The sequence below is a fragment of the Microcebus murinus genome, chromosome 15, assembly GCF_040939455.1.
Source record: "Microcebus murinus isolate Inina chromosome 15, M.murinus_Inina_mat1.0, whole genome shotgun sequence".
Taxonomy (NCBI): domain Eukaryota; kingdom Metazoa; phylum Chordata; class Mammalia; order Primates; family Cheirogaleidae; genus Microcebus; species Microcebus murinus.
This window is the reverse complement of record NC_134118.1, coordinates 35187285-35331463: the sequence shown is the minus strand read 5'-3', so window position 1 is coordinate 35331463 and position 144179 is coordinate 35187285. Positions and strand designations below refer to the sequence as shown.

The 144179-nt window shown below is 38.0% G+C and overlaps 1 protein-coding gene across 1 annotated transcript; it reads right to left on the bottom strand.

Annotated features, from left to right (window-relative positions):
- Positions 1 to 25976: 25976 nt before the first annotated feature.
- LOC105881783 (protocadherin-23) lies at positions 25977 to 134565 on the bottom strand. Its single transcript, XM_076010567.1, is given in 22 exon segments — positions 25977 to 32141; positions 34280 to 34412; positions 35330 to 35616; positions 37451 to 37581; positions 44399 to 44550; positions 46499 to 46710; positions 56238 to 56351; positions 65867 to 66724; positions 69293 to 69502; positions 70039 to 70173; positions 80045 to 80284; positions 84628 to 85474; positions 86506 to 86663; positions 91649 to 91748; positions 93036 to 93223; positions 95928 to 96944; positions 97955 to 98191; positions 116915 to 117146; positions 124213 to 124404; positions 128998 to 129121; positions 134283 to 134370; positions 134373 to 134565. Coding segments are annotated over 22 exon segments (8403 nt in total). The 5' UTR covers positions 134500 to 134565; the 3' UTR covers positions 25977 to 29520.
- Positions 134566 to 144179: the final 9614 nt, after the last annotated feature.

Sequence of the window (144179 nt, the reverse complement as noted above, 5' to 3'; positions counted from 1 at the left end):
GTATCATTATGGAAGCAGTTTTGACTTTTTGCATTGGTGTAAAGGGTCTGTGGATCCCCAGGTTCGGGAACACATCTGAAAATCAATAAATTGGAGTAACCCTTCTGAGATCTCTTTACTGCTTGAGGGTATTGGTGAGTTTATCAGACACACTAGCTTCTGCTTTCTTTGGGGGGAGTTGTCTGCTTGCCTTAAGTTTATGTATTGTGGTGGGTGTTTAATTTGGAAGAATGTTATCAAGCCCATTTTGGGCTATATCTAAACTATATTGAACTCATAGCTTTGTTACTACGAAATCAGACCTTTTGATTTCTATTCACTAGAGTCCTGCTCTATCTTTCGATTAGTTCAGAACTTGGCCTGGTATCAGGGTGTTATTTTCCTCCTACGTTCGTGATAGGACCTTGTGTAACTCACAGTGGAGGGACAAATGAGTCCGAAGTGGCAATAAATAGGGAGCGATGGAACAAAACAGTCCAAGGGGATTCAGGTTCGCCGGGGAGATCCTCACATCCTCTCTCTGAGCTCATTCCAGCCCGAAGAATGGCCTCTTCTTCGTGTGACATCTGTAATGCTAGATGTACTTAGGTTCAAAAACATTAATAATAAAGTAAATGGCTATCATATGTGTGCAGGTCTAAGTCTTTTCTTTCTCCCATGACAAAAGCTCAGCTACTCATTTTCACTCTGAAGTTCATTTTCATCTGCCTCTTGGACTACATTCTGGGGAAAGATTGCTGAGCCATTTCAACATGGTATCCTAGGAGAAATGAAGCCCTGGCAACTCGTAAGTTTAGCTCCTTCCAAACTCAGATGACAGCCGCTACCCACATAGTCACTCACTAATCACATGTTTCCAAATCTTGCTCTGTGGCTGAATTTTTGAAGTACCTTAGAGCTAAACTTGTTCAATCTGTTTCTACTTTAGTGTAATTCCTCTTTAATTTGTACTCCACTAATCCAGAACTTTACATAATTTAAACGCCACTAGTATGATTCTTACTTAATAGAAAATTGAAAATCATTTCTGTATTGAAAATGTTTGGGGCTATTCAGATTAAAGTATCTGATTCTCAGAGCAGTTTTTTTGTTTTTCAAGATGAGCTGAGACAGCAAAGATTCTTTCAGCTTGCCTTTCATTTTCAAGACTAGCAAGTCCCTGTAATACAAAGGTCTTTGGTGTTTTTAGTCTAAGCTTATTGAGAACTGTCATTTTTTCCCTTTACTTCACTTATAAATAATACTATTTTATATGTTCTTTGTAAAAAAATGGATTTCTTTAAGAAATATTCTGTAAATTAAATTCCTTATGATCTAGTCTTGTGGTTTGATGATGACCTTTTTCTACAAAAGAAAGACTTGTATAACTGCTGTTGAAAATTAATTATAAATAATCACAAATAAATAATGTTGGTGACATGTACAACTCAAGAGACACTTAGAAAATACACCCATACAACCCTGATTTTGGTGAAACAAAAAAATTTCTATATCCTCATTTTTGAGGGATGGGGTTTCTTATATAGTCACCTGTTTCAAGGTATTTAGAATAGTTTTTAATTTTGTGCTAGATGTAAAAGCTGAAATTTTAACTTTCAATTTCATTTGAAGAGTTTGATGTAAAAAGTATTATTAAGATTTTATCTGCAAAATTAAGATACTTCTAGATACCTTTCCATGCACTTCAAATTTGTGGGGTTTCAAAAGTATTTTAGAAATGATCAGTATCAGCTGATCAAATCACTTGGAAGGTGTGTTAATCCGTCATCTTCTTCCTCTAACTGTCAAGCTAATTCTGAAGATCATGGAACATACAGACACACCATACTTTAAGTAATTGCATAAGCTAGCTTCTAACTTTTTATAAGGATTCTTTCAATTTTAGTTTTTTCAGTGCTAGAAATAGTATTTTCCCATTATCAAATCCTCAAGCACAACATTGTTTCATTGTCAAAGAAAATAACATCTTTCGGAGCTCTAAATATTCTGTGAGGACAAATGACTTTTCTAAAGGAGACCCCTGACCACGTGTTAAATGACGGCATTTCAATGCACTTATTTAATTGTTGGTTTTAAAACAGACTCAAAAGTTAAACAACTTGAGCAAATAATAGGCAATTGAAGTTGACCATTTTAAAATAGGGACAATAAGCATGAAAAATGGAGATGAATGCATTACTGCAATTTTGTGGACAATGTGAATTAAAAGCAGGTCACTGCCATTCTGCTTCCATTTAAATGAATGAAATGTTTTCATTGTCTCAAAAAAAAAAGTTTTTTTCAATAGCATTCACGATATATTTTTCTTGGTTGGTGTGACTATTTGGGAAAGCTTCACCGAGAGGGTTGTTGGCTGTGGAAATGACAATTCACTTAGCCATTCACTGGCTACGTAGGGTGGTGGGGACATATTTCTCAAGATGAATTGTTATCAGCCATTAAAAATGTCTAGTGCTTCTCTTTAGACTAAATTTATCTGCATGTTTGTATTGCAAGATGAAATCTGGACAGTGACTGATGGCAGGGAAATGGAATAAGATCTATTTTCACACCGGATTTATTATTCCAGTTAGGTTTAGAACTAAATATTTCCAAGAGCAGTTTTCATCAACTTAGACTGGACCAAAAATTATGATCACAGACCACAGACCCTCTACCATCCAGATGGCCTCTCCTATCAACTAGCACAACGGGCTATCAAATTTTTTATCAGTATTAGGCAGCCAGAGAGGGTACCTGCTCCATTCCTACCCACTTCCCACACTCCCTTACCCTCACCCCGCCCCCCAAGGCATGATAAAGCAAGTGTCAATCCATAATGGCAGTCATTAACAGATCTAACAGAGGGAAGAAAACCTATACGAAGCTAAGCAAAGCCATGCACTGCAATAGGACAGTGCCTGCTTCAACTTGGGGCAACACCAGACGCTTCCTTACACCTCTTCAGTCCTGCTTCAGGCCTCACTGACACTAAACGTGAGCAGTGAAATGGGTGCTCTTGAGCACAAGCTTGTTAATGATAGGAAAAAAGAGATGGTAAATATTTTATGCAAACACAGATCTCAGTCCCTCGAGGCTTTGAGAAAGTAAACAAGGAAGCTGGCAAATGACAGAATATCTTGAGAGCATGTTGAAAGAATTTTTAGACTCTTGGGATTCGAGGCTTTTTGGGGAATGTTCAGCTGTTGTTCCCTTCACACAGAAGCAATGGGAGGCAGAGTCTGGACTCCTGAGTATTCCAGAACCCCAGGAGGGTCATATCTGCTGCTGATGCTACCAGAAGACTGCAGAGGTGAAGGCAGCGAAAGTAATACCCGAAATAAATATTTGGCCTTCTGTTCCTCAGCCGCCTCCCCATGTGGGACTCTGAGACTCCCCCAACTACTAACCGATGGGCCAAACCTGCCTTCACTATCATTTTCATCCTTCATTCAGCTGTCTTCGCTTTCTGCTGATTTTTTTTATGAACCCCTCAGGGATAGTAACTCATGTTGACCTGAATAATTATTAGATAAGGTTTAAATAGATGGAGTACGGTTGACTTCATTTGAACACATGCAAGTGGTGACTACTTTCTTCTCCCTCGGTTAGTTCACATCAGCTTAGCTCTTCTAGTGGTAAATGTGAAAGATTCCAAGAGCTATAAAAGAAGAGATAAAAGGAATACAGAATCAGGGGGTTCAGAGGTAGGGTGAGGGGAGCGGCAGGAAAATAAAACTCGAGAAAGCACAGGGCTCCACAGATGTAGATGGAGAGCCTGGTTTGATAACCAAACACATGCCAGGTGGCCTTGAAAAGTTGTGTCTGAAGGAAGGCAGGGAGACCCTAGAAAACATTTTTAAACTGTATTTCTCAAAATTACTTTTATTAATAATTTCAATGATTTACAACTTCAAGGAAGCAAAAGCAAGTTCAGCCCACCTGTCACTTGAGTAACTGTGAGGACCATTTCATGCCCCTCTGACCATGTAGCTGCCTCGCTTCCGCCAGTAAGTGCTCATGCGCGCCAAGCCCTACCTTCCCATGCACTTTTGTTCCAGGTGTCCTATCTGTGTGATTCATACAGGCAACTTCTGACTGCACCTGTCACATTTTTATCCAAGCTAAAGGGAGAATTATAGCCTAAACGCGGCATAGGTAATTTCATGAATTTGTTTCTTAAAAGCAGTGAATAACTGGGTAATGGAAAGATCTTGGAGTCCTTGTTTCAACTCGGCGCATAACCAAACTGAGTGCTGGAAGGGGAGTCTGGAGAGAGGAGAAAGGAGAAGGACCACGCCATGGGAGAAACCATAAATACCTGGGCAGGTAAATAAGCTGCCAGTTCATTGTAGAAGGAAAAACATAAGCTGTGAAAAGATAAAGGAAAATTACGAAGGGAAACAGAGAAAAAGTCCATGGGAGAAAGCTCGTAATTAAAACCAGAACAAATGAAAACAGGTCACAACTGGCTAAGCAGATGAAAAAAGAAGAATGGAAAAATAAAATAGTTTTTAAAAAAGACAATTACAGAGAAAAAGATTCTTCCAACCAACAGCAAAGTTAAGAGAAACAAAAACAATGAAAAAGTATCTTCAGAACAAAGAGGGGCCCCAAAGGCAATGGCAAACTGAATGACAGAAACAAGAAAAACTATAACCTGAAAGAGGAAAAGAAGGAGACAAAACATATGAGGCAAGTTCATGGACCCAGAAACATATGAGAAAATATCATAAAACAGGCATGTTTTATTCAAACATTAAAAAAAGAACAAGCCTGAGAGTAATAAAATATTAGGTATCATCCCATTACCTATTAGTCTGTCTCTGCTGGTGGCTTCAGCATTCCTACTTTTTGAACGATAACCTCCTGTCTTTGTCATTTCTCTCACTTTTTAAAGTCGTCCTCCCCAAGAGAGAACTTATTTTATTCTTATAGAACCAGCTTAAATAATGGGTCAAGGAATCTGTGTTTTGAAAGTTTACTGAGAAAGAAAATGTGCAGTTCTCAAGTGTCCTCCAAGTTGAAAAAACATTAGAAGCACTAGACCAAATGGTGGTCAACCACCCAGACCCAAACAGGTTTATATCTGTAATTGGGAATAAAGGCTATTTATAGGGTTATCAGAGGACAATATGAAATCATACACTTAGGACATTGTCTGGCATCTAACACCTGCATAATAACTATTAGCTGTTATTATTAGCAAAGTACATTTAGTTTAAATCACCCAAATCAGATGGCGCTCTTAAACAACTGAAGTATGAAACCAAGGATGCATGACGAGAACATAGAGTCTGACTTGCCATGACCCCCATGCCAGAAGACTGGAAGATTAAAAATGTAATCTCAGGAGAAAAAAAAAAATCCAAGAAGAATCCAAGGACTTATTTAAATCATGACACTGCATTTCTATTCCAGACAAATTGATGCTATGTTATTAGGAAAGGACTGGACTATCAGACTTTTAAAGTAACCCTTGAAGCAACATAAGCTTGCACAAAGGAACATATTTTCAAATACATTATTGATAAATCCCCGATGTCCGTAAAGAGTTAAGAAAGCATGAGGCTAAACAATTAGTTGATATAACCCACTGAGAATTTCGAAGGGCCTTTGAAAAATTTCCACACAATCTATTTTCAAAGTGTGGTTATGGTGTAGCAAAATATTTTATCTTGTACAGTGCATAGAGATAGGAAACAAAAATCAACTCTTCTCGGTGGTCCTCCAGCAGGGTGAAGGTAAACCGGATATGAGTGAGGGTTGTTTGGGTTGTCACAGCCATGGAAGTGCACAGACATCTAGGTGTGGGGACCATGAATGCTATGGTAATGTCCTGTAATATGTGGAACAGTCCAGTACGACAAAGGACTGTCGAGGTCCAAATGCTCAAAGTGGCCTGGTGCCATGCCCGCCACCCTTTGAACATCCCTGAGAAAGATAAGATGCGGTGGCTTCTTTTTCAAATAAACCACAAGAGGTTCTATCACTCAGATCGTGTCTTCCTGGGTGCGAGCTGGTCTGTGCGGTGTTGGCGGTGCTCTGGGCCTGTCTTGGACTTTGTGCCACTTCAAAGCTCATTCTCACCATAGCCTGGAGAGTGGAGTTCATGTGGCCTTCTCTACCGAGGTGCTTTTAAAATCTCCTTGGCTACGCTTGCTTGGAAAGGTTGGTGTGAGAGTGAGAGGGTGGTCATGGAAAACACACCTCAAAATCCCTTCCAGACACGGCGGGCTGTGTGCCCAGGCAGGGTCGCTGCTTGGAACGGAGAGAAGAAAACACAGATCCAGCCTCACACAAAGCCAGCCGGGTCCTGGACACTTGATCTGAGCAAAACTAGCAACTGGGGCTCCTCCCGAGATGTGCCAGTTTTGTTTCATGAAGTCCTTAGAAATGTTGAAAGTTGTGCTATTGAAACCAAAAGGGGGGTTCTGCCTAGGTCTATTTGCTTGTGGCACAGAATAACCAACTGCTGAGACAAGGAGGACTGCCACAGACGAAAGGGCATTTTAATACCAATAAGATATTGGGAGAATGAGAGAAGCAGCTTCAAATTTTCCCGGACTAGGAAAGTCCAGGCTTTTAATAAATAAATAAATAAAGGAAATTAACAAGGATCTAGTGCATGAGGCAGGTTATTGAGGGGCAGTGAGGGTTGGGGGCAGAAGTCTGCCCAGGGGCCTTTGGAATCTCACCTCCTTTGTCTTGCAGAAAATCTGCCATTTCTGGGAAACAACTCTGATAGTCAAGGAGTCAGTTAAGGGAGAGGATTATAAAAAAACAACAATAGGGGTCATTGAAATTTGTTCACAGAGCAGGTTACAGTGGCATTAGCATCCAGGGGTTACAAAGAAGCTATTAAGTCAGTGTCGATGTTGCCCTTGTTATATACTTTTTAAGGGGTTTACAGAATTTTTAAAAAGAGCCGTGGACATGTGGGTGGGTGGCTGATAAAGGAGCTCTGGCAAACCCCTCAGAATGTGCCGAATCATGTGTTTTCTGCTCCCCCTCCTCCAGGAATCAGCACAGATGAAATCATCTGGTTTTGACGCACTCAGCTCTACAGAGGGACTGGGAACTATTCTAAGAATCTCCTTCCTTGAATGCAAATCTCCTGCTGTTGATTTGTGGTTTATTTTCCTACCCAGGGTGGCAGGGATCCCCCAGCTGGTTTCCACATGGGATCTAGACCCACATGGGACTTGGGCCCACCATGGGGTTCTGGCCCTGTCCCGGTCCTGGGGAACAGGCAAAGCAGTGGGGCGACCTCAGTTAGCCATGGGCCTAGGGCTGAAGGACGCCGGCCTAGGCCTGCGATGGCTGCCCTGTCTTTCCGCCACCACTAATCGCCCTCGGTCCTGTGCCCTGCTTCTGCTTCCCACCCCCATGACAACGGAAGGCAAAGCAAGAAGAAAAAGAGGGTTTACGTTAACAGCCAAGTGTATTCATCTCCATTTTAAGCAGCACAAGCATTGTGAGCGAGGACCCTGTCAGACTGTGACATATCTGTCATTTATTCCTGGGTCTCTGAACCCACGTGAGCAATCAGCAAAAAAACCATTTGTAAGACCCTCTTGTTTTTTTTTTTTGAGACCATAATTTCAATTAATTCTTCCTTTGCTTCGTTATTTCCTACGAACAACCTAAGTTTATATTTTCTTCTGGAAGCTGTGTGCTGTGGTCAGGGACAGATTTGTTTCTTTTCCTTTTCTCTCCACTTGCCCCTACCCGGTGGCCTCCAGGGGCAGAGAGGTGCTGGGTGTGGGCCAAGGGCTCAGGAGGGCAGTGCCCAGGGAGGTCACACCGTCGGCGGCAGTAGCAGGCCAGCGGGAGGCATAGCCATGCCCTGCTAGGACTGACCCCACAGGGCCTTGTGAACTCTTCTCCCCGCAGGCGAGAGTTCTGTGCAGCCTTGATGGACATGTGTGTTGTTGAGTTTATTTGCACAGGAAGGTAGATGAGCTCCGAGTTCCTGGGATTCTCCTCCTTTCGGGTCCCTGGGAGTGATATTAGGAGCAGGGTTCTGAGCATCTCTTGGGGAAATGGCCCTGGGGGTCTAACAACCCTTCTCAGAAACAAGAGCAGGCCTACCTATCTAAGGGCCCTTGGGGCTGGGCTCAGAAGTGAGCAGAATGCGGAGAAAACATGAGCAAGAGCTTTGCCATCTGTAAATCTGGATCGTGGGCCCAAGCACCCCACAGACCACCCCGCCCACAGCTCAAACAGAGCAAAGCATGGGCAGGGTCTGGAAGCAGAACTGGAAAGACCCACGTGCGCACATGTTCCGCCCTGCCCACGCCAGGTTTCCATTCCCCAGGCTCAATGCTGCCGCAGACCAACCTGTTCTTCCTGGGAGACTCTCTGACCTTACCTCTCCTCAGTTCCTTCATGTGTAAAGTGGGAGTTTTATAACACATTTGCCAATCTCTTCCTGGGATAATAGAAAAATAAATGAGATACAGAAATGCTTTGCAAGCAGATGAACTAAATGCATCCAGAGTATTGGCAGACTCTATTGCTCCTTCCTACCCACTTGTTTGCTAAGTTTTGGAAGAAGGTTTGTGGGCAAACATCCTATTTTACATCTCCCATCTGGGGAAAATATATCAAATGACTTACAGCATTTTAATTGTGTAACACAAGTCTACTGTTATGAGTATTTTCTCTAAAGTGTGACAGATTAAAAAAGAAATGAAAATGGCAGTGCCCTCACTTAACAGTGGAACATTCTTCAAAGAAGTCAGTAAAAACTCCAGTCTCAATGATTATCACTGAATCCTTTTTAGTAAGCAGACAGTGTGTGCCATGTCTTCAAGAAAGAGGCTAAACAGACATACCGACAAACAAAAAAACAAACACAAAACCCCAAACCGCAAAATCAATTCTGTGGTTGAAAATGCCCAGAGTACACGTGGCTTTTCAGGGACCTCTGATGACCCTGAGGCCATAGACAAGGACTGCTGGCCCTAAGCCTAGATTGTTAGCAACTCCAGACAGGAACCATTGCTTGTTTGTTATCGTACTCTAACTTCCAGCACAGCGCCGGCGTCTGACAGATGCCGCTTAGAGTTTGCAGGCTGGACTCATTGATATCTGTGCTCTTGTAACAGAGGCACGGGTATCATAGAACAGGTAGCTTTGGACTTGGGACTCAGAGGGCAGATTGCAATAGCTGAAGGGTTTGAAATGCTAGGCAAGAGGACACTTTTCCAAACTGCTGGGAAGTGACCCCACTTGTCAGCCAGCTATAGAAGTGTGGTGCATAGGGACAGAACTAACAGCCAGCTGAGAATCCAGGACAGCACCTGAGCACAAGACCTTGATAAAATCATCGGAGCCAGGGTACAAGATGAGGTGTGACTAAGGACAAGCACAGCTGAATCACGTCACAGAGGATGGGTGCTCCCAGACTCCTAGGCTAGGGGGTGACAACAGGGGCTGGGAGATAGGGAAGTCATTGCAGGAGGCTCTCTTCTTGACTGTACCTGCAACTTGAGGGGACCACTCAACTTCTCTCAGGTTGTCCCATGGAGCTTGCAAGTTTCCAAAGCACCCTTAGGCCCACTTTTTTGTAGGTTAATGAATACAAGGCAGCTTTTTAGTTTCAATTGTTTCTACCTAATGCCAGGCATACTGCACTGAAAAAATTAAGCAGAGTAGACATTTTTTACAATAATCAATTGTAAAGATAATCAATTGTTGATATTAAAATGTACTTTACCCTTATTCATTCTTCCATGTAATCTAACCGAACAGAAGTCATTTAATATCAATACTTAATCACCTCCTCCTCAAACACTGCTGCTCTTGTGGGGTATGACACCCCATTATTCTCAGAGATGAGGGAGTACTTGGAAGAGAAGACCCAAAAGAGGGGCCTCATAACTGGGCAGGCTGAGCTGCATTTCATAAAGATTCAATGATAAGAACAAAAACCCTTTTCAAGGACAACACAAATTATTTGTATATTAGCTGATAAAGAGCAGGAAAATAAAAGATCTTCTAAAAAAAGTAAGTTTATAGAATTCTAGTATTGGACGGGATCTTGGAAGCGACCACATTGCCAATCCCTAATTTGAAATTGAGGAATGAAGTTTTGAGGTTGAGTGACTTGTCCAAGGCCATAAAGTCAGAGGGAGGAAATAAGACCCAAATTTCCTAACTCTCACCCTAATCAATGCTCCTTCCAGGCAACTCCCCGGCTGGATGGAGGGGGTGGGGCAAGGGCAGAGGAGAGAGGCATAGATTGCTCCTTTCTTCCTCAGGTCTGCCAAACCCAAGAAGTAATTTTGTCCGGTGGGGAAACTGTAGGAAAAAAATATGTCATATTAATAAAATTCTCTTAAAAGTGTAGCATCACAAATCTGGTTTCTTTTGTAGAATTTCTAGCTGAATCTAAAGACGACTTTATTTATTATTAACTCCCATAGCATTCTTTGCTTGTTTTCTATGAATTTTGGTAGTAAGATTTTGGAGAGAGAGAAAGCTGGATAATCGAAAACTGAATGTGAACAAAGTCATTTAAAAGATTGTTTTTAAAAATTTTTTTGTTACTTTTCTACAGGGTAAAGCCAATGGTGAATATTTGAAACCATTTAAAGCCATATTATAAAATGTTGATGAGGTTTAAATTGTGTCAAAATTAGCTTTTGATTATATTACAATGAATATTTCTGATAATATTTCTGGAGTGGTTGGTAACCCAGTAAAAACTTTCCTTACATCTCTACTAGAATGCCTGTAGCTTCTGGTTAAAACTGATTAAATCTAAGGAAGTGTCTTACCTAGATGAAGAAGGGGAAGTGCTTCCTCTGCAAATGTTTTTGTTAGCGGAGTGCTCGTATTTAACCAGATGTGGGGAAATTCTGTTGACAGGCCCTTGAATAACTAATTGACAATTACCAAGGCAAGTCTTTTGATAGGAGGCCACTTGACATTTATCAAATGGCAAACTTTCTTAGACCCTTTAAAACTCAAGTGATTCTAAAGTGACTTGAATCCTTTCAGAGAAAGAAATCAGCCATATGTAGGGTGCCAGTGTTAACATTTTGAGCTGTCTTTACTCTTTTTTTTTTTTTTTTTTTTGAGACAGAGTCTCGCTTTTGTTGTCCAGGCTAGAGTGAGTGCCGTGGTGTCAGCCTAGCTCACAGCAACCTCAAACTCCTGGGCTCCAGCGATCCTTCTGCCTCAGCCTCCCGAGTAGCTGGGACTACAGGCATGTGCCACCATGCCCGGCTAATTTTTTTTTTTATATATATATATCAGTTGGCCAATTAATTTCTTTCTATTTATAGTAGAGACGGGGTCTCGCTCTTGCTCAGGCTGGTTTTGAACTCCTGACCTTGAGCAATCCGCCCGCCTCAGCCTCCCAAGAGCTAGGATTACAGGCGTGAGCCACCGCGCCCGGCCTGTCTTTACTCTTTAACAAAGGTAAGAGCTAACATGTATGGAGCATTCATTTTGTGCAAGGCACCGTTCTAAGTATTTTATATGGATTAACAACAGAAGAGTCATTATTATTGTCCCAAACTCTCTGTTGAGGGAATTAAGTCACAACATATTGCGAACTTGGCTAAGGTTACACAGCTCATAAGCAGGGCTGGGTCCTGAGTCTGTGCTCTCTGAGGTTCTGGTGCCTTTTATCAGTAAAAGTCTCCATACATTGTTGTTATCATCCCTAATAATTTGGGATTATTAACTAGTGAAGAAAATGTGAATCCTTAAATTAACTGAAATTAACTCATTGCTTCCTCCACATGAATGGTGATAGCCATGACAGCTAATATTATTATTTTGGATTTTTAAAATAAACTTTTATCTCCACTGAAAATAAAGCATTGTCAACATTGTTGATCTAGAGTTGTTGCATTCTCCAGTGCAGTAGCCACTAGTCACCTGTGGCTATTTAATATGAAATGTATTATAATGAAGTACTGCCTTAGTCTGTTTCCTGTACCTTGTAACAGAGTATCTGAAAGAGGGTAATTTATTTCTTATAGTTAAGAAGGCCAATAAACCCAAAGTTAAGTTCCCAGACAGTGCAGGACATTGCACAGCCTAGAACTGGCTTCTCCTTTCCTGTCTCAGAAAAGATGATTCGAGCAAGTTTGGGGCTTTATTGCCTTTCATACCTTATGAAGACTTCATTAGCATGAGGAATTATGAAAAATAGAAAGACTGACCCAAACAAAATTTAAAAAATAAACAAAAACCATTATGAGTGTTTGCTATAGCTGAACAATGGGGCACACTGTCGCCTCTGCAGGCCCCAGGATGAGGGCACAGGGCTTACAACAGTCCACAGACCGCAGGTGGCAGTCTGATAGAACTCCCATAATGGACAGTCCTTTCCCATTGATCAATTCAATATTCTCAAGCAGCCCCCAAAGCTTTGGGTCCATGAGGCTGGCGGGAGTCAGGAGAAAGACTGCCAGCTTTGGAGGCAGACATGATTGGAGTCCAGCCCTACTTCTGCCACTTAGCTGCCTGGGGCATCTGTATGCACTTCGTGAGCACCTGTGTCTGTCAGTCAACAATGTAGTCCATGCTAGACCAGAGAAACAGAAGGGGAAACACATTGCTTAAATACAAAAGGAGGCGATAGAGTGTATTTCACAGTGCTGATAGTAGGATTGACAATTTATGTGGAATCTTTGGCAGAGTGCCCAGCCCAGGACAGGGGGGATTATTGGGAAGCGTGTCCCCTCCCCATTTTGGTGGTCTCCCCTACTTTCTCTGCTGGGGTCCTGCCACTGCCCTGCTGCCAGTACTGCAGGAGGCTCTGGTGCTGCCCAAGCTTGTCCAAGCCCATAGGCAATGGGAGTGTCTTCCTTGCCCCCTCACAGTGGCTCACGAGGGACAGTGCTGCTGCCTACAGAGTTCTTGTGTGTACTGCCAGCATCACAGGCAAAGTGTGTGGCCATCTTTCATCTTCCAGGACAGAGACAAGTTGGAGGGAGGGAGAGGTGAGAAAAAGAAGCCTCATTTCTGTTAACCCTTTGCACTCGGATATTGAGTGTGGATAATGTCGAGAGGATGATGAGAAAAAAGCAAGCGAGTGCAAAGGGTTAAAGCTATATCAGAGGAGATGTTTCCCTGAGTTTTGTGGTATAGCTAATATTACTAAATAATAAAGCTTTTACACTTTCAGCTATATTATAGGAATAAATACGTTGCAGTGTGATAGCCTGGTTACCAATCCAACAGAAAACAGTATTTCTGATTTAGAAAATACTTTTGTAATTGAAGATACTATACATTGGGGTCAGCCTGTACTGGGGTGATTTAAGTGTTACTGATTATGCTACAGCCATGGTTAAGGTTGGTTCTAGGAATAGATAGTGTGATTTAAAGAGTCATTTTCTATGGCCTGATGTTGACTTCAAGGTTAAGTTCTGTTAGATCCTAGCACCCTGGAAGGGCCAACTTTCTCTGAATCTACATCCTTCATGCCTCCAGAGAGGAAACATGACATCATTTTAGAGAACTGGTAGCTTCAAGGAGTTAAGTAACAGAACTTAAAACTGGCTTGTCCGATGGCAAGGGACACACTTCACAAGGCACAGGAATGAGCCATCTTTTCCTCTTAGACTCCTCTTCCTTCCCCCACCACTGGTAACTTAATCCTCTAACCAGCATTATCCAATTTTCCTCTAGACACTCTCTCTGTTTTCCTGAGAATGCAGAAGGTTCTGCTGTTTATCATTTGTTTTCCTTTCTTTCATCTCAAAACAGTCTGTTAAGTCCTCAGAAAAGAGCCTCTCACCAGGCAGGGAGTCGGGGCTGATGCAGACGGGACAAAGAGGAGAGGCGGGGAGGGAAATGAATCAACAGAGCTTCTCGTGAAAGTTTACACGAAGTGTGTGTTCAGATCTTTGGATGAAGTTTTCCTATATCTTTTGGTACATTCTACGTTTACAGAAATAATTTTGAAAAGCCAAAAAAAAAATGGAATGTTAAGACATATTTCATCTATAAGGAACTACTTCAACCTTCAACCCACCATGAGGCTGACATCATTAGGGCCTGCAGAGAGAAAAGTCTACATAAAATGAATTTTTCTAGTCCTGTTTAATATGTGAGGTCATAAAAATGAATATCACCACCTCTAATTGAAGCAGAAATGCCAAGAGTCAGCTTCTCTCTGCCTTCCCCCAAAGCCACACCTGTACTATGAGTCACTAGCAGCCTGTGGGTCCCCCAACAACCCCGGTACTGTGAATAGCTTCAGGCTAATATGTGCAGAGAGACATTTTAGCGACAGAAATGGCAATCATTGAATCCACAAGCCCAGTGGTGCTGTGAGGCCTATGTTTGTAGGTGGAACCAGCTGTCTCTGCACACGGACTGGCACGATGGTGAGGATGGGCTCTTCCTCCACCCATCCCAACATACAGTCATCAGGGCGTGATTATTATGCCTTTGGAATCACCACGAGTACACTGGAAACCCACTGCTCGCCAGACGCTGATTGTGGGCTTGCCATGGTTTCATCCCCCTGAGAAAACTGGGGCTTGTTTGGCCATAGTAAGTACCATACCCTTTCCTTCCTCTCCCTCTCCTTGAAGGAAGCTTCATGCTCACAACGGACAGTGGCTACTAAACGTGCCTTTTCCTTTAAAGGAAAGGGACACAGAGTTACACAAATATGACTCTAAATCTGGTTTGCCTTTTCCCTACCTCCAGGATTTATATATTGCACTTGTAAAACAGTTTTCAGCATACAAAGCAGTGTCACATGGGTTTTCATATTTTTCAACTTCCTCATTATTATTCTAGAGGGAAGACGCCAGTCATAATTGTGCTAGGATGTAACATCTGGATATGTAAAGATATGTCAAGGACCTAGACACTTAAATTGGCTCATTTAGAGGCAAGGAAATTTAGGGAGAAGTATCAAATTAGCAGCATTTAGCTGGAGAGACAAATTCTCAGTCCTGGTTAAATGCCTATATGATACAAAGGTTTAGCTTTTTCCTGGGAGAACTATGGCAGCTAAACAGTGGGATAAACACCCTGTTTATTCATACCAAGCACATCTCCCCAATTCATATTTCTTTGCAGGCGTACCTCCTCTTATTCATTTTTACATAGGCAAGTAAAAATGTAGACATGATTGGGAAATCAAGGACTCAGCTTCCAACAAATGCAATTAAGGCTACAAACAAAACTACACTTAATTATGAAGTTGGACGGTGACATGATCATTCCCTGTGTGCTTTCTATGGGTCACTTGCCAATCAGAAAATGCCACATCTCATTCGTCAAAGAAACAAGGGGCTTTTTTGCTCAAAATTAAAACATGTATTTAAAAAAACCCGACAGTTCTCAGGTTCTGTGGTTCACCCCTGGTAATGTTGTAGAGTTACATGATTGCATTCACTCTGCTGACATTCTTTGTGAAGTGAAATAAAAGAAAAAGCATCGGCAGGAGATGATGATTAAAGCATACTGCCTAAAAAATTTTCCATAGCACTTGAATGCTTAAAGAGTCATTGCCACAGTTTTGATAGAAAAATCACTCTCTTTTAGAAGACAAATCTGTGTTCCTAAGAAATTAGTATGATTGTGAAAGTAAAAGCAGCCAAGTTTTTAAAGTAAAATCCTTTTATGTGATATTGACATTTGTAATCATTATTACATATTTTTAATTTAAAAATATTACCAATTCAGCTCTATGAAAGCTTAATACTTTGCCAGATTTGCTTCAGATTTTTAAAAGTAATCAAATATTACAACCACATTTGAAAATCCCATGTCACTGCCTTCCCAATGGTAAACACCATTGTGAATTTGTTTATTGTTCCAAGACATATATTTATACTAATGCTATACATGTAAACTACACATCTATTGATAAAGAATTTATATAGCATTGTTTTGCATGTTTTAAACTTTATACAAATGGTATAGTGTGGTATATATACTCTGTAATATATTTTAAAGACTTATGTTTCCAATGTGTATCTTCATTTAATTAGGTCTTTTATGTTTACTAAAATAATATTTTAAAAATTCTTCCAAAAGGTCTTCAAGATGGTGTTATTCTAGGTACCTTATAGTCCTCATTGTCACTGTGAATGAAATTATAAGCTTTTCTTCTATTCCATTTTCCAAGTGATTGCATATAAGTATGTTAATGATATTTGATATTAGTCTTTTGTTCAAAAACTTTATAAATTCTCTGTTAGCTCCAATAATTTACATCTAGAATCCCTGTGTAGACAGTGATATAGTCTGCAAATAAAGACTTTTATTTTTTCCATATTTTGTACCTCACTTATTTTTATTCTTTCTGACTTTAATGAGAGTGTTGAATCCAGAACCAGGTCTTATAATGACTTGCAAAGCCTCATGCCTCTCAGTAATATTGGGATATTGTAGAATAATCACTTAGTTGTGGGCAGACTGACTTAGTTATTATTCATGATATCGAATGTTTGTCCTTCATGTTCTCAAGTTCCCAGCAATTTGTCCTTTTCCATTCTTTTGGGGGAGATGGAGCTCAGCAGCCCTACCTAGCTCCTGTTTTTAAGCATTTAGCCCAGTTATGGTCCTCATCTTACATAGATCTTACCTTTTTAGCACTTTCCTCCATAAATGCAGAATGTCCATGCCTAGCAATGCCTGCCTCCTAGAGTAGACTAGGTGCAAACTTCAGCCATGCACACTACATAGAGCTTCTATTCATTTCTTGTTCAATGTCTTTGGAAGCTGTATGTTTAAAACAAAATGGCAGCAGTTGCATGCAATTGCAACAAAATTAGTCGCAGGGTGTCTAGAGAAATGGATGCAGGCAGCCTTGCCTGGAGTCCGGCCAGCCAACCCAGGCCTGTTCAGGCAGGGCCTGCGCCTGCTGCCCAGTCAGCTATGGATGGTCACACGGCCAGGACGGGTCAGTGCCGTGGCAGGCCAGCACGCAGTGGAAGGCTCAGGTGCTGCCGAGGAGCTGACCCTCCAAGAGCACAGAGACACGCCGCCCTCTGCCCCACCGCAGACTCTCAGCAGCACACGTGTCTACAAGCTGCTGGGACATTTTGCCTCTAGAAACTGGCAAAAACAGAGCTAGGTTCTTGACTTTTTCTTTCCCCCAGAAAAGAGTCTACAAGTTGATTATCCCTTATCCAAAATGCTTGGGACCAGAAATGTTTCAGATTTCAGGTTTTCAGATTAGGGATACTAATCCTGTACCAAGTTCCAGTGAATGGAGAGGGCAATGCTTTTGCTGTGCTTCAGCAGAGAGAGTTCCCTGTTGGAGGCTCACCTAAGAGAAAGGGGTGGGCACCTATATGCCATTAGATGCCCACCCTCAGAGGTGGGAGCATCAGGCTGGGAAGTTAGAGAACAAGGCGAGGCCTGTCCCAGCAATCCCCAGAACAACCAATACACTTCATGCAGCGAAGCAAACCCATCTGCTTCTAAGCCAGAGTTTTGAGGGCGAAGCAATCTACTTGCTGTTGCCTCCTGTCCGGATCCAGCCCACGCCCTTGGAGAGCAGCTGGTCCAGGTCCTACTCCTGCCCTCTAGCCTGCTCCTTGGTAATGGGGGACCAGAGGGGAGACTCGGCCCTTACAGATCTTCCAGTGATTTTTAAAGGGAGGAAGGGTCCCTGAGTGGTAGGGTCTTGGAGCTAGAAAGAAGCTTATACATTTCTGGAAACCACCCTTAAGGTTTTTAAAAGAGCAAGACAATTTGACTTTCTCAAGGTCAGAACTGGAGCTAGAATCCAGCTCTGCTAGTGGAAAAAATGGTTGTATTCCAGGAATTCCAGCCTGAGACCATTCTGAGAATGGAACAGGTCTGGCTTGTTGCCGCCTTCTAAGTTCCTAAAAGAGGGAACCGGTTTTCTTGGCTCCCAGCCCAGTGGCACCTATCCTGGCTTTTGGTCCCTGCTTACGGCCAAGCGCTGTCCCCAGCCTGGGGCTTGAGGTGGGTGGACTAGCTCCTTACCAACACCGTCCAGTCTCATCCTGAGGGGAAGGTCCAGGGCGCACGGGCTGCCTCTTCCCTTCGTTATCTTGCCCCTCTCGCCACCCACTGTGTTGGAGATGAATGTGGCCAAACGCCCGATCTTGCAGTGTTGCCCTGTAGCCTGGAAATGGATGTGACAGAATGGGGTGTCGCTCCTGCCACTTTGGGGATAAGGTGATTGCTTTCCTGATTCTGTATGTAAAGTAAAAGAGAAATATTTTAAAATAAAACCAAACGGCCTGGCGCGGTGGCTCACGCCTGAAATCCTAGCACTCTGGGAGGCTGAGGCGGGTGGATTGCTCGAGGTCAGGAGTTCAAAACCAGCCTGAACAAGAGCAAGACCCCGTCTCTACTATAAATAGAAAGAAATTAACTGGCCAACTAAAAATATATAGAAAAAATTAGCCGGGCATGGTGGCGCATGCCTGTAGTCCCAGCTACTCGGGAGGCTGAGGCAGGAGGATCACTTGAGCCCAGGAGATTGAGGTTGCTGTGAGCTAGACTGATGCCACGGCACTCACTCTAGCCTGGGCAACAGAGTGAGACTCTGTCTCAAAAATAAAATAAAATAAAACTAAACACACACACACACACACACACACACACACAGGGGTGGGGGAAACATTTTTCTCTGTCATATATACCGAGAAATTACCCATCTTTGTAGGATAAAGGCTGTACTAGACATTGCAGCTTTACTAGGTATTGCCATGGCGATGATCACCTTGTGTTTTAACTTGCCTATGCCATTTTTATTTTATGTTTGCTTTAAGTATTTTATCTCTTGTTGCTATTTGTCAACAGTGGAAACTGGAGCAGTGTATGAACTTTCAAAGCCATTTGGCAGTTGTGTCATCAGTTCTATTTTAAACATGACTTTCTTTGTATACAAGAAAAGGTGACAATTAGAAAAAATTATTAAGTGTCTGTAGAATAATCTCTCAATTATGAATTGGCTGTGACTATAGATTCCAACAAAGAAAAAATATCTGCTCAGTTGCCAGATGGCTTGTCACTTGTTGAATTTTATCTGTGCATATTAAAGAATTTTTGAAATGGGGCCAATATAAGTTTATCATTTTAAAAAATTCGACATTTTTAAGGAGCTTTGAAGTTTCAGGCAATGTCCTGAAAGGGTTAAGAGAAGAGCTTCTAGTCACACCACTGAGTAGGATTCCAGGTTCCACCAGTTACTAGTTCTTTAAGCCATGGTTTCCTTATTGATTATATGGGACCATATTAGTATTTACCCTGTAGGGTTATTTTGAAGATTAAACAAAATATACCACACATAAAACATTTAGCATGATACCTGGTGCAAAATAAACACTCAACAAATTTTAGCTATTATTTATTTACTTTCCCAAAGGTTAATATATTTCCCTTTTCTGTGGCATATAATCTAACAATAATCTGAGGCCTTTTATTTTCATTACTTTTAAATTTGTCCATTTCATAAAATTAACCAGATATGCTTTCTGTAATTAACATACAGTTTAGGGATTTTCCAGAAATTTTAGATAGAAATAAAAACTATATTTCTAAGTAAATTAAATCTGAAAAAGTAAAACTTTACAAAGTAATCAAAGTCCATTTGGTTTTGTCTCATTGTTGAGAACTACTTTAATATTCCATATTCTAACAACAGGCAAATTATTATAATATTTCTATTATATCAGCTGAAGAGAAAAATGAATGGCATTAGAAATGATAGAAAAGGAAATGATAAAATTAAAAATTAAAAGCCAAGTTTAAAGACCACATGAAATGATACGTTGGACCTTTTTACCTCATTCCATTCATCTGTTATTCTCTTTTCAGTATTTTCCAAACTTCTCTCCATGTTTCAGTCTGTATTTTTTTATTATCTTCTAATTTACTAATCCTCTCTTCCTCTGTGTCTAATCTTATGTAAACACATTGAGTTCTTAATTTCAGTTATCTTTTTACAGTTTTATTGAAATATAATTCATGTATCATACAATTCATCTATTTAAAGTGTACAATTCAATAGTTTTTATTATATTCACACAGTGGTACAACCATCATCACAATCAATTTTAGAACATTTTCATCACCAAAAAGAAACTCCATACCCATTATCAGTCTTTCCCCGTCTTTCCCGAGCCTGAGGCCTCACTAATCTATTTTCCTTCCATATATTTTTGCCTATTCTGGACATTTCATATCAATAGAATCATATAATATGTGACCTTTTGTGACTGTATTCTTTCACTTAGCATAGTGGTTTTTTCAAGTTCTGTGTTTGTAGCATGTGCCAGTACTATTTTTTTTTTCTGAATAATATTCCATTTTATGGGTATACCACATTTGGTTTATATATTTATCAGTTAACTGACATTTGAGTTGTTTCCACTTTTTGGCTATCATGAATAATGTTACTATGAATATTCACAGACAAGGTTTGTGTGGACATAACTTTTATTTCCCTTGGGTATAAACCTAGGTGTGGAATTGCTGGGTAATACAGCTATGTTGGACTTTTTTTTAAGAGATGGGGTCTTGCTATGTTGCCCAAGCTAGACATAAACATCTGGGCTCAAGCAGTCCTCCTGCCTCAGCCTCCCCAGTAGCTGGGACTACAGGCATGAACCACTGCCCCCAGCTTACCATTTTTAGGAACTTCTGGACAGTTTCCATACAGACTGCACTGTTTTACATTCCCATATTAGCAACTTATGAGAGTTATGGTTTCTCCACATCACAACCAACACTTGTTATTCTTTTTTATTATAGTTATCTTAGTAGGTATGAAGCAGGAGTTGTATTTTATAGTTTAGAATTTGATTTTCATTTTTTAAAAAAAGTGCCAGTGGCTCTGTTTAGCTCCTCAACTTTGCAGCTGGCATTTCTGCTCAGTCTCAAAGAGCTCAGAGGCACAGTATATCAGGGTTACCTCTCTGTGTTTCTCTTCTTTCCAGGAGCATAGCATGGTTTTCCTAGTCTTCACTGCCTTGGTAGTTCTCTGATGCCACGCGCACACACACGCACACACACACACATGCACACACACCTGTCATTTTTCTTCTTCTCCTTCTCCTCTTTCCCCCTCTTCCTTCTTCTCCTTCTCTTCCTCTTCCCCATTATTATTATTATTGTTCAGCTTTTGTGCTTACTCTTAGCAGGGGAGTTGGTAAACAGCAAGTTGATACCTCATTACAGGAAGACTTAGATGTACTTGGATCCTTTCTGGATTTTCTATTCTGTTCCATTCGTCTATCTAGTCATGCACCACTGCCACCCTATTTTAATTAGAGGCTTTATGATACATTTGTTATCTAATAGGGTTAGTGCATGTGTGCACACTTGCATGCATACACACACACACACACACACACACACACACACACACACACACACACAGAGCTCATATTTTTTTCAGTGTTTCCTAGCTGTTCTGCTTGTTTATTTTTCCAAATACATGGTATAATCAAGTTCTTTAATGCCAGAAAAAAAGTATGACATGTGTATTTGGATAAGGTTAAATTTGGAAATTCTTAGGAGCAACTCACACTTTTGTAGCATTGAGTCTTTCTATTCAAGAGCATCTATTCGAGTTTCTTCTGTGCACTTCAGGAGACATTATAAGTTTCCTCACATTGAGGTTAGGCTTTTTTTTTTGTTAAGTTTTTGCTTAGATTTTTTTTCCTGCTCTAAGTAGTCTTCTCTTTTATTCATCCTCTGATTATTGTTCATATATCTGAAGGGTACTGATATTATTTTTTTGCATATTAATTTTACATCTTTCAACTTTACTAAATTATTTTATTGTTTATAATAGTTTTTTATCAGTGATGTTCAGTTTTCCAGAAATATAAAATAGTCTACAAATACAGATAGTTTCACCTTATTCTTTCAAAATTGGATGTTTCTAATTGCTGTCTTGTCTAATTGTATGAACTAATTTCTACAATACAATATTAAATTTTGGTGGCGATACTAGGCATATTGCCTTCTTGTTTCGCCAGAAAGGATCTAGAGTATCTCCATTGGAGAAGATCTGGCTTTTGGGTTAAATATAATTTTAAGGAGGTATCCACTAATGACTACTGAGTGCTTTTTACATAAATGGATGTTGGATTTTAAGTGCCTTAAGAAAATGTTCATATTGTTTTTTCTCCATAGCTCTATTAATATGAATTACATTGATTGATTTCTTACTATTGAATCATTTTGTTTTTTTGAAATAAAGTCCATGTTATGATGTATTATTTTTAGTGTACTATTAGTTCTTTTTGCTAATTTAAGAATTTTGCTTACATATTTATAAGTGGTAATAGGCTGTAGTTTTCTATTTTGTGCAATATTTTTAAAGTTTTGATATGAATTCTATGTTTAAATTATTGAAAGACTTTGAACATTTTCCTTATTTTTCGATGCTTTGGAGTAGCATTCGGATGATCTGGTCTTTAAAGGTTTGATAAAATTTCACTATAGAACTATTTGGGGGAGGGTGCTTCCTTACATCTTGATTCTTTTAAATTTGGTTTGCATAGACTCTATGTTTGCTGGGATCAATTGTGGTAAATTACATTTTCCTACAAAATAATCTATGTCTTCTAGGATTTCAAATGAATTTGTATGTAGTTGTGCAGAAAAGTCTCGTTTGATGTAAATTCTTTTCTTTTGAGAGTTCTTGTTATTCTCCCTTTGCTCTTTTTTTGTTTATTATTTTTTATTTTATTTATTTTCTTATTTTGCATTATCTCACATTTAATTGATTTAATTTAATTAATTTTTAAAGAACCAGATTTACTTATTTATAATTTCATGGAGTTTTTTTGGTTCTTGAATTCATTAATTTGTTTTGATCTTGAATGTTTTCTTCTAATTTCTTCCTTTTTTCTAATTTAAAATAACAGCTTTTACTCCAAGTTAATACCTATAAGGCAATTAGTAAGAATTCTACTTCCATATACTCTTCTCCTATTTTTGTAGTTGTAATTTATCTACATTATCAGGGAATGTATCGAGTATTTACTATTCTATCACCTTTATATCCACCATCAGCTCTAGGGTTAAATATCTTTAACATGCTTACAGTGAACCTTTCCCAGTATTTCTCAGTTGTCTAAAACTCATTTCCTATTTAATTCTTGAGAAATTTTCCTTGAGGTCTTACACAGTCATAGCCTCATCTATGATATATGTACTTAACAGTAAGTTTAGCTGGATATAATATTTTAGCTTATGTTACAAGTACTTTAAATATATTACATAACAGTCTTTTGGCCTAAAATACTACTGTTGAAAAGTAAGTCAATCTGATGTTCTTTACCGTGTAAGGAAGTTGGCACTTTTATCTGAAAGCCCAAAGGACTTTTTTTTCTTTACAGTTCAGTAGATTTTTAGAATATATATTGCTGTTAACTGCTCTAGGTTTATTTTTTACATGGAATACCCTTTCAATACGTAGACTAAAATTTTATGTCTACCAAGTTTTCTTGAATTATGATTTGTATATTTTTTTCTGCTCCATTTTGGGGGATATTTTCTTCTTTAGGAATTTTATTCATATATGTGCTGAATCATTTTTCCCAGTGTGCTAAGTCTTTGATGTCTTAAATCTTTTTATCATTTTTCAATTCCATGTGATTTTTTTTCACTTTTGCTTTTCCATTTTCTATCTCTCTTTCTGTACTCTCATTGGTGTCTATCAACTTTTTGTTCATACTAGTTTAGTATTCTGATTTTTGTCTTTTCTTTTCTACCATTTCTTGAGCTCTGATTTCTATTTATGAATATTTACCTCTTGGCTAGTCTTTTCATTTCCAACTTTTCCGATTGATTACGCAACCTTTGTAGTTGTTACCGTTTTCTTATTTTCTTTTAGTTAGTTTTGAAACATTAAGTCAAAACTTTCTTGGCCTTTTTGCTGCATTTTTCTAGTGTGTTTTCACTGTCCATTGGTACGTCATTCAGAGCGCTAGTCTTTCTGCTTACAATGTATTTTATATTGTAATTATTTTGTGTAGCTCATGTTTTATTGAGATGGGTTTTCCTATATTTTAGAAGGTTACAATACAGGGGTAGTGGCAAACCAGGATAGCTTTTCTAGATCCACGGTTCTAGATTCATGGCCCTTCTCTGGTTTCTGTGAAGTATTTACAAATAGGACCTCTTTGTACCTTCTGCTTTCTCTGATTCCTTCCCTTTGTATCTAAGACTTCCCTCTGATTTTGCTTGCTGGCCAATATTCTAGAGTTTGTAAGAATGACTTCTGTTTCTGTTAAAGATGCTGTTTGTGAGTTTTTGCTTTCCCTATTTTAGTTGCTCTGACCATTTTGCAAAGGAATTTGAGAAGATTTAAAAATCTGCATGGATGCTGCTATTTTCCCCTGAGCAGAACCTAAATCACTTTCTTCACTTGGGTTCTGGGATATCATACTACCCTGTTTTTCCATCCTATCTCACTAGCTGTTTTTTTCTGGGAATTATTTGTTTATGGTATGAGAAGAAATAACTTCATATTTATCTCCTTCCCCAATTCCTCAGCATGCACTTATGAAATAATCTGTACTTGTTTAAAATGTTACTTTAGCACACATTAAGTATATATGCACACACAAAATATCTCTCATAAGTTCCTCATATTGTTTTTACTTTAAATATTAATAAATTTTGATGCAAACATTCTATGTATATCTACTGAACTGTATTCTATTCTCATACTGACAGAACTTCATTCTGCCATTCTGCCAAGGGGCAGTCATGGTTTATCACAGGATTTGAAATTAAATTAAACCAATATGCTTGGCCATGTCATGTTGCTGTCTCTCCAACAATATGCTTTTGAATGTCAGACATAGCTTGTTTCTATTACATCTAAAATTTGTAAGATATACGTATATTCGTACATATATTCATATATATGTACATTGTGAGGAAGGGAGAAAGAGAAAACAAACCAGATTACAGAAGAAATTTCTGGTCTTTTGGCTTTTTCTAAGATATTCTATAATATTTTGATAGATCATTTGCACTTACTTTCTCTTTGTGCTGTGATTGGCTAAAATCACAGAACTATTTGGGAATTCTCATTTCATGGGTTCAAGGTCAATGTACTAGGCTCCCACACTATAGCACCCTCCACGCCCATTCACACATGTACTCATTCATTCCAAAAACCATCTGTATTTCATAATACAAGTGGAGACCAGGCTTTTGCCCTGAGGGTTTACTATCTAACAAGGAAATCCATTTATTTAGTTTTCTAACCAAAATAATGCTTTCTCATTCAAGAGATGTACTTGTGCATCTGCTATTTATTTGGCATGCCTTCCCCCTCTCTATTACTCACTTCACAGTTTTGGTTTAGCAAATGCATTGGATGAAGTGAGTAAAGTTATGTAGACCAAAACAGTAGGAAGTGCTAATTGTCATCAAATAGCCAAGTGCTGAGTTTATAAGCGAAAGGTATAGTTTGATACCCTAGCCATTTGGGGCTGGATCTCTCTAAGATTGCCATAATTCTGTTTCTAATAGACAGTTCTTTTGAATCAAAGTAATTTGTCACCAGAATTAAAATAAATTGGCAATGTTTGAGAAAGAACTATTGACCATGCCCTACATGTTATACTGTGGTTATAAAGTGTAGTATTTTAATACAAAACCATGACCACTGAACAAGCACCCATTTTAAAAAAGGACTAGCCACCAGGAAAAAAGACTAGTCACTAAAATTCCATATTCTGTCCAATTGCCTTCCAAACTTCCATTTGCTTGGTTAAAGGTGTAAAGTCAACTACTTAAAATTGTGGCCCCCTCACTGCCAAAGTTACGTAGAGTGGGAAATAAAATAAGGTAATCATTCCTACTTTTCCTTTCTGAAATACACCACCAACAAAAATCTCAAAATGCAAACATACAAGTTTTCATGGTCAAATGTATTCTAGTTCATTGTCACCTAGCTTTAGGTTCACGACTTGATACATCTGTCAGACGAAGGAGGGAGAGACTTGAGAGGAACAGAAAGAAAGGAAGAGAAAAGAGATTCCTCAAAAGGATGAACCTGTGAGGGGCAAATGACTCAGCAAAATCTTCACACAGTAAAAATTACTTTTTATAAGTCCTTACCTTCTATGTTCTTGTACTTTTCTGTGTCCTAAACTATTTCTTTTAAGATTTAATCCTATTTTTTCTTCTCTCCCTCAAATTTTTCTTCCCTCCTTCCAGCTCTATAATGGGCAAAAAACTCATCCTTAAGTGCCTGGTATTGGGCCTAAGCAAAGCTTCCCACAACTCTATCAATCCTGGCATCCCTCCTGCCCAGAATGTTCTCCCACTCTAACTCACCTCAGCTATGACCAAACACATGGCTCTATTCTTTTGAGCTCAAGTAAAACAGTGGTCCCCAACCTTTCAGGCACCAAGGACTAGTTTCATGGAAGATGATTTTTCCACAGACCAGGATGGAGGTGGGAGGGATGGCAAGCAATAGGGAGCGGCTATAAATCCAGATGAAGCTTCGCTCGCCTCCTGCTGTGTGGCCCCATTCCTAACAGGCCATGGTACCGGTCCACGGCCCAGGGGATGGAGACCACAGAAATAAAACATAAACCCAGTGACTGTATCTATAATATCATGTGGGAATACCCCGTCTATATTAAACTCCATGTATTTCATTGCTTTGAAGTGGATCATCATCTTAGATCCTCAGTTATATCTGGCTTTTTTAAATTTAAGGCATGTGTAAAATGGCAATACAAAACAAAAGTAACAAGGCATATGTTTGGATGTACAATTAATAATTAATGGTCATCATTATAACTTCTAGAAAGCACAGCAAGGAGGGCTCTCAGGAAAAACGTCCTGAGAAACACAAATCCTGTCTCAATTGGACATCTATTAGAGACTAAATATATGTGTATACATGTGGGCAGCCAGTAGTGCTTAGTGCATTTTCATATTTTTAAAAACAGTCAAATGATCCAATCCCTAAAGATACAGCATTTTTCTTTTTCTTTGCCCAGGAATCTGTTTTGGAAGCCAATTCAATGATTACTACTAGGACATGGAATTTTGATATCCATTTGGTACTGATTTACACCAGTATTTTCAAGGCTGCCAACAAGAAAGTCCAGAATTTCAGGCAGCCAAAATTTCACAAGAGACAACTGTCTTTTATTTTATAGCTTATGAATTTGGGGCTTAATATGATTTTCCACTAACAAGTTCTGTACCCCCTCCAGAGTGCTAAAGCTAGTGCGCAGATCAGCAAAGTAACGCAGAACACATGAGGCAAGTTAATATTAAACTTGAAGGAAAACTGTACAAATTATATTGTTTACTTAGGAAAAAAGCAGTCTGGTTGAAAGGGCTGACATATGATTTATTACAAACACTTCACCAGCATGTTCACATTTGTACCCTCAATCCCATTTGCAGCAGTTGGTGGTGGTGTCGTGGTGCTGATACAATATTAATGAAGCCATCAATTAAAAATCCACTAAATATTGGTAAGGAACGTTAAATACTTCATGACTTCTGTTTTTATCAAGTGGCTAGAAAAAAAATGCAGAATCGTGTCTGGAATGAGTCATAAACACAGGCAAGTAACGCAGGGATCAGTTAGATGGGTAACTTTTTTAAAGCATAAGTAAACGGAGAAACTGGTTAAACAAAAACAACAAAATGTTCTTGGTTTCCAGAAATAATCCTGTTGCAAAACAAAACTTCCATACATAATTAGACAAAAAAATATAGAATTTCTTCCTATGCTCAAAGCAATCTTTGGAAAAGAGTCAAAGAGATAATAAATATTGGAACACTTATATGATTAAATGCACTTTTTATGAAGGTCATGAAATCTTCCCCAGAGGCAATGAAGAAAAGGGGAAACATGTATCAGTCCCATAATATTTAAATGTTCCAACCTAAATGACTTTCCCTAGGATTCCAGGCTTATCCCAAAGCCTTCGTGTTTCATACAATTTGTAATGTGGTTTTATACATTTGTTCTCAATCTGAGTCAGCAAAGATGTATAACAGATAACACCAGCATAGGAAGCCGTAGAATTATTTATCTGCAAAATGATATTAGATATCAAACACTAAGCCCTGTAATGTTTTTCAGTAAAGAGAAATTAATTATCTCACATAATTTCACAGGTGAGGCCTATGAGAAAAAAAACATAAAGGAAATATTTCTGAAGCAGAAGTCTGCCATAACTACTATCCTATCAGAGGCCCTTCCTACTTCACATTAGTATTCCTAAACTGTCATCCTAAAACCTGGCCATGGTGCCTACCATGGGAAGACAACTTCTGGACACTCATCTTCAGGATGCACTCTGCCTTCCTGAAAGGGATAAGAATATGTGACGGATTCTCAGGCTCCCCAGAGAGAAGGATATAGCATTATATATGAGCACCATACGATACTATTGTATTTCTAACACAGGAATTGTACAAAACAGAATTATTTCAACCATGTTGCCACTCCATCTAACAACTGTGGAAGCTAAACATGAATATGAGCCAATGGCAGAAAGACTTCTGAAACTCATTCTTAACTTTATAGTAGAAACATTTATATTAAAAAAAAATCTCCATTTAAAAATATATTGCTAAGTTAGACTCTATGAAATTTATAATTAGCTAATAACATAATTTATCTACACAAATGTTAAAAACTGACAGTCAGTGGATACATTATTTCATACCAAAAGTTACTCTATCTAGAAGAAAATAAAATAATTTCTATAAATTAATCTTCGAATCTTTAAAGTACCAATTTACAAGACAGGACATTGAAAAAAGTCATCATTCTATTTGTAAAGAAGGCCAAGACAACGCATCTCAGGTGGGAGCCAACCACGTACGTGTTGCTACTATCAATCGTGGCCCTCAGTCAAGAACATGCATTTCTGGTTCATTTCATCAAGAATAATTGTCTTATTTGTTTCTCCCTCTTGGCACAGAGTTATGACAAAATTTATTCTTAATCTCATTAGATTTTCAAAAGACATCACACCGAAATTCAAATCATGGCTAAACTCTCCAAGTGTGGTACGTGGGGGAAATGGAGAAATACATGTCTATATCAGAGCCACAGATTGTCAATTCCTCTTAAAACTGAAATTTATCCTCCAGATTTCCCTTGTGTGTTACTTTCTGTCCTGAATTCATTCCTTATTTAGCCTTTACTAATTTGTTTCAGATATAGTAGTGTAAGCAGCAGCAATGTGACCAGAGTGAGCACTATACTTTATTTCCATTTATTTTCATATAAACATTTTGGCAGCCACGTAAGTTCATTGAGTCCTTTGGAAATCTAATCATAACAGAAAACAGGTATAACAGAATATACACTACTCAATATATACATGTGTGAGTCCTGAGAGCAGCACATAAGGGTTAAAAGAGGGAATAATTCTCATTAAGGCTGGGAGAAATTTGAGAAACATTAATGGGCAGGTTTTAAAATCACTGACTAAGTCACTTGCTTTTAGATAAGAATGAACCCAATCTCGAGGAGCTTGCTTGAGAATGTTTTGTTCAGTCATTCATGACCAATGGTGAACACTGGTTGGCATCTCAATGGTTTTATATTTGAACTTCTTCTTCTGCTTTAAGTTCATGGCACGTACCATTTATGTGTATTCCTACTAATTCTCCATCTGATGCCAGGGGAGACATGGCCGGAGTCTGCATGGTCAGCAGGGAAAGAGAGGGAGAAAAACTTGGAGTCATAGCTTCTGGGAGAGAGCCAAGATGGTAGGGGATGGGGGAGCGTGGGTGTTTTTGAAAGACCTGCCCTGGCAGTATGGCTGGCTTTCTCGGTGGAACTGCTTTAATCCCAGGCTGGGCTACTGCTGTTATCAAAGGGGGTGGAAAAACAAAAGATTTCTTCTCTTTTGGAATGCCAGGCATATGTAAATATTCATCCTTTAGTTTTGCAATATCATTAAATACTGAGGCAAGAGGCTGGAACTTGGGTTCCCAACTGAGGAGATAATCCCAGTGATTGTTGCCTCTTCCATCACGGTCAGAGGTTATCTGAGTTGAAAGAGCTGCACACCTTGCTTCCCGATCACCTGAAGTAAAGATAAATTCTTTTCTGACTTCAGCCAGGATGTCCTCTTTTGCCTCTCTCTTCTGAACTGTCCGGGGTAACACATTACTTTGAACATAGGTGGTGCTGCAGCCTTCCCCTCGATCTCCTTCCTCAAATGCTTGGTTGGCTTCTGCTGTCTCGGCCGTGACCATCACATCAGTTTCCCCAGACAGGCAGGAGAGCTGGTCCGAGTCCCTGGGGATTCCCGAGTCTGGAACCCTGGACTCCCGGTCGCTCAGCGCTGAGTCCGAGCCCTTCCTGTAAGGATGCTCATTTATCCTCTGGATTTCCTGATCTTCTGCAGTTTCTCCTTCGACAGAACAGTGGCCGCTGGAGTTGGAGTGCCTGTACAGATTGGCAATGTCCTTCTCCATGATGCTTATTAAACTCAACCATTCAGGTGTGGGGGCCACAAACACTGTCTCCTTATTGCAGTCATTAGTTTTCTGGAAGGCCTTGAGCACGTTGGCATCGCTGGTCACTCTCAAGTTGCTATCTAAAGATGATGAGGTTTCCTTCTCATAATTGTTCATTGTGTCTTTTTGTTTATGTCTTAAAATCAGCACAATGAGAATGCAGACAAGTAAGAGAAACACTAAAAAGGAGACGGTGAGGCTGAACGAAAAGCTGGTGGACACTGCCGCGTGCATTCCTTCTGAGGAGAAAGACACATTCAGAAAAACCATGCAAGATGCAAACTTGGAGTCCGGTTTAGGGCTATGAGCAAGTATTTTCATTTCCATGGTGTCTTCTTTGCTGACTTGATTTTTTATTAGGGGAAGGGCTCTAATCAAATAAATATATCCATTAGTTTTATTTACTGAAAAGAAAGGAGATGAAGATCCAAGGGAGTAAAGAATGATTCCATCGAGACCAGCATCTGCATCTGAGGCTTCTACTCTGCCAATCAACTGTCCTGCTTTATTCTTTTCGGGGAGGGTGAAAAAATACTGTTCTTGAGTGAAAATGGGTTCAAATTCATCTATCCCTTCAATATCCACCCAAACCATTAAGGAGGCTGTTGAGTCACCTTTGTCTTTGGCCTGAACTGTGAGGCAATATTTATTACCATTTTCATAGTCAAGGATTTGCTTGGCACGAATATCCCCTGTCAAAGGGTCAATGAGGAAGAGATCATGATCGTAAGACATTCCATGAGGGATAAAGCAGGGCGACAGAATCGAATAGGTCAATTCTCCGTAAGGCCCTGCATCAAAATCCAAAGCATTTACAGAACATACGGTGGAGAGCACAGGCAGATTTTCTGGAATGACACAGCTGAAGCTTGAGAACATAAACTGAGGCGCATGGTCGTTATCATCTAGGACATTGACAAACACAACTGCAAAAGAAAAGTGTTTCTTTTCTTCATCGGAAGCTTGGACAGTTAAAGTGAATTTTATCATTTCTTCATAATCCAGAGGTTTACTCAGATAAAGGACTCCAGTGTTTTCTTCTAAGTAAAAATGTCCCTTCTCGTCCCCTGAGATTATGTGGTAGATGATTTCCGCATGTGAGCCCACATCACGGTCATCTGCGGAGACCACGGTGATGTGACTCCCGAGAGGGGTGCTTTCCTTGACGTGCACGTGATAGTCCGGACTGCTGAAGTGAGGTGGGTTATCGTTGACATCAAGCACCTCTATGGATATGACCGCTGTGGCACTCAAGGGAGGGCAGCCGCGGTCAGATGCCAGAATGACAAGTTTATGGCTGGACGTTGCTTCTCTGTCCAGACCGCGAAGCAGGACGAGATGACCAACTTGCTCATAAGGATGTGCTGAATAAATGGAGCTAGTTTCTACATGGAAATTGTTCTGGGAATCACCATTGACGATGGAATAGTCAACATAGGTGTTTTCACGGGTCCAGTCATGGTCAGTGGTTGAAAAGGTGAGAAGTGTGCTTCCAATCGGGGTATCTTCACTCAAGCTGAGATTGTAGTATTCTACTGTGAACTCAGGGGCGTGGTTGTTCATGTCTTGTATTTCTATCTCCACTAAGGTAAGGGCCTTCAGGTCAGGAAGTCCGCCGTCGCTGGCTTCCACAAGAAATTGAACTGTTGATATTTTATCCAGAAGTAATATGGGATTGATAGTAAATATTGTACCTGAGGAACAAGACATAGCACTTTAATATGAAATTAAATTTTCATGATCCATTTAGTCAGCAAATGCTTATGGACTATCTACTAATGTGTTTAGCTCTTTGTTAGACTTCAGTCACAATTAACAATGACTCCAGCTAGAAAGGCAAAATTATTATAATATATTTTTATAACACTATCCAGAAACGATAGTCATGGCATTCATTCTATGAAATATGTGTGCTGCTTGAGGTTACTTGTGTCACAAATTTCTCCGAATTTTATTTTATGTAGTAAGAGTCAGGGGGACTCTTTTAGGGGCACTTGGGAAGGATCATTTTAGGTTTCCATCCTGTGCCTCTAACATATGTGCACTAAAGCTGCTACAAATTACTCACCATTCACAGGATCAATGAAGAACGCCTCAGAAGAGGACAGGATTCTGTAAGAAATGTTCTCAGTGCTTTCTAGGTCTGTGGCTGACACAGTCAGCACCGAATACCTCCATAGGTGCCGATTTTTAAATTACCATTTAAAAAATATATTCTTGTTTGCAAAATTTATATCCCATCCCACTACCCATAAGCACATGTATAGAGATAGATATTTTGGCATAAAGGTATTTATTTTGGAAATACTTGCTGACATTCACTCTAGCCAAATGAAAGCAGTATATATGGCCGCTCAGAGTTACAACTACTGCTCAATTACAGAGATGTCTTTCCCAAAGCTCATGGTTAATTCAGCAAGTGAATTTCCCCTTTACAATGAAATATATTTAATAAAGTTTATTGTATTAAATCTAGAAAAAAATAAATACATAATTTTTATAAAATGTATGTTACAATGTTTTTCTAAGACAAATGTCTTAAGTATGGTCATCCAAAAAGAATACAGAATGCTGACATTTAAATGCCACATTTCAATTAGAGTCCCACAATGAACTAAACTGACCTGATAACATTTAATGTTTTAAAAATACTCTTAATCAATATCTCAGTGCAAAGTTTGTTGATAACACATATCAAGCGAAAGTGTTGCTAAGGACTGAGTGTTCAAAGGGACCACCTTGCACACTGTGCTTTGCTGTGGCCAGGGCAGCAGCCGCTATCATCTGAGACAAGAGAGAAAGAGAGAGACAGAGACAGAGACAGAGACAGAGACAGAGACAGAAAGAGAGACACAGAGAAGAATAGGAAAGCCTAATTCCTTACATGTTTATGTTCACGCAGTAGCCATTCATCCACAAGCTAAGTGGCAACTTCCCTCCTTTTCCCTTTACAACACTCAGTGGGCCTCATACTGGTATTTTGGAACTAAGTTACCCTTTCATGTAATCCTGAGATTAATTTTTAAATCAGGGCAGTTGTGAAATGATGCAATGGTGGGTAGAGAAGGGGAACAACAGTGCAGGGCATCCCAGGCCTGGTTCTTTTTTAGTATGCTCTGCTTAGAGACATTGTTTTGCTAATTATTCATCTTTATTAAATTTAACTTGTAATGTCCACTCATTGTTAAACTTTCTGTATACGCTGTATAACTGTTCTAATCTGGAATCACTTGCCTGAATGCATTTGACAACCACAAATGTCTTGCTCTCTGATAAAAAGACAAAAGCCTTGGAAGGCATGAAATACACCAGAACACCATAATGGTTTTTTGCTTAGTAGACATGCTTGAATAATTTTCCTTTTTTGATTATTCTTGTTTTTATTGAATAGATGATGCTATTACTGAATGTTTTTGTACTTGGCTTGGGAAGAAAGCCTTCAAACTTGAGTAACGTGAAGTTATTGGACTAAATTAATCCCTTTGACTCATTTTGATTCCGGTTGAGTCGTGGAATAATTGCCTGAACTGCGCTTGGTTGGGCAGATGAATGGGGCATTTATTATACTGTGATTTCTGAATTTGTGAGCATTTACCAGAAATCGAACCAATTTCTTTTGCTTTCCAGCCACTGAGATGTTAGAGAAGAAAAAAAAAAAAAACACTGGTATTTGCTACTGCGATACTTGATGTAAAAAGAAGTATGAAAGTGGTGCTTCTAGTGCCAGGGGTCAGAGTGGGGGACGCTTTTAGGGGCACTTGGGAAGGATCATTTTAGGTTTCCATCCTGTGCCTCTAACATATGTGCACTAATGCCGCTACAAATTACTCACCATTCACAGGATCAATGAAGAACGCCTCAGAAGAGGACAGGATTCTGTAAGAAATGTTCTCAGTGCTTTCTAGGTCTGTGGCTGACACAGTCAGCACCGAATACCCCACAGGTGCCGATTCAGGAACTGTGACCTGAGGGAAAAAGAGAAAAAAAGGACACTGTGCTGAAAGGCCGAAGACATTTCCCTGAATTGGGCCACAACACAAAGTCATCTTATTCATTTTGATTATGAAAACCGTACAATACAACCTGACTTTCTCAGCTATATCAATTTATAGGGTTAACATATATTTTAAAATTATGTTAATAGTCCCCATATTCAGAAAAAAACAAAATAAGTTTCATACAGTTTTGATTTTTATTATGAAAATTTTTCCTTCTAAGCTATTTGTATATGGCAGAAGGCCGTTAATACAGTCGCTAATATACATTATTACGTTATATACCTTTCACAATCCAAGCAAGCCTTCACAGACAATCATTACTTAGGTTTAGGTTAGTTTCCCCTTGTGCTTACACTCCAATCTTTCATTTGCTGCGATCAACAGTCCTGGAGTCCATTTCCAGCCACTTGGTTGAATGCTATCATTGTCCTTACTTCTATAAATATACACTAAGCTCTAAAAACTGAAATTCTCCTTTAGAGTCTGGTTCATGATTTTTTTCCCCTGTAAAATGCTAATCAATACATTCTAAAAATATGCCTAGGAAAGAAAGAATTTGCCCAAATTGTCTTCAGATAATACAAACTATCTTATCTGTGGCTTAGCAAATATTAGGCAAGTTCCAACTATTATGAACAACTGGACTCCAACCCCTAAAGACTAAAAAGAATAAAAAAGGTATATATTTAATAAAACTGTATTGAATGAGACATTCATTTCCACATGTGCTAATAGCCTCCATGATATTAAATACAAAACCTGCAGCATTATTTTAGGCACTAAGAACAGTGAATGCTGTCTGCCTAAATTAGTCTGTCAACAATGGAAGGCTGACATATTCCCTGTTCTTTCGAGGTTTGGCTGCGGTTTCAGCCTCTCTTTACCTGGTAGAAATCTCGAGCAAACACTGGCGGGTTATCATTGACATCCAGCACACGCACTAGGAGTGCTCCCTCTGCGTGGTGCACAGAATCAGAAATTTGGATGAGCAGCTCATATTCCGTGACTTTTTCAAAATCCAGTGTTTCCACCAACACCACCACTCCAGTGCTCCGATCAATAGCGAACTTGGCTCCGGGATTACCCTCTTTGGCGAAACTGAAGATGAAAGCTGGATTCAAATCTGCATCCTGAACTGACACGCGAGTCACAGGGACACCAGGCAAAAAATCTGAAATAGTCATGAGCAATGTCAGTCTCCATTAAAATTCATCCTTGGAGATATATTTCTTTAATAATTCGATCCAAGCATTTTTATTCTAAGTCCAACATGATTTGCTTTTTCTTGGCTCGATTTCTCATACAAAGCTCATTATGAACTGAACAAAAACTCTGGAGAATTTATGAGCCCAATAAATGTGAAAATTTACTACTGAGTAGGGAATTGAGATGTAGAGTATGTTTGATTTTAATGTTACATTTTTTTTCATCATATGCTTGCAACACAATTCCAGGACCAAGAAACATTCTGAGCCACTTATTTGTACTAACCAGTTTCTGTATCAAAATCACACATCCAGGGGGGCGTGGATGGGAGGAAGGGTATTACTCAGAATCATAATACAAAACATGAAATTTTGACAAGTATGACAGATTTAAATGGACATATTTGGGTATTAAAGTTAGAGTTAGATGTTTATTTCCTTGTATTTATTTTTGCAATATTATTTCTTTTGGAGAGGCACATACGCTGCTTCCTTTTCTTAAATCTGACTCTCAAAATTATCAAGACTATAGAGAAACAAACTGCACACAGTACTAGCCATGAAAGCAAATCTCTAATATTTTTCACCAAAAAAAAAAAAATCACAAAACAGATGACATACTCAGAGTCTCGTGCACCCCATGTGTTCTCCAGCCTAAACTTCCCATGAAAGGGACTTTGTTTTTAAGCCTACAGGTATGGTACAGGTGGAAAGAATATTCCAAAATACTCAGAATAGCCCCACTGTATACAAGAGTCATAATTTTCAGTTTTCCAGCTTGAACATTCTTGATGTTCACCAACCACACCTTACCCCATTCAGTACAATTTGATTTATGCAGTTTGTTCTTGTGACATGTTTATACTGAGCACATTGCTGTATTTTCACACTAACGCATGTACTTTAAAATAGTACTTAAAAACAGTAAATATGTTAGAAGCAAAGCTGGAGAATTTTTTTATTTGTAGACTGTAATATTAGTAGATATCCTATGCATAGAGTTTTCTGGTATGAATCCCTCTGTGAAAGGTAGTGATGATTTGTTTGGCAAGTGACTCTAATGAAACGGTGGAAACATGTTAAGAAAGAGTTTGGTATTTAGAGGGAAAGGAGAGAGGCAAGTGAGGGGCCACCATTATTTTCACTTCAACTATAACGAGTTGGGTTGAGTTTTACCAGGGCAGCCACTGACCATGAACAACTTTGGGTTCACAGACTTACAAAGTCATTGAATAATCCAAAGACCCAAACAATGAAGATTAATTAGTATATCACTTAAAATTTTATATTTCAACCACTACCACTTGTATGGTACAAATATTGAAGGTTAGGTTACTCTAGGGGAAAATGATGGCTTTGTGCAGCCAATATGCAATTAATTCACTTCACTTATTATTTGTCATTAGTATCCTGCAAAGATCGACATAGGTATGAACATTGCTTCTTCTCAGAGGAGGTTCACAATGGTTATCATGGTCCACAAAATATGCTTCTTCATCAAGTAGATTTAATTTTCAAGAAATGTCTGTACATAAACAGATGCTGGAAGGAATGGCAGTTGGAGCATGGGTACTTGGCCTCCCCCTGATGTGAATGCACATCCCAGCTTTAACATTTAACTCCTTTGCCATTTGATATTTAACTTATGACCATCCATTTTCTATTCTGTAAAATGAAGATAAAAATGATCTAGCTTGCATGGCTGTTGTACTCATATTTAACACAGTATCTGGCTGAAAAAAATGGTAAATCATATTACACAAGTTAATCAAAACCACTATTCCAAATTGTCACACTTACTTTCTGCAATTTCCACTGCTTCAGAGGGGAGAAAAGCTGGGGCATTGTCATTTATATCAGTCACCTGTATCTCAATCATGGCTGTATCCGAAAGCCTGGGCATCCCTTTATCTGTAGCTTGCACAATCAAGCTGGTTTGGAAAAGAATTAAAGAATGTTACCCACAATCCAGGAATTGGAAAAACAACATAAATTCAAATATCTAGTTGAAAATGTTAAAATGATCTGATGAGCTGCTCTTATTTCTCTTCTGGCTTTTTCTAAATGGCATCATTTAAAATTTATTTCATAAGAACGGTAGCCTGAAATTTATTTATTTTTGACATGTTTAGAGAACCAAATCCAGCAAGCAACCAGAGATCATGAGGCATTAATGTCAAAATAAATGGGCTGCTTCCGGGAGCCAGATTGTAAAATTCAATCCTGTCCTACTAAGAACAATCTAAAAAATACAAACACCAATACCTCTATGTTAGATAAGTAGATTGTCTCAACCTTGCTACATATTTCCATCTTCCAACATCCCACTAATTATGCATCTTATTAATTTTATCTTCTGAATGTCACTTGGATTAGTGTTCCTATCCATTTCAGCCCTACCTCCAGAGACCCAGATGGGGTGATCAAATATTCTGCTTTTCTTGGGACTTGAAGGGTTTCCTGGGACGTGGGACTTGTAGTGTTCTCAAAACCAGGATAGTCTAGGCAAACTTGGAAATGGGATTTTCACTGCTACATCCAAGAAAGTCCTGGGAAAACCTGGACAAGTCAGTCTCTGTAGCCTCTGCCCCTCATCGTTTTCACCTGGAATGCTCTATGCACACCGTGTCCTTTCTCACCAGGAGTGCTTGGTAACTTACCAACCTCCCTGTGCAAGTCTCAGCTGCTCCATTCATCCCCCACACTGCAGCCCAATTGCTTCATGTAAAATCTTAATTTGGAAACTTGGCCTTCCTATTTAAAACATCTCCTTCACTCTCCATGTCTACAAGAGGTTTGTCCAAGCCCAGAACTTGTACACATGAACTTCTAGGTCCTGGCTTCTGGCTGCAATCCCTGTCCCTACATGCTCTTGGTTTTTCAAAGCTCACATCTCTGCCAAGTGATCAAATGACCTCCCATTTGGTCTGAATGCCCCTGTATCTATTCCCATAACACCCTGTACATTCTTCTGCCATGGAAATCATCATTCTTTGTTCTTAATAACTTGCCTGCCTCTCCCATAAGTTCCTTTGGGTAGAGAGCTGCCTTACTTGATTTTCTTTAATAAGTGTTGAGTGCTGGTTTCGCAGGGCTTGCCCAAGGTCACACATGTTACATGACAGAGCCAGGATTCAAGCCCAGGTCTTCGTCACCTGGAAAGCTGGGCTTCATTGAATGATACCCCTTGAATTTTCCTATCTTACTGAGTATATATATATCACCCTGATGTAGGATCATCAGCTTATTTTTCACTCCCCTCTAAATGCTATGAAGGCCAATAGGGCAGCTGACTAATAAAATGAGTTGTCAGTAAAAAGATGCCCTTTAATTCAGAAGTGGTTTAGTCTTAGCCAGTTGTGGAGGCTACCTTTTACGGGATGGAGTCTTGCAAGTTGACACATTTCTACTTTCTTTTCCATTGTTAGCTCACCTGATAAATGGTTTTTCTCTTTCCAATTCAAAATTTTTAAATGATGTAAAATAAGCATCAATTCTTTCTTGGTGTGAATGCCACTTAATAGCAAATGATCACTGTTTATCAACCATTCATGAAGCACACAAGACTGCCTTCTGCACTCTTAGTTGGGATATCTGCAGCACAACCACCTGAATCTCACACTTCTGGAGCCTAACTTCTGGAATAATTCCATGGAAAGTTTATTTTGTTAGTATGACTATCAGTCAGGTACATATGGAAATGGTTTAGTACAAATAATCAACTCATAATGCTTTCTTCTCCTGCTGCCTGCCCCTCCCTATGTCATGTAAAGTCTCAGCCAAGACATCAAAGTTAAGTTGCTGTCCACTCTTCTGTACATGCAATCACCTTTATTTTCACAATGTTACAACTTCAGAAGCTCTACAGAATGCCTGTCAGGTTCACAAAAATGAGACTCTTTGATATGGAGGGAAATATTAAGTTGCAAAATAAAGGTACAAATAAAAGGTTTCTTAATGGCTTGAAGAACAAATAAAAAACGAGGAAGGTAGATTCTCAAGCCATCTGTGATGGCTCTCTCTTTGGCAGTCTTCATGAAACTGTTGGTTGTAGCCTGTCCAACTGGCTGCGTGTTCCAGAACTGTTGAGCTGATTAGTATTATCAGCAGAGACTATAAATGAAACTGACCAGACTTAGAACAGGCCCATACTAAGCATTCTAAGGTCAGAGCATATTTTTCCTATTCTACCAAGCATGGGACGCTTCTTTTACCATGTTAAACTTTAAATGAGGCCTTTGACCAGATAGGAATTTTTTTTTTAATTTCAATAGATTTAGAGATACAAGTGGTTATTGGTTAAATGGATGAATTGCATAGTGGTGAAGTCTAAGCTTTTAGTGTACCCATCACCGACAGCATATATTGTACCCAATAGGTAATTTTTTCATCCGTCATCCCCCTCCCCTTCTGAGTTTCCAATGTCCATTCTGTCACTCTGTGTGATCATGTATACCCATTGCTTAGCTACCACTTAGAAGTGAGAATTAGTTTTTCTGTTCCTGAGATACTTCACTTAGCATAATGGCCTCCAGTTCCATCTGAGTTGCTGAAAAAGACAATATTTCATTCTTTTTTAAATGAGTGATTAGTAATCCACATTATCTTTATCTACTTATCAGTTGATGGGCACTTAGGTTGATTCCATGTCTTTGCAATTGTGAATTGTGCTGCGATAAACATACGAGTCCTTCAAAACTTGCCTGCCAACCTCTTTTATTCCCCACACTTAGCTGCTTCTCAGGTGCACTGTAACACCTGTTACTTCCAAACATACCAAGCACTTTCACATACCCATGCCTTTCCTCATGCCTTTTGCCTGCAATGTGTTTTATTCCCTTTTCCTTAAGTAGCCAACAGACTGAGGTTCTAATCCCAGCTCTGCTTCTGATGTGCCGTGTATTTTGGAAATGACAATTAACATCTCAGCCCATTTCCTACTTTTCCTATATAATTGCTTTTTCTTATTTTTCTCAAAATCATAATAAGTATTCAATGGAGAATACACTGCGTGTTTCACATTGTTCCTGGTGATAAAGTGTCCTTTCACGTTGAATATTTACGCTACAGAAATGGAATTTTTAAACACTTAAATGATCTCCTAGTTGTCTAGGACTTTTGCTCATTTTTATTTAATGTCCTCCAAAAGATTAGAAATCTTAGCCCAAGATTATTACAATTATATGAATATCAATTACCAATTTAAACAGCGGTAAGTAGCTCTACATGAGTTATAAGTCAAGTAGTGGAAAGCAGGGATTCAAATTCCATTTTTGGATGTTCACGCTTAAATATGTGTTATTTCACAATTGCAAGCTGGGGCTTATTTGTCAATATTATTTTAATTTTTAAAGTTTTTTCCCTATCTTGTATTTTGTAAATGTATGTACATGTAGTTTTAAGATTCATTCACATCATACAATAGGAAGTCCTACTGAAATCATTCCCATGGGCTAGAATCATACTCCACCATTTAGTAGCCTCATATTCTTGGCCAAACAACTCTAGCTCTCTAATTTCAATTTCTTCATTCTGTAAATCATGTCTATTAAAGGAATTCAATTAAATAAATAAATGTAAATCTGGAGCTCCATAAATGGTAACTATTGTGATTATTAATATGCTTCCTGCTATCGATTTTACTGGGGCTCAATTTATAAGCTTCCTGAGAACAGGATTATTTCATTTGTCTTTGTATGCCCAGCCTCATGCTTGGTAAATAGTATTTATGAATTCAGAAATATCAGTCAGACAGAAACTAACACCTATTTTATAATTTGTAATCGTGTTTCTACTGAGTTTTCTCATATGTGGCTTAATATGAAAACTAAATATTATTTAATACACTTAACATTTAGTACAATCATACTGACATTCCCATTTTTCTCAGTTTATAGTTTAAAAGAAAGGGCTGGAATTGGAAATATTTTCCTCAATTAGATAAGACAGCAATACTTCAAAAGTAAAAAAAAATTGAAAGCGAAATGGAATTGTTTCTAAAGCATTCACTAAAGGTATAGCAGACTAGGGAAAAATCATCCTCTATTTCTCAGTGTCTTAAATATCAAGGAAAGCACTAAAGAGAGACACAAGCCACGCCGCGGGCGAGGTTGTGAGTGGGTGAGAGAAGAGCCCAGAGAGGCAAAAGGTTTAAAATATTTTTTGCTTTGTTGATGCTGAAGACTGTGTGTGTGTGTCTGGGTGTGTGAGGTTATCTGTGTGTATCTCTGTGGCAGTGGGTGAGGGGTTCAACTTCTCCCACTTCTTGCTTATCCCAGCCTTGAATTACATTTTTCATGGGAAATGAGAGAGATGCACTTTTAAATATTGGGACCAATTTGAGCGTTGCAAACATAGAAACTATGATGCAAGTAGGAAAATTTGAAAGAAATTAAATTTAATTGTTAATTGGGTTCCATTGAGTAAGAAGAATGCTGTAATAGAAAGTCATCCCAATCAGAAAATGCTTAGTTCCTAGAATATAGCAGATGATCAATAATCTCTGAATTTGTAATCATTCAAACAACAACTAGACAGATTTACCTGCAGTCACCCATGGAGTGATAGTGTAGGGGAAGGCTGAGCTTGATGCTTACAATTTTTATAGAAATAATGTAGCAAGAATAGGTTTCAACATATTCATACAATAAGTATCATAAACATTAATTATGCTAAAATATTACTGAAAAATTCCTAATAGTTAACACAGGGGAAGGTGTTAAAATTTTAAAAATACTTTTGAACGTGTATTTCAAAATATATTAAACCAAAAAATTAAACACTTAATCAAGTGTTGGGACCCTTTAGGGTTGGGAGGTTTTTCAGAAGTTAATTAATCCAATCAGTAAGAGATTCCATTTTAATGAGCTCTCATTGCTTCACCACAGGAATATATATATATATAAAATATATATATTTTATAATATATTATATATTTATAATATTATATTATATATTTATAATATATTATAATATATAGATATATATTATAATATATAATATAAATATTTATAATATATTATAACATATAATATATAATATAAATATATTTATATATATAAATATATATATATATTTTTTTTTTGAGACAGAGTTTCACTCTGTTGTCTGGGCTAGAGTGAGTGCCGTGGCATCAGCCTAGCTCACAGCAACCTAATCTCCTGGGCTCAAGCAATCTTCCTGCCTCAGCCTCCAAGTAGCTGGGACTACAGTCTTGCCCCACCGTGCCCGGCTAATTTTTTTTTATATGTATTAGTTGGCCAATTAATTTCTTTCTACTTATAGTAGAGACGGGGTCTCGCTCTTGCTCAGGCTGGTTTCGAACTCCTGACCTTGAGCAATCCGCCCGCCTCGGCCTCCCAGAGTGCTAGGATTACAGGCGTGAGCTACCGCGCCCGGCCCACAGGAATACATTGTACTTTCTTCATAAAACATGAAAGTAGTCTGTCATGCGAGACCCTTGACACTCGCGGTCTTTGGTGCACTGTGCCTGTGTGTTCCTCAGTGGGAGACCTGCTCTGTAGCTGTACCACGGAGATAGTGGGGCTTGGAAGCCGAACACCTGGGTGCAAGTCCACCTTGACCCTCAAGTTGTTCTGTCACCCTGAACAAGTCACTGTATGTCTGTTGCCTTATCAGTAAATAAGAAAATGCCCACCTTGATGTCCTCATGTGGTGGTTGTGAGGGTTAAATAAAATACTGTAAGGGCCAGGCCTTTTGGAAAAACATACAAATATATGACACGCATATATAGCAAGCGTAGTAAAATGGACAATAAGAAAGCCAAGCCTCTCTTCGACTACAGGCTGCCTGACCGCTTTTCCGAAGACAAATAACATTAACAGTTTTTTGTGTGTTTTCTTCCAAAAGTATTGTAAGTGTCTGGGGGTGCTTTTGCTCAAATAGGCTTGCTGTGTAAGCACTGTACTGCATTTCCTTACTGCCTTCACTCAGTCACATATCCTAGAGATCTGACCCCACCAGCGCATACAGATGGGTACCTCTTTCTTTTGTAAAATCAGTTTCATGGTATTCCATGGAAGGGCTGTGCCAAAATTCCTTAAGGAGTCTCCAGTCGTGGACGTTTTTGGTTTCTTAAGAGTCTTTTGTTTCTACAGATTGTGATGCCATAAACATCTCTGTATGTGAATCTAGACTTTTGTAGCACTGATTTTTAAAAATGCCAAGAAGACTTGTCACATTATTACTCTCTCTTTTATTGAATTCTGTCTAAGGCTGGCATAACTTAGACTCCAGACACAAAGTTTTAATGTTGACCATGTGCTTTTGATGAAATCATCTCTAGTAGAACACAGTGCTGCAGCAGGACCCTGATAACAGAGTTGAATTTTCATATACAAAGCAAGAACATAGAATTAAGGAGCAAAATGTCAGTGTTCACCGTTTTTAAAAAACAATAACAACAAACATTTGCAGAGGGCTCTCTAGTTCAGTGGGCATCTCATAAACATTATCTTTTTAATGTCCCTCATTTAGTGGCTAATAGCATCACAAATTCATAAAATCTTAGAACTATTAACAGCAGCGATGTTAAAGTTCTTCTGTTCTAATCACTTTTTCCAAAGATAAATAATTCCTGAGACTATTCTAATATGTCACAAATGGTGATCATAAATTGCATCAAAGGGAAAACTAAGCTTATATCACAGGAAGTCATGCCCTAAGTGATGGTGTTGTCAGAAAGCAGGCAGAGTAGCTGATTAAATGGATCGGAATCCTGGACAAACCTGTAGGAGCTGGTGAACTCATAGTCTAGAATCGCATTTGTTGTTATCACACCGCTGAGCGCGTCAATCTGGAATGCCTCATCTTGATTGCCAGAAAGAATGGAATACTCAATTAGGCCGTTCACACCACTGTCCAGGTCAGTAGCAAACACCTGTGAGGAATCGACTCTTCTGTTAGACAGGATTTATTCTGTTAGATGGGTTAAGCCTGTTTTGCAGAGAAATGAAGCTTGCAGGGCTGTAACCAAAAGGAGGCGTATGGGCAGGGTGGTGGCAAAAGCCAGGAAGTAATCCCTCTAGGAGGTATGAGCTCCAGAGCCTTCTCCATTTCTAATTTTCTGAACAGCACAAAGGTGAATGGCAGTGCTAGCTTCTTGAGAACCAAATGATAGAAAAATGGGAAGAAAAAGCTCATTGTATCTGGCCCTGACTCAGCCTTCTGGAAGTCAGTCTTCTGTATGTAACTGGAAGCACTGGTGAGCCAGGCTCTTCCCTGCTGGTTTACCTGGGCTTCAGAGGTGGCCTCACCTGCACTTACGCCACACTGAGCACTCTAGCTCCATCCGGGTTAGCATGCAGGGCCCCAGTGTGGGGACCCTCTAGTGACAAAGTGGCACTGGAGACTCTACCATTCCTACCCCACCATCCCTGGGCACGGATAATGAAGCCTGGAAAAGTGAATGCCTTCACTCTCTTCTTAAATAGCCCAGTCATGGCTGAAACCAGGGTAAAGACACGACACTTCTGGAACAAGCTGGCAACTGGAGAAGTATGGCTACTGTCATACAAAATAAATCTGCAATAATAGCCTACGGGGTCCCGGATCTGCAGGACCACCAGCGTATGGGGGCACAGAGCTAAAATTCCAGGGCAGTTAAGACTCTGCTGGTCTTGTCTGCACCAACAGAGGGGATCACAGGCATCAGGAACTGGACTTGAAGTCAAAGGAAAGTGTCTTTCTATCGAGTCGGGAAGATAGAGGCTGCTCAGTAAGAACTGCTGGAGGTCTTGTCCAGAGGGCGTGCTAGCATGCCATGCCAATGCCTGACCCCACCTGGCCCAGAGAGAAAGGGGTGTGTGTGGTGAGCATGAGGCACTCATCGCAGCAGTGGCATTCTAGAAGCCAAAGAAAATGTCCTGCTCTGTGGCTAACTTTGCCCAGAAGCGGTTTTATAATGATTTTCTTTGCAGCATCACAGGAGGTTAAGGATCTCCTAATGCCCAGCTTCATGACTACGAAGAATCAATCCTATGGGGAAGGGAAAGTCATAAATGCAAGTATCATTCTCCTGTGAAGCCTCATACATGTCCTCAAGAGATAGTTTGCATCTCGCTCCCCTATTCTCTTGTGACTCTAAATGCATGCTTCTATTATGATATTAATTATAAGACATTTAAGTTATACACTTAGATTTCTTCCTTCCCCATCAAATTGTATGCATGTCTGAGATTAGTAGTTTTTTGTGCCCCTACAGAGTTCCTGTTAGTGCTCAACAGAGTCCCTAGAGAAAGCAGGGAGGCGACAACTGAGTACTTAATGAACAGAGAAAAAAAAAAGTGCATGCAGAAACTCAAATTTATTTCGATGCAAGATTTCATCTAACCCATCAACATGGTAAATATCTTGGAAACATTTAAATTTTTTTTTTTTGAGACAGAGTCTCACTTTGTTGCCCAAACTAGAGTGCCATGGGATCAGCCTAGCTCACAGCAACTTCAATCTCCTGGGCTCAAGTGATCCTTCTGCCTCAGCCTCCCAAGTAGCTGGGACTACAGGCATGCGCCACCATGCCCGGCTAATTTTTTTTTTTGCATATATGTTTTTAGTTGGTCAATTAATTTCTTTCTATTTTTAGTAGAGAGAGGGTCTCGCTCAGGCTGGTGTCGAACTCCTGACCTCGAGCAATCCACCAGCCTCGGCCTCCCAGAGTGCTAGGATTACAAGCGTGAGCCACCACACCCGGCCCTGGAAACATTTAAATTTTAATTGATGTGTTGGACATAGGCCTTAGATATTTTTATATACACTGATCGAGAACGATTCTCTCATGAGAGAGAGAGAGAGAGATTGAGAGAGAGAGAGACACGTATTTCTGTTACCTGCACGACGTGAGCATTGTAGAGCTGGCCCTCAGACACGCGTGCTTGGTAAACACGTCGCTCAAAGCGCGGTAGATTATCATTCACATCCTGGATCAAGACAGCCACTTTGCTGTAGGCTCTATGCCTGCCACTTTCAGCTAAAACGATGAGTTGCACCTCATTTCTGACTTCAAAATCAAGAAACTTGGGTTCTTTCACAGTGAGCTGTCCTATTTTTGTTTTCAAGGAGAAAAACAAAGAAAATAATGCTGTAGTCATTTTTTAAAAGTCCCAAATCACCTTTGACTCATATGCTCACATGCTCACCTAGCTTCCCATGCGCTGGCCTCCCTTCCCTACCGACTGGAGTCATTGTGAAAAAAGTTGAGATCTCACAGATATTTGCAGGATTCAACCATGTAGAGGGAAAGAAACTGTGAAATATCTGGAATCCAGGAGCTGTCTCTTAAGCCATCCTTCTCTCTCCATATCTAGCCCAACCCCAGGCCTGGAAAGTCTGCCTTTCAAACATCTCTTGAATCCACCTCTTGCAGCCCCACTGCTGCCACCCTCCTCCAAGCCACCAGCATTTCCCACTTTGGAACTGGTTTCCCCCAATCCAGTCTCCACTCTGAATTAAATAAAAGACAACGCTGTCCATTGCCTCACATAAAACCCTTCAATGGCCATAACATGCATCTGTTCCTTGAAAGCTCATTTCGGAGTCATCGTGCATGTTTCCATCTGTCTGGAAAAGGCCCCCACATCTATCCTTCCTCAGGGATCTTTCTGGACCGCCCACACTTATGCCATCACTATGTCAGCCCCAAACAGACTCTCACAAAGCACCTGCATTTCTGGGTAGCTGCATCGTCACTTTGTTCACCTGTATTGGTCCTTTTATTCCTCTTGGTTTATAAGTGTCACAAGGTGACGACTCTTGCCTGTCTGGGACACACAGTCATATCCCCTGTGTCTAGCCCAGGGTCTGGCCTGCAGAAGGCACTCAGTAATACTTTTACACCCCATATAAAAAGCAGAAGCAGGTTAGGGAAGCGCAAATTTGGGGGTGATGTCATGCTCTAGTTTCCCTCCCAAATTAAGAAATTTACTCTCTTAATATAATTTCCTTTTCTAGATTTACTTCATTTTTTTCCTCCCCTTTACAACAAAATTTATAACTCAATTTATGATTATTATTTACTGGGCTTTAACTGTTGGAAATTCCATAGAATAGAGATTTGCTGAATGAGCGCTGACCTGGAGTTAAAGAAACTTGAAACCGAACATAAATCCCAGATCCAGCTAGTTAATTTAGGTCAATTACCCAGCTCCATCAGCTATTAATTTTGTGACCTGGAATAAGTTATTCAGGTTATATAAAGCTGAGGCCCCCTTTTCTGTAAAATGGGGATATTAACAATGACCTCACAGGGTGCATCTTGGAGCAAGTGACATAATGCATGTTTGGAGAGTCTTTGCAGTGACGCATAGATTCCATGATGTTCCACCCATGTTTGGCTGCCCCTGCATCATCACATATAGATTTAATATCTTTGTGAACTCTGAATTTAGAAAGAGAAAATTTAATAGCCATGGACTATTAGAAGTTTGATCTTCTGGTAGAAGAATCTGAACTTTTTCTCGAAATCTGGTCTGGAAGCTATAATTCTTACTGCTCTGTGTGAACTGGCTTTCCCAAATAACCAACCTAGTCCAAAAAACTTTAGGCCATCTGGTGCCTACCTGAATTCTAGTGGAGATCATACCCAGTTCTAATACTTCACCTTTGGTCTTGAGAGTTTCGGGGGAGATTTTATAACTTATATTCCATTAAGAAAAAATAAATATCTATATTCTATATCAAGAACTAGTATACTGCCAAACTTAAAGCTTCATAAGCTCATTATCATTTTTTGACATCAGATTTAGTTATTGATTTAGTACTGGAAGCAAATTACTTTTACAAACCACAGGCTGTTGTGAACAACAACCCTGCTGGAAATTTAGAGTGCCTCTAACTTTTGGCAGCTAGAGAATCATTAAGAAGCCTTCTGATAGTCTGGTGATGAAAGAAGAGGGTCTCCAGAAACCTCTGTGAAACAAGGTTTGATTCCTGCACCCCCAGATGGCACAGGGGCCCGAGTCTGAGGTGGGTCCAAAGCTTCCACACGGATCTCTCTGTCTACCAAATAGAGCACTGGGCTGGCTATCATGTTCTGTTACTGTTTGTAAAAGGAAAATACAATAGAAATGTAGCACTACATTGCCAATGTCACTTAGTAGAAAGTGTGCCAATTATAGTGCAGATCAAAGTGGATTTTTTTAATAAAAGGCTTGTGTTTGGGCTTTGATAATTGGAATTTTGCACTTGGAATGGATCTACAGTTCTAATGCTTTCCTTGCTTCGTTTTTATTTTTGGCCTAATAACTGGCATATGCTGTGAAAGTTGTGCAAGTAGAAAAAAGACAATAACCAGTCTGTAGGATGATTCCAGTCTGGCACACCTACGAGATGCACATTTTGCCTTAGATGCTACATGTGTATTTTTCTCAAAGACATCAAGGATATCCTGTCATTAGAGAGATGAAAGCACTATTGGGCTCTAATAGTGTGGGCAGAAAATCACATTTTCCTTAGAGTAAGAAGCCTTACAAATACCAACTTCATGTTCATGCTTATGTTATGTTATTATGTTATATAACATATGTTAGTGTGCCAGTTATGTAATAACTTGAGAACAAAATAGCAGTAATATTTTCCTTCTAAAATATGTGTAGATATATATATATATATATAACTTTTGATTAAGTTATAAAATAAAATTCAAAATGAGATTAAGATTTTTCAAATACTACATGCTTGATAACATAATGAAGTTACTTTAGTCAATTATATACTGTGTACATGTATGTGTCTGTACAAACCCCAAGGAGAATGAGATAAATATTTATGTTATCCAGCAGCTTTTAAACTCTTTCCTATGAAAACTGTCTTTGAAACAATGAAAAGTTTAATCATTTTTCTTTCGTGTCACTCTAACAAATACTAGAACGAATACTGGCATCTATTATTTACATACACAACCTTAGGCAAGCTCTAAAATCTTCCTATTTAGACAGTGAATAATATACATTTTTAATATAAAGTGGCATGAAATTTAGATATAAAAGTCAATCTTTGGTTTGTGACTATGGAACAGAGGACAAACTTTGGCAAAAATGGGCAGAAAACACAGTTCTCATCAAAGATCTATCTAATCATAATTTAACATAACTAATAAAGTGGCTTCTTCCCAGTTTTATTCTTAAGGAAAGTGACTACAATCTTAGAGATCAATATTATTGATTTATCGTAATACCAGTTTCTATTTTAACTGGTCTATGGTTTAAAATACACACATTCAGAAAACTTATGGTAGGTACCTTTAGACAGAAGTTTAATGAAAATGTGTCCAAGTAGCATGAAAGATGCATTTAACATCATAATTAAAGTTTTTTAAAAAAGCTCTCTTGACAGTAGAATGATAAACTATATACTTGAACAATCCTCATAATAAAAACAATTAAAATGCTTGATTAGTTATATATACATATACATGTGTGTATTAAAATGCATTATTAAATTGATACAGTTGTAAGGATTCCTCAGAAGACAAAAAAGAAATAAAAACAGAAATTGTAGGAGGTCAGCAAGCATTAAAAGACCATTTTTTTTTTTTTATTTTTTACATAACCTTAACGTTTGTAAAAAGCCCATTTTTATTCCAAAGATTTCTACAGAAAACTTCTACCTTGATATCCATGCCTGATAGTTGCACAGAGTGTGGAAAATAAGTCAAGAAGAACCCACAATAGGTGAAGAAACCAGTAGGAAAAATCAGCATAAAGCTGGAAGTCCAAATGCTATGTACATTCCAAATGAGTGATCAATATTGAAAGAAAAAAGAAACAAAACTGAAACTGAAGCAGAACCAGCAGTGTGGATATTACTGAAATTTGCTGAAGTCTTTAGAATTACACAGATATTAAAGGACAAAATTATGGAATAGTCCTCAGATGGAACGTTCTTATGATCACAGAAGGACTACAACCTCTGCAGCAGCACTCCAATGAGTTAAAGAGTTAGCAACTTCCGATTATGATGTTCTTCAAAAGGTTTCAGCCAAAAAACTGTCAACTATCAAAGATCCCGACCATTGAGGCTGGCTGCTCCTGACATCCAACCATCGACATCATCCAGAATGATCCAGAATCACTCAAAGCAGATAATCTACCTTCATCTGCGACACAGAAACTTGACCTTTTTTTTGATGTCCGTGTTGGTTGGAAAAAAGAAAAAAAATCTCTTCTGAGAATTTATTAGTTTAACCCTGGATTTGTGGTAGCCATAATATATATATATATATATATATATATATATATATATATATATATATATATATATTGCAGAAAAGAAAGCAAATACTCTCTAAAAGGCACAAATTCAACTCAGGCTTCAAAAAAATCCTCAATGAAAACATTTCAAGGGTAATGGGCAGCTCATAGTCTACAAACACAAAAATCACGGAGAAACAAGTCACCATAAATGGCAGCAAGCAAATCCACAGACTGCAGACATAAGGTGCTGTAATTATTGGACACAGAATTATTATTAATATCTATGCTTAAATATATAAAAAATAACATGGAAATATGAGCAAGAAACAGGACATTATTTAGTTAAAAAAATACAATGAAGAGTTGAAAATGAACCCAAGAGAACTTCTGGAAATGAAAAATATTGTTCCCTAAACTGAAGAGAAAGACAAAAAGATGAAAAATAAGAAATAGAGATATAGGAGAGAGTCCTATTGCCCAATATTTGTCTAATTGGAGTTCAAGAAAAAGATACAAATAAATGGCATTTAGAGCAACAGCTGACTTCTTAATACAAAAATGAGAAGCCAGAAGACAGTAGAATAATATCTTAATATGATGAGAGAAAATAACTGTGAGTCTAGACTTGCAAGACTAGCAAAAATATATTTTAAAAACAAGGATTAAATAAACACACTTTTTAGATAACCAAAACCTGAGAGAGTTTGCTACACAGACCCTCGCTAAAGGAGATACTTAAGGCAGAAAGAAAATGATACTGAGGAAAGTCTGAGATGTAAGGAAGAACAGTTAGCAAAGACATTAGCAAAGATGCAGCTAGATCAATTTAAAAACACTAATAATGCCTAATTTGAAAGAACTATAATTGTGGTCAGCAAAAGCATGTACCTTGAAAAACGAGTATTTGGAGATAAAGAATTGCATTTCTGTTGTATTATTCAAGAAGAGGATATTGATTAATGTTGGACTTTAGTTATATGTATTTAAAAAATAACTAGGCTAACCACTAAAAGAAGAGAAATAGCTATATAACTTCCAACAAACACAGAAGAAAATGGTCATTTTCAGATAATGATGATATATGTCAAATGTAAAGAAAAATGTTGGAATGACTAAGAGTTTACAAGTTTACTAGATACAAAATCAAAAGACAAAAGTCAATTTCAAGGATATGAACCAGTACTGTCAGAAAAAGTATAAAGAACTTAGGCCAATCTAACAAGAGATATGCAAGAAAATATGTATCACTCTTTGCTATTCCTCTTTAACATGGAATGGTTTGTGCGCTATAAGTCACAATAAAAACATTGAACAAAAGAATAAAATATTATTAATAATAATAGAAGAGCACACGGTATGATTCTATTATCAGGTTTAAATCAAGGCAAAAGTAAATAACATATTATTTGGAAATGAAAATACAGTGGGAAAATTATAGCCCCCAAAAAGTGATCAATACTAAATTGAAGTTACTGATTACCTCTGGGGTGAAAGAAGACAGACATGAGGTAATGCATATGCTAATTAGCTCAATTTAGCCATTCCACAATGTATCCATAGTTCTAAACAATAGCAACAACAACAAAATAAAAGAAAGAAAAAGGAAACAGATAAAAGGGAAGGGGCACACAGAGACATCCTGAAGTTCTGGTATGGTAGTCCCTCCTTATCTGCAGGGGATACAAGGCACCCAGAGGATCGCTGAAACCATGGATAGTACCAAATCCTATGGATAATAGTTTTTTTTCCTACACATACATACCTATCATAAAGTTTGATTTATAAATTAGGCACCACAGGAGATTAACAAGAATAATAATAACATAAAATAATTATAATAATATACTGTAATAAAAGTTATGTGAATGTGATCCCTCTCTCTCTCCAGCTACCTCTCTTTCAAAATATCTTACTGTGCTGTCCTCACCCTTCTTGTGATGGTGCGAGATGATAAAATCCCCACATAATAAGACAAAGTGTGGTGAGTGATGTAAGCTTTGTGACATAGCGTGAAGCTACCATTGACATGTCATCAAATGGAAGATCATCTGCTTCGGGTGACCCTGGATCATTGAACCATGCTGTTGATGGCTGGGTATCAGGGGCAGACAGTGTTGATGGTTGGAGACCCTCAATAGTTGAAGGTCTTTTTCCAAAACCTTCTGGAGTAACGTTGTAATCAGAAGTTGCTGTCTCTTTCCTTTTAACTCATCAAAGTGTTGCTGCAGAGGTTGTAATCCTTCTGTGATCACATGGTTGACTTTAATGTGACAATCCAAGGATTACATTCCATAATTCTGTCCTTTAATATCTGTGCAATTCTAAACACTTCAGCAAATTTTAGTAATGTCCATGCTGCCGATTCTGCTTCAGTTTCTTCCTCCTCCTCTGTAGGTGACTCAATACGTTTTTCCAATTCCTCATTTGTTAGCACTTTCGGACACCCTTCAATATGTTCTTCCACTTCTTCATCAAGCATGTCAGCAAGTCTTTCTCCACCAACTTGTCTTGCCGTGTGAATGATTTTCCTAATTTCTCCATCAATCCCTGGAAAGCCTTTAAAATCATTCATGACTTCACTCCAGAAGTTCTTCCAGCAGGCATTTTCAGTTTCTGGTTTTAATTCATCCATTGCAGCTTTAATGAATGTTATTGCGTCAGCAATAGTGAATGATTTCCAGCATTGCATTATGTCCAGATTATGGTCTGTAGCAATTGTTGATCGAAGACATCAAATACACTAGGTGGGTGTATGTGGCTTCGACAAACTTAATGATGTCCTGGCCAAGGGACTGACGCAATGAGGTTGTATTTGTAGGTCAAAATACATCCTGGACATCTCCATTTGCATAGTAAACAGATTCAGGATGGCCAGGTGCATTGTCTATTATTAACAGGACTTTAAATTCCAACCCTTCCTCTTCCAAGTAATTTTTTTTATTTTGGGGCTAAAGCATTGGTGGAACCAATAACCAAGATGAGTGTCATCCACATAATATGATTATACTGCCGGAACATGGGCAGATAATTCTTGTTTTGTTTCTGAGAGCACGTGGGGTCTTTGCTCTGCACACTCCACCTGATTCTATCACACGCCCTGCCGCACTGCCCCACAGCACCAGAGGTAATCTGTCCTCCCATGTTTTATGCTCTGGTGCTTCCTTTAGGCTTTTTAAAAATGTTGGTTCTATTGGGCATCTTCTTCCAGAACAGCCTGATTTCATTTCAGTTGAAGACTTGCTTTGGATGCTATCCTTTCTCCTTAACCAACTTCTTTAACTCCGCTGGAAATTTGGCAGTAGCTTCTGTGTCTGCAGATGTAGCCTCTCCAGCAATTTTTATATTTTTCCATCTGAACCCATTTCTGAATCTGTGAAACCTTTCCTACTTGAAGAAGATGACTTGGTGTCACTGTTTTCAGGGAACCCCTGGCTGACATCTTCATATAAGCTCAGTGCTTTCTGGTGTAACACATTACCCTCAGTTGGAACACATTTTCTGTTCACATCTTTCACCCACAAATTTAATCCCTTTTCCATCTTAACTAAGTCCTTATCCCTTATGGTGGCTGTAATTTTTTATTTTGAGATGCAACAGCAAAACCAGCACAAATTTCTTTTTCCTTCTTCACAGACAGAAGATTTGTTCTTACTGTAGATCTTAGCAACCTCAACATATGATTTTTTCTATTTCCTTAAGCCAAAAAATTTCAACTTCCCACTTAAATGAAGCATCTTACGGCATCTCTTTGGCATGTCTGAATTGCCAGTATCACTAGTCTTGCACTTTGGGGCCATGATGAAGCCAAATAAGGAGTACTTGAACACAAGCATTGTGAAGACCGTAACAATTAATTTGATAACTGAGATAGCTAGTAAGCAACTTACAGACTGGTAGTATATACAGAGTGAATACACGGGACAGAGGGATGATTCATGTCCCAGGCAGAATGGTGTGAGTTTCCATCACAATATTCAGCATAGCAAGCTATTTAAAACTTATGAATTGTTAATTTCTGGAACTTTCCCATTTAATATTTTCAGACCACTGCTGACCATGGGTAACTAAACCCTCAGAGAGTGAAACTGTGGATAAAAGGAGACTACTGTAATGTGATATTTCTGAACATGGGCGGCTAGTGTATGGGTTTTTATTTTACTATTGTTTATTAAACAATTTTATGCATTTTCATCTACCATCTTATAGATGTTTCATAATAAAATTTTAAATGAATTCAACATAAGCACTTATTCAATAAATAAAGAGTTTCTGTGGTTGATCTCTTTGGACTGACCTTAGGCAGATTTTATCTGTATTCTAATGAGAGACTCTAAAAAAAATAAGGTCAGGCCTGGGCCATGTTAGGAGTGTAGTGGCAGAAAGAAGGATTTGGATAGCCTGGGAAAATATGCAAACTCTGCTACTTTCCTTTCTTCCTAAACAAATTCCCAGAATCCTCAGAATACCTGGACTGCAAGAAAGTTAAGATGTGGTGATGTTCACAAATGACCCTGTTAACAACAGGATTCTTGCCTATCCTTTAACCCAATGATAGGGTGAGGAGGTGAAGGCTTCTAGCAGGCTATCAGGAAGGTTGCTGACCGAAGGCTATGTGGACCCAGAAGTTGTAACACCACACAGCATGAGACGGCATTTACCTCTGAAATTGCTCCTTCTCAATTCTTCCCATGTGCATGTAGTATGGATTAAACAAGGCAGTTGTATGGTAATATAGAAGTTATTAAAAACATGCTCCTTGGGGTTTGACAATGAAGCAGTAGATATATATCTACTACATAGTTGTTAGTCAAAAAAGTATGTTTCAAATAATCAATTGGTATTCATTTAAAACACAATAATGGTCTTATTAAAGCTAAATTTAATACATGCTGTATTTGGAAGTAATTTCTTTACCACCACATAGAAACCTTTCCAGCTGTCCTTTCTTGTTGCATTGTTGACATTCAGTGGCGAATTACAAGAATCTCTGATGAAAATTCCCTGAGGCCAAGCGTGTGTGCTTACTTTTCAATTCAAACTCAACATCGATGATCTCCCCACTATATCTCCAATTTTCCCAAATAGATGGATAACTTATAAATAGAAACTAATTTATTTTTTAAAATTTGAAGAGCAGGATAGGCATCATCTAATTTGGAAGTGTTAAGATAGACATCTTAGTGAATATACATTAACAAATAAATAGTTCTTGATTTCCCACAATTCTCATAGGCTGCCATAGAAAACTCTTTCTTGTTTAACTTTTAAATTATCTACTCCTAATTCTTTCTAATTCTTAAATTTTGCAGGAGTATTTATTACTAGTAACATTAAATGGAGGAGGACATAAAGCTATTAGAGGACAGAGGAGGAATACCTGAGTTGGAGCACAGGGAAAAAGCACCATCTTCATTTCCACTAAATATTGAATATTGAATGCTGTCCTGAATTGAGTCAGGAGCAAGAGCTTTTATGGTCGCAATAGATGTACCTGTAAAAAATTAGGTAAATAAAAACTTCTTTAGGATAAGAAAATTTCATGGAAAAACAAGAGCAAATACTGAATATTAATATTTATTATTTGCCTACTATATTTTCACTTGTTAATTCATTCAAGGATTACTTGTTAAGCGTCTTCAATAAGGCAGACCCCATGGTAGATGCTGGGGATATAGTGGCAAACAAAATAATAAAGATGTCTATCCTCGTGGTGTTTATTAAACTGGTGGGAGGAGACAATCGAAAAGCCATTCAACAAATATATAATCAAGGAAATTTTCTGATTGTGCCACGTTCCCTAGAAAGAGAAATAAGCCTATGTGATAGAAGGGACTTCTTCTGCAGGGAGGCAGACACTGCTTTTGAGAAATGCGGGCGCAGTGAAGGACGAGAAGCCATAGCAAGAGCAGGAAGAGGAGGATTCCGGCAGATGGAACAACCACCCACAGGCTGTGGGCTGGGAAAGGGCCTGGTTGAGTGAAGCACGTGACTGAGGGAAGACACAAGGTGGAGACGGCAGGTAAGCAAGGATTAGATTTTATTCTAAGTGCAAAGGGAAATTATGGAGACATTTTAAGAAATATTGTAAAATAATATTATTTACTTTTAAGAGCTATCATTCCAATGGTTGTGTGGAGAATAGAGAAAAGAAGGGTAAGAATGGAACAGAGAGACCAATTAAGATAATACTGCCACAATCCACACAGGAGACAATGACTCAGGACTGTAGGAGGGACGATGGAAAGAAGTGGAGAGATTAAGACACACAGCCCTGAACACTGGGTGGGAGTGGGAAAGGGGGTTATAGGAGTATATATAAAAGCAATGTTCCCTCAACCAGCTTCCCAGTTGGAGGTAAAAGCAACCCAACTGGACAGTAACTGAGGATATAATTGCGTGACATGAATTCATTCAAGAATTGTTAAGATAGGGCAGGAGCAAGTCAAGAGATAACTTTAAGGAAGAAACAGAAATTGAGTTAGCTGTAGGAATTAGAAAAACAAAAAGGAAGTCATTTTAAGTTATGGGGAACAGAGTGATTACCAGCATGAGAGAATTAGCAAGGACCAATAGGGGCACTAAGTATGCATAATTAGAACTGTCTGTATGGACAGCTCTGGGGGAAAAAGTAATCTACAGTGGCTGGAAGGATCTGAAGAATCCATTTGGGTCCCAACTTAGGACTTTGGTGTCTTTTTATTATCTTATGCCCTGTGCTGCTCATCTCTGCTCTGATTCCTATCCTGGCTGTCCATTTGTCTTCCTCTTAGGACTGCCCACCTTGTTCTTTCAATAATATTTTTATTCAATCAACTTCATTCATGTAAAATTTACATATGACAATCTACACATATTTTAAATCTACAGTTCTATGAGTTCTGATGACTGTACACCTGTGACACCAATATCATGATCAAGACATAGAATATTTCTGACACCTCAGAAAGTTCCCTTATGTCCTTTACAGCCATTTCTCTCACTTTTAGCCCCAATCAATCACTGATCTGCCTTCTATAACTCTAGATTAGCTTTGCCTCTAAAATTTCATACACCTGTGAATCACACAATAACTGGCTTCTGTTGCTCAGCATAATTTTTGAGAATCAAGCATGTTACTTTATGTATCAAAACTCATTTCATTTTTATTGCAGAGTAATATTCTACTGAATGGCCATACCACTATTTGTTTTTCATTTAGCTATAGATGGAAATTTGGATCATTTCCAGCTTGGGGCTGTTATGAATCAAGCTGCTCTGAACATTCATGCACAGGTGTTTGTGTGGACCCATGTTTTCATTCCTCAGGAATAAACACCAAGGCTAAGTGTGTGTTTAACTCTATAAGAAAGTGCCAAACTCTTTTCCAAAGTGGTTGTACCATTTTACATTCCTGCTAGCAACTTATGAGAATTCTCCTTGCTCTACATCAACTGGTATTGTCAATCTTTTTAATTTTACCCAAGCTTAGTGGACACACAGTAGTGTCTTATCGTGGTTTTAATTTTAATTTCTCTGATGTCTGATGATGTTGAGTATCTTTTCCTGTGCTTACTGGCCACTTCCACCCCTCTTTTTATTTCATCTTTGTTCCTTGGCTTTCTGTTTTCTGCTCATCCACCACTTCTGAGAAACTTCTTCATAGTTCTTCATGGCCCTCAACCCTCTGGTCTTAGGCCTGTAACTTACAGCATCTATGTTAGATGCCATTATCTTGCAATGACCCTGCCTCTTCTCTTACTGCCATCCTGCTCCATACAATGACACCCACTGGCAAAGGTGTGCATGTCGTCCTGCCTGGGGAGAGACAGACGGGAGGTAATGCTAGAGGACTTTCCCTTGTTGCTGGGTGTACAGCAACAGGGGCTGTGTATAAGGTAGTGGCAACAGGCACAACAGGAAAGTAAAAGAAAACATTTTAAAAAGAAATGGAGTTGACATGGTGTCAGGAGTACAGAACAGGGCTCATTACCAGATGTCTTTGGGTAAAAGCAAAAAGCATGGACAAATGAAGGGGTCACATGGGTGGAGGAGGCAGAGCATGCCTGAGGTGCTTGAGACACTCAGTGTCAGCCATTGCTGCCAGGAGGGAAGGGAGGCCTCAGCATGCTGAAGATCCTGGTCTTTTCAAGAGAAGACAAAAAATGTATATTTATTTTCATGTGAAATCTCTCAATTCCAAAATGGTGGAAAATAATTTAATTTATGAAAAAAAAATTTAATTTATGAAAAAAAATAATTTATGACAAAAAAACACAAAAAACACCATGTGAATTGAACAAAACACAGCTGTGGCCTCACTCCAGTTCTGAGCCTGCCTATTTATCATCTCGGATAGAGAAAAGTGAACCTCTCCTTTTTTTGTTTCCAGCCCTTTTGGCACTTATAATTGTGTTACTTATTTGTCACCCGTGGACTTGTACTGAACACTTGTGAAGACTGATCTCATCTCCCTGCTTAAATTGGACTAAATTCCCATGACAGTAGAGGAGGTTTTCTACATATTCGTGTTCTATATATTTCAATAACTTTAGTTTTACCTTTAAAATTTCATGTACTTGTAAATCATACAGTATCTGGCATCTTTTTCTCAGTATAACTTTTGAGAATAAAGCATGCTGTTCTGTGAATCAAAAGTATATGCCTTTGTACACAGTAGGTGCTTAATAAGTATGGGAAGAAGGGAGGTTAAAAAGGGAGACAGAGAGAGGGAGAAAGGACACTGACATTTTATAGCCTGCGAGGTTATAAAAATACTGGTCCCTGCCTGTAGGGCCACCTAAGCCAACAGCAAATTATTTTTTAAAAAACTAACTCGATGCTATAATATCCTATCTGATAGATTTGCAGTAGTAAAAAATAGCATCTATTCAAGATATCTGTTGAACCTCCTTGTTAAACCCTAGTACATGGCCCTGAAAACATAGCTTGAAAGCCATTCTGCTTGAGGTTATAGTGGAAATGATCCCTAACCCAAGGAAAATTGTTATATATTTTTTTCTGGATATTTCAAAGAATTTCACTGAAAAGAATAGAAAAAAAAAAGAAAGAAAAGGCCTACCGTGGTTCCCCCAAAATAAGACGTACCCATAAAATAATCCCTAGCAGGATTTCAAAGCATTTGTGCAATATAAGCCCTACCCCGAAAATAAGAACTAGTGATGGGCGCGGCTATGCAGCGTATCTGCACAGCTCATGCATTTCTTCGGGGATGGGTAAAGAAGAGGAGCAGCCCTTCTCATCTGCCCGATTGTGACAGCTACTATCCCAGAGGTGACTGGAAAGGTGCGGGCAGCCCCACCAACAAGGTCAGCTCCCTCTGTCAGGTCCTGGCCATCCTGTGTGTGCTGCAAGCTGAGACTTTGAGGGGAAAATAACACATCCCCTGAAAATAAGCCCTAGGGTGTCTTCTTGAGGAAAAATAAATATAAGACCCTGTCTTATTTTCGGGGAAATGCAGTAGAACAAACAGTGTTTTTCCCTTTCAAAGCTTAACATTCAAAAATGCAACAATCATTATAAATATTGAAGGAAACGAGTATATGATATTGCCTGTAAAATTGAAACTTCAGTGAAAACTCAGTGAAAAAAAGGCATAAAACAGAATTTGTTATGGAAAAAGAACAAGAAAATCCAAACTGAATATACTACTCTCTTAAGAAACAATATGTTTAACATAAACTGTGACAAAGTTTGAAAGTCATTTATCAGGATTTCAAAATGGTGGTTCTTCTCAAGCCAGTTATGAAGTCATTTCGTGACAAAGTAATGGATTTTAATCAATCATGGTGGAATCGAGTTATTACACATGTTGAAAACTCTTTCAAATTACATTACAATCTGATGCTTACTTTATTGCATTTCAGGAGACATGTTGTTAATATAAAAATGTCTTACATTTTTGGTAGGACTAAGCCTTTACAGTAGTGCAATGTGTTTTATCCTCAGTGCTCCATAACAGTTCTGTGCTTCCTGATATAATTTATTTTTTTTAAACACAGGAAATTTTATTTCAACTGGCTTGTCATATATTCTTAAGAATAGCAGTAAGAAAAGAAACAGCTATGCCAACAAGATGTACGATCTTGCTGACGGCCTTTTTTCATGGGTTAATATGCTTATTATATGTCCAATTACAAAAGAAAACATGGAGATTGCTTGCATGTAAAAGAATAAAGATGAGCACAGAACTGCAAAGAAGAATTACATATGACTTCTCTTATAAAGGGTACAACCCTATTTTTATTGCAATAAAATTTTCATAATGTCAAATGGAATTGTAGCACAAAAGATTTTCATACAATGAAAATATTTCAAAGTAGATGCTAAAGTTAGCAAGGAGCTGCAAATGTTTATACATGTTTTTCCTCTGACAAAGTCTAACTTTGAGACTGTCTCCAAAAAAGAGGAAATAACTAAAAGGCCCTTGAATCCTTCTAGGTCTCTGCTTACCGTGCACATTTTTAACGAAAGTCTGTCTCTGGGCATGTAGATAAAATTTATAATTACTGTTCATTTCACATAAAGGATAAATAGCAAACTATGAGACCCAACATTGTATCGTTAATTCACATGAGGTAAGTGAAACATACAAAATAATTTACCTTTTACCTTTTCAGTTTTTTAAAATTTCGCATTAAGTTTAACATTGTATTAAAAAGTGTAACACACTTAATGTTCTTGTTTCTTTCCTCTTTACAAAAATACAATTAAAAAAACTAACACAACCACAACAGCAGTTTAAAAGCACAATTTTATACTTTTTATGTTACATGATGATAAAAACCAATAATTATGTAAATATTTAGGTAAAGTAATTTTGAAACATGGCCCGATCAAAGGAATAAAATAAATCTCTAGGAATCAACCTTAAAGAAACAGAGATCTATGAATTATCTGACAAAGAATTCAAAATAATCATTGTAAAGAAGCTCAATGCACTACAAGAGAACAAAGATAGGCAACCAAATGAAATCAGAAGAACTATGCATGAATGAAATAAGAATATTAACAAAGAGATAGAAACTAACAAAAGCATCAAACAGAAATTCTACAACTAAAAATATATAATAACTGAATTGAAAAATTCACTTAAAGGGGTTTAGCAACAGACTTGATCAACCAGAAGTATCAGTAAACTTGAAGACAGATCCTTTGAAATTACCAAGTTAAAGCAGCTTAAAGAAAAAAGAATGAAAAAGTGAAGAAACCCTAAGAGCTTATGGGACACCATAAAGTGGACCAATATATACATTATGAAAACCTCAGAAGGAGAAGAGAGAGAGAGGGAGAGTGACAAAGAACAAAGGGCAGAGAGCTTATCAAAGAAAAATGGCCAACTCTCCCAAATCTGAGGAAGAAAATAGACATACATTTTCAAGAAGCTCAAAGGACTACAACTAGGACATATCCAAAGAAGTTTACATGGAAACACATTAAAATCAAACTATAAATGATGAAAATAAAGAGAAAATCTTAAAAGCAACAAAGGAAAAGTGACATTCTGTATGGAAGCTTTCATAAGTCTAAGTGGATTTCTCAGCAAAGACAATACAAGTTAGAAGGCAGTAGGATGATTATATTCAAAGTGCTAAAAGAAAAAAACTGCCAACCAAGAATACTATATCTTGCAAAATCATCCTTCAGAAATGAAGGAGAAATAGACCTTCTCAGATAAGCAAAAGCTGAGGGATTATATCTCCACTAAACTTGCCATACAAGATATGAGAAAGTGAGTTCTTCAAGTTGAAACAAAAGGATACTAGACAGCAAATGAAAGTAAACAAAAATATAAAGCTCTCTCTGGGAAAGGTAAATATAGAGATAAATATAGAATCCCGTAATATGGTGGCACATAAATTACTTTTAATTCTAGTATAGAATTTAAAAGATAAAAGCATTAAAAAAACTATAACAAAAATATGTTAACAGATACAAAATATAAAAGATGTAATTTGTGACATGGATAACATAAAGTGTGTGGGAGGAAGATGTAAAGGAATAGAGTTTTTGTATATAATTGACATTGAGCTCTTGTAAGTTTGAAGTAGATTGTTATAACTATAATATGTTGTATGTAATCCCCCACAGTAACCACAAAGAAAATACCTATAGAAGAAACACAAAAGGAAATAAGAAGGGAATCAAGCGTGTCACTACAAAAAAAAAAAAAAAAATCAATGAAACAGAAAATGAGGCAGTAAGAGAAGAAAATAAGAACAAATTAACTATAAGATATGCAAAAATAATTTTTAAAATGGCAATAGTAAGTCATTCCCTATCAGTAATTACTTTAAATATAAATGGATTAAACTCCCCCAGAAGACATAAAGTAGCTAAATAGATAAATAAACAGACAAAAACCAAGGCTATATGCTGTCTATCAGAGGTGCACATTAGATAGAAGGATACACACATAAGCTGAAAGGGAAAGGGTGGAATAGAAATTCCATACAAATGCTATCCAAAAGAGGAAATGCATACTTATATCAGGCAAAATATACTTTAAGTCAAAAACTATCATAACAGACAAATAAGGACATTATATAATAATTAAAAAGTCAATTCACCAAGAAGATATAGCAATTACAAATACGCATGCACCTAACAGCAGAGCTCCCAAATACACGAAGCAAATATTGACAGAACTGAAAGGATAAATAGACAGTAACATAATAATAGTGACTTTTTTTTTACCCCACCTTCAATAATGGATAGATCAACCAGATAGATCAATCAGGAAGCATATAGATCAATTGAACCTAAAAGACATATAGAGCAGTTCACTCAACAACAGCAGAATAAACATTCTCCTCATGTGCAGACAGAATATGCTCCAGAATGGATCACGTGTCAGGCCACAAAATAAGTCTTAAATTTAGTAAGATTTAAATCATGCCAAATATTTTTCTAACCACAACAATATGAAATTAGAAATCATTACCAAAAGTAAAACTAGAAAATCCCCACATAATGCGGAAATTAAACAACACACTCTTGAACAACCACTGTATCAAAGAAGAAATCAAAAGAAAAATTAGAAAATATCTTGAGATAAAAACAAAAACACAACATACCCAAAATTATGGGATCCAGCCAAAACAGTAGTAAGAGGGAAGTTAATAGTGGCAAACGCTCGTGTTATAAAAGAACGATCTCAAATTAACAACCTAGCATTACACCACAAGGAACAAGAAAAAGAAGAACAAACTTAACCCAAAGTTAATAGAAGGGAGGAAACAATAAAGATTACAACAGAAATAAATGACATAGAGAATAAAAAAACAATAGAAAAAAGAAATGCATGAAGTTGTGAATAGGCAACACGAGGAAGTAAGGTTACTGATTTGTCCTCATCATGATAACCAACGCACTGGAAATGAAACAGAGCAATAAAATCTGATTTCTAGAAAATCTGTTTAAATTGTTTAGTGGACTGAAACACCATGGGCAACTAGTGGTTTATGCCTAACTTTTAAAAAGGTTCAGAAAGGTTAAATTCCCTCTAATTTGGCTGAAAATGCAGGGAGAGGCGGTGGCATTAAGAATCAAGAGAGAGGAGTCACTTGAACTTCAACTTTTCTTGTCACGCTGCTGTAGGGACAGCCTGTGTCTTACTGGCAAGTGGCACCCTCTGAGAGTGACCCTCTCTATAAGTGAGATTTTAACCCACCAAGGGTTGCTTTTAAAATGGAAACCACATATTGTTTTAAACAATCGAGGTGTTAAGGTTAATGTTGTTAATATAGATGAATGCAATGTTAATCAAAAACTGAACCTGTGGGCTTTCCAACAAAGAAATGTTAAACAAATATAAATACACTGGAGTTATTTTTTTTAATTTTAACTTTTTATTTTCTTAAAAGAACATGTAACTGTTAAAAGCGGTTTCGAATTATGAGAATTTATGATAATACCAAAAATAATTCATTTGGGATGCCAAGTGGCACCTACTGATAAATCAGATTTTTTTGAGCCACCTACAGAAAATTTAAGCTTCCAATAGGCTTATATCTTTCATTCGAAAATAAAGCTTCAAATTGCAGGTATGTGGGGGGTGGATAGAAATCATGCTGGCAGCTATAAAATGCTGTTAAATAATTTATATCAAGGCCATTCTCACACTGACCAGTGGATTTACAATCTTTTGAAAACACTGGAATTCTGGAATTCAAAAAGAAAAATCACCTTTGGTGTCTATGATATGATCTGGGAGTCTGAAATGAATTCATGTTCCAGGCAAAGCTTTGGCCAGCTTGAAATCTCCATCAATATTTTATGCACATTGTCATTGTTTTTTACAGGGGTCCAGGAAATCCTGCTGACCCAGACACAGGTCAGTGGCACCTCGTCAGCTTCAACAGCCTCCTTAACTATCATTTCTTCCTTCTGCCTTTCTCTTTCCTGTTATATCTGCAGCTTTTAGTTTATCTCCCACTGTAGACTTATGCCCTTCACACAAGTCACGTTTGCTCTTCAAACAGAGGTCCCAATTCATTGCTTCAGATATCCTGAAATGTATACCTACCTGGATATTTACAGATACCATATGTTTATATTACTTCTAGAATGATCTCTAGCCTCCCTCATGTGTAAGATCTAATAAATGATCTTCTATTGAAAAGACAAAAGTCAAATTTAATTAAGTATTTCCGAATATAAAGGAACTAAGAAGAACAACTCCGATCAGGGGTCAAGAAAACACAATGTAAACAGCAGGATGAAGGCCCTTCCCCATCCATTTATTCAGGAGCTTTTCTGACGGACTCTTTAATGGGAGGGTCCCCCTTAGAGGTAAGAAGTAATTTGGTCCTCACTGTTTTCTGCTCTAACATTTCATCTCAGACCAGGCTACTCTTAACCATGTTGACTACAACTCTTCAATGCCAAGAATTTGTTGGATTCAAAAGTTTATAACTGAATCTGCAGTAGCACTTGCTGTATAATCGACAGTTTTAAGCATTTTGCCCAAACACGTGCAATATCCAACAAACTTAAAGGGACACTGACCTGCCTCGCAATTTTCGGCCACAAGCCCTTTATAGAGACGGTGGCTGAAGGAAATCTTTACATCTTCTACTTGCATGTGAATGACCAAGAGACCGGCGGTTGTTCTGGCTGGGACCCCTTGGTCTGTAACTTTTAACTGTACCCACATAGGAAAATGTTCTGAAGGTGGATTTTGCTGAAGTTGAATTTCTCCTGTACATTTGTCAATAGAAAACAGCGACTGGGGCTCTGCAAAACTGAAAACGACAGTTCCGTTGGGTCCCAAGTCTGGGTCATCTGCTCTCAGAATGGCAGCCGTCTGGTTTATAGGAGACTGGGGGGAAAGAAAGACATCAAAGGGGCTCTGTTCCCAAACTGGATTATTGTCGTTAACATCAGTGACATGTACTTTTATAATTACTGTGGTGCTTCTTGACCCCTGGACGCTACAGTCTCTGGCCACAGCCCTGAACGTGTGCTGCGATCTGGCTTCTCGGTCCAGGGTGCGGCCGGTTCTCACCGTGCCTGCCACAGGGTCAATGGAGAATGCACCGGATTCCTCGCCCGTCAGAAAATACTCGATTTGCCCATTCGGGCCCTCATCCTGGTCCACGGCCGAGAGCGTAAGAACCACTGTTCCCACTTCAGCATCTTCTCGCACAGAGGACTGGTAGTAAAGTGTAGGGAAGGAGGGGCTGTGGTCATTGTCATCCAAAACCCTAACTTGCAGATGGATCACAGAGCTCCTCGGTGGGTCCCCAAGATCAGAGCACAGGATGACAAGGGTAAAGTTGTTGGCTTGCTCCCGGTCCAAAGCACGAGTGGTTGACAGTTCTCCTGATGTTTCATTTATAGCAAAGTACTCATCAGTATTTCCATCTATTAAAGAAAACAGTTGAAAATTCATTTGAATCGAAGAAACAGTACCCCTTGGCCAGCACTATATGTATCCATATATTCATCTGTTCAAAAAATATGTATTTCCTAAGTATTACATGCTAGCACTTTTATAAGGACTGGGGATATGACAATGAACACGATAAAGGTTCTGCCCTCATGAAAGTTCTATTTTATGGAGGGGATAAACAGAATAATATAATTCAATATATGTCTTCAACCAATCAATGGTTAGTACTCTTGCTTTCACTGATTTGCAGCTATATGGTGTTTTTTTGTGTGTGCATCTACAACTTTTCATATTTATATATTTTTCCTCTGGAGAGAATTAAAATGTATCTTTTATGTGAAATAAAATAATAGGAGTCTGGGATAAGAAACGAGATATAGTGTCCATTTTTAGATATCAATCAGAAATGAACAGACTGGTTGTAATAATTTCCCAACTGTTACTCACTGTAGATTTTATGCCAATTACACTACTGCAGGAAGCTTCCTCTTCTACATTCCCATAGCACTTTGTGCATGAGTCATAACACTTTTGAGATCTAGTTACTTCTGCCATAACGTAAGCAAGGACAATGTTTATGTATCTTTGTATCCTTCGAAATAATATGCCCTTTGCTATCTCCCATGGTACCAAGTGGAACAAAAATTAAAATTGAACAGAGAAACAATAAGTTTTCAAAGGCATTTTAAAGTAACTCTGAAAATTAGTGAGGAAAAATGTGGTTCGAAGACTGGCCAACTGTATTCTTGGATGAGGGGCAGGATGAAAGTACCAGGCCCAATAGTGTGAGAACTTACTAGAGTCCAAGGACCAGAGGCATATGGGGATGGAGTGGAATGGCATTCAGACAAAACAGCAGCAATAGGTAGTGTTGGGGCCGAGGAAAGAGGTCCTGCATTTGTATTTATAAGAGATATTCACAGTTAATCTGTGCCCAAAGTAGGGATGGTCAGACACACCCACATTTCTGTGGTATTTGTGGTTGATAAAGCAATTCAATCACTCAGCAAACATTTGATGAGCACCTACTATGTGCCAAAGTGCACGCTCAATGTTGAGAATATGAGGAGAGTAGGATGTGATCTGGCTCCCAAGTGTTTTCAACCTAGGAGGAAAGGCTGGTGGGCACTCAACACATTAAAGTACGGTGTGAAAATCTCTCGTGCAGAGTGATGGGAAGCACAGAGGAAAGAAGCCCACCCTGTGCTAGAATGGCCAGGAAATGCTTATTAGAAAAAGTGACAGCAAAACTCACTCTTAAAGGGAAGAAAACCAGAATCCAAGTTTTGGAGAGAGTGTTCTATGCAGAGGAAAGAGCCTGTGTGAAGTCTCAGGAATGTAAGAAATTAATAGGCTGCAAATGTTCTGATGTGACTCGTGTACAGGGTTAGGGTTCCCTGCAGATCCCCTAACCCTAACAGGGTAGGGACAGGATTTGCAGTGGTGGCAGAGGGAAGACATGCATTTGAGAGGCAAGCAAAGGTCAAATCAGGAAGGGGTTTGTGTGTACTGCTGAAGATTCTCTACTTTCTCCTGCAATCTATAGAGGAACCCCCAAAGCATTTTTGACAGGAAAGTGCCATGAATCGAATTTCTGTTATAGGAACAGGACTGAAGCAGCAATGTCAAAGCTGGATTAGAAAATGGGAAGGTTAGGAAGCTGTTATAGTAATCTACTTGAGCAACAAAGAGATTATGAAATCATATGTGTATACAGGAAGTGGACATGTTCCAAAAATATGAAGGGAGAAAAATAAGGAATTAGGGATAAAAGATTCATGCTCTGGCTTAGGAGAATGAGCGAAGGGTGTTTAGACCAGTCATCTTTAAAATGAGGTCTGAGTACAGCTGGGGTTACACGAAGCTTTTCAAGGAGTTCATCTGGGAACAGGTAGTTTAATGGTAATTTTCAGAAGTTCAGTTTAAATAACCTTATTCCTAAAATTATTCTGCCTAAGAACTCTCCTTGGATCATGGGATTTACCTTTCTCATATCCACCTTTATAATCATCCTTGCAAATTAGAAAAGAAATGCCAACCTCTCACCCACATAAATGGCTGCCAAATACAGGGGTCATTCCCAGTATTGGTGTTCAATGTTGAAACAGTGACTGGCTTTAATGCCAGTGGAAAACTGGCATTTTTAAAACATTTTAGAACAAGCTGCAGCAGGGACTGGGTGAAATGACCCAGTAAGAGCATATGTGTATACAGAAAGAAAAATTAAAAAAAACATAAAGTCTGCTCATATGACAGAAACAAAAATAGAAAGAAAAAAGCTATCTTTTCTTTCTGTACATCCATTAAGGTCAGTATGGGGGGAAATCCACAGGAGTTAGCAATAGCAGATTTCTTTTAAATTTAGAGGGCAGTGGTTCAGGAGGGCTTTGGGAAGGAGGTAGGCAGGAAGCACACGGTACCTGTCAGCTCTTACTGGGTCCGTATTTTGTAGGAAAAGGCAACAGTTATCAAATGCATAATAATCGGCAGATAGTATATGTGGGAATCCTGGGGAAAATTTTAATTAAAAAAATACTTACCGATGATATAATATTTAACGGCTTTGTTATTGCCAGCATCCATATCTGAGGCCAAAACAGTATAGACAACCTGTGGCTCTTGGTTTTCCAGAATCTCAAGGTCATGACTGGGGACAATAAACTCTGGTGCATGATCATTTTCATCTTCGACAGTGCAGAGAACTGTCGCGGTGCTGGAGAGCGAAGGAGCGCCCCCATCTCGAACAAGTACTGACGTGGAACACAAAGACGGTGTGAATTGTGCCCTGGAATTCATACCTAAAATACATTGTTCTAACCAGACAGAATCAGACTATACTAATCATGTAGCACTGGGTCAATAATATTCTATTTAAAGACACCTTACTGAAATGTAAAATTTCACCACTTTTTTTAAGCGTAAAGGATCCCTTACCATCCTAGCACTCTGGGAGGCCGAGGCGGGCGGATTGCTCAAGGTCAGGAGTTCAAAACCAGCCTGAGCAAGAGCGAGACCCCGTCTCTACTATAAATAGAAAGAAATTAATTGGCCAACTAATATATATAGAAAAAATAAGCCGGGCATGGTGGCGCATGCCTGTAGTCCCAGCCATTCGGGAGGCTGAGGCAGAAGGATCGCTTGAGCCCAGGAGTTTGAGGTTGCTGTGAGCGAGGCTGACGCCACGGCACTCACTCTAGCCTGGACAACAAAGTGAGACTCTGTCTCAAAATAAATAAATAAATAAATAAATAAATAAATAAATAAATAAATAAAAAGGATCCCTTACCTCTAAGGGTGAAGATTTCTTGAACTTCTCTATCAAGCATGGTGGCCGTCACTACCTCTCCAGTGTCGGAATTTATCTTGAATAACTCAAATGAAGCACCTGGCATGATTTCAAACTGAAGCTTGGAATTGATTCCTTAAGGAAAATATAAAGAAAAACTTATCAGTTACCCCTTTGGAATCTATTCATCCATTTTCCTATTCTTTTGCCTTTGAACATGTTTCGCCATGGATGAAACAGGCAAAACTCTTAAACAGCCTTCAAATTAAGGTAAAAGAAAAACACTCTGGGCTGTTCTTGCTAAATAAAAGCCTCATGGGCCAAAATGTTTGATTTTCAAAAGTCTTATGAGACTTCCCCACAGTGAATGCTTAGGATTTTTTCCTTCCCATAAAAAATTTCTTATGAGTGTGCAACTCTACAACATATTCCTAATTACTCCTTCTAACACCCCTGATTGTGATTTAATGACATAATTGTAAGCTTGCAGGACAAATGACAATTTCTGTAGATTGACCCTCTCTTTAAAAGCTTGGGCTCCATTATATAGAGGCAAGCACATAGAGTTGCTTATGTGTGTGTTTTGTTTTGTTTTGCTTTTCACTTTGTATTCATTCTCCTATCTGAAGTGAGAAATGTGGTACCACATTATTACGCATTTTGAAAATAATTCTTCCCATATTTTTTGGGTTTCATTTCTCCCCTGAGAAAAGTATCACCTCATTTCCATCATTGGTTATGAAGATCATTCATACCATTAACTTTAATGAGTTTATTCCACACCATTGTAGTTTATTTGCATTTTACACAAGTTCCTTTCAATCATTTCCCTATGTTCTTTTCTTAACTGACAAGAATCTAGGTATAGATAGAGTACTCCAATTATATGGTGTTATGCTTTAATAAAAGATAAAATACCATTCTTTTGGCCCTAAAAAAATTTCAATTACAAATGTCCATCTCCCCAGTCTTAAAAAGTAAATTTTAATTCCATTGTATTCTAGTGCCTATGATATAGGACTGAGTGCTGGAAAGAGTAGAATATAATTCTAGTTTTATATAAGAATGAATGAACGTGTCCTCTTACTATATCTCTTGGAGGAGAAATATATTTGAGATGTAATAGATATAATCTGCAGGCATTTTAATGACCTTGAGAAAAAAGTCTAATAACATAGAATCAATATATTTGATATGAGATATCAGAGGTCACAAAAATGTTTAATTTTATCATTAGGCAACTAGGCATATTATTAAGTTACTGATCATTATTAAAGAACTATTTTTTTTTTTCTTATGCTGAAGTCCTTCAGTGAATATTAAAGAACTATTGTGGTCACATAATGATCACATAGTCTATTCTATAGCAAAGACAGAATTTCTAAAAATTTTAGGTTGTTAAAAGTTATTTTTCCTGTCTATCTCTGCCTACGTCATAAAAACACAAACAATACCCTCTTACATTAATTTTCCTTTACCTCCGGGGAAGTGAGCAATGTCAGGTGTCAGGCACAATGCCATATGTCAAAGACAGAGAGGTGACCCAGACATGGCTGTGCCTTCACAGAGCTTACATGATGTGGTCCTTTCAACCTTTAATAAACTCACTCATTTGCTGTGTGATTTTATTATACATTGTACATATTATTGCATATTACATATTGCATTATATATTACATAATAGTACATATTATACCTTTTTAATTCTCAACATTTGTCAAGCCTAGAAAATGTCTTCCAATGTTTAAACATAAGCTCAAATCTTTGTACTTTCTCTTTCTCCCACTGTTCCCATTATCCTCTAATGTGCTTTACCACTGTCCTCAGTATTCCTCTGACTTTGTAGAAACTTATAGATCTTATCATTCTATTATTCTCTATAGCTTTTATCACTAAAATAACAATCCACTCACCTTAAATCCTCCTAGTATATTATTAAAGATAAATGAGATCTTTACTTATCATTGTAGTTTGTACACATGCATTTTTCAAACTTCCTACCCTGTACATCTTAGATAATAGAAACTAAATTTAAATTATTTGACTATGACTCGTTTAGAATTTAGTTAGCACCTTGCTTCCCCCTCCTCACACTCTTATAATCCTCCAGAACAAACACAGCACCATCAAACTGGAGAACTAAGAAAACAAAAATTAAAAAGGATGGCTTAGTCTCATTCCATGTCTTCACTACACAAACTGGAAATCTGGATGTGAAGTTAGTGATACCCTCATGAGGACATCCTCCTGAAGGTGTGTGTGTCCCTATGTACGTGCACATCTGTGTGAATGCACACCTACACATATCTGCTCTTAGACCTCGAAGCCTGCAGTCCCCTCTCCTACTCTAGGATTCCCCTCCTCAGTTCATTTCTTTCCCTCTCCAGTCCAGTCCAGTCCGTGAGCTCCCACTGCAGCAACTCTGCACATTTTCCAGGTTCTGTGGCTTTCTACCAAAGACACCCAGCAGAGCCTCAGCCCAGGATCATGCCAACCATCTCTCTGCTCCCCTTGAATACCTAACAGATGACGGGGCCTGGAGAAAATTTCATAGCAGCATGGATTGAGGCCACAGAAATGCCACTGTCATCTGGCCATCTTTCCACATCTCATTGGTCACCCTTCTCCCATTCAGGTCACCTACCTGACCACCTCCCAGCTTGCTCTCACACATTACTTCCCTTTCTCTTTCCCAAAGAGGAAGGAGACATCAGGGAAGAACTCCCTTGCCCTCTGCGTCTGTATTCAACTCTACTCTCTGGGTATTATTTTGCATCAAAAAAAAAAAAAAAAAAAAAAAAAAAAGAAAGAAAGAAAGAAAGAAAGAAAGAAAGAAAGAAAAAGAAAAAGAAAAAGAAAAGAAAAGTAAAAAATAAATTAAAAAACTCTACCGCCTGCTTTCTGTCTGAATGGCCAAGGTAACTTTTCAAATACACTCTCTTGGAATTTTCCTGTCTGTTCTAGTCTTTCTCCTAAATTTTTTTCCTTAAATTATATTCTTTTCTAGCTATAAGAATTAAGCTTTTTATCCCTCTCTTTATAGCCAAATTTCTATAAAAAGTGCTATCCAATTTCTGCAGCTAGCTTCAAACCACTGCCACTCCCAGATAACTCTTCCTACAGTGACCTTCTGGTTATAAAATCTACTGGCCATTTCTAATTCTTACCAATTCTTTTCTGTTAAATAAAGACAGAAAGTAAGAAAGAAAGGAACAAATGAAAAGAGGGAGGGAGTAAAGAGGAGAGGGAGGGAGGAGTAAAAAAATATATAAAAGAAAAAGAATACTGTTATTTTTGTTTTTTCTGTGACATTTTTTTCTCCTGCTTCCTGGAGTGGGATGTACTGATAACTGGCCTGCTGGCTGTCACTTCACTGTCATCTCACTCTCTACTTTCATGGCCTCACTTTGCACCCATAGACAGATAACACCCAGTTATATGCACTGAACTCCAGTCATTTGTTTGGTTGTGTCATTCATTCATTCACTAATTATTCATTTGTGTGTTCATTTATGCAATGCACATATACTGAGTGTCAGGTACTGGAAAGTTATCATTGAATTATTATCTTGGTTCTCAGAGTTCCCCTTTAGTGGGAGAGAAAGTTATAGAATATATGAAATCAACGAGGAGGTGGATCAGGGAAGACTTATCCTACGTAGCTGTTCACTGATGATCTTGTTCAATAAATATATAGAGAGTGATATTAGGTGCCAAAGTATCATGCCAGGTGCTAAGAGCTCAACTGCTAGTAAAAAGACAAATTCTCTACCCTCAGGGTGTATACTGTCTAGCATTGGGTACAGATAAGCAAGCTGGCACGTACAATGCCACACGGTAAGCCATGATGACTGCCTTCTGCATAACCTGACACCCTAAAGGTGAGTAAGACTTAACAGATAAGAAGAAAGAAAGAGTGTTTGAATACATTCAAAATAAAATCCAAATACCTCACCACGGTCCACAAAGTCCCACGTGCAGTGGGCTCTGCTGATCTCCCAGACCTCTCCCCATGGACTCACTCCCCCAGCAGATTCCTGGCCCACGGGCCACCCTGCTGTCCTCTGAACACACTAAGTTTCTTGCTGCTGGGGCTCCTGCAGTTGCCATTCCCTCTGCTACTCCCTGTGCTGCTTTTTACATGGGTGCTAGTTATGATATTAAACTATCGTGTCTAAATCTAAATCCCTTCTTCTACACCCTGCCCTGTGATGGGAGGCTGGGGACCCACAAAGCCCAGTTCTCATTGCCCCCAACTCCCTGCCAGGGTCTGCCACAAAGGGACGCTAGCAGGAGACTGAAAGTCAGAAGGAGAGGAAAGGGGACTGCCTTATGTTTCACTGTCCCTATCGGCACTGCTATTCAGTCTCTTTTGCCTCTCCCAGGACCAGGCTCTGCAGGGCCCCTTCTCTTGTTTGCTTCCTGGGTTTGATAATCCTCTTCTCCTGTTTCCCAGCATTAGGGATGGTAGCTGCTTCCTCAAGCTATTTTTTACTACCTCAGTATTCCCTTTTTGCTTACTTAGCCATCCAACACCTATATTAGCATCTAGTCTTCCTGACTGACGGTGACGGATAGAGTGTTGGGCACCAGGAGTGGGTCTCAAGTAATAGGGACTCTGGCATCAGTTTGGTTATGTCTTTGGCCTTGAACGCAGTGCTAAGTTCCTTGATCATGGGAAATGGAATACTAGTCATTCAACATTTGGGGTGATATCCTGATTAACTAAATTATCAACAGTGTGTGATTGTGATGAAGTGACTATTAAAGGATTCAAATTCCCAAGAGAATCAAATAGTGCTGACTTTGATCCCATAATAGTAGAAAGGAACATGTCATGGAAGATTGCTTTTCCTGGTAGTAGGAACTGTAAAAAGAAAATTACAAGCTGAGGCTTTAAACTTGAGTTCAAGTTGTAGTTAGAAAACCTGAAACTTCTATGGGAGCCTTAATGTTAATCTTCCAGAAGATCAGACCCAAACTGAGTGGCAGATAAAGCAGGTACCTGGCAGGGAGATGTCTGTTCACCTTGCATAACCAGACTCAGATTCCAACATATTGTAGGTAGTATAAATCAGACTCAGTCAGAGGTCACTTATAATTTCAAAAGAATAGCAAAATTTTGGCATAACCCTGGGAAATATGTGTGGAAATCAATTGTAAGGATGTGAGACCCAGGAAGATAAAACAGAACATTGGTTTAGGATGGATTTAGTGATAGACTATGTTTAATGGAGAGTCTGAATTTAACGTGTTAGCTCATAGAGTTGTGTCTCTTGACAGTTTGGTTGGTTGGATTCAACAGTGGCCTATAATCATTGAGGTTGAGACAGCAGATTTTTTTCTCGCATAAGAAAGTAAAAAAGAGTAAAAAATGCAAAGTTCAAGGAAATAGGAATATTGGGATGGATTTACCATGTATGACATGCTTACCACCCTCCCCTCACTGCACTTCCCAGGAGTTCAGAGGACCCTCCTTTCCTAAGGACACTGGAAAAGATGTTAGAGGGCCGCCAGCATCTTTTAAAAACTCTATGGGAGTTGCCCTCTGTAGGCTGTGGATAGATGATGGTACCACTACTCCTGGGGACCACCTTTGAGAACCAACAGTCCTTACCAATTTGTAAAGACTAACAGAAGTCATTTGCTTTCTGTTTCCAGCAGGAACAACAGTACATCTTTATGCAAACTATTCCACTGTTAACCATCATTTACTAAACAGAGATATGGATCATCTAGGCATTCAATAGAACATTGATTGATCCACTACTTTAAGGATGTCAAGATAATTGGATCTGATGAACATAAGGTAGCAAGTAACTTAGATATCTTAATTGCACATATGCGTTAGACTAGGGATTGGCAAACTACAGCCCAGTGGTCGTATCTGGCCCACTCCCTGCTTTTGTAAAGTTTCAGTGGAACACATTCTTTTATGTGTTTTGTATGGCTGCTGTCTTGCTACGATGTTAGAGTTGAGCAAAAGAGACTGTGTAGCCTGCAATGCCTAAAATATTTGCTATCTAAATTTATAGGAAATAGTTTTGCAGAGCCCTATCCTAGTGTATGAATTTCCAAAGAGTAAGGACAGCTTGAGGCAGGTTATGTCTTATGTCACACAAGCTTTAGTTTCTCAGACTTTTTGGTCCAAAATATCTATTGAGTTTATAAGTCATATATTATACTATCTTAATGACCTGGGATGAAAGTACATAAAATATCCTGGCTCTAGGAGAAGTTCACAGCCTGCAAGGGAAGCAGACAAGTAAATAATTATAACATTATAATGGTGTATATTAAATGTTATACAAATATACACCAAAGTTTTAACAGTGATTGTCTCTAGCATGAATGAGGTTATGATTGGTCCTTATTGTTTTTTGTCTATTTTTGTAACTTTCTTCAAATGTATTTATAATAAGAATTTATATGGAGAAAATTTATATAAAGAAGGCCAACCAGATATCTACAAAAGGCAAGCAAACTAGCACTAAGGAATTAGCAGAAGCACTACAGCCTAAATAGGTGGTGGCTTCAATTAGCCTGCCATTGTGACTTTTTCAGGCAAATTTCCCAGTGGCCTCAGATTGGGAAATTCAAATTTTGAAATACCCGGTGCTCTAACCCAACTTTAAATCCATCTCTTAGGACTTTGGGCTAATCAAAGTTGCTAGAATTTGGGCACAAAGTCAGTAAGACCTACTTGGACATGAATTCTATGGAACTCCTTATACTCTCCTAGATTGACTCGGATGAATCTAAAACTGTGGGCAAATGCCATTGGTGAAAGAATGAGGGAGCTGTCAGTGAATAACTACTAATAACACACACAGGGAGAGTGGATGGGTGTTTTTCCTGAGTAGATGGCGGGGAAACATCATTCTATGTAGAAATTGATTTTTAAAAAGCTGAATGACCAACTAGTGTGTCTACTAGAATGAGAAATTATTATTACAAAATGCTATACATTGGGATATTTTAGCATCTGTATTTCTTTATTCTTCGGTATATACGCAAATAACTGTCCTCCTAAAGGGTGTACAGAATGGTGCCATATAACTTCCCAGGAGGATAAAGCTATCAGCCTAGTAGAAGTATTCCAAAGACTAAGGCAATGAACCCCTATTTCCCATATTTCATTAATTCTAAGACACGTTTTTTTCCCCCACATTTTAACATTTCTGAAATTAGATGCATCTTACAATTAACGGTGTCTTAGATTTATGAGATACTGTGTTTCTCCTTGGCTCCAAGTGTAGACCTGGAGGGGGAAATTGTACATCTAGCGTAGCATGAGGGATTCCAGAAAATCAGATGTACAGTTTATTCAAGATGACCCCAGATAGAGAATCCATATTTATGGAATAGAGAACAACATCACTTTAACTAATCCTATATTTCTGTATGGCAATGCACCGTTAAATTATTTTGTGTTCCACACTGTGGAGCAAATGTTCGTGGTCTTCCCGGGTGGGGCACCCTTTCCTCCTGGGAGTGGGGGAGGGGCCCAGCAGGGGTAGATCTTTTTTCACTAACAATAGAGCTCTTGTTGGTGGCACCAAATGCTGTAACAGTTTTAATACCTTAGTTAAAATCTGGTAGTTGTTTTTTCCTTTTAATATAAGAAGAAACTCCTGTTAGAACTAGTGTGAGTCATACACCATAAACATTCAGTGCTCAAATCCCTGGGGGTTTTGAATGCCAAACACTGTACACTTACATTTTTAAAAACTGCATTGTAGAATGCCAGAAAACATATGTTAAGCTCTCTAGTATTAAAAAATTTTAAAAAATACATACTATTAAGTAAACCATTCATAAATTCCAATGTGATGTTAAAATCTTGACTATGTCATTTAATTCTCATGCATAATCCTATTTCATTGTTTTAACCCAAGAAGCAAAAAGAAAAAACAAGACTGAGTAAAAATATATTCAAAAGCACATGCATACACACAAATACTCACATGTATTTACATAACCACTTGCTTAACAGATCTGGCCTCATTAAAAACACTGAGTTTCCAGTAAATCAAATTGTCTCCAAACCATGTAAGGACACATGAAGCTCATGAAGAGGTTAATATGGATTCAAGCATCGATTAATGCAAAGCCAAAAAATTATAATTTTGCATCTAAATCTTAGTTGGCAAACTATAATCTCTAGAATAATAAACTTCCAATTCAATTACAATGGACAGGTTGCAGACTACTCGTTCTGAAAGAAAATAACACTAACACTGGGCAACTTGACAGTAGAAATCAGAAGAGTATATTTATGGTAATCATATTTAGCTGATATGCACAGAAATTTAAGGGAAATTTTTTTCTCCCTTTTCAAACATTAAAGCCAAAGAAATACTCTCAATAGTGTCAATTACAAAAAAAAAATGAAATAAAATAAAATTCGTAAAATAAAGTAAGAGCAAGAGGAAGACACATTTTACGTACCTTAGTGATTGCTAAATCATAAAACATCAGCAATAGATTCAGTACGTGTTTGTATATTTTGGGAAGTGGTTTTTGTGTTGCCTAGAGCCCCGTATTGCTCTGTTTACAATAGAAAACACTCTAGCAGAACTTAACTGAACTGGAATTACTGTGAAACACAAAGCTCATGTATACTTTTCATTGTTTCTAACACTCTAAAAATGAATACTGCCAGAAATGTGCTAAGTAAATTCTCTAAGCACAAATTGGAACAAACAATTGTTAGCATGCTTCAGTCTCAATGTCTTTGAGCTTAGAAAGAAAAACTCTTTGATAGTACTGCCCCGCTCTGGTCAAAAGAGAGAAAATTAGGTTAGCCCTTGAAAAGAAAGTGTAGCATCACATACAAATTCACATAAAGTACGTCTCATTAAAAGATAATGTTTTCCAAAATGACAAGGCATTCAAATGGTCTATAATCAGTTTAGAAGCTCAAGTAAATGTCTCTTTTGTCCCCTTGATTAACAATTAACTAAAATAGTATTATTAATCCTATAATTTCCATAAAAAACATCTATTACAATTCTTGCAGAAATAGAACAAAACATTATATTGATACATAATGCCACTTGCTATATACATATTTTAAAAGTCTGGATTATTCAACTAGTCCTATTAATTCATATGGAAAAATGCAGCATATGCTATTAATAGGAAACATGGCACTGCAATTTTTATAATTATTTTGTTTAAAATAAAAATAGAATATTATTAAAGTTACTGGACCTTAATGCCAAAATCGCCATAGTGATGTTAAAAAGAGAGTTTAAGAAATTTATAAATTCTTAGCCACAGTAACTGTTCACCCCAACGTCATTCATCTGTACACAGTGGTTGATATAAATAATAATGATGATAACAGTAATGACGGAAGATAACATTTATTGACCACTTATTGTGCCAGACACTGGTCTAAGCTCTTTACATGTGATAACTCATCCATACTCATGACAGAACTACAAATTAGGCATGGTTATTATTCCCATTTTACAGATAAGCCAAGGAACAGAGAGGATTAGTAACTTGTTCAAGGTTACATAGGTTAAGTAGGGGGTAGTTCTATGGTCCACACCCAGGCCGTCTGATCCCGGCACCACAGCTCTTCTGGTATGCTACTTATAGAGGAAATAAAGAACCATTTATCTTTTTGTACTCAATGTATCTAACTATTACACTCTGAAAGAAAGGTGATGCTTTGTCTATACTTCTGTATATTATTACTATCAAGATTAAATCAATAAATTGTACATTAATTAGGTGTGTATCACTCTAATAATAATAATAAAGATCAATACAGCAAATGCCATGATATTAATATATAATGTGATATGTATTACCTTTACATGCATATGTGTTGTATGTGTATGCAAATGAAAGAAGTATTAGAAGTTTGAGACGGCTAGCACTCATTCATTTTGTCTGGCCCCATAGCTATTTTAAATTATGTCAGTTATAATCTTTGAGTGGGTTTTTTCTTTTTAACATAAAATACCTAGTTTCCGTATTTTTAAATTACCCGAATCTCTGTCCACAGCTTCAACCCTTGTGACAAACTCCCCTGGATTTCGGTTTTCTTTAACTGAAGCTTTGTACAGGTGCTGCTTAAACACCGGCACCTCGTCATTGACATCGAGCACGGTAACCGTCAGAGTCTGGGATGAAGAAAGGGCTGGTACGCCACCATCCAGCGCCAGAAGAGTCAAAACATGCTGAGTTTTTATTTCATAATCCAAAGGACAAGTTGTAGTTAGCAAGCCTGTTTTGAAAGCGAAAAAAAGCAACACATAATGAACACCCTTTAGAGAAGTCATGCTTGTTACACCTACGTCTAACTAATCTTACTTGACAACAATTCAGACGTTTTAATTGTTAAAGAATAAATTATGTTAAACCAACTTTAAATGTATATATTATCTAGAATAAAAAGTGAACACTTTTAGTCACAAGAGTCATCCCAATTTAAACCGGAAAGATGAATGACAATTCAAAATTAATCTATCATATACCATCATGCACTGAGAGGACAACATCAAAATTATTTATCTACCCAACATCTACCTGCATTAAAAAAATGTCATACATCTTCACGTCATAAAACACCTCATGTTTAAAAGTAACCAAGTCTCAAAAATGTAAAGTATGGTTCCATTCTTTAAGACATTTGATTTTTGTTAAAGAGTCACAGTTTCTTTGTACTCACTCTCAGTTGTCTTTTGAACAATAAAGAACAAAGATGTTATAACCCATACAATAAACTTCATGAGTAAAACATGTCTGTATCCCACTGCCGTTTAAGCATATAACTCATATAAGTAAATCACAATAAAGATCTGCACACAGATAGCCATTGTATGATTCCAATTGTCACCTTTTCCCTTTAGGATTGCTGTTTGCTTCTTTTATCCTAGAAGAACTTTTCTTGAAATAATTAAAGAAGTTTACTGAATCAGACTTTATAACATAGTTTTTAAATAATTACTCATCACTGTATATCTCATAGCCATGAGTCACTGGAAAACTCACTATGTCCTCCTTATAAGAAATATGAGCCTGGTGAGAGGAAAAATGATCCCTTCTCATATGAATGCATTTGGCAATTATCATTTTATGCCTTTGAAAAACGTCTCAACTGAAATAGTCACTGTAATTCCTCCAAAGATTCATGATACTCATATTACTGAGACACAATTCTAATTTTATTCGTCCTTTTTAACAATCTGAAGTAGACCCTCTTTAGCCATCTTGGAAAATATTTTAAGTATTATTGAAACAGGTCCTTGGAGAGCCTCAGCTCTAACAGATATCAGCAGACTGTGTCTGGACTATCTCTCTGTCAGCTGGGCATTAAGGTGGTGTCCATGCATGCCTCAGAATGAAACCATATGTACAGAATTTAATAAATATTTTGATGAAATTTTCCAACAGAATATAGCCTATAATCATGACTTCCAAATCCCCCACATTCAGTTCCATTCCAAATAATGCTCTTACTAACAGTTGGGCCAAGGGGTATATATCTGAGATTTTTTTCCTAAGGCTCATGTATAAATGCCTTTATTTTTTAGAGGACAAGATGATAGCTCATTAATTTTTCAATATACCCTGAAAATCAAGTAGAGGAAAGTTCATTTCTAAATTCACAAAACTGTAGCTTTTTTAAACATATACTCTTCCATTAAACTACATAAAAACGTATAGTCAATTATCTGGCAACAAGGAAAGCAAGACAAATGCACTGAGAGTGAGTGACATTTCTGTAGAGTACCTGACTGCAAATAAATGCTTCTGCAAAAAATAAATCTTACAATTGATGTGAAAAGCAAGGATCTTAATGTCCCAATGAATTCAATCATTAAAAATATATATTATTTCTAACTATTTACAAACACATGTTCATATGGTCTTAAAGATAACTTTCCATAGCAGAGTCTTTGACAGCTGCTGCCAATTCGTCATGTTCCTACCTTGATTCACTCTTGGTATCATTTCCTACCCTGCAAGAACCCACAATAAGGACAAAGAAGTTTGCTATTGTATATTCATCTCATAAAATGTGAGCTAGCTACAGAGAATAGTTAACATTAATACATAGTCCATGTAAAGTTGGTTCTCTAAATACAACCTTTGTGCCTATCATATATATATATATAAACAACATAACAAGTCAAAATTGTTTAAAGCATGTGCACTTTGAGAGCTATCATTTTAAGAAGAAAAAATGAAAAGGATAAATGTAATCAAGTGATAAGAGGCTTTAATTGAAAATGACAGAAAAAAATAAAATAAAAGACACCCAAATCAGAAAGGAAGAAGTAAAATTATCCCTGTTTTGCAGATGACATGATCTTACATATAGAAAACCCTAAAACTCCATCCAAAAACTTTTAGAACCAATAAATTCAGTAAAGAAGCAAGATATAAAATCATCATACAAAAATTAGTTGCATTTCTATACACTAACATGGAACTATCTAAAAAAGAAATTAGGAAAACAACTAAATTTATAATAATGGTGGCTCATGCCTATAATAGCACTCTGGGAGGCCAAGGTGGGAGGATCACTTGAGGTCAGAAGTTAGAGACCAGCCTCAGCAAGAGTGAGGCCCCATCTCTACTAAAAGTAAAAAGAAATTAACTGGGCAACTAAAAATAGAAAAAATTTGCCAGGTGTGGTGGCATACGCCTGTAGTCTCAGCTACTCATACTCAGGAGACTGAGGCAGGAATCGCTTGAGCCCACAAGTTTGAGGTTGCTGTGAGCCAGGCTGATGCCATGACACTCTAGCCTGGGCAACAGAGCAAGACTCTGTCTCAAAAATAAATAACATAACATAACATAACATAACATAACATAACATAACACCAAAAAAAATAAAGTACTTATAAGTAAGCTTAACTAAAGAGGTGACTATCTTACATACTGAAAACCACAAAATATTTGATGAAAAAAATTAAAGATGCCACAACCAAATGGAAAGACATCCCATGTTTAGAGAGGAAAAGACCTAATGTTGTTAAATTATTCATACTACTCAAGTTATCTACAATTTCCATGCAATTCCTACTAAAATTCCAATGGCATTTTTTTCAGAAACAGAACAATTCTGAAATTCATATGGAATCTTGAAAGACCCCAAATAGTCAAAATAATCTTGAGAAAGAAAAACAAAGCTGGAGGCATCATATTTCCTGACTTCAAAACATATTACAAAGCTACAGTAATCAAAAGAGTATGGTATAAGAACAGACATATAGACCAATGGAATAAAGTAGAGTGCCTAGAAATAAATCTGCAAATATACGGTAAACTGATCTTGGACAAGATTGCCAGGAATACACACAATGAAAAAGATAGTGTCTTCAACAAATGGTTTGGAAAAATTGGATATCCATATGCAAAAGAATGACGTTGGACTCTTATCTTATACCATATATAAAATGGATTAAAGGCTTAAACGTTAAGATTCAAAACTATAAAAGTCCTAGAAGAAAACATGGGGAAAAGCTTTGTGACATTGGTCTTGGCAATAATTTCACGGATCTGACGACAAAAGCACAGGCTACAAAAACAAATATAAGTGAGTGGGACTATATCCAAATTAAGAAGCTTCTGCACAGCAAAGTAAAAGGCAATTAAAGAATGGGGGAAATATTTGCAAACCATACAGCTGATGAGGGGTTAATATCCAGAATATATAAAGAACTCCTGCAACTAAACAAGGAAAACAAGATAACCTAATTAAAAATGGACAAAGAACTTGAATAGACACTTTTCCAAAAATTATATACAAATGGCCAACAGATATATGAAAAAATGCTCAATGTCACTAATCATCAGATAAATGCAAATAAAAATCACAAGATATTGCTTACAATTGTCAAAATGGTTATTATTAAAAAAAAAAACAGAAGACAACAAGTGCTGTCAAGGATGTGGAGAAATTGAAACCCTGTACAATGTTGGTGGGAATGCAAAATGTTGCAGCCACTATGGAAAATAGTATGAAGGTTCCTCAAAAAATTAAAAATAAGACAACCATATGACCCAACAACTCCATCTCTGGGCATTTATCCAAAAGAATTGATATCAAGATCTTGAAGAGACTGTGGCACTCCCATGTTCACTGCAGCACCATTCACTATAGCAAAGATGTGGAAACAACCTAAATGTCCATCAGAAGATGAATGGATTTAAAGAAAATGCGGTAGAGACACACAATGGAATATTATTCAGCCTTAAAAACGAAAGATATTCTGTGATTAGCCTTGAGAACATTATGCTAAATAAAATAAGCAAATCACAGAAAGACAAATACTACATGATTCCACTTATATGAGGTATCTAAAATAGATTCATGGAATCGAAGAATGGAATGGTGGTTTTCAGGGGCGAGATAGAGGAGAAAATGGGGAGAAACTAAAGTTTCAATGAAGCAAGATGAATAAGCTCCAGAGATCTGCTGTTCAACACTGTGCCCAGAGTGAACGATAATGTATTACACTTACAACTCTGTTATGAGGGTAGGTATCATATTAAGTTGTCTTACCAACAATAAAATTAAATCAAAAATTTTAAAAGGTGGTGTATAGGGCACTGTACCTGATGACTCGTCTAGCGTAAAGGCCATGTTTTCATTCCCAGAGAGGATGCTGTATGTTACTTTTCCATTCCTCCCTTCGTCTGGATCTTGAGCCGTTATATGGTGCACCAAGGAGCCCACCATGACATCCTCTTTGACACGGGCAATGGGGAAAGACGTGAAAGTGGGGCTGTGGTCGTTCACATCCAAAATCACTACTTTTGCCATCAACGATCTCAATCGCCGGTCTGTCACATTCACGGCCTGGTCAGACGCAGTTACGGTCAGGATGACGGCTGGGACGCTTTCTCTGTCAAGGGGGGATGCAGTGACTAACGTACCAAAGGAGGGGTGGATGAGAAATGGATTCATTCCTCCCGGGTGGTGGGATTCAACAAAGTATTGCATTCTACTGTTCAAAAAGCTGCCGTCGCCGTCTTTGGCATTGAAGACGTATACCAGAGTTCCTATGGGAACATTCTCTTCTATGCTTATCACAATCAACTCGTCCTGGAAAGATGGGGAGTGGTCATTCTGATCTTCCACATCAATACTAAGGAAGACTGTGCTATTCAGGGGCGGATTTTTGCTATGGTCTGCAGTAATCACCCTGAAAAGATAATGAGAGGTTGTTTCATAATCAAGTTCCTTAGAAAGAAACAAGTCTCCTGTCAAGCTGTCGATTTCAAAGTGACCATCCTTGTCATCTGCAACAATACTAAAATGTAACTTTCGGTTATAATGCTGTTGACGGTGATCAGGCGACTTTATCAAGCTCATTATTTTTGCAGGCTTCAAGTTTTCTGGTATAACTAAATGTCTAATATTCTGAGAAATGATGGCTGTCCCTTTGGATAGTGGGATCACCTGAAATAAGAATAAAAAGAGCTGTTAATTTGGGGTATTTTTTTTCAATAGTTGAATCAATATATGTATGTAATGATATTATTTTGGAAGTTAATTCCTTCCATTTGTGTGATACACATTTGTTAGTTGCTAAGAAAATGTCTTTTTTTAATATTGTATAATTCTTGTATGTCTCAGATAATTGAAAAGTGCATAATCCTTAGGAGATAAGAAACTACAGAAATTTCCACTTCCCAGTTTGCTGTAATGGGTGAAATGATAATTTGGTGAGGCTGTGCTATAGTTATGTGGTCTTGTGATTCTGCAATAAGAATGTGGGATAGCTAGTTCTCCAAATTACTGTAATGACAACATCTGCGTACATTTAAGTATCATATGTCTTTGTCTGAAATAAGAAACTGGAAGCATGACCATATAGATTTTTTTCCTAACCTATATACTCTTAATCAATACAGAATATAATATGGAAAAAAAACTCTTGGGGATATATTCCTTGATTATTTCACATGTATATTATTAATACAACTGATTACCATGTGCATGAACAAAGAAATATGGCTATGCACAGTCATCTTATTTTTGAGTGGTTGATGTAATTTTTTCCTACTATGAAGACTTCCCACATTTGTTTGTTCATTATGATTCAAGTAAAGCCCTAAAACATGGATCTCAAGAGGCTTTTCTAAGTTTAAAAAGATTACAAAAACTATGTGATTTTTAGGTGGCCATTTGTTTACATACAAACATCCCACAAGTGTATCAGGTCCTTACAATTAGGATTAAGTGTAAGAAAAGACACCTTTTGTTTACCATATAGTGATGAATATTTTATCAGAACAATACAAAGCTAATTTTAAAAGTAATTTGGATCTAAATCATTTCTCTAGTGATATCAAAAAGGCAAATGTGTCTGTACAGTGCTGTCTTAAAAATAGTATTTATATGCTGAATTTATCTTCACTCTATACAGTTGTATAAAAGTCAAATGAAACCTCCAAATATCCTTCCACATTTTATGTTAAGGACATTACCTGAATATTAATAACTGCCTGGCCTTGAAGAGGAGGCACTCCCTGGTCACTGGCAATGACAGTCATTCTATAAGAAGGTCTATAATCATATGAAAGTATTGTGGTTGTTCTTATTTCCCCACTGTTGGCATCAACCTTAAAGTGATCAGAGCCATCTTCTATACACATATGAAAAAATTAAGAAATAAATGTTAATTGACAATGCAGAGAAGAGAGTCAATTAATCCAATATATCTCTGATTATTTGGAAGATTTATTTGCCTTGAGCCCTATGAGAGAATGAAACATTCTGGAAAATGGCACTAAAAATATAAACAAAGAACATAGATTTTTAAAAACTTTTATTATGAAAAATTTCAAGCATTTAACAAAAGTAGACAGAATAAGATAATGAACTTCCATGTGTCATCATCTAGCTTTAACAATTATAAATTCATGGCCAATCTTATTTCATTTATTTCCTCTCTATATACTTCCCCATTCCCTTCTATATATATCCTTTCCCCATTTCTTTTGAAGCAAGTTCCAGAAATTATATAATTTCTTCTGTATATATTTAAAAATGCATGTTTGAAAGATAATGAATATTTTAACATAATTACAGTACCATATTATATTTTAAAAATTCATAATGATTCACTAATATCAGCAAATATCCAGTAAGCTTTCAAATTTCCAATCATCTCATAAAGACCTTTTAAAATTTTTTTTAGTTTGTCTCATTTAGGATCAAAATAAAATCCATATAGTGCCTAAAATCTTCAGTCTATGGATTCCAGACATCCATCTCTTTATTTTGTCCTTGAAATTCATTTGTTGAAGAAACTGGGTTGTATGTCCTGAAGCTTCCCCTGGTCTAGATTTGCTTATTGAATCTCCAATGTGTAGCTTAATATGTTCCTCTGTCCTCCATGTTTTACTTAAGTCTGGAGTCAGACCTAGAGAATTGATCAGATTCAGGTTCAATGTTTCGGAAGACTGCTTTGTAAGTGACGTTTTCCCCTTCAGAGGCACATGTCTAGCTGCCTTTTGTTTTTGATGTTGGTCTCCATTCATGGACAGCCTAGATCCGCTAATGATTCATTAAGTATTGCAAAGTATAAGACAGGTTGAACATTCCTAATCCAAAATTCTGAAATTCAAAATGCTACAAAATCCGAAATTTTTGAACACAGTCATGACATCACAAGTGGAAAATTCCACACCTGCCCTCATGTGACAGGTCACAGTCAAAACTTTGCTTTGAGCACAAAATTATTTAAAATATTATATTAAATTACCTTCAGTCTATGTGTACAAGGTGTACATAAAACATGAATGAATTTTGTGTTTAGACTTGGGTCCCATCCCCAAGAGATCTCATTATGTATATGCAAATATTATCAAAAAAAATTTGAAAGTCAAAACACTTCTGGCCCCAAGCATTTCAGGTAAGGGAAATTAAACATGTACTGTATTCTGGTTTATCATCCCTTCCTCATTTATTAGCTGAAATATTTCAGTAAAGAGAAACTTCCTCTCATTTACCTTTGGTAACCCAGTGGAACAGTTCATTACAAGAAAGGCAGGACAAACGATTGATGGATTGATTCACTAATGTCCTCCAATGCTCCAACTATAGGAAGTAACATTTTGTCTTGTTTTTGTTTTAAGAATCATTAAGCCTGAATTTAAATATATTAGATTTCTTTCAATGTATTGCCATAAAAATCCTTTCCAAGGTTCAAATTATCCCGTCACTGAACATTGGGATCAACGTTGTTGAGTCTTTTTGACATGATCCTAATAGTCTTTTGTAGCTTCTTTGTGTCTGGTATGACAAAATTGCACAGACTCATCTTGTATATTTCCTGTCTGTGATGTAGCATCAGCCATTTCTCCAAGGATTCCTGGTTCCTTTTGGTGGAAAATGGTTTTGGAAGAACACATGTGGGACGTTAGGGGTGGTTATAATTTCTAGGTCTTTTCAGTGGACAGAGAATACACACATAAAAAAATATATCATAAATTCATACTCATGCATATAATCAAAATAGATAGCAAATCTGTTAGTTAAATAACAGATTAGTACCCCATGGTGTGTGTGTGTTTGTGTGTGTGTGTGTGTGTGTGTATAGGAAGAGAGGATGGTATACCTGTTTTAAAACAGGAAAAAAATACAAAGATCTTACTAAACTAACTGACTTAACAAGGAGAGGAAGATTATTAAATGTGTGCCTGGAAAGCCAGTTCCCCCTCTCCTCTAGGAACAGATTTGAAATAGGCTAGAAGAATGGAAAGACAAAGTTGAGAGGTGACTAATGGGAGGTCAAAAAAACGGATGTTGGGCATGGGAAGGAATGTCTGAAGCAGGGGAGAGCAGGAACAGAAAAGAACAGCTGTCCTCCAGTGTGGAATTCTGCAGGCTCGTTACCTCTGTATAATCCACAATTCAATTGTTCTGGAAACTTGGAAAGAAATTCTGAAATGTTCACAGGTAAATAAATTAGGATGCCTTGTATGGGCATAGAGACACAGGAGGAGAACTTGCCCTGACCAAGGAGATAATGAGAAGAACAATCTGTAAATTTTCCAATGAAAATTGAACTCAAAACCACTGTCGAAGAAGAATTCTTTTTATCTTCTGTAACTTGCCTTTTTCACTTACATTTGGTTTCAAGATTTATTCATGTTGCTGTGTAAAAAGATCTAGTGCACTTGTTTTCACTGTAGAATTGTAGAATATTCCACATGAATATACTGTATTGTGAAAGCTATTGAGACAAGGCTTCAATGACTATCCTGTTACATGTCTCATTACACACATATATGAGTTACTCTAGGGTAACAGAAGTGGAATTACAAGGACATAGCATAAACAATCCTTAATTTTATCAGATACTGCTTCACTGTTCTTCAAAGTGGTTATACCAAGGAGTATGTTTTAAAATGTTTTTACTATTTCTTTTCTTTGAATTGTCTGTTGATATCCTTTGTCCAGTTTTTTATTTATTTGTCTTTTCTTATTGGTTTGCAGAAGTTCTTTAAAAAATATAAATACTAATTTTATATTGGTTAGATGGGTTGCAATCTTCTCCCAACTTGTGAATTGACTAATAAAATTATAAACAATGACATCTTTGTAGAGTTTTAGATTTTATTTTTATTTTTTTTTTTTTTTTTTTTTTTTTTTTTTTTTTGAGACAGAGTCTCGCTTTGTTGCCCAGGCTAGAGTGAGTGCCGTGGCGTCAGCCTAGCTCACAGCAACCTCAAACTCCTGGGCTCGAGTGATCCTTCTGCCTCAGCCTCCCGGGTAGCTGGGACTACAGGCATGCGCCACCATGCCCGGCTAATTTTTTATATATATATCAGTTGGCCAATTAATTTCTTTCTATTTTTATAGTAGAGACGGGGTCTCGCTCTTGCTCAGGCTGGTTTTGAACTCCTGACCTTGAGCAATCCGCCCGCCTCGGCCTCCCAAGAGCTAGGATTACAGGCGTGAGCCACAGCGCCCGGCCGAGTTTTAGATTTTAACATAGCTTATTTCTTTGTGAGTTCTGCTTTTCTTCTTCTTTAAAAGTCCTTCTTTATCCTCAATGCTGTATAAACGGTTTCATATTTTCTTTTGTAAGAATTAAGAATTTTCACATTATAAAAAAAAACCTCATCTTTAACGTGCTGAGAGGTAGAGATATAATTTTATTTTTCCATGTAGGTAACCAATCACATCAGTATCATATATTCATAGTTCATCTTTTCTCCATTTATTTTCCACCTCTCTTATATGCCATTTCCCAATATGTGAGGTGATCTCTACTGTCTGCAGCTGGTCTACTTATTAATCAGTGAGTCAATTACAACAGTGTCTTACAAAAGTTTTAGAAATCAAGACCTAGTACAGCAACTTTCTCACCTATTCTTTGGACATTGTTTTAGTTATTCCTTGTCTTTTGATCTTCATATGATTTTTAGAATCAGCTTGTCAAATTTCACTAAAAACTCACCGAGATTTTGATTGAAATTATGCTGAATTAATAATTGTCATCTTTAGGATATCAAGCCTTCCCAAGCATGACATGACACAGCTTTTCATTTCATTCTTTTATGTTCTTCATTATGCCCTTCATATTTTGTAATTTTCGACTTAACAGTCTTGTACATGTTTTTCTGGAAATTTCCCTATGCTCCTAATAGGGTCAGATCCTATCTGGAAAGTTTTAAAGCTTACATAATTTGAGGGGCTTTTCTTAAGAAAAACAGGACAATACTACAAATATAAATTGCCCACTTCCCCAGGGGAGCCTGTGTTAAGTAAAACACCCTGAAACCTAAGCCTTGTTAGCTTCACCGTAAATCTGCCCCTACACCCTATGGTTTTGTGAATTCCTTATTATGAATGAGATTGTTGAAAAACTGCTACATTTTTAAAAAATGCTAGTGAACTCTTCATGTTGACCTTGTTCCCAGAAAATCTGCTATCTTTTTAATTCCAATGGTTTGCCTTTGGCATCTCTTGGGTTTTCCATGAAGACAATCAAATTATCTGCAGGTAAGGGCAATGTTATCTCTTGCTTTCCTATGTTTGTGTCAAATATGATGAAGCACCAAATGTCTTTTAAAATGGCACAAAACATAATGCCAACTAAATTTAATCACTGGAACAAACAGGAAGCCTTTTTAGTCACATTAGAAAACATAAAAGTAAGCTTATTTCAATAAAGTTCCCATATACACATACACATCTGTACATATGTGACATTTTCTAGACATGATTTACTCTGACCTTAAGTCTTCACAAAGATGCATAGATGCTTGGCACACTTAATCATACTTAACACCATTTCTTATCCACCAACTACTACTTTCCTTTCAATAAAGTAAATTTGTACTTCACATTACCATAAATTATGCATTTACAGTGGATGGTTTCTATTTAGGACAGAAACTACTGTGATTTTTCATTAAACTTTTAAATTCTTTTTAACAAATTAAAGTAATTCTTGACAATAGCAAATGTATTTTGCTTGTAATTTGACATTATTTTCAAGTTAACTAGAACATTCTGAGTAAGCAAAATAGAATGTATTTTCCCAGAAGGAAATGTTTGATAAATAAAAGAGGAAATTCTAAAAGCTCTTAATCAGTTATGAACAGTGACTCTTACCTGAAGATACTGAATATATAACTTCTGCATTGTTTCCTTCATCAAGATCCTTTGCAAACACAGTTGTAACCAACATATTTACTGGTTGACCTTCCAGAACCTGTCATTAAAACAAACGGCTTACAAATGAGTCAGCTAAAGTTTAAAGAGAAATATCAATGGACCTTTAAATAAAAGAAGACACTACACTAAGCATTCGTAAACTGTTTTAAAATCCACATACAATCCAAATGTCTACCCTATAAAAGTTATATGGGTAAAAGTCTGTGAAAAGAATGCTCCTTACAAATTAAACCTTTTACTCAATTTGAATGAATTATTTGGGGCATGTGAGCTAATTTTGAAAAAAAAAAAAAGGAAATAAGTTAACTAAACAGTCTTAGATTTGGGTGTATTTTAAGAATTCTAGCATATTCTCATTCATTACCTTCTTAGGACATTTTTTCAAAGGTTGTTGTTATGGTCCAAAATACACTTAAATATAAACCTTCATTTCAAGAAACATACCTCATGCGCAACATAGCTCATTAATTAACAGGGATTTTCCTGGAATACTGAAATGCACATGTGAAGTTCAACTTCATGTTCAGAGTCCAATTGCCCAATTAAGCCACAGAATATTTTAATGATATGATTAAAAAATCATAATGATAATATGATAATCTTCACTTTGTTAGAATTTTTTATTAAATCTGGCTTTGGAAGATCAGTTTAAAGTTAAGTTCCTCAATACCTTTTTTAAGTCATTCAGTATGCATATTTGAGCAGAATTTGAATGTCCAATTCAATAGTTTTGGAGCAGTAGCTTCCAAATTCTGAGTACAACCAAGATATATTTATTTCTTAATTATGCACATGAACTAATATATAACTAATTATGTATATTATAAAATATACAAAAACGTGAAAATGAAAAAGTTGAGATAATACAAATACAATCAAAAGTTTGTGCATGTGCTCAAAAGGAACGACTTAACTTTTACAGTCTCTGCATGTACACCCATCCCTTTGGAGCTATAGATTTTCCCCCCACATTTAACATCTAATATCTAATCTTAGATATGGATAACGATTGCTCATAAGAAGCTCTGCACAAAGAGATGCAGGTACACTACTGGAAAAACAATCTGTGTTTGAACATTACTGATCCTAAGGTACCATTATGCTTATATAAAGTGGGCAAGACTACATTCATTATCATAAAGCACATATATCCATCTCCTCTTTTAAAAATATGTCTTTTTTAACATGTGCACAATTTCTAGGTCTTCTGGAAATGTATGCTTTGCCACAGTGATATGATGAATTCACATGTTTTACCACAAGATGGTGCTCAAGACAAATGACTGAAGATACTACAGCTTCATTGCAAGCCTACTTCACAAACCTTGACACGCAATTCCTTTCCATGGATATACTGTGGGAAGAACGGCCTGTTATCATTGATGTCAGTAACTGAGACATAAACCGCCATGGTGGCATTTCGCGGTGGGGAGCCACAGTCCGTCACTAGCACAGTCATCTCATGGTGCACCTGATGCTCGTGATCCAATGCCACCCAACTGATCAGCTCGCCTGGGGACACAGAGTAGAACAAAAGACACAGACACTGTGTTCTAGAATACTGGCTTATGGACCACATCCAACACAAGTCACAGAAGCAAAATCAAACTTAAAGCTTTGAGCCAAAGTGTGACTTCCAAGATCACATACATAGTAAGTAGTTTGGCTCTATGGTACTGTTGAATGAATTTTCTGCAGTTGCTCCTGAAAATGCCACTTCAAATTGGTTATTCTTTGTAATCTGAATTATCTACCATCAACCATTTGAACTAAAAACAAAAAACAAAAAACCATGAACTCATAAAAACAAATGACTAAAACTCTAGGAAACTTAGTAACAATTCAGAAGATTTTAAATTGCTGCTTATCCCTCTTTATGCTGATATACAAGATAATGGAAATCTTGTAAGCTCTGACACCAAAAGTTCCAGGTCTGGGTCCCAGTTCTGCCATCTTAGACATGTAACGACCTCTCTGAGCCTACCTCCTAGGACTGCTATCAGGAACAAGTACAATCATAAATTTACAAGTATTTTGTAATTATTACATACAGTTATTAATACTATTTTAAAATAATGGAAAAATATCTTCCTGAAGGTCAAATAATATTCCTTAGGCAATGGTTCATTTTTAATGCATACATGTATTCATTTTTATCTCATGAAATATATGCATGGAGATAGACAGTCACTTCTTCAATAACTCTGAATGTGTTATAAATCTTGTTTTACATATTTTTGCTCAGAACTGCACTATCTTTGGTAATTTCCCTCATGAGTCAGCCATGGATTCAAGCATAAGATCCTAATGCCAAGGGCCTTAGGGAGCCAAGTGCTCTCTTTGATAGCTCATCTCTTTCTGTCAAGCATTGGCTTCTTCAACATTCATGAAAAAATTTACCTGTGAGAAAGAAACATGAAGCTGCTACCACCAAACATTCCTATCGCTAGGAATTTTTTTCCTCTTAATCCAAATAAAATGACATTGAGTTTTTTTAAAAAGCTGAAATGAGGAACAAGAATGAAAATTCACACTTGGGTAAAGTTGCTGAATTTGTGGGCTTAAATGCAGTGTTTACTATAACTGCATAAACTCTGTTTATATAGTGTTTACTGAGATTTTAATAAAGATCACAGCACAACTGCATTTTTTAAAGTTCCAAACTGTAATTCTCTTCTGAAGACCTTAAATTCTGAATGGCAAACAGATTTCTATTTCATGAACCAACGCTGACTGACAAGCAGCAGCTGTTTGGAGGTCAGGGGTGGAAAAGACTGCAGCTCAGCCTGGGGCTGGATGTGGGTGACACCAAGGCAGGGTTCATGGGAGCTAGGGTCCCTGTCACTAGGAAGACTGCCCGGAGCACTGGGATTGTGGGGGGGTGTGCCTGCCAGGCTGTGGAGGACACCCCCACCCTGCCTTGCCACACTGTTCCTGGGGGTAGGAACGGTTGACAAGCACACAGTCTCTCAAGCCTCTTCACACACTTCATCTCTTTGCCTCTCAGAGCATGACACAGAGCATGTCAGGAATGATCTCTTCTATTCATAGTAAGGAAACTGAGCTCTGAGCTTAAGTTACTTGCTTAAAGCCATACAACAAATTAGGAATAAATCTAGGGGCTAGATTAATTGTAAAAGAGGGAAAATCATTGGGGGACTGATTGTAGTATGAACATTAAAAAAAAAAAGTCACCAAGTAAAATAGAAGACCTAGAAAACTACGTAGCCACATGGAAGTAAGAACAAGCAGGGCCATCCTGTATACCTGCATGGTTTGTTTCCTGCAGAAGGGGTCCCGGCTTAGGGAGTGAATGGGAACAGAAATGCAGATTGTGCCCTTCTTGGCAAGCCATGTGCCCTGCTGAAAAGCTCCATCTGTTGAGGAAGGGCCACATTCTCCTAATTCACATAGCAGGGCCTTTAGAGCAAAAGGTTGAAGTTAATATGAACTGAGTTCAAATTCTGTCCCACCAAAGGGCAGTGGCACCGTTTGCACAGGTTATAACACAGATGGTGCCTCCTGGGCTGTACAAAGAGGTGGCCTCCCCTTATCTCCTACTCGCTGCATGACCTTGGGCATGATACTTTAGCTGAGTCTCAGTTTTCCCAGCTATGTACTTAAAGTATGAACATAGTTCATTGTAGGGATTAAATAATATCCTTGTAAATTTATATAATTTAAACTATAATGACTTTCAATATTTAATTTCTTAATTAAAACTTCAAAAAAATCCACTGTAATTATTCTCCTTTTCCCCCTGGTTCCCTTGCCAAGAATGGGAACAGATATTCCTAGAGTGATTTTGAAATCTTAACTAATGGATTGATTTCTAGTCTTGCATCAATGGCATATAGATTTTGTAAAGTATGTTTTGACATATTTTAAAAGCCTACAAGTGAAAGAGAATGGTTGGTGAAAAAAATTAGCCTTTACATAAAGATGTATTCAATACAGTTCAGACGATCGCTTTAATTCAGAATAAGAACCATATACTGGCAATATATAGGTATGAGGCAAGAGAAGTGGGAATCATTATAGGTGAAATTCTATTCCAATTTTTACTTCACTTTAAAATCTCACACTACTATATCAAATACTGTATTTATTAAAAACAGTTATTTTAATTGTATGTTTGCACTAATGCTATACCTAAAGATTCGAGTTGTCTCGATCCTGATTTTAAAAGAAAAGAGTGGAAGATACAAAATGCTACCTGTATTAGGATTCATCTTGAAGAATTTTCCATCAGACAAAAGGAAATATAATAGCTGTCCATTCTTCCCAGAGTCTGCGTCAATAGCTGTAATTCTGCCTATTACCCCTTGGGGAACCGGGCTCTCTTCAACTTTCAAAAACAACACATCATGCAAGAAGGTAGGGGAATTGTCATTCTCATCCAGGACATGAACAATGACTGAAGTGCTCACATTTTGCAGCAATCTGTCCTCTGGGATCCGGGCAAACACTCTAAAATTGTGTGTTTGTGTGGATTCGTAGTCGAGCTGTCGCCGCAGATAAATCCAGCCCGTGTCAGGGCGGATTCCGAACACGGCGGCGTGCACGCCGGGTTCCAGCCAGTACATTGGCCGCGCGGTGGCGCGCCGTGGGCCAAGCGCGCGGGCCTGCGTCTGTAGGATTTGTGTCGTCGGTGCGAGCGACTCGCTCGCTTCCACTTGATAGACTAGGTGTCCAAAAGTCAGGGATGGGCTTTGTTCTTGTTTTTCGACAACTACTGTCAGGGCCAGCAGGGATGCCCGAGGAGGAACGCCCAGGTCCTCGGCCACGAGCGTCAGCACGTGCTTCTGCGGCGCGTCGCCTCCCAGGCTGGCATTGAGGTACAGCACACCCAGACCCCGGTCGATGGTGAAGACCCTGGGATGCTGGCTGGCGATGGCATATCGGATGAACCCGTTCCGCCCACTGTCTCTGTCCTCCGCACGCGCGAGGTACAAGGCTGTGCCAGGCGGAGTGGCGTGCGGTATTCTGATCTCTTCGGAGGCCGTGAGGAACACGGGGTGGTTGTCATTGACGTCGATGACCGTGATGTTGACCTCCGTGCTGCTGCAGGCCGCAGAGCTGCCGAGCTGCGCCTGCACCGTGAGCACAGCCACGGGCTGCGTTTCGTGATCCAGAGGCTTCTGGGTGCGAATCGTGCCCAGCCACGGGTGAATCGAGAACTTTCCGTCCAGATTGCCAGAAGAAATTCTGTAAAAGATTGGTTCTGAGGAGTCTGAAAAGAGAGAGACAGCAATCACGGCATGCCAAAGGAATGTACCAACTGGAAACGCTGAAGCTGGAAATATTAATACAGCCATGTGCCACATAATGACAGTTCAGTTAGTGATGGACCACATATACCATGTTGGTCCCATAAGAGTACAATACCATATCTTTACTGTATCTCTTTTATGTTTAGATGCACAAATATTTACCACTGTGTTACAATGGCCTAAAGTATTCAGTACATAACACGTTGTACGGGTTTGTAGCATAGGAGCAATGGGCTATAGCCCAGATGTGTAGTAGGCTATACCGTCTAGGTTTGTGGTAAGCCCACTCGGTGGGATCTGAACAATGATGAAATCACCTAAGGGCGTATTTCTCAGAATGTTTCCTGTTGTTAAGGATGCATGACTACATACACTGCATCTGTGGAGAATACTGTGCAATGTTTTACTTCTTCCTAAGCTTTCCAAGACTGTTGAGAAGTGGACACATGGTTTGAGATTATTTGGCAGACACAGAGAATGTCCAACGGACAAAAGCAAGCCACAGGTTTCACTGTCTCCCTTCATTCTTCCTAGATAAAAGGGAAAGATACTCAGAACCTAACTTGGCTATCTTTTTTATATAGTTGGGGAAGCCAAGTTAAGTTTATGTTGATGTTTCTCTGTGATATCTACCTATGAAGGGCAAATGCCCTCCGCAGAAGTTGAGGCAATTTAAAAGTGTGTGTGTGATTTTCGGTGAGGGGGTTATAGGAGACACATACTATATGCCTTATAATTATTCTGCATTGTTTTCAACTTTCTTTAAAAAATATCCATTAGCTTTGTGATCAGAAATATAAATTGTGGAATGTTGAAAGAACAAAGAGCAAGCCACAGGTGTGCTATCGCCCTGCATTTGTCTTGCAAGGAGAGAAGGAAAGAATTACTCAAGCCAGATTGCACAGCCTAAGAGAACACAGGAAATGTTCTGATGATGGACTCTGCTGCAGCGTAAGAAACAAACACTCACTCAAGGGCTCGCTTGCTTTCACTGTCCCAACAATACTGTCTTCAGGCACATCTTCATAAATGGAGAAAGTATACTTAGGCCTTTCAAATTCAGCAGGCGCCAGAATCGTCTGGAGAATGTGTATAGTGACATCGGCATTAACGACAGCTGTGAGCCCACCACCATCTCGCGCACAGACCATCAACACAAGTGTAGTGGACTCCAAGTGACTAAGAGTTGATGTTAGGTAAATAATTCCTGAATAAGGGAAAGAAAGAATTAATAAACAGATAACATGTAAGAAATGCTGACGAGCAATAGTAACATCTGATCTATTAATTCTACTGTGATTTTCAGTTTTATGTATCAACTTAACTGAGCCATGGGTTGGCCAGATATTTGATAGAACATTATTCTGTGTATGTCTGTGAGGGCATTTTTGGATGGGATTAACATTTAAATATGTAGACTGAAATAAGAAGATTGTCCTCCCTAATGTGGGAGGGCTTCATCCAATCAGTTGAAGGCCTAAATAGAATAAAAAAGCTGACCCTCTCCTGAGTAAGCATTTCTCCTGCCTTCAAACTGGGACATTGTTTTGTTTTGTTTTTTAATCCTGCTCTCAGACTCAAACTAAAACACTGGCTCTTCCTGGGGCTTGAGCTTCCAGTCTTCAGTCTGGAAATTCATCATTGGTTCTCCTGGCTCTTAGGCCTTCAGACTCAAATTAGAACTACACCATCAGCTCTCCTGGGTTCAATTTGCTGATTCATCTTGCAGATCTTGGGATTTGCCAGCCTCAATACTTGCACGAGCCAATTCCTTATAATAAATCTCTTCACATATCTATAAATGTGTGTGTCTTTGTGTGTGTACACATTCACACACACATACGCATCATATTAGTTGTGTTTCTCTGGAGAACCCCAACTGACACATCCATTTTCCAACTCAAGAACTTGATCATATTTGCAAAATCATAGTCCAAATTCTGTCAGGTATGCAGTATTCTCCTAGAGCTTAAATATTAGACATCTTGGAAGTATACCAAGTCACAAGAAAAATGTAAATTGTGTTGCCTTTTTTGGGCCTTATTACCATATCAACAGCCTAAGATGACAGAATAACAAAGTATATCCTATAGTCTATTGTATTTGAACATGGGTAACATGGGGTTGTAGGGTTACCAGAATCCCAAGGCTATAGGATGAAACTAAATTTTATCTTCTGAAGTATTTAATATAGGCCTTGAAATAGACCATATAGGATAGCTCTATTTTTCAACTGATTCCACTCCACCTTTGTTGGTGAGAATAGAATGCAATAGCTGTGTGTGAGAAAACTTCAGTAAATGTGAAGACCATGGGAACAAAAGTGGCAAGTTAAGCTTATGCAGGTAGAGTGTGTGAGAGAGGAGGTGTTTCTAGTTAAGTCAGTAATGATGACAAAGCTAATTGTTTATTATTGTTAACACTACCCTTTAAGGTACTAGTTTGAAAACATGAAAATAGATCTAACATAACCAACTTAAGAAATGAACCTGTTAGTTTTGTTTAATATGAAAGAAAATTATTGCAAACTTATTAAATGAATTTACATCCAATAAACATGGCTGAGCTTTATGGAAACTGTCATGGTGCTACTGGCCATAATAATAATTAGTTAAATGAAGGGATAGTGTAGTCTTTACCAGTTAATGAGAAACTGGCAAAAAAAAAACATCAGGAATATAAGATTCTAGGCATAAAAAAGGATATACCACTTGATTTCTTTCTTTTTTAAGTCAAAATCTGCCCTCTTATAATTTCAGTTACTTCTTTCTATTTCGCCTAGAAGTTTAATGAAATATGTCGCATTTCTCTTTGACACGATACATCATCAACTGACGTCAAATGTCTTGCCTGACCTGGCTCCAAACACAACATCTCCATTTTCTTTTTTCCTCCCAGATTTATTGAAGGGGGGTGTAATTGACAAATAAAATCATGTTCATTTGAGGTGTACAATGTGACGATGTGAGATATACCTACTACCATTTTCTTTAATAGTTACTTATCTAACATGATTTTAAGTCATTTCCTTGATGGTTCCTTTTTTCCAAACGTGCTCCAAATTGATCTCAGTTTTGACACCCAAAGTGAATACAGATACAATCTGACTATTAAAAAGCAAGGCATAAAAACTCTTTATTAGAATACTACAAAATACTAATGTAACCAACTATATTATTACAGTAGCTATTAGCAATCATATTAAAATTTGGGTTCATACTGATTTGGTGGTTCACAAAAGTACTAAATACTTGTAACACAAGCGATCTGACTTAGAAATAGGCAGATCTTTCCCATCTGTTATTGGTGCAGTTTTTAAAAAAATTATTGTTTTATTATTAAAGTCAATGTTTGATTGAAAAAAATAAAACTCAAATAATACAAATATGTCTACAGAAGAAAATGAAAAGTCCCCTTACCCCCAACCATCTGTACTCCCTAGGTATATATTCTTCCAGGGGTAACTCAATTTCAATTATAGAGAAATTTTGAAAATTGTCATTTTTCCCCCTTGATGATTATCATAATGAAAAAATTAAATTAGTCTTCCTCAACTAGATACAACCTGGTCTTCCTGCCTCCAGACTGACTCCTTCAGAACCATTTTTCATACTTGTGTTAGGATAGTCTTGAAATCCAAATCTTGACATATTATTGCCTCCCATGTTTTCATGGTAAAGTTCAAATGCACGCCATTCATAAGTTGACTCCCCACCCTCTCTGTAGCCCCATCTCCTGACCTTTCACTCTAGGCAAAGTGAACTACCTATAATTTCCAGAATAGACCTCGCTTTTTTCTATTCAGATTGCTGCATCCTCTTGCCAGAACAACTTCTTCATCTTCTTCGACCTAATGATTTCTAGTCATACCATAAAGCATGGCTCAAGTCTTGCCTGGTGCAGTTGGCCTTCTCTACATACTACTCTTCTATGATCCCACAGTGCCCAGGGTATATATGCTTATTATAAATTTAACACATTGTACTTTAATTATCAGTTATTATCTCTTTTATCATCTATTTGTTTATTCATTAAGTTACTCAATGATTTTTAAATAAAATTAAAAGACAACATTCTGAAAATATACAAACAACAATTTAGTATCCATCATAAACAGAGTTCTGCAATCAAGATTTAAAGTCAAGTAACCTGAAAGTTGGTTAGTAATGGATAAACACAGGTATTTTAGATAAGAAAGAATAAAATGTTAATAAACCTAATAATGCTTAAACTCATAATAAAAATGGAAATGCAAAATTAAAACAATTACCTCTTATTTTTACTTTTAATGTTTCTTAAAATATGTAAGTGATAATAATACCCGGGGTTAATAAAGGATGTGGTATTTATGTATATTCTCCAAAAGGCATTTTGGCAATACTTATCAAACTTTCAATTGTTCATATTCAATAATCTAGAAATCTACCCTACACTTGCACAAGTACACAGAAATAAATGAACAGCATGTACTTTACCATCTTGCAAATGACCTTAATATCCATCAAGAAAAGAATGAATGGTTCAATCTATTGTGGTGTATTAATACAATAGAGCAAAATGTAGGATCAAAAAAGAATAAAGAAAATATACATATTTTCATGTAGAAAGATTTTACATGCTATTAATACATTTTATGTGAAAAACAAGTTGCAAAAGTGAATCTATAATATAAACTATTGTGTTAGAAAATGTTAGTACTGCATATATTAACCAGGATTCTCCAAAGAAACAAGCCAATAGAATAGATACATAGATAGACAGATAGGATTGCTGGAAGGAATTGGCTGAGATTATGAAAGCTGAGAAGTCCCATGATCCGTCATCTGCAAGCTGGAGACCCAAGAAAGCTGGTGGCATGGTTGAGGGCCTGATGGCCAGAGAGCCAATGGTGTAGATTCTAGTAAGGTCTGAAGGCTGAGAACCAGGAGCACCCAGGGCAGGAGAAGATCAATGTCCCAGTTCAAACAGTCAGGCAGAGAATAAATTCAACCTTCCCCAACCTTTTTATTTTGTTTAGGCCCTCAGTGAATTACATGGTCTGCTTTACTCCATCCACCAGTTCAAAAGCTAATCTCATCTGGATATCTATGCCCTCATGGACACAGACCCCAAAATAATGTTTAATCAGATATCTGGCCATGTTGTTGAACAGTCAAGTGAACACATAAAATTAATCATCACACTGGATAAATATTTTAAAAATGATGGTATATCTCTATTTAATATGAAAGATAGATTCATGAAATCCTGCCAAGTGAGAATGTGAGATTATAGAACAATATGGAAAGTATAAGTATAAACACACAGATACTGTATGTGTGCACACACAGAAATATGTGCATTGGAAAATACGAAAGGATATGAACAACTGTCAAGAGAGGTCATGTTTATCTGCTTTGAATTAATTCACTCGTTTATAAAACGAGGATGACAATAGCTCCTATGTCAAAGATCTGGCATAGCAGTCAAATGAGTCAACATAGGTAAAGTACTTAGAAAAGCTTCCAGCACATAGTAAATGCCCAATAAATATTGTCAAAAGACACAACAACAGTTAATTTTTTTTAAGACCTTGATTGGTTTTTTTTTTTTTTGGTTTTTTTTTTTTTTTTTTTTGAGACAGAGTCTCACTTTGTTGCCCAGGCTAGAGTGAGTGCCACCTCGGCCTCCCAGAGAGCTAGGATTACAGGCGTGAGCCACCGCGCCCGGCCTTGATTGGTTTTTTTTTTTTTTTTTTTTTTTTTTTTGAGACAGAGTCTCGCTTTCTTGCCTAGGCTAGAGTGAGTGCCGTGGCATCAGCCTAGCTCACAGCAACCTCAAACTCCTGGGCTCAAGCGATCCTCCTGCCTCAGCCTCCCGAGTAGCTGGGACTACAGGCACAAGCCACCATGCCCGGCTGATTTTTATATATATATATATTAGTTGGCCAATTAATTTCTTTCTATTTTTATGGTAGAGACGGGGTCTCGCTCAGGCTGGTTTTGAACTCCTGACCTTGAGCAATCCGCCCGCCTCGGCCTCCCAGAGTGCTAGGATTACAGGCGTGAGCCACCACGCCCAGCCCCTTGATTGGTTTTTATTTGCAATTCTAGAATTGGGCACAGCTTGTTCTCATGAGTCTATGAAGAGTCTATGAAGTTGCCTTTATAGATGTAAAAGGGCTGAGAAAAGTAGAAACAGAGAACAAAAAGCAGATTGGGCCTTTCACAATTCTTTTCTTATAAAGGTTAACCCAGAGAGGACTTCCTTATCATGCTGACTACAACTGGCCTGTTTGGGGATTTGGCTATTATCTTTTTCTTTCTCCTGATTTCTTGGAAGGGCAGATAAACAACTGCATTTCACCATTGTGGCCCTGAAACTTCAGAATGAGTGACTCCATTTTGGTTTGGTCTATTGGGCCTTGTGCAAGAACTCAGTCCAAACCAATGACCTCCTATAAATATTATTTAACAGTACTCATTATGATTTATAGACTGTGTCTCTCTATCTCTGTCTCTTCCAAAGCAGCTTATTTCTGCCTCCTCCTTGCTTCATAGGAAGATTTGTGACAATGAACGTGAACTATTATTCTCAAAAAATGAGGCAGATGTGCTCAATAAACCCATGTTTCTATTACCATTATTCTTTTATACGTAGGATTTAACAGCTAAGGGAAATCATAGCCTTTATGGAGAAACTCATGCATTTTGCTTTCATTTTTTTGGTGAAAATTATAACTAAATGCTGATTTCATTGTGTTGTTATGATTACTTCCAAGAAAATAAACAAAAAGATAGTTGATGAATACTATTTGAATAATAAACCAGAAGGCTAATTTTATTGTGGAGTTTTACAAACATAAAAATTAGAAGGGGCACAGCTAACTCCAGAAATAAAATCTCTGTGAGATGATGACACATAAAAATGCCACTTTTGTTAATTTCTTCCCAACAGTCTTGGTTCTATGTGAGAATCTGGAATCTGCTAATTTGAAGTTTTACATTGTTGATATGGTGAGCAGATCCTGGCTGCTCCAGCTAACAATGTCACATGAGACATATCACTGACTTCTCTCTGCATTTGCTTGTTCATCTGAATTATAAGGAAACTAATGGCATCTACTTTATGGAGTTCTTGAGGAACTCAGATGACATGACAGGAGTAAAGAAAGAATAGCATTGCGCATATGGCAAGTGTTAAATAACTTTCTGAAAACATTATTCTTAGCCCAGTGACTTTTCACTCTGAATTTCCTTGACTTTAATTACCTTAACAGGAAAAATTTCATCATATTCTACAACTTAGTTTATATGCTTAATATCCAGCACCAGAAACATTTAAATAAATCATTTGAAAACATTTCTCCATGGAGAAGTAACTTACGTAATTAAAAGACAGTTAGTGAAAATCCATGGTTTGGGTTTTTTTGTTTTTTTAACTTGAGGGTGAAATTGTGTATCTGTGTTTTGCCAACTGTCTACTTTCTGAGGCTGATGTGAGTCATATGCACACACTGGTCAGCAAACACACAAAACAGAAATAAATACTTTGGCTTAAAGTGACATTACATCTGTAAGAGTAATGCTAAATCCCTGCTAGTTGATCTCTTCTAAATCACAGATATTTATTTTTATTCTAAAGTCACTCTGAATGTCGAATTTAAAACCTGCACTGCAAACATTTATACATCTATATGTAAGCAAAATCCAGAATTTAATTAGAAAAACTTAAGGCATTTTGTAATTTTGATTTCCAGGCAATACTTACTACCTATTTTTTAACCATCAATCTCGTCACAAAATATATCATCACATATATTTTGTATATTGGAAAGTAAATTTACCAATACTAACGTTAGGTAACAAATGTCAGAATATTCTTTTATTATTATTTTTAATCTTTATTTTCACCAAAAGTAACAGGTTAGTGTCCATTAAAACTACAAGCTTTACAAAAGCACAAAATTTAGGAAATTATTTGAGAATTCAGACCTCAGGGAAAATGCAGAAAAAGAAGGGACAGCCAGAGGCTCAGGAAGAGCAGCCCCTCCTGGACATGTCTGCACGAGGTTCTACTTCCGGTTTGTTCACCCAAACACTATGGCTGAGAAAACAGCCTCTACTGGTGAAAACTTAGTGTAGAAACTGGCATTTGTGATGGGTTTCTTCCACTCAGCATGACCAAAGTGAAGCTGAGGATTCGGGAAATAATGGACAACAGAGAAGGAAAAGGAAAATGGAAGGAAAGACTTTTAAGGGACTCCAATAAAGTATGTCCCGAAAAACAGCAATCTTGTCAAGAAAGGCTAATAAGTAATTATGCTACAGGTTTTCAGTGGGAGGGTAAAAAGGAGGGGTGTGGGTAAAATTAAGAGGTGACTATATAATGTGGAAAACATATTCAAATTCCTGTCATTTGAATATGTTTACAAATTACAGAAAAAGAATGCAGCTATAATAAATAAAACTACAAAAACATTTGGAACAGTATAAATGAACGCACTGAGATGATATAGGTTTAAAAAGTTGATAATACTGCCTTGATAAGTAGTTTCTTCCAAATGGGTGCCTTCCTTTTTAAACAACAGTTTCAACTATTTAAAATATTTAACCTCTAAATGCAGGCATTCACTGCTTTCAGGTATTTTGCTGTTTCTGTGAGTTATGCATATTAGGCAATTTAATCACAGTTATAATTAGGTACTTCCAACTTACCTGAGTATAGAGTGAACTAACTACACACACACACACACACACACACACACACACACACACAAGCTGGGAAGGACTCCATGTTTGTCTAGAAATAAAAGGTTTATTTTGTTATCAGTTTCATTAGCCTTTTGTTTTCTATATGGACTTGCAAGGAGTTCTAGTCTTACCTAATGCCATCCTCCCCACGAGTCACTCCAACCTACCAGACTAAATGTGGACACCTCTAACCCAATAAAGTTGAGGTAACGAAAAACAGCAGCTTCCATTATCCCCACCCTTGACAAGCTCGACCTTCTGGGAAGAGATGAGCAGCTACCCCTTCCAACTGCAGGAGGTCAGATTCCAATTCGAATCTGGAATCTAATTGCCCTTTCAAAAGGGTCAGGCGTCCACATAAAGATTTCTTTACCTGTCTTCTTTGTAAATGTTCCCCATTTAAATTTATTTTGTGCAACTGTTTTTCCCCTACCCCTAAGTGAAAATTCAAGAAGCTCTGATGACTTCTACAATCACTATCAACCAATTGAAATTCTTTCTGTTACTTTCAGTCACAAAACAGTCTCAATTGAATACAGTCATGTATAGCATAACAACGTTTTGGTCAATGATGGGCCACATTTATGACAATGATCCCATAAGATTATAATAGACCTGAAGAATCCCTATTGTTTAGTGATGTCACAGCTGTCATAACATCACAGTGTGAGGCATTACTCATATGGTTGGGGGACTGTTGGTGTAAACAAACCTACTAAGTTGCCAGGCATACAAAAATACAGCACATACATCAAGTATGGTACATAATACTTGATAATGATAATAAATGACTATGTTACTGGGTTATGTACTTATTATACTATACTTTTTATTGTTATTTTAGAGTTTCCCTCTACTTATTAAAAAAGATTAATTGTTAATTAATCTTTTATTAATCTTTAATTAATAATTAATTAAAACAGCCTCAGGCAGGTCCTTCAGGAAGTATTCCAGAAGAAGACATTGTTATCATAGGAGGTGACAGCTCCATGCATGTTATTGCCCCTGAAGACCTTCCAGTGGGACAAGATGTGGAGGTGGAAGACAGTGATATTGATGATCAGGACCTTGTGTAGGCCTAGGCTTGTGTGTGTGTTTATGTCTGAGTTTTAATAACAAAGTTTAAAAAATAAAATAAAATTTTAAAAAAGGAAAAAGCTTATAGAATAAAGATATAAAGAAGTGTTTTAAAATAAACTTAGTGTAGCCTAAATGTTTATAAAGTCCACAGTAGTATATAGTAATACCCAAGGCCTTCACATTCACTCACCACTCACAGACTCACGCAGAGCAACTTCCAGTCCTACAAGCTCCATTCATGGGAAATGCCCTATATAGGTATGCCATTTTTCATCTTTTTATACCATATTTTTACTGTACTTTTTCTATGTTCAGATATGTTTAGAGACACAAATCTTTACCATTGTGTTACAACTGCCTACAGTATTCAGGACAGAAACACACCATATAGGTTTGTAGCCTAAGAGCAATAGGCCTAGGTGTGTAGATGGCTATGTCACCTAGGTTTGAGTAAGTAGGTACACACCATGACGTTTACACAAAGACAAAATTGCCTAAGGATGCATTTTTCCAAATGCATCGTTGTGGATAAGTGACTCATGATTATAATTAAACTATAAAGGGCCATACAATAATCCAAACTCTAAACTTTCTTTAAAGTTCATTGAGGCACATGCTGCAGGTCAGAAATAGTTGGCTTCTTCTCTCTCTTCTCATCTAGCTCTTCTCCTCCTCCCTCATCTTGCTAATTCAAATCTCTGAACCATGCAGGATTGAGGCAAGTGGGGACGGGGGAAGAGAGCGGGCCAGGCAGGTTCTTCCTTGGCAGGCTCTGCCATAAGGATCTTTGGCCTGGTAAGTTGTTCAAAACTCTCTTTCTCTTTAGGTGCTTTCATGGCTTTTTTGGAGAAAGATCCTAACCTCTAATCTGAAGCTACCTTGGCAGAGGTGAATAGATCTCTCCATTCAGAGTATCCATGACCTCTTTGTCTCCTGAAAAGCTGACAGTTCTCAGAACTTCTCCCTCTGGTCTTTTCTGGACAGGGTCGAAAAACAACTCCCCACTAGCTCTCCTGCAGAAATGTCCCACCTCCAGGAGAAACGATTAAATAATCTCTGCCCCTATAAACTCCTGGAATACAGAATCTCCACTCCAGAAACCTCTTTCTGTTGTCATCCCTTCCTTCCTTCATTTCTCAGGGGAGGGTCGGACATGAGTCTACAGCTAGCCCCGTACTGCAGGGAACATTGATTACCTTCTCTGAGTGGTCATTAAGGTGCAGGCACCCCACCATAGTGGGGGAACCCACAAATCAATAGCAGCTCTCTCCAAGTTATCAACCTTTTTATCTCTAATTTATCAACCTTTTATACCTTTGACAAGGTGGATTTCCTTTATAAATCCTGAACAAAGTCTAGTATCCCCATGGAATATAGAATTTAGTATATATCTTAGTGACTCGGTCCAAATGTACATTTTCATTTTTTGTCACAAATGCTTAATAATTTCCCTCTCCTTGTCTTGATTTATGTTGTGTGCTTCTCTGGAATCTGTCTGTTCTTCCCAACTCACTTACCCAGATCTGAGCTATCCTACAAGGTTCAGCTCAAGTTCCATCTGGACTATGATCCCTTGTCTCACTATTTTAAATTTTCGAGAGTTTTCTTCTGAAGCCCTGCAGTAATTACTGTCATCAGTACATGGAGTTTGCCCTTAGTGTTTCTTTTTCATGGAAGACAAATATAGTCACCATAATTAGATAGAGTGACTCTATGGTCTACAAACTTGATTGTACCTGAAATCTGAAAATATTTTTTAAAGATGTGCTGATACAAGGATAGATGATGAGTCCAGAAAAAGTAGGAAAAGGGGAGGCAAATGTTAGGCCTGCACAGCCAGGTCCAATAAGTTTATTTGAAAGAACTCACCACATAGAAGAGGGAACTATTAGGATAAAACCTGTCCTTCCACAGGCTGAATATTTCAAATATTCACTTTATTAAAAACTCTTTATTTTGAATATAAAGAGGAGCTTTGAATATAAAGAGGAAATATAAAGCTTTGAATATAAAGAGGAAAACTCAATTCTTGAATCAACATTATTTTTTTCAGCTTTACAGAGCTATAATCGACTAATAAAAATTGTACATTTGAATTCAATATTCTTAAATAAACTGAGCTCTCTATTAAAAGTTGAAGGGCCAGAAAACATGTGACTCTAGTATATCTATCACATGTATATGTATATTTGTGTATAATAAATAATAAAATCATAAATAAAATGAATAGCTCTCTTTGCCTATATATTTGTTAGCCTAAAATTTATGATACTATATTTTAATACTCTAAAACACAGTGATTATTTAGCTCCCATTTTTCATGACACTTCCCAATGACCATTAACCAACAGTGCAGAGACCACTTGTAACTTAAAAAAATAGCCATTGATTAATTTATGTTTGAATGACTGCTTGGATTTATACATACCAATTACAATGTGCAATATTATTTGTCTGTGTTCTTCACCTTATCACTTTTTGTTTAAAGAAAGAAAAATGCTGGACTGAAATATTTTTAAAAATATATAATGGTAAAAGAACTTAAAGACAAAGGTCTTCTCCTAATTAAAATATACCATATGTTACATATATTATACATATAGAGATATAGATGTAGATATAATCATGCTATGCTACTAATTAAGTAATACTGACTGCCAGAATAAAATCTCTTGGAAAAGATGGAATACTCTTAACCAAGGATGCAATTCATAGTTAGAAAATATTCTGCAGATCATTACTAAAGTTGCAAGCGATAGGATAGTTAAAAAGAATAAAAATAGGCACAAAATTATGGCCTTCTCCAGTCTGTAAGTGTGGTTTTCTCAAAAACAGATACAGATCAAAAACTATGGTATATCTATACCAGTTTACTATTAGTTGTTAATCCTCTTCAAGTCTCTCCTATATTCAGCTTGTGAGAATAAAGGCACTTATTCACTTAAGGATGGTGTTATGCTATTTATTTTGCACACAAATCTGGGTGACTAAGTCATAGTGGCTGAAAGAACTAGAATGGATTCTACCTCATATTGACAACTAAAAAAAATTTCAAGAAAAATGTACCTGTTTTGGAAAATTTCACTGAATTCTATTTATTCAACTGAAAAGAGTAAATAAAAATCAACAGATAATTTGGTAAACACATAGGGTTGCATACGAATTCCTGTCACAATGAAAGATAATTTTTCTATCTTATTTAGTGGAATCCATAGAAGCTATATTTATCTTAGCTTTGTCTATACTTTTTAAAAAGTCATAATAATGGAAAGAGCCTTGAAATTGAAGTCCAAGAAGTAAATTCAAGTGTCAGATTTGCTACTGTGTCCTCAAGTAAGTCACTAAGACTTTTAGAGTCCTTAATCTCTTCATTTGCAGGTGGACATAAAACTACCTGCCTTGTTTATCCCATAAGGTTGACACAGGGCTCAAACAGGCAATATATGGAAAAGACATTGTAAAGTATTATTATCTGAGACAGAACAGTATAGGGACAGCAGCACAGGGGCAGAAGTTCAAGTTCAAGTCCACCATGACTAACAGTGTACCTTTAGGCAAGTCACCAAACCCCTTTTAGCCTCAATTTCTTCCTCCACTACATGAGGCAGCTGATTGTAAGGTTCTTTCCATCTCTATGAGTCTATGATCATGTACTGGAAAAGCAAATGAGAAAATTCTCTGACATGCTTTTGTTTCCTATGAAAGTGGCATACCCTCATTAAGTGCTCACGATTAATTTTAGACTCTGCCTTGCAAATAAAAGAAAGTCATCATTTATTTGGTGTGAGCAGGCTCACATCCTTATGAAATGAGGTGTGGTATTAATTTATCAACTATGTATCAGAATGTTAGATGTCGGAAGGTGGTAATCATGAAGAATTATGAGAATCATTACATGGTATAAAATCTGAGCATAAAACTCACAGTTGAAAAGAATCTGCCCTTGAAATAAAAAAAAAACAGAATCTGAACTACATTACTTATAGTCCGTGTTAAAATACAAACAAAAGATTACAACTAAACACTGAGGAACAGCTGCCCTTCCCTGGCAGTTTGAAATCCTTTTAATTTCTTGTTCTTCTGTAGTGCTAAACTTGGATTTTGTGTACACTACAACTAAACATAGAATAGACAATAGTTTAGGCAATGTAAGCTTGTTGCTCTAAGTGCTACAAGAGCAGGGATTTTTGTCTGTTTTATTCCCTGATGTCTCCCAAACACCTAGAACACCACCTGGCAAATAAGAATCAGTGAATATATACATACCAAATAGATGAACTTGCTTCCATTTCCTGCTTTGAATAGATAAGCTTACACTCTTTTTAGAACTTTTATTGACTTTTCTTTATATCACTAACTTGCTTTTATGTATTAAATAAAGAGGTAAATCACAAGAATTCAACCACAGGTAAGCCTAGTAAAAGAAATAGTCTTGGATGACACTAAATGACCAACACAAATGCTTGAAACCTACTTTTCACCTTAAAATAATCTGAATTAGAATTAAATTTTTTTTTCAGTGTAAAATTACACAATAAATAGGACAAACTCCAATGCTAAAGAACTGTTGTTTACATGCTACTAAAGAGAGCACTTCAAACAATGGAGGAAGAAATCCACATATAACTCATAAAATGCGATTAAAAATACATGGAAAAAAAGAGCTATTAATAAATGTCCTTTGTGTTTCTTCTTTTTAAAACTCAAAAGAGTGTGGTCTGCCTCCTACCCACATCAAAGGAAGCCAAGGAACTGAGAGTAAGAGAAATGAAGGCTCAACTCAGTATCTCTCTCCTGGTGCCTAAACACATTTTATAAAAATGTTCTTTGAACCAACAACAAACATAGAAAACTAGAAACAGAACAGGAAGATAAAGCCACAAGAGAAAACAACCACGACATCACCACACCCCCTTCCAGTTTTCCCCAAAACAATTTTCTTACCAGATGAACACAATAAGTCAAAGAGTTCTATTTTTAATGCATGAGTCTCGGTTGTGGTGGAAATCTCCTGTCTGCAGGCCTCTCACACAAAGTATGTGAGCTCATAAAATAGCATGTCTGACATAGAAAGCATCAAAGTGAATGAACCAGTGAGCAAAGGAATGAATGTGTCTAATGAATGTCAGAGTCATTCAGGAAGAAGTGACAATGTATAAATGGGCTCATCAATTCTCAATATTCTCATACTATATGATGATTTCCCCTCAACCTACCTATCTCAGAACTTATAGATTAAAAAGGAAGGTGGAAAATTGAAAGACACTGAGACTGGTTTTCAAAATTCCCATTGTAAAGGGCAGGAAGCTTTTCTGGAAGAGAAAAGACCAAATCCAGAGACAAAAGGAGGTGAGAAAAAGAAAAGCACCAGCACAGGTAAGCTGCAGGGAGACTTTGGGAGAGTTTTGAGGAAAGCTTCAAGTAGAGTCACAGAGTCACCTACCATGCTGTGATTCAGAAAGAAGATTCTAAATGAAGTTTTGTTCCATGTCATCAATGAAACTCCCATGAGCTCTCTTAAAAGGCTGTAGTAAGGATGTAAATCACTTTATAATTATTTCTAAATGTCATTTATTAATTTAGTCCACAAATATTCAGTAATAGAGGCGGCAGCTTCTTAGGACTGTTTACCCTGGCAGCCTCTGTACAGACAGGCCTTTTGGTGGAAATGAGAAAGCCCGGCTTGATACAGGTTACCGCAAAGAAAACACGCAGAATAGGAAAATTGTAGTTGACCCTTGAATAACAACATGGGTTTGAACTGCAGAGATCCAGTTAAATGCAGAGTCTTTTCAATAAAAGTGACCCCAAGTGTGCCTGCCTTTCCCGCCTCCCCCTCCACCTCCCCCATCTCATCCACATCTGCCACCCTTAGAGAGCAAGACCAGCCCCCCACTTTTCCTCCTCTTCAGCCTACTGAACATAAAGATGATGAAGATGAAGACCTCCACTTAATGAGTAGTAAATATGTTTTCTCTTCCTTATGATTTTCTTAAAAACATTTTTTCTCTAGCTTACATTATTGTAAAAATATAGTATATAATACAAGTAACATATAAAATATGTGTTAATCAACTATTCATGTTATGGGTGAGGTTTCTGGTCAACAGTAGTAGGCTATTAATAGTTAAGTTTGGGGGGTCAAAAGTTATAAGTGGATTTCCAACTGCATGGGGGAGGGATCTGTGTGCCTAACCTTTGCATTGTTCAAGAGTCAACTGTATATTCTAATAATGCTTCTAATTATATTCTTTGAAAACATCCTTATATAGAAAGTTGGTTATAGCCATTATTATGGAAAATAGTATGGAGGTTCCTCAAAAAGTTAAAAATAGAACTACTATATGATCCAGCAGTTGTACTCTATGTATATATCCAAAGGAAATAAAATCAGTATGTCAAAGATATGTCTACACTCCCATGCTCATAGCAGCATTATTCACAGCAGCCAAGATATGGATTTGACTGACATGTCTATCAATAGAAAAAAGATAAAGCAAATGTGGTATATGTACACAATGGAATACTATTCAGTCTTAAAATAGAAAGACATTCTACCATTAGCAACAACATGGCTGAATCCAGTGGACATTATACTAAATGAAATAAGCCAGGTACAGAAAAACAAATACTGCCTGATCTCACTTTTGTATGTGGAACTATTAGGTTATTAAGTATGAAATGTCTGATTACCTTAAGTACTAAGTTTGACAGTTCATATCTCTGACATTTCACTTTGACACTTCTTGTTTTATTTTTATTCTGAAGGTACATCCTCAGTCTTGCAAATGCACATTTTGGCTTGTGACTATCTTTAAAAAAATTTTTAGAGCACTTTTTTGAAACCATGGATAAGTAAAAAATCCTTGTTATTTTCGAATGTGAGTTCCATCGTAGAGCCAACGCAGCACAGACAGCTCAAAATATCAACGAAGCACTTGGGAAGGATGTGGCTAATGAACGCACAGTACATTGATAGCTGGAGAAGTTCCATTCTGGTGATTTTAATCTTGAAAATGAGCCACGTGGGTGACCTGAGACCAAGGTGGATAATGATGAGCTGAAAGCTGTAGTGGAAGCGAATCCATCTCAACCTACTCGTTAATTAGCAGCAAAGTTTGCTGTTACTATTTCAATAATATGGGACCATTTGAAACAAATGGGCGAGGTAAAGAAGCTGGATAGATGGGTTCTACATGAATGAAAAGAGCATCAAAAGAGAAATTGTCTTGAAAGTTGCTTTTCTTTGAAGTCATGACATAAAGGCGAACCATTTCTACACTGTATTGTAACATGTGATGAAAAATGAATTCTTTCTGACAATCGCAAGCATTCAGCACAATGATCGGATGAAGATAAAGTGCCAAAACACAGTCCAAAACTGAAAATTCATAAAAAAACAAACAACAAAAAAAAACTAATGGTGCGTGTTTGGTGGTTCAGTGCTGGTATTATCCACTACAGCTTCGTGAAATCTGGTCAGTTGATTGCAGTGGAAGTCTCCTGCAACCAACTGGATGAAACGATGATTGGTCAACAGAGGCAGGCCAATCCTCTTACAAGACCACATGTGGCAAAAAACAACACTGCCCAAACTACAGGGCTGGACTTGGAAACTCTCCGTCATCCACTGTATTCACCAGACCTTGCACCAACTGACTACCACTTCTTCCTGGATCACTTCTTGCAAGGAAAAATAATTCAATTCTAAACAAGCTGTGGAAAACACCTTTAGCAATTTCATTGCCACTCGCTATCCAGGCTTCTTCACTGCTGGCATAAACAAGTTATTGTTAAGATGGCAAAACTTTGTTGATACCTTAGGCACATACTTTAATTGTACTGCTTTTTGTTTGAGACATAATAAACTACACTTTTGATTCAAAATCAGACATTTCATAATAATGCAGAACTCATAAAAGCAGAGGTAGAATGGTGGTGGCCAGGGGATAGGATTGAAATAGAAGTTGGTCAAAGGGTATAAAGTTTCAGTCAGACAGAATAAATAAGTTCTGACGATCTATTTTACAGCATGGTGACGACAGTTGTTAATAATGTATTCTATATTTGAAAATTGCTAAGGTGCTAAGAGAGTCGATCTTAAATGTTCTCACCACAATGAAGTTCTAATTGTGAGGTGATAGACATGTTAATTAGCTTGATGCAATCATCTCACAATGTATACATAGATCCAAACATCACCTTGTACACCATAAATACATACAATGTGTTGTTCTCAGTTGCATTCAACCAACAGAGAAACGTCTAGAACTCAACCATGCAAATTGGAGACTGCTCGTTCACCGGACAACTTTTTCCCATAGCTGGTCATTTTTTTCCTTCTCTTCTAAAGGTTAAAGTAAAGCATTACCAGGCCTCATGAATTTCTCATGAGCTGTTATTAAGTGCAACCAAATTCCAAGCAGTGTTTGACTGAGAAACGTCTTCAACCTAAATGCACAGGGATCAAAATTGCCAACAATAATAACCCAAGGCTACTTCCATTATGAATTTGGTCTTTGCTCTAAAAAAAAAAAATTCCATGATACTCCCCTAGATAATAACCCACATAAAGCACATAAAGTATTCTCCATGATTAACAATGGCATTTGTGTCACAGCCGGTGCCAGGAAGGGAGGCATGTGGCTGAGCGTAGACAGCACAGCCACAGAGATCTCTTCTAAAAACAGAACACAGGACAGCTCATTCTTCAAGACCTTCCAGGGAAAACTGAATGATGAGTGTGTTGATGTCTTTTAAAATCCATCTTTTAAATGCTTCAAGATCCTGTGCCCTGATTATTGGCTGACCTATATATTTTTGGCAACACTAGTGCCCTGGAGGGCCTGACAATTTGACAAGCAGTTCAGGTCTTCTGTTAAGATGAATTTTGAAAAGGCTGAGATAAGTAGACTAATTTCCTACAAAAGTATTTTCTTCTGATCTTGGAAATGTTAAAGGGGCCATGTAAGTGTATTATTTTGAGCAAGGAAAGTTTTGCCTTATAAAGACTGCCAGTATAAACAACTAATCCCCCAGCCAGCTGCAGAGCCAGATGAAGCACATTTTCCAGGCAGAAGCTTAGTGACTATACCCAATGGGGCTGGGTGAAAGGGCAAACTGAATTAGTGGATCAGACCTCCTGTGTAAATTGTTATTTGTGTCTAATGTATAGAAACAAATGGTCTTTGCAAAGGATGTTGTGAAGATCCAATAAGACAACGTACAGAAAATGTCTAGTGTCATATCTGGCATTATCATCATCATTACAACAGAAACACATTGTACTCATTGCTCAGATCAAGTGAAGAAATGTAAAAGAAAAAAAGTTTCTTCTTTTTCTGCACCCTCATTTTTGGACCAGAACCTGTCTACAAATCTCCAAAGTACTGTAATATTATATGCTTGAAGTTTTCTATTACCTTTTGATTAAAAGGAAATATTTCAAACATTATTTTGTTAGCAAAAAAAAAAAAAAAAACCATAGGAAAGGGAAAATAACTTCTTAAATATTTATTATTTCTAAAAGACAGTTTGCCCACTGGGCTTCTTTGGCAGATATGCAGTTACCATTGTAGAGAACTAAAAGGAGCTTTAGGTACCATTTTAAAAACAAGGAAATTAAGACCCAAAGAGACTAAGGGAATACCAGACCTAGTAAAAAGAAAGAGATCTACTTTGGATACCAGTACAAATCTCTTTGCACTAATCTTATCTATTAATACGTTGAAATGATGCTAAGCCCTCCTTAGATGGCACAATCATACAAATGAAGGGAAATGAACATCTGCAAAATAAACTACTGGCCAACTGCTTCTGCACAACTTACTGCCTTTCATCCTCACAAAAACTTTGCAACATAGGCATTATTAGCATTGCTTTTAGGTAAGGAACTGAGACCAATAAAGATCACAAAATCAGCAGTAGACAAAGCTGGGACTCAGATCCGCGTCTAACCTAACTATAAAACCCCAACCATTTTCAATATACCTCAGTGCCTTCTGGAAGGTTAAGTGAGTCCTACAACACCCCTGTTATTGAAAAACGAATTAAGTTTTTCTGGCTTCTAAGCAGAAGCTTGAGAGCTAGGGGACGAAAACTGCACCAAGATCACATACCTGTAGTGGAGTCAATGGTAAAAAGGGACGACAGGTCTCCCAGAACAAGTTCATAAGCCACTGTTCCATATACCCCAGAATCCCGGTCGGTGGCAAGAACATTGATGATCTCGGTGCCTGGCTGGGTCTGAGCACTGATGCTCGTCACATAGGTTGACGGGTTAAATATGGGGTGATTGTCATTCACGTCCTCCAGTTCCACACGAACAAAGGCTTGGGCACTTAGCCCACCCTGTTGGATGAAGGAGCAGTGATTACAAACGGGTCTGCTGAACACTGGGATGCAGAGTAGCTGACAACAATCCCAGAATAGACTTTTAAAACAACAAAAGGTATATGTATACATATACACACCTATATATTCATTTTACTTTTAACGTTGAGACCTGAGTTCATATGTAGTAGCATGGTATCTACACTTCAGTCATGATTCTTAAGCATTAATGAGATTGCCACTTAAAGCTCTTGTGGGGCAAAAACTTCAGAGTGGAGGCCAAAGGTATTCGAGGGAAATTGTTCTGATGTCTAAAAAGGAATGGAAATCACTTTTATCCATAAGGTAACTTTAAAATGAATGTTGGTAAGTGCTAAGGGGAAGCGGTAGGGAGTATTGGTGAGGAATGTCCCAGTGAAAGCCTCACTAGGCAGGTATTATTGGCTAAACTTCAGTTATCTAGAATAAAAGGACAAGAGGCCAAGGAAATAGCAGGTGCAAAGGCCCTGAGGCACAAGTGCAGTGTGAGTGCATCTCCCTGGCCTTTTCAGGGGCAGCAGGCTAGAGGCAGGTAGGGCTGACATCAGAGAAGCAGCAGCAGGTCACAGGGCCTTTATAGGTTTGTAGAACCACTGTGGCTCTTCCCCACTGCTGGGTTTTGAGCACAGATGTGATTTGATTTGACTTAGATTTTAGCCGCTGCTCTGGCTGCAGTGCTCAGCACAGACTGAAGAGCAGCAGGGTATCAGGAGCAAGACCAGACAGGAGGCTCTTCGTCTCACCACGACCAGAAGCAATGGGGCTTAAAGGAGCAGCAAAGGTACTCATCCTAATACTCAGGGCCAGATTTGCTTTGGAATGCAAATTTTTCAAGTTTTAGAAAGGAAATACAGTGCACAAAGAAGTGAGACGCAGGTCCCATACTGTGCCTTTGCCGTTGCCTCCATCTAAAAACAAGGAGAATAAAATAGGAGAAAATAATCCTCTGCAATTTTTATTTTTCTAAAGTAAAACATATGTTCCTACTTTAAGGCACCATTTTCCATGTCTATCTGGTACATCGTGGCACTTTCATCTTTGACAAAAAGCCTTGGTAAGTCACAACATCCAGGGTTTCCTCACTTCCTTAATCTCCCCCTCCTCCTGTTTTTTTTTTTTTTTTTTTTTTTTTTTTCCTTTCCTTGTTCTACTGTGGCAGGGAGACACTGAGCAAGAAGGACAAAGAACAATGGAGAAGAAGGTTTGGCAAGAAATGGAGGGAGAGAAACTGTGTGATTTTCCATGTTCTGAGCTAAGTAAAGTGCCAGAGCCACGCCAGTTATCAGCTAGACTAGGAGAAATGCAGGAGGCACGTTACGACTGTGATAAAAACAAGGCAGGTTCATCCATCAGGCCTGAATGCTTAGAATGCAGATCGGCCCTACATCGCCACCCAACCTAGATAGCCTGTGAGTGTCCAGGTGCAATGTAAGCAGAGGGGACCAGAGACTGAGGATGAGCATCTAGAAGATACTCCACGACATCTGACATAGGCCCTGCTGTTGCTCCAAACTCAGTGTTGCCTTCCCTTTTCCCTCGCTTCTGCCTTTCTCTTTTTATTTCTCCTCAAGTTCAAGAAGTCACTTAGGGTTGAGAAGGGGAGTTAAGAAAGCAGGGAAGAGAAGTAATGGGCCGGGGGCATGGTGGCTCACACCTGTAATCCTGGCACTCTTGGGGAAGATCGCTTGAGGCCAGGAGTTCCAGATCAGCTGTCTCCACAAAAAACATGGAAAAATTAGCCGTCATGATGTCATGCGCATGCTGACAATGTGCCTGAGTAGTCTCAGCTACTCGGGAGGCTGAGGCAAGAGGATATCTTGAGCCCAAGAGTTTGAGGTTGCAGTGAGCTATGATGATGCCACTGCACTCTACCTCAGGAGATAAGAGTGAGACCCTGCCTCAAAAGAGAGAGAGAGAGAGAGAGAGAGAGAAGTAATGAAAAAGTGGGGGAGATACAAAGATATGAACAACACTCCACCTGCAGACCTTTAAAAACAAAAATCCTAATTTCTAGGCAGTTCATGAAGATTCTCAATCAGTGCTATAAAAAAAATAAGCAAATGTTAGATGGACAAAGTGAAAAATGTATTGTCACAGAACAAAGAATCTTTTTGCAGGAAAAGTATAGATCTCACTATTCCTTTTAAACAAATTCATTTTTTATCTGCTGAATTTATCAAATAAGGGATACTTTCCTCTTATAATACTCACGTATGAGTGTGTGTTAAGTGTGTTTTCCGTATATTTCTCCTTCAATTGTTACAATCTCCCTTTTTTAGATTTTGATGGCTTCCCCCCGTTATTACAGGTAAGAAAACCAAAGCACAAGCAGGCTAAGTGACTTGCTCAAGGTGAGAGTATAAATAGCAGATCTGCAATAGGAACAATGATCCACCTGGCCCCAAAGCCATTGGAGACTTCTTTTAAATTTGAGTTTTAAATATTTGTTATGCTGTAAATTCTGCCTTTCCTATAAGACTTGTTTACAGACTGTACCAGGGAGAATGCCTCTCATGGACTCAATCTTAAAAGAATAACAGGAAGAGAGGGCCCTTGTTTTTAAGGAACTTACAGTCTGTGGGACAGACACTATGCCCCTAGGTTTGTGGCACAACAGAACAATCTTGAACCAAAAGACGTGGGCTCAATGCCTGGCTCTGTCCACATCCAGGACCACAGCCAAGAGAAGGTCACCTGGCCTCTGAGTCCAAGCTACCTCTTCTGTAAACAGGGCTGTCTGCTTGCCTTACAGGCCTGTTGTTGAAATGAATGGCATGTTATATAGGAAAGCGTTTATAATAGTTGATAACTATCAAATGTAAGATCTTACAGGCTCCTTACCCTGAATACTTGGGGCCAGATGAATTTGTCTTGAAATTCTGAATTTTTCAAGTTTTAGAAAGATAATATAATGCATATACCTAGTAGGGTCTGGGTTAGCACCACGTAATCAAACAGTTACTAGTCTGCAGCAAAAATGTATGAACAGACACACTTAGAGCGATTAAAAAGCCTTAATAACCTCAAGTCAGTTCAAGTCAGATTTCTTATCATATGAATTTTAAAAACCCACTTTGAGAGTTTGGGGGTTATGGATAAAATCATGGTATTACTTCAGATGCAGACACATGCTACTCCTGACCTGTGAGCACCAAACAGAGGCAAATCTCAACACTGAAGGGTCTTTGAGTTGGGTCCCAAAAAACAAATAAAATTTGACACATAGATATTTCCAGTGACAATAACATCCTAGAAAGTGAAATGATATATTTTTTTAAAAGGCTCTGGCACGTTGCAGGAAGGATGAGCACACTAGCAGGGCTAAAGAGGGTGGGTGTGGAGAGAGAGAGGCTGGGTAGGATGGAGAGGAAAGGCTTGACAGCTTCCTGTCACACGATTTAAATGCTAAGGAGGACAGACTTCATTCCGCACAGCAGTGGGCTCTGCAGCAAAAACTGTGGTGTGTACACCCTCAGTACATTTATTTCTATTTGTTAATAAATTGCGTACACATTTACTGTGCTAATGGATTATTTCTATTAAAAATATCACAGAAATAAAATTTAAAAGGATAAAATTAAAGTTCTAATGATTTTTCCTAAACCCCTCCATGGGACAACTATTGCCATCAGTAATGAAGTGACAAGATCAAATCTAGGTTTCAGAAACAGATACATGGGGTAGCAACAAAGAGGTATATCTTTAAAAAAAAAAAAATAAATGGAGAGTTCCCTTAGTGAAAATGTTGAGAAAATGCTGACTTCAGCAAGTCAAATGGGCCTGAGCACTTCTCACAGAGCCTTTGCACCCACATTTCTAGAGGGGGCGAGTGCTGAGGTGTTCACCCCTCTTTTTAGATCACAGAACCCTCTGTGATCCCTCCACAGAAAGAACATGCTGGGAAACCAGTGTCCCACAGAACACAGGGTGGGAAAAGTGCATCTAAACTCATTTTCTCCTTCCCCTTAGAATGTGCCGTCCCAATGCTGTGTAACTAAACTTCTGTCCAGACAATGGAAACTGAAATGCAGCCTCGTGAGAGACTCTGAGTCAGAGCCACCAGCTAAGCCGCTTCTAGACTTCCGGTCCTTAAAAGAAATACTGTATGAGATAGTGTTTGCTACTTTAAGTTGCTAAGTTCAAAAATAATTGGTTATGCAACAATAGGTAAATAAATTCTATGCATGAATATTTGCTAATTTTGTCTTATCCTTTCTCTTTCCATCAACAAGTCATGAGTCATTTTAATTTAATTTTAATCATTTGGTTTTTAAAATTATTATGAGAAACTATTAATCTACCTGAATCCCAATACCCTCAAGTTATGCTGTGAAAGACAGAAGTAGTTTGGGAAGGCTTCAAGCTTGAAAGCATACAATAGTGGAGGCAGGAGGGTCACCTAGGGTAATCAGTAGATAAGTAAAAATTTGTGCTGTTGTTTCTACTTTGGTGATTGTCTACTTTCCATTCTCTTTGTTCTTATCTTCTGGGACACCTGAGTAGAATAATATTAATACCCGTTTAACTCTTGTGAGACATAATTTCATTCTAGTGAGCTTTCTGGGTCTATATTTCATGGTTCAATGAAGAAAAGTGAAGGAAATGGGGTTATAGCTTATAAAGGGGGAAAAAAACCTAAGTTGTATCATTACCAAAGCCAAGAGAAGCAGCATTAAAAAAAAAATTCATATCTTTGTGATTGTGCATTGTGCTGTGATAAACATTCAAGTGCAGGTGTCTCTTTGATAAAATGACTTCTTTTCTTTTGGGTAGATACCCAGTAGTGAGATTGTGGCATCAAACGGTAAGTCTACATTTATTTCTATGATGAATCTCCATACTGTTTTCCATAGAGGTTGTACTAATTTGCAGTCCCACCAACAGTGTATAAGCTTCATGTCTCTCTGCATCCATGCCAGCATTTATAGCTTTTTAACTTTTTAATAATGGCCATTCTGACAGGGGTAAGGCGGTATCTCATTGTGGTTTTAATTTGCATTTCCCTGATGATTAAAGATATTGAGCATTTTTTTCATATGTTTGTTGGCCATTGTCTATCTTATTTTGAAAAACTTTAGTTTTCATGTCTTTTAATGGCATTATTTGTTTTTTTCTTGTTGAGTTGTTTGAGTACTTTGTAGATTCTGGATATTAGCCCTGTGTCAGATGTATAGTTTGTGGATGTTTTCTCCCATTCTGTAGCTTCTGTATTTACTTTGCTAATTATTTCCTTTGCTTTGCAGAGCTTTTAATTTAATTAAATCCCATTTATTTATTCTTGTTGTTGCTGTATTTGCCTTTGGGGTTTTAGTCATAAATTATTTACCTAGGCTGATGTCCAAAAGAGTTTTTCCTATGTTTCTTCTAGAATTTTTATGGTTTCATGCCTTACATTTAAGTTTTATCCATCTTGAATTAATTTTTTATATGTTTCATTCTTCTGCATATGGCTATCCAGTTTTGGTTTTGGTTTTTTTTTGAGACAGAGTCTCGCTTTGTTGCTCAGGCTAGAGTGAGTGCCATGGTGTCAGCCCAGCTCACGGCAACCTCAAACTCCTGGGCTCAAGCAATCCTTTTGCCTCAGCCTCCCAAGTAGCTGGGACTACAGGCATGCGCCACCATGCCCGGCTAATTTTTTCTATATATATTAGTTGGCCAATTAATTTCTTTCTATTTATAGTGGAGATGGGCTCTCACTCTTGCTTAGGCTAGTTTTGAACTCCTGACCTCGAGCAATCCGCCTGCCTCAGCCTCCCAGAGTGCTAGAATTACAGGAGTGAGCCACCGCGCCTGGGTGGCTATCCAGTTTTCCCAGCACCATTTACTGAATAGGGCATCCTTTCCCCAGTGTATGCTGTTGTCTGCTTTGTCAAATATCAGTTGGTTGTAGCTATGTGGTTTTATTTCTGGATTCTCTATTGTGTTCCATTGGTCTATGTCTCTACATGTATACCAGTATCATGGCTCTGTTTATGATGCAAAAATCCATTGAGCTATGCACTTATGATTTATGACCATCTCTGTATGCATTTTATATATCAATTTACAACGTTAACAACAACAAAGAGGATGTAGGAACCAAACTGTAGATGACTCCACTGACCAAGGACAGGTCCATGTGAACATCAGAAATGACAGGGTCTGTGATGTATTCAAACATATCAAACATATAAAAATCCAGGGATTTATGATCAAATTGGAGAACAAAATTACTTGTCATCCTGGGAGATTGTTAAGGTACTGACTCACTATTCAAAATACAGATAAAATAAAGACAAAGAATCAATCATTATCCTGCATTTCCTATATGAATTATATTTCAGGGTAACCAAATAGTTGGTATAAGAACATTTGTCTTAGTCAAAGAATTCCAGGTGATAAATGCAAAAGGGGTAATGGAATTAGAAAATCGCCATTTTGCAATCTCTAATTATGTAATAGTATGTGTCTGCTGATACAAAAAGAGGCATGTGGCATCACCTAAATGAACCTGAAACTAATCAGGTTTATAGGAAATAAAAGACATAGAAGAACACATTAAATTAATCCCAAGGATGTAATCAGCTACATTCAGTATGTGGAAAATGTACAAGACAAATGACTTCATTTATTTTTTTTTATATGCCATAGGAGAAAAGGTATGAGGCCTGGTTGTTATAGATTAAAACTTAAGGGATATATCAATCAAATCAATTTATGGATTTATTTGGATCTTGATTCAAACAAACCAATTAATAAAAGACATGTTTAGATAACACAGAACATTTAACATAGAATGGACATTAGGTATTATTAAAGTATTGCTGCTAATATTTTGTAGTTACACTTTCAAAGAGTCATTATCTGTTAGAGATATTATTGAATGATTTTTGGATGAAATGATATGGTGCCTGGTATTTGCTTCAAAAAACTTCAGCAAAAGAAAGAGGTGATTATATAAAAAACAAAATCAGCCAATTGTTCATGGTCATAGGTACTCTGTGATATGTACATACTGGCTCACTTTTGAGTATGCTTGAAATAAATTTCATACATAAAGACTTACCCCATCCTTAGCTTTCACCAGGAGATCATAGATGGCTGGATCCCTTTCCCTGTCGATATCTTTAGAGACACAGATTTGTCCATCATGAGGGTCGATCCAGAATGCTTGAGGTGCTTCATAACTTTGGAATCCATCATAGATCGAATACTCAACAAAGCCATAGAGCCCTGCATCTGCATCGGAGGCTTTAACCTACAAAACAGGAAGTTGATCAGGGAGAAATAGAAATGCTAGCATTACCTTGCAGTTGGCCAAGAATTATTATAATGATTTGCACAACCAAGTCACCCCCATAGCTATTCACAAAGTATAGGCTTTGGTTTTTCATCTCTCTTCTCTCTTACCTTCTGTGACTACTCCTCCTTTATTTTCCTTCTCCCTTGTAGGTTTTCCTTTTCAATCCCCTTTGCCCACTACCATACTTTCAGGTGATCTCTGAAAGTTTGAGGTCCTTAGGGCTCAGCCCTGAGTCCTTCTGTCCTCTTATTCTGTTCACTATACCTAAGTGATCTCAACCAGTCTCAAGGGTTTACAAACACCCACAGGGTTACAGACTTGACAATGTTGCTCTTGATTCCCTCTCATTCCTGGGTCTTCTAGTGATGGGCTGGCTGTGCCACCCCCATCCTTTCTTTGACAGTAGCAAGGGAAGGGCAAAGAAATCCAGGCAATAAATGGCCATTACTAGAAATCCAATCCCAGTGACAGAATGCACCCTGGAGTGTGAGGGTTTCTTCTAGGAGAAATGCCTCAGTCAAGGCCCTGCACAGCTGTGCAGTATCAAGTCTGCAGGTGCCTGCAGGAGCACTTTTAGCAGCTGGATGAAATCCAGCCCATGCTCTGCTTGCCAAAACAGGCACAAACACTGACATGCCCAGAGAAAGGGCACCTTTTTCTTTGCCCATAAGTATCATTTATGTTAGCAGCAGTCCTGTGCCTGGTGGAAAATATGGAGCAACTGGAATTATGAAAGCACTTAACTTATTCATACTAACTGTGGGAATATACAGTGAGAAATCTAACAGGCTCTATTGAACTCAAACAATTCTTGAGCTCTTAGGCTCATTCTAATGCCCTTGATTCATGACCCAGTTAATAGTAACAGCATCTACATAGCACTTATAATAAAAGAAACACTTTAAGGGAAGATAAGGAAGAAATGAAGGGAAGGAGGGAGGGAGAAAAAGAGAGAGAGAAAGGAAGGAGGGAGGGAAGGATTATACATTACAGAACAGGTACTCTTCTAAAAGCTTAACATATATTACATACTTTCAACCTATACCTACAAATATTCATTTTAAAGATCAGAAAAGTCAGGCTCAGAGAGTTTATGGAACTTGCCAAAGATCACACAGCTAATAAATGTCAAGACTGAAATTCATATCCAGGCAGTTGGCAGCAGAGGATGTGCTCTTAATGACCATGATATACGTACTGCCTCCCAAGTCTGAAGCCTGTCATCTCATCCTTTATGTACTGAAAAAAGCACCCCCAACCTCCTGGCCTTCTTCCAAAGCAGAATGTGCTAGATCATGGGCAGCACCTTTCCAGTGCACCTTTCCAGTTCACCTCACATGCATGTGGCTTTCTCACCAGCAGATCACTGATGTGAACAAAGGCAACTGCGACCAATCCCTGTGCTCCTGAGTCTTAGGTGGACCTTCTATACCACGTGATCAAGTTCCAACTGGGCTACAGACAGCAGAAAAATAGATAAAATGACAGCACTTGGAAGAAATAAAAGAGAATTAAGCAGATCAATTCAGAAAGTCCAGCATCCAATTAATAAACATATCAAAAAACAAGAGAAAACAGAGACAATGGGAAAAAAAAAAAGCAGCAGCTATTTCTTTGGTTCACAAGGACACATATTGGTAAGGCCCGCAAAGCTGCTATGATAGGGGAAGAGAGGTATGTAAGAGGCACTCTGGCTCTTAAATTCCTCAGCCCAGAAGTTAAGCTCAGCTCACATATCCCAGGATGGAACTAGTTACCTCCAGGGAGGCTGGTAAAGACAGAGGATCATGAGGTTGTTTGGTGAATGCGAATAGTCTCTGACATAAATGCCATTTAGTCTAGAACAAATGAGGACAAGCGTATGAGATTATGTGAGCGTCCAAGTAGCCTCTACTGTGTGGTGAAATTTAAGCAAGTGGAAATTTATATCCAGAAAAATCTCCCCAGTGCCATCCTACTACAGATTCAGTTTTGGGAAATAACTCTGGCAGCCCTGCATATTTCTGTAAGGCTTTTTATAATCTTGTCACCTACACTGTTAGTACTATTATAGTCATTTAACTCTAGATTGAAAAAAAATTGACTTTTCATCAGTAAGATATATATGCAGGAGCCACACCTTAATTACATGCTTCCCAAATGATACCCCATCCCAATAACATGTTTGACAACCAAAGTTCTCAATAAGCCTGCCCCTTCATCCTGTTCTATCTTGAGTATGTAACTAGAATGGGACTTTGGGAGCTATTTGTATAGTCTAGCTCAACGGTTCTTAACCAGGGGCACGTTTACCTCCAAGAAGACAGTGGTCTATGTCTGGAAACATTTCTAGTTGTTGCAGCTGCAAAGGGTGTTCTACTGGCATCAAGTGGTTTGAAGCCTGAGATGCTAAACATCCTACAATGCACGGGACAGACTCCACAACAAAGAATTATCTGGCCCAAAACGTCAGTAGTGCCTATGCTGAGAAACCCCTAGGCATGATGAAACTCTTACCAATTGGCAGTATTGTTTTCCCTCTTTAATTATCTATTTTTTTCAACTGATGATATAGCCTTTTATCTTCGCTCTTGTCTTTCTCATATTTTCTGGAAAAATTATTCATCTTGTGCAACCAGCTAATGTATTTGTGAGTTATTCTTCTCATTAGATGGGTTTACCCAAGAAACCCACAAATTTCCCCACCACAAAGAACTTAACTCCAAGTGCATTTGGTCCATTCCATTCTAACAGCTGTTAATAATTTAGTAGCCTTAAGTTCCCAAAGACACCAAATATATCTTCCAAAACCATATGGTATTCTCAATAACTATACATTGATGGAAAGACAAATACAATGAACTTTAAATTCTAAAATTCATTCTCAGCTTTTAATAATACATATTAACAAGTGATTCAGTTTATATAAAACAAGTTTTCTTATTTCCCCTTTCCAGACCTTTATTTCATCTAGACTTTTGGCAAAGCAAAATATAACAAGTCAAACGTGGGATAAGAGTACAGATCTCAATTTGTTAGCAGTTCATATTCTGAGTTTATGACTCATAAAAATAAGAATGTATTTCTTCTTGTTTTTACTGAAATCCCTAAAAATACTGACGTAGTATTCCCTAACATATTCCGCCTACTAATACTGGGTCTTGAATGCCTAGAATTAACTTGCCATTTCCATGAGATTTATATTTTCCAATATCCATGGACTGACTCATAAAATTTAGGGGCAACTTGACTAATAGAAAATGGAAAGGGCCTTGTTGAAGCTTCAAGAGGAAATCTGGATTAGAAAATAAATTCAGTGGGCCCTTTCTCTAGAGATAGTTGTGTAAATCAAAGCAAGAACCACCTGGTAAAACTCTATGATCACAATCTTACAGTGCTGATTGGGTAGGGAAAGGCGATCTCAGGAGGATTTTATCTCCAAATCTACTCTCTGAGCCACAGTACTGCACTTCAGTGCCGCCTCTGAGCTCCTTGTGCCAATCTTGGTTTATGTGTTTTAGACAGAGATGAATCCAATGATTTTTACTTTTAAACTTATTCCACCTTAGAACTCTTCTCTCTGTGTCTGATCTTTCAATAGTTTGATTGTGTCATTGTGAAAATGCAAATTATCAATATGATATTAAGATCTTCCCGATTCTATTATTAGCTTTCTGAGATTTTAAGAGGTGTTTGGTTTTTTTGGTTTTTTTTGTTTGTTTGTTTTTGGGTTTTTTTTTTATCACTTCCTTCTTCTTAATCTGAGTAAGGTTTCCTCTCTATGAATGTGTCATGGACAAAGGAGACAAACTGTGAACACTGGCCTTTGAAAGATGTTTCCAAGTCTTTTGGGTGTTCTACAAGTGGAATGGATCTACCTGCATGTCCCTCACTTTCTATGTGGGAAGCACTCTCTCTTCTTTAACATACTGCTCAGCTTTGTGGCGGGTCACTTGCCCAGCCATTCATATCAGCTAGACCCAAACCAAAAAACCATAAGGTGACATTCTAGGCCACATTTCCTTACCTACTCCTAAACAATCATATCCTTAATTCAGTAAAATTTATATATATAAAAAAAAAGCCTTACAGCCCAATTTTTAAAAGGGCAAATAAAAGAGTCACCCCAAAATGGCAGCACTTTAGATGCAATTTAAAGTTAAATAACTTTAATTTTTTTTCTTATTACAATTTCCAAAATTTGTACCATAAGCTTATAACAGTTTGAAGAAACAAAGTTACTGACACAATACATACATAGAACTTCAAATAGAGAAGAAGAAAAGAAATATATCATGAAATAACTTTTCACATTGAAGCGCGTGGCCAACCACTGAACCTACAGCCAAAACGAGACAATAATAACCCACTGGAAGTTGGATTCACCATTAAGGACTACAACAGATACGAGTGTGCACTCTCTGAAACACAATTTAGCAAGTTTACCAAGTTCCCCAGTCTAACAATCAATGCTCGGTCCTCATTTTCTGTGTCACTCGGCAGCCTTCTCCCCAGCTAGTCACCTCCTCCTTACTGACACACGTCCCTATTCAGATACCCCACTCGCACTCTCCTTCTTGTCCTCCACCTCCCTTCCGTTTCTGTCCCTGGCTCTGTGTTCTCTTCCTGGCCTCTGGACACTGCAGCACCCCAGAGCTCAGTCTTGGGACCACCTCTCTTCATTTCACACTGACTGCGTGTAGGGACTGAATGGTGGCCTCGAAAAGGTGTCCACGTCTATGTCCTAATCCCTGGAATCTATATCGCCTTATATGATAAAAGAGCGACTATTACCATATATGGCAAAAGAAGTGGTTAAGGATTTTGAGAGGAAAGGTTTATCCTGGATCACCTAGGTGGGCCCTAAATCCAATGTGTCCTTATAAGAGAGAGGCAGAGGGAGATGTGACAGACAGAAGAGGAGGACAGAAAGTGGCCACGGAGGCAGAGGCGGAAGTGACATGGCTACAAGTCAAGGAGACCAACAGCCGTCAGTGAGAAGCTGGAAGAGAGGAAGAATGAATTCTTCCTCAGTGCCCCAGAGGCAGCAAGGCCTCGCTGAAGTTTGGACTTCTAGTCTCCAGATCTGTGAGAGACAATAATTTCTGTTGCGTTGAGCCACTGAATTCACAGTAATTTGTTACAGCGGCCCTGGGTAACTAATATACTTCCTGAGTGATCTGACCAGGCCCGGGGCACTGAGCCTGCCTCGGTGCCGATGGCTCTCGTGGCTCTCATGACTGTCGTGTCTGTATCTCTGCATCTCCATTCTGTGCGCCCCAGGCTCCTGCATCACCCTACTGCCAGCCAACACCTCCTCTTAAGCGGCTGACTGACATCTCAAATGTAACCTGCCCCAAGGAAACTCCTGACTCCCACGACACTCCACCCAAAATCTTCTTCCCTCTCAGTCTTACTACAGCAGCCAGAGAGATCCTGTTAAAATGACACCAAATCATATCACTCTCCTGCTTGGAATCTTCCAGTGGCGTCCCATCATACCCAACAAAATCCAACGCTTTAATCTGAACCCTGGCTTCTTCTCTGATCTCATCTCCACTACTCTGACTCCCTGGTTCCCCTCTGGACACTCTGGTTCCCTGATGGTCCCGGAATGCACCTGCTTGTTCCCACCTCCAGGCCTTGCACCTGGCTGTTCTTCCTGCCTGCAAGGCCTTCCTCCCAGACTTCAGTTTAACCTGCTCCCTCATTTCCTTCACATCTCTGTTATGGTACCACCTAATCACACAGGTGGTACCTGGCCAAGAGGGTCACCCTCACCTCTGCCTCCTACTGTCTTTAGACCCTGCTTTGATTTTCCACAGAGCACTTGTCTTGACTTTATGCTGCATTCTATGTTTTCATTTATTTGTTTATTGACAATAATATGTCTTTGCTGCTGGAATTTAAGCTTTGGGGCAAGCATGACATATCTTGCTCCCCACTGCACCTCTGGACCCCACAGCAGCGACACCTGGTTCACAGGGGGCTGCTGGAAATGTCTGTAGCATGAACGGATGGATCTGCCATTGTGCATAAGATGCAAGCATGTTTCAGAAATAACCTTCATGGTTTTTCTCTCTATTTGGCCTTTAGAAGAAACACTTAAGAATAAGATGTTACATAACATTTATCAGATACTCATTGAGGAAAAAATTTTTAATTCCTAAAACCCAATCTATTAACCAAGCTATTAGCATCATAAGGTGCTAATAATGCTATTTCAAAGCATTATTATAATAATGCTTTTTCAAACTCATAATGCTTTTTCAAAGCCACCAAAATGCTACAGCTAAAATCAGTTAGGTAAAAAGAAAAAAGAAACCTGAAGGCATGTGGGACTATTAAGAGGTTGGAAACAGAATTGCATTTTCATTTTACCTTTTAAAATGTATTTTCAGAGAAGTTGACACAGCTATTAGATGAATAGGCTGAAGACATATCCTCAAGTTACAACCAAAAAAACCAAAAAATACAAACAAACAAAAAACACTGTTATGGCAACATGTTTTTATTGCTTTAATGGAAGAATAGGATTAAGAAACTATTAATCCTACTAAATTATTGTCTTCTCCTCACCCCAAAAAAGCAGCCTAAGGAAATTTTGTGAAAAGAGACCAATACAGAGGACAAGAGGAAGGGGAGTAACTTTCCTATGAGGTGGTACAAAGTAAACAATTAAAATAGTCTGATCTAAAAAAAGAACTGGCAGGCAGATCAACAGAACACAAAAGCAAGACCTGAAACAGATCCTAGTAAAACCAAATTTTGTGTATATTATAAAGGAAACCACTGAGGAATGTGGGTTTATCCACATAAATTGCTAGAAAAATTGGCAAACTACATGGAGAAAAAAATCTAGTTTGATATTAACCTTATATCAAAATAAATTCTATGCTAAATATAAATAACAAAATTATTTAAAGCACAAAGAATATTTGGCTGATCCTCATACTGAAAAAAAATTTCAAAGCAAAAAGAAATTTCAAAAGTAAAACAGATGGACAAAAATCACAGAAGAAAAAGTTAATACAATGACCACATAAACATTTAAAATTCCTTTATGTCAAAAACACAATACACAAAAAATTTTAAAGGCAAATTAGGTCTGATATTTGCAATAAGTATGTATTCAAAAGTTAATGTCCTTAATACAGAAGGAAGCCTTTAAAAATTAAAAAAAAAAAAAATACTGATTGCTGAATAAAAAAAAAAAGCCAAAGGGCATGAAAAATCAATTGGCAGAAAAAGAAATACATTTAAAACATTCAACTTTGCTAGTAACCGGATGAATAAAAAGAAAAGAAAATTGTTGTCTTGCATTTGGCAATATTAAAATAATATATTAAGTGGTAGAAAAGATGACATATTAAGTATACACCCATTTTTACAGCCTATCTGGAAAATAACTTTGTTTTCCATATATACATACACATGTTGAACATTCTCCCAAACTTAAAAATATTCATCTCCTTTGATTCAATTAGTATGTTTCTAGGAATATACATAGAAAGATGGTCATATGAAAGACATATAATGTAGCATTATTTATTCTAGAACCCAAATGTCCAATAACAAAGAGTTGTCAAATAACTTATAATTTCATCCATAAGATGGAATTCCATGTAGACACTAAAATGTATACTTAAGGACACAATAAAATGTCTACAATATTGTGCTTAGGTAAAAAAACCCACAACTAAAAATTATATATAAAAATCCCATTTGTGCAAAAAATCCAATGTTAGAATAAAACTAAAAGAAAATAAGCCAACTGTTAAGTGATTTAATGTGGGGAATAGTGATTTTTATGTTTTTATTCCAAATTTTCAAAAATAAAGATAAGTTCATGAAAACAATATTATGAAAAAGAAGCTGAGCACTAAAAAATACTAAATCTAAAAATAAATTGTATTGATAGGCATTTGCCATCTGTCTGTTCGGCTATTATGAGTGCATTTTCATGGTACCTCATTGTTGAAAACCCACTAGAGTGTAGATGTGCAGGATTCACAGGACCTACAGCACTACTGATTTCTAAATCAGGCTGAGCAAACTCTATATAAAGGGACAGATAGTAAATATTTTAGGCTCCACAGGCCATACAGCTTCTGTTACAGAGATTCAACTCTGCCAGTTTGGCATTAAAAAGGCCGTAGATAGACAATATGTTAAAATGAATGGCTGTGTTCCAATAACATTCTATTTATGAATACTAAAATTTGAATTTCATATGATTTTTACTTGTCATAAACTATTACTTTTCTTTCTCTTTTTCAACCATTTAAAAATGTAAAAACCATTCTTAGCTCACAGCTGGGTACAAAAACAGGCAGCAGGCTAGATCCGGCCCATGTGCCATGGTTTGCCAAGCCCCAATCTAAAGCATAAGAATAAATTTTTAGAAAAATAGAGTCACAGCACGCAAGCCCAAGAATACAACTGTGGAATGACTTAAGCCCAGTGCATATGAGGGGTTCACTTGAGATTCTGTATTTGAGCTGGTTTTACAGGCAAGTTTAGTCTCCATTCATTGCTGCCTCTAAGTTCTGCACCTAAAGTAAAAATAAAAATCACATTTTTTCCCCAAAAGGACCTAAACTATTTGATTTTAGGCCCCAGCCAAAATGCTTTCACTGAGTTAGATTTTTATATCAGGACTTCATATTTCACAAAAGTTTCATTTTAATAATGTTTGTCGTTGGAAAAACTAAAACTGAAAACATTATCTATTACAGGATCCAATAACTCTTCTGTGAAAATCCTTTTTACCTTAATTTAACATCCGCCCCCCTCCCACACACAAATCAAACAAAAACCCTCCAAGGTATCCATGATAAAAGGAATCAAAGGAAGTTAAAGTGAGAGGAACAGAGTCCCCCTGACCTGATCTGTAGCCACAAAGAAATTCTCCAGAGGTATTCTCTACCAATGACACTGTTTTAACAAAATTGATCTTCCTTCATGGGTAGAGATATTCATCTTTAAAAGAATAATTAATTGATATTTATGACATAAAATTGGGTTGCCAGTAGCTGATCCACTAATTGGCACTTCAAAAATCATTACTTGCTTTGATTTATTAACTTACTTCAGTAAAGTGACCAAGGTTGTTGATACTCAATTCTGTGGCAAAAGAGTAGATAGAAATACCAGTAGTAAGTGAGTAACTGGTTGACTAATGTTCATAAATCAACTCATTTTAACATTATGAAATAATAATTTACACACAGAGCAGCCCGAAATATACCTACCACATCTTTCGCTTCCAGATACACCTGAAAAAGTTATTGACTCACACTTTCATCAGTTCTAACTACATGAGTTGCAAGTTCTCCACTGTTTATTATTAGCATTAACAGTGTTAATAACAAAATTAAAATTCTCTTAGTTCTAGTTCATATGATCATCTACCATGTACAACTTCTATAATTGTTCAAGACAGCCATCATTTTCAAATACTTTACACTTTACTCTTCATCACCAAACAATAATGAAACAAAGGGGGGAAAAATCATGTTTCAAAAACAAATCAATCTATGATTGGATGTTTTCATACTATTCTTACAGGTATCTGGAAACACAAATAATAATATTACCAGAAAATTTTGTGCATCCAAAACTGAATTTGGATCACAAATACTATATGCCTCTTACACACAGTCACAATGTCTACAATACCATAAATCATTAAATGACAAACAAATTCATGAGAGGATCCTAGTTAAATATTTCTTCCAAAGTTTTATTTCCCTGAAGCTCAGACATAAATTCTGTGGCCAGTATGAACCTTACATGAGATTTGGCAGAAGAGACAGACTTATAAAAGCTGATACCCTGTTTTTTTTTCTTACCTCTAAGATTTCACAATGACATTTATTTCCATATATGACTCATATACATAGACATCAGTACTTTCTAACTGCTGAGTAAACATCTTTTCTCTCTCTCTGCTTTCTCTGCTTTGGTTATGGCATCCAGTCTCCTGATTTTAGATACCTCGGATCTGAGGACTGCCCCAAGTACACATCTCCAGCAGGAACCCCTTTCTTGTGCTCCCGATTCACACATGGAAGCACCTCTATGACTTACACACTAGGCATGTCTCATGGTCATCTCCCATTTAACACGGCCAAGACAGAACTTTGATTTCTCCCCACTAACTGCCCCAAATCACTCCTCTCTCAATCTTTCCCTACAAAATCGCACCTCTGTCTACACTGTGGCTCAAGTGAAAAACCCAGGAGTTACCCTTCTGCTTCTTCTAATGTCAAGAAAAACTGCCCAGCAAAATAGTTGTAGAATAACTAAGTCTCTCGGGCTAAAATGGGAAGCTATAGAAAAATTCTGTGAGATCAAGTGAGATAAGTAAAGGCAATTAAACATACATAAAAAATACTGGGCTTCAATAATAGTTAAACTCTGATCCAAACTGGTTTTTGTTTTATATTATTTTTGCCTTTCAGACCTGGGAGAGATAAAAAAAAAAAAGTTGACCGTGTCCGGTGTTTATTATTAATATAAGATATTCTGTTTTTCCAGTAAAACCTAGAAATGATACAAAAGGTCCTTCAAAATAAAGTTGGTTAATTTTATAGCTGTAACAGTCAAATAGTATGCATTTGTTAAAAACAATAAAGTAGGTCAAAGTGTACACACAGAAAAATAATCAGTATATACTGTTACAAATAAAGGTTGTAAAATTGTGTAATTATAGTAAGATCCCACTTTTGAATTTAGAAAATAATGTATGTGGTACAACGGTCCTATTGCTTCTCAGCCTAGAGCCTCATAAGGCTAAGGAAAGAGAAAGTTTTTACATTCACCCTCAAGGGACAAGGGCTTTGAGCGTACTGTGATAGGTAGGCCAGTGAGGGAGTACCCCATATATGGAAAGATGTTTGGACATTCCTTGGGTATTCCATGGTGAGGGCCTTCTTCCTCACCTTCACCCCAGGAAAGAATCAACCCTCCTCTACTCCAGAACTAAAAATGGGCAGATCAGAGAATTACTGATGCTCGGTTTGCAAGAGGAGATAGAGTGCTAAAGAGAAGAGGAAGAGTTGAAAAGACTGAGACGAAGAAATGCTTCTGCAAGAGAGTGGCCATGTGCAAGTGGGAAGAATGTCCAGGACAATGACAGGGCAAGCGGGCAGCATATGGGTTGATACCACATGGGTTGGATTGCATTGCAAGAATCCAAAGTAACAGGTGACATTCCATGTTTGGAGCTCTGCATGTTCCCCAGCAGAGAAAGAAAACTAGATAATGTTCTCCCTACAATCACCTGGACTCTCCCAACGTGAACAGCAGGGGCTGAGGGAGATGGACCACGTGGTACCCCCTGACCTGCTGACAGCTAAACGCCCATTTTCTTTTGAATATTCTAACTCAAGATAGAAGACCATTGTGCAGAGTTACAGAAGTGTTACTATTTCCACAGAAAATTAAAATAATATACTCCAAACTACTAACAGGTGTTCTCTCTTGGGGTGTTCTCTCTTGCATTTATGGGAAATGTTTGCTTTTTACATGAAATGTTTTTAGAAACAATGCTTTATACTGAGCCTAATTTACTACACACACACACACACACACACACACACACACACAAAGCACATCTATGATGTGTGATTGTTAAGGGCCACCCTCTCCCCACTCCACCTGTAAAGAGCACCAACACTAAATGCCTATGAAGTCTAGAGAGGGGAGCTGGTTGTTGGATTTTTTCCAAAGGGTTCATATGTTTAGGCATCTCATCTTTTAGAGATAAGAATCCTGAATTAGAATCATTTCACTTTTATCTTTTAGTTGTGCCTCCCCTGTATATGTTTTGTAAAAAACAGAGATACCTAAAATTTATGTACAGGGGTCTTCCCAGTGGAAGGGTGCATTCCCAGATATAAACACGGGCAAGTGCCCTCTAAACTCAAGGGAGACCCATGGGTTTGAAAATCCCCATGAAAAAGACAACTAATGGGAAGGCAAAGTGAGTAAATTAACAATATAATCTTAAGGGCTGTGAGTTCCAATACACTGTGATCTGAACCTCAGTTAACCCCTTCAGTTTTCACACCTGCAAAAGGATCTTAATCACAACGGGGCGAATGTTAAGAAGCTTAGACTCAATTTAGCAGCTTTGCTTTCCTGGAAGAAAAGAGCGAGCAGTACACATAGATCTAACTATGGAAGTGTGGACCACACAGCTTGTCTACCAGCTCCCAAAAAAATCACTGTTACAGAACTCTATATTTATTGTAAACATACTATTTAGGGGACTTCCTATCACACTTCAGTGTCCCCTTTATAAACACCTCCAAGGAATGTATAAAACATTCCCTCGGGCTTCAGTGTCAGGAAAGCCAATGCTGCTTCTCCTGAGCAGTGGAATATTTCTAACTCGGGGACTATATGAATCTTATCACTGCACTGAATCTGTACTAGCTTTAGTCCATGTGCACGATCTTGCACCATCTACTTCCATGTACCAAATTCTTCCAGATTTCATCTTACTGTTCCACTTCACTTTTCCTTTTGCCCTGATTTCTCAAATTCTATTTTCATATTCCTGAATTTCATGTAGCTTTATTAGTAGCTTCATATTATTTTTAAGCAAGTAGAATATGAAATATATTAACTTAATAAATATCCAAAAGAGGGCAGAGTGGGGTGGAGTAAGATGGCGAAATAGAAACCTCCAACGATTGTCCCTCTTCACAAACACCAAATTCAACAACGACCCACCCAAGAAAGCACCTTCAGAAGGACCAAAAATCAAGTGAGCGACCTTAGCACCTGGTATTAACATTATATCAAGGAAAGAGGCACTGAAGAGGGCAGAGGAGACAGGTTTCCATTGCTTATGCCACCCTCCCCCATCCCCTAGCAGTGCCACCCCAGCAAGCCCAGAGGAAAGAGAATCTGTGTGTCCCCGGAGGGAGAGTGAAGCAATTGTGGGACTTCGCATTGGAACTCAGGGCCACCCTGTCACAGAGAACACAGTACAGGGCAGAATTCTGCCGGTGCCTACAGGGAGCATTTGGATCAGCCCGACCAGAAGGAAATCCTCCACTACAGCAGTAGAAATATGAATTATGGCTAGGGTCCCCCCACCCCTGGATGACAAAAAGCAGTTTGGGGCCCAGAAAAAAGTCATAAGGCTCAGCACACACACTTCACCATACGATTTCCAATGCAGGATAGCTATAAGACTATTATATAAAGAAACTCAGGGGTGGGATTCTTGGAAAGTCCTCAAATATCCTTAGTAGAGAAAAGCAGGCAAGAAAGAAAGTGGAAAAAGTGAATCAGAAGACAAAGAAAAATTATGGTAAAAAGAGTTGCTAAGTACAGACAGGGAAGGGCACATAAGCGGAAAACACTAAGGTTTATTACTCAACTTTTCTTTATGTGTGAATATTATGCTAACATTTTCAATGTGCTTTCATTTGACTTTAAAAATTCAGGAGTTATTCAAGGGAAGAATTCTTATTACCATTTTATAGGTTAGAAAATTGGGTGAGGTAAACATCTGTCATTTTTGTGGTTATACAGCATACTGAGTCTGGGAGAAGAAAGTTAGCATAATCAGCGGAGACATTTCTGGGATTTTCTTTTCGGATCCAGTCTGCCTTAAGAATACCTGAATTCCTTCTCAAATATAAGTTCTACATCTTTCTTGTTAAATACTTTATTCTCTGCATGTAGAAGAGCACCTGGCACATAACAGGTACTCAATACATATGGAAGAAAGGAAGGAAGAGAGGGAAGGATGGAGGAAGGAAGGAAGGAAGGAAGGAAGGAAGGAAGGAAGGAAGGAAGGAAGGAAGGAAGGAAGGAAGGAAGGAAGGAAGGAAGGAAGGAAGGAAGGATGGATTGGATAATTCCCACTTTCTGCCACGTGGTGTACAGGGTCTGTCCATGCAGAGAAATCTTAGGCTGCCTAGTGCCTCCCATACCTGCTTGGCAATTCTGTCTAAGGCAGGGTGGAGTTATCTGCAAGCCTACTTGACCACCAATCTAAAAGTCCATTCTCCAACCTGCTTTAACAGTAACAATGATGACATTATAATTCCAGTTTGTTGACTCCTAAGACCTCCTAATTGGTTCTGAACTCAAAAAGGAAAAAGAAGCCGGGCGCGGTGGCTCACGCCTGTAATCCTAGCTCTTGGGAGGCTGAGGCGGGCGGATTGCTCAAGGTCAGGAGTTCAAAACCAGCCTGAGCAAGAGCGAGACCCCGTCTCTACTATAAATAGAAAGAAATTAATTGGCCAACTGATATATATATGTAAAAAATTAGCTGGGCATGGTGGCGCATGCCTGTAGTCCCAGCTACTCGGGAGGCTGAGGCAGAAGGATCGCTGGAGCCCAGGAGTTTGAGGTTGCTGTGAGCCAGGCTGACGCCATGGCACTCACTCTAGCCTGGGCAACAAAGCGAGACTCTGTCTCAAAAAAAAAAAAAAAGGAAAAAGAGTTTAAGCCCCCAATGCCAACACTTTTCATTCAAGGTTTCCATGGTGTCTCTAGTCCCTCTTTATCACAGAGGACATTTTATTTTATTTTTAATGCCTGTCCAAATGCACAAACCCACTGTTTTACACACTCCATGCCCCAGCGTTTGCCTCGTGGTGTTCTCTCTGCATGAAATTCCCTTCCCTGCTCCACTTCGATGTGGTCGAATCCTACTCATAATTCATTTATTTGAGTATGAAGGCCCAGTGCGAGTGCTGCCTCTATAAAAACCCTTCCCTGATGCCCTCAGCTGAAGCAAGTTCTCTTCTTCTGAATTCTCAAAGCCACTCTCTGTATCCCCCTAATATTATACTAACCATTCCCTACTTGACATACTTGTATGTCTTAAACTTTCCTGAGATCACTTCTTCAAATGGGATCTGAAGGAATTGGTGCGAATTCAGTAGTCTAAGAGAAAAAAGGCAGCCGTGGTGAAATTGACAGTCTGAGAAAAAACAAGAGCCATGGCTGTCCAACTCACGGGGCGGAGGAGGCACAGAGGCACGTTATGCAAGCTAAGGGTAGAAAAGGATGTTGTACTGTGAAATATAAGGCACAGTAATTGTGTACTTCATTCTAATGACATTGGAAAATCCATAAAAGTTGGAATAGGGCAGGGACACAAACAGTAATATAAGCAAACATTTACCAGGCAAGGAAGATTCTTACATATTGTCACATCCTGTTTCATCCACACATACTAGGACTTGCTGACTCATTATTTTCTCTATTTCTATTCTCAACTTCTTCCATAAATTTAGCCAAAAGGTTGCAATAAGTGTTAGTCTATCCCTAGGATACCTATTCTACATTCAAGAAGAGAGTCCATTTGTATTCCCGAAATTGGCCCTTCTTAGGATGAGGGCTTAATAAAAATAATATATTATACCGTATAAAATAAAAACAGTTCACTTATGCTTCTTGTGCTTCTTGCCAAATACTACTTTGCTTTTTCACAAAACTGTGACACCTTTTAATGACATGACACTGTGTCCTCTCATCCCTCCTCACTGGGTCTCTTTCACCTACCCTTTCAGCCCGACTGTGCCTAACAGTCTGAGTTTCACCCTTCCCATGGTTAATTCTCCCAACCACACACAAAGAAGTGATTTTTTCTAAGAGGTTCACTTTTAAGAATAGCATTTCCTGAGACCCAATGAATTTTGAAGTGCTACTTTCGCAGCAACAGCTTCTCAAAATGAGGAGACAACTGAGGCAACTGAGAAGTAGTTTTCCCTTCTCTCTCATTCCCCTGAAGATGAATAATGAAAACCTGGCACATCATCTCAGAATATCTGCTCATCCCTGGGCTGGTGGAGTAAAACTATGTAGAAGGGAAATGGCTATTGGGGGAGAGTTTGAAGACATGAAAGAAAGCCTTACAAGGACTGAAACTAGAAGAGGAGGTAATGATGCGTATGGAAGAAGATATACTGTTGTTCTTATTTTGGTTTTGGGGAGGAGAAATTCCATCTGATACATGTTTACCTTCTTTTTTTTAATGAGATCCTGAAATCTGTGTCCCTACAAGGCCTTATACTGTCATCAATGGATATCTGTTGTTTTGATTTTAATTTCATTCAGATAAAGAATTATACATATAAATTTTCTCCATGCCCTATAAACATACAGGTACTAAATAGGAGTTTGAATCCTAGGTCCACCATTTTCTAACTGTGTCAAATGGGAATAAGAGCCACTTCCCAGGGTTGTTGTGAAGATGCATTGAAATAATACACAGAAAGTGCCCAATACCTGACATATAATAAGGACTCAATAAAACTTATTATTATTTTTATTATCCAGAGTTCTCATTTTCCTTCCCACTTTCTGTCTTGAATCATCACAACTCCAGCTCTTCTCTTGTCACATTGTGTGTTTCCATAGTTCTCAACCACCACACCTCAATACACCATTGTTGGGGTCAGCAATGAGGCATGTCTCAACTAATGTGCTTACGATACAGAATAACTTCCAAAGTTTCTCAAAGGCTTTTGTAAAATAAATATTATTGGATTCTCATCCTTATAAAGCTATCCCCATGATAATGTCACTCTTAGTCCTTTTTATTCCAGTGAGCTCTCAAGTAGGACTCTTTCCCCCCAAAAACCGACTGCCAGCCCCAATCACTAAAGCTATAACAATTTACTATATAAAAATTGAGTTCTCCATTCCTCCTTGAAATTGAGGTCTAAGTCTAAATTTGCATACCCCAAAACTCATTAAGTTATTCTATCAGATAGAAACCATCCATTACAGGTCTATACACCTCGGGCCAAAACACTGGCAGAGGTTTTGAAAGGACAATTTTTCCTTTAACATGATCAAATTATTGGGCAGGACTCCACTCTCCACTCCTCCCTCCATCCCGCTAGGGCCGAGAGGAATAAGAAACAGACTTATCAGCATGAGCCCTCCGTATTTGTGGGCTTTTTCCATGCCTCCAAAACACATCATCTTAAGAGGAGATTTGGAGTTTCATAAACTATTTCATGATATCTGTCTTCGGGGAGAACTGAAAACAGACGCAGCTATAAATGCTAGACTGTCATGCCTGAAAGCAACTTCCATTTTCCATTCTGGATTGATTTTAAAATATGGTATCATTCCCAGAACTGTTAAGGGTAATTCAACTTTTACCTACCCACCCTTCTCCCTTTGCTTTTAATCCTTCCCCCAAATCAGATGCCATCCAAGATTTTAACATTAAAATCTGCCAAAATTGTAAAAAAGAAAAAAAAAATACTAGTAAGTACAAGTCTGTTAATAGTTAGAGACAGTTTATGGAAATACATATTTTAAGCGCTCTGTATTTAGAAAAAAAGAGAGACAGGACACATTATCTGAGACATGCCTGATCGCTGACCCCAACAATGATGTGTTGAAGCGTGGTGGTTCAGAGCTAGGAAACACACAATATGACACTAGCAGAGCTGGAGTCGATGGATAAAGATGGGAAGGTGGGAAGGAAAATGAGAACTGTGAATAACAAACTAAGTTTCACTGAGTGAGTGCTCACTCATAAATAAACATTGTTTTGTTTTTGTTTGGAGTTGCTATCTTTAATATTTCATGAAGATTCAAGGCCAGCAGAGGGAGTTGGTGACAAAGGGATTCATGCACCAAAGCTGAATCCATAACCAATGTCTGTCTTTAGTGGCTGAGGAGTAAACAAAGTAAATTCCAGCAGCTTCCAGAATGTTCTGCTGAGGTTTTCATAGCTCCAAGCTGTTTCAGAACAGCCAGGGAAGTCTAAGCGGTCCCTCTGGGAGTAAAGAAGTAGAGAGGGAATGCCAAGCTGCTATGGACAAGCTGCAAGAGCATACAAATGCACAGGGCATTTTCACTGTATACAAGCAACCCCTGAAGAAATCACCAGGATTTTCCACTTATAAAACATGAGTAACATTTCCCTTTAAAAGTAACTAGTTTTTAAGACTAGCCCTTATTGTTTAATGATGTGAGGACCTCTGCAGAATTTTTTGCAAAGGCCCTGCTTGCCCAAGAAACCAGAAATTTACACTACATTCCTCAATACCTCCTGCCCCTCACGCTGTCAAGGTGTTGTTTCATACTTAAACAAGACAGTCAGAAATGCCTGCGTGTGTTCCCTGACACCCTGATGAATCTGAGTCCTCATATGCCTCGTCTCAGTATGGCGACACTGAACGTACTCTGAAAGCCAAGAATAAAGAATAAAGAGCTCTTTACTTCAGGTTTTCCTGATAAGAGTCTACACACTGCTTCAAACAAAACTCCCTCAAAACCCTTCTTAGACATGCTTCCCTTTCCCTCAAGGTTTCACATTTAGGATTGCTACAAAACCCCTCTCCAATGAGATGCTGCTCTCCTGCTCACCTCTTCCTTTACCCTATACCCACCACGTTCCTCTCTGCCCACCCCCTCCACGCTCCCAACTTTTGTTAAAAATCAGTTGTGAAGATCTCTTTCTGCACTCTAATTATGTTCCACTGATTTATGCATATTCTTTAATGCTAATACTGCACTTTCCTGGTTAGCATAGCTTTATAAACTGCCACCTGCATGCACTCCAGGGAATGAAGAGGTCCATTCTCTTATCCCACACCCCTTCCCATCACTTTTTTTCTGCAGTAAAATTTATATTCAGAATTATGCATTGTTCTTAAGGTGCAGTTAAATGAGTTTTGACGAGAGAGAGAGAGAGAGAGAGAGACAGAGAGAGAGAGAGACAGAGAGAGAGAGAGAGAGAGAATGAATGTGTGCAATCAACACACCAATCAAAATATAGAACATTTCAATCACCCAGAAAGTTTCCTCATTCTCCTCCCAGTCACTCCCCATCCCTATAAGCAACCACAGTTTTAATTTCTGTTCCATAGATTAATTTTGCTAGTTCTTAACTTCACATAATGAAATCATGTATGTGCTTTTTTGTTTCTGTTTTTTTTTTTTTTCAGTCGACATAAGGTTTTTGAGGTTCCTCCCTGTTGTTTCATGTTTCAGTAGTTGATTCTTTCAGACTGCTGAATAGTATTCTATTAACTCTGTATAGCATAATCTATCCATTCACCATGAACATGTGTGTTGTTTCCAGTTTGGGGCCATTATGAATGAAACTGCTAGGAACATTCCTATACAGGTCTTTTTGTAGGCACATGTTTTCATTTTCTTTATTAAAAATCTATAACCAGAATTGCAGAATTGCAGGGGCATTAGGTACCCATGTATTTAACCACATAAGAAACTACCAAATGCTTTTCCCTAAGTATTGTACTGGCAATGTCTGAGAGTTCGAGCTGCTCCATATCCTTATCAACATTAATGTTATCAGATCTTTATTAATAAATGTTACCCATTCAAGTGGGTATAAAATAGTATATAATTATGATTTTAACTTTCATTTCCCTGATGATTAATGATGTTGAGCACTTTTCCATGGATTGGTCATTCCTACATATCTTCTGTGTATGTGTGAAGTATCTGTTCAAGTATTTTACCCATTTTTACTGACTTGTTTGGTATTTTATTATTGATTATAATGATACAGAAAATATATTCTCCCAACATGTACCTTGCCTTTTCATTTTCTTAATGCTATTTTTTGAAGAGCAGAAGTTTATGACTTTGATGAAGTCCAATTTTACCAGTTTATTTTTCTTTTATAGTTTGGGCTCTTTGTGTCCTCTCCAAGAAATCTTTTCCTACCTCAAGAGTGCAAAAATATTCTCCTGCATTTTCCTCTGGAAGTCTTAAATTGT